This window comes from Mytilus californianus, unplaced genomic scaffold (genome assembly GCF_021869535.1).
Source record: "Mytilus californianus isolate M0D057914Y unplaced genomic scaffold, xbMytCali1.0.p SCAF_1, whole genome shotgun sequence".
NCBI classification, from domain to species: Eukaryota; Metazoa; Mollusca; class Bivalvia; order Mytilida; family Mytilidae; genus Mytilus; species Mytilus californianus.
Window position 1 is genome coordinate 85,224,197 of NW_026262581.1, and position 121,896 is coordinate 85,346,092.

The 121,896-nt window shown below is 33.3% G+C and overlaps 1 protein-coding gene and 2 long non-coding RNA genes across 6 annotated transcripts; 1 reads left to right on the forward strand and 2 right to left on the reverse strand.

Moving 5' to 3' along the window:
* Positions 1-22,591: 22,591 nt before the first annotated feature.
* LOC127725360 (dehydrogenase/reductase SDR family member 11-like) lies at positions 22,592-98,124 on the reverse strand. The gene is made up of 5 exons (XM_052232300.1): positions 98,075-98,124; positions 88,552-88,642; positions 87,354-87,474; positions 86,831-86,983; positions 22,592-23,773 (listed from the first exon to the last, which is right to left on the reverse strand). Exons 2-5 carry the CDS (start codon positions 88,623-88,625, stop codon positions 23,615-23,617), a joined length of 507 nt encoding a protein of 168 aa, XP_052088260.1. The 5' UTR covers positions 88,626-88,642; positions 98,075-98,124; the 3' UTR covers positions 22,592-23,614.
* LOC127725370 (uncharacterized) lies at positions 39,276-54,592 on the forward strand. 4 transcript variants are annotated; one of them, XR_007992972.1, is made up of 3 exons: positions 39,276-39,523; positions 49,252-49,669; positions 54,392-54,592. It is a non-coding gene; the product is annotated as an uncharacterized LOC127725370 (long non-coding RNA). The 4 variants fall into 4 exon arrangements; XR_007992970.1 differs by lacking the exon at positions 39,276-39,523 and adding an exon at positions 41,936-42,183; XR_007992973.1 differs by lacking the exon at positions 39,276-39,523 and adding an exon at positions 44,577-44,606 and having other exon boundaries at positions 49,021-49,669.
* On the reverse strand, positions 44,570-52,534 carry LOC127725383 (uncharacterized). The gene is made up of 3 exons (XR_007992977.1): positions 52,502-52,534; positions 50,262-50,428; positions 44,570-44,596 (listed from the first exon to the last, which is right to left on the reverse strand). It is a non-coding gene; the product is annotated as an uncharacterized LOC127725383 (long non-coding RNA).
* Positions 98,125-121,896: the final 23,772 nt, after the last annotated feature.

A 121,896-nucleotide genomic window follows, 5' to 3' on the forward strand; every position in this document is an offset into this window, starting at 1 on the left:
AAGGGTTGCAGCAGTCCATTCCATTATTCAAAATATCCATTTCATTATTCAAAATTGGCTATTTCTTAATTTTCACGCGTATTTTGGCATTTCGGTCCTCCGTAACCCCTCTAAAGGTCATTGCGGCACATATCGTTTATACTCAGTTTATTCCTCTATCAATAAGCTTTAATTTGGTGTATAAATCTTTCCTTGATTAGGGGCTGACGGCCTGCAGCAGTCCATTCCATTATTCAAAATAAGCTATTTCTTAATGTTCATGCGTATTTCGATATTTAGGTCCTTCGTTACTCCTCTAATATGCGTTGCGGAACATATTGACTATATACCTTTTGTTCCTCTCTAAATAAGCTTTCGAATGAGGTATAAGGTATATCTATAATTAGGGGCTATAAAGGGTCGCAGCAGTCCATTTCATTATTCAAAATATCCATTTCATTATTCAAAATTGGCTATTTCTTAATTTTCACGCGTATTTTGGCATTTAGGTCCTTCGTAACCCCTCTAATGGTCATTGCTGAACAATCGACTTGTTATATCTATAATTAGAGGATGAAGAATAGCAAAGGTCCAGTGAAAATAAAAAAGACCACGTAGAGTATTTTAATTTATAAATGTATGTTTTGGTATTCAGGTCGTCCATACATTGAACCAAGGAATTTCTGTTAAAAATAGTTAGGAAAACCCACTAGTTTATCCTCCGAAACTAGGAACCATATAAATAAATCAAATTAGAATTTAATGAGTGTTTTATATTTATTTTTTCTGATATCAATTTGAATATTTGTTAGATAACATCAAAAAGACTAATTTAGAAATACTGGATATAGCTATAGCTACAGTCATTTTTTTTTTTATTTCACTATTCACCGCTTCAACTTGAATAATGAAACATAAAATATTTCATTATTCATTATTCATCACTTAACATTGAATAGTGAATTGTGAACTATTTCATTATTCATTATTGAATTATGAATAATGAAAAATGAATAATGGACGTATTTCAGCGCGGTGATAAATATAGATATAAATCGATTGCGATCACGTGCAACTGGATTTTTCTAGGTCTGTAGATTTCATACTATAGGTTAAACAATTAGTTAGTAATAAACGCATAATGTATGTTATTTCATGTTTGTTCTTGTTAAAATATAGAAATAAGGAACTGTGGTATGATTGCCAATGAGACAACTTTCCACCACAGTTCATATGACGAAGAGGGCGCATGACATTTGGGCTAAATATTGAGCCCAAAAGTCGACTTGCCATTTGCCCAAACGTTACATATTTTTACAATGTTACATCAATTAGCTCAAACGTGCATCTCCCGACGAAGATAAAGCAATTATACATGCAGGTCAACGTACGGCCTTTGTCAATGAGACAAGCCAATTGTAAATGCCCCCTGTTGGACCATGATTGGAATGATAAAATATTTGATTTTAATTAATTTGGTAGGACATTCTGGTACTCGGTCAAGTAAGAGCAGCTAAAAGAAGAAAAATCAAATGTAGAGCATGTTGACTGATGCAAGATTTCTTCTTTGTTGTAGTGTTGGCCAGCTTAGATGTTCAAGCATGGCTTTTACACTACTTCGGTAGCTGTATTTATTTAATGTATACGTGGCAGCTCTTCTCTGAATCATTTCGATTTTCTTTATTTGTTGTTTCTGTCAGGGATCCTAGACAACACTACAATATTCTATTTTTGGTCTGAAATATGTTTTGTAAGTAAGTTTTTTAGTTTTTATGCTGTTGGTATTTACATTTCTTTTGATAAATCTTAGGGATGCATTTGCTTTATTCGTGATGTTATTTATATGCGAGCTCCATGTAGGATCTTTTGTATGGTATCACTAAGATATTTCGCTTTGTCTGTTGATTTTAATATGCGATCATGTAGTGAAAACTAAAAATGATAGGTTTTTGCTTTCTTGCTATGCTGATGATTTCACATTTGTTTGAGTTGAAATACATTAACCATTCTTGCACCCACTGTTCCGATTCATGCAAGTCTGATTGACAGGTGTGACAGTCAGTAATTTAAGAGATGATACTGTTAAATACACAATGGTGTCATCTGCAAAGAGGGGAACATTACTTTTGAGGTTGTCTAGGATGTCATTTATGTAAACGAGGAAAATACATGGGCCAAGAACGGCAGAGCCTTGAGAGACGCCTGACAATACAGGACAACTATTTGATGTGTGACTGCCAACTACCTCTTTTTGAGATCTGTAAGATAGCCATGCCTCTATCCAGTCTGATGTTTTATTTTTTTATTCCCATGCGTTTAATTTTTAAGTCTTTATGGAATGCTTTGGAAGAGCCGGTAACAACTGCGTCAGTTTGTATACCATTTGCCGTATATCTAGTATATGTTGAGTGAATGTTAGTAGTTGTTTTTCACAGCCCACTTTTGATCTGAAACCAAGTTGCAGTGGATATAGTATATTATAATTATCTAGGTGTTTCTTTATAGATGATACAATTATATGTTCTAATGGTTTACTAAGATTACAGGTTAGGGAGATTGGACTATAGTTTTGCTCTCTGTTTGAATACTGGTGTAACAATGGACTCTTTCAAGTCGTTTGGTACTGTGTCTGTGTTTACTGTTGAATTAAAACAATATAATTTATATGAAACGAAGTGTGACAAGAGACATAAAATACAATCTGTTGACAGGGAACAGGCTCGTGATGCAAAGATGATCGCCATCCGTTCTGAAGCTAGACTGAAGGCAAAATAAAAGTCACAATATTAAAAAAAAGTTTATTCGTGAGACCTAGATCGTCATGATTAGACTGACACGGAAAACTGTTAATTTGGAAATATCTTTTCCCTATCTAATGAAATAAATTGTTTCAGCTAAACGTGATACTCTCGACTTCATCTTCAGTTAAAACTGTGCTCTAATGGTAACCTACACAGATACATTGTTAACGTTTATATACTTGCATGGTGTTCATTGTTATTCAATTTTCGCCATTCGTTAGAATTAAAATAGCAGAAAACAACGATCGGCCTTGATCAAAAATGAAGTATGCAAATTTAAATGAAAATGAGGTCAACCTCCCATGTCCGACGGACACGTACACTGTACAATCGTTCTATATAATACTGAATATAGTAAAAAGTATATGAGCAATCACGAAACTCAAATAAACCTGGATCGATTAACCATGAAAGAGGTCAGATGAATCCTGTCCGACAGACGTGTGCACCTTAGACTTATGGTAATTCTATCTACCGAATAATGCTTGCTTAGTACTTACAGTATCTGAAAAAGAACAAGACTTAATCATGGAAACTTAACGCTGACCAATGCACCAAATAGAGTACAAATGAACACTGTCAGACAAACAGACATAAACACCATACAATAATTCTACACGCCGAATAAATGTGAACAACTACGTATAGTGTCTGAGAAAAGGACATAATCACGAAAACTTAAAACGATGGACAATGAATCATGTATATGAAAATGAGATCGAGGATAGACTAACCCTGTCATATGGACTTGATCACCTTACAATCATTCCATACACTGAATTTAACTGAACAATTACTTATAGTATTTGAGAAACTGAACTAATCGCGAAAGCTTCACGTTAATCACTGAACCAAGAAATAAGTTCACGGTCAGGTGAAGTTGAAGTTGAACCGTGAACCTTGTTTGACGGACTTGCATACCTTGCAGTGTTCTAAATTCCAGATCAGAGATATATTATATGTCTGGCCAGAACGTTGTCGTGATACTCTCAAAAAACTGAAACAAATCTTGTGAAAAAGGACAATAGCCATATGCTAGACGGAAACATCAGACTATAAGGCATCTGTACATATGGGATATCCAGCTCTTTTACCCTCCGAAACATGAAGCTTTACCGTAGCCGCATCGGATAAGCATCCTACAGTCTCACATTCTGCGACATTCTCTGGCAAGAAAAAGGAGTGTTATCAAAAGTTTGAATATCCTTTAATTTATGAAATTTGAAAGATAAACATAGCTATCGAATAAAGACAAAGACAAAATGTAATTTTTTGCCTACTTTTAATATCTTTTGTAATGGATCATTTAAAAAAGGGCAGGCGCGGATCCAGGAATTTTGAAAGGGGAACGTTATTCCAGAAAATGGACTAAAACAAATGTTTGGACTATTTTATGCTAAAAGATGCATACTCTTTCCAATCCAACGCTCTCCACGGTACTACGCTTCCCGTTTGATCCGCTACTGCAGGGTCTTTAACGGTAAAATATTGCATGTTGTTATGTGACGGGTAATATATACCATAACGATCCTTCGATCATGGCCTCTATTTTTTTATTTGCTTTTTGTTATTTTATAGGACATTTGACGCTTTACTGGAGAAACACTACACAATTCTTAAATGATGTTTATAATGGAAGATGCAAGGTTATATATTTTTTGTATGAGGATGCATACTGCATGTTTCCATTGAAATTTATAAAAGAAAATGTAAGGATGTTTTTGCAGGGGAAAGAAGAGTTATGATAAATCCTTGCATGTTCCTATAAATACCATGATTTAAATATACATACACATGTTGAACTGACCTGAACACGTGTAATTAAACGGGATCAAGAACCTTCCTTTTTATCTGCTAGAAAGCCAGCCCTATGTATACGAACAATCGATGATCTAGTTCTCTTTATTTCGAGGAAAAAGGGGGGTGGGCATTAAATATTCTGTGAGCGGAGAATATGCGTTACATATTTGTCACTGGACGTCACATTGACTATAAATTAATTAATATGAAATATGCATCTCTTAACGTTATAACAATATTAATCAATAATCATTCAATCAGCAAACGAACCAAGCCAATACGCATCGATAGTAATAAAATGACTCATATCCAACTAAGTAAGACATCACGTGACTTTGGTGACGTAGCGAGCCGCCATTTTGCGTCATTTTGTCCCAATTAAATTGCATAGGTGCCTCAATGAAGTTCAATAGAACCGACCGTGCGAAGGCTGTATAGCCAGTCAAGGTCGTTAAAAACTTCCATCATCATCATGAAGTTCAATCAATGAATCCATCAGTCACGTCTCAGTCATTACAACTTAAAGGACGTGCTGGGTCAGCTCCTCTTCACCCGATATCTACGATGTTGGTTTACTGATAGATGGATCAACGACTTACTGAAACCATTAATCCAACGCTGTACAGTACGTTCATAAACTTGTTGTTTTGCGTAAATACCCTTAGCATATGGTCCGTAACAACCATTATGAGGGAAAAAGTATGCCGACTGACGTCCGAGGGTCTGTATTGTAGGTGTTGGATAATGGACCGCCATTCCACTTTCTACTTTCGACTTTGGTCCTGATAAAGCTTCCTGTCATCGTTATAACAATGTCCGAGACCCATCGACCAGTACTTCATCATCGTGGTTAGCGGGCTGCCAAGCTGACCAACCTGGCCCTGAAAGCAGCCGTTGGGAAGTAAGAAGACTGCAATCAAATAACAATAGTAAAAAACCAAATCAATCCAGCAAAACCAAAATGGCCGCCTTGTTTCAGCTTGACAACAACAAAAACATTTAAATGCTCACCAAACGCCTTCGGGTACCGAGCCGACCGTGCGAGGGCTGTAAAGCCAGTAAAGGTTGTTAAACACTTCCATCATCATGAAGTTCAATTTTCTCATTATTCTGACCCGTTTTCTAACTTTTGCAACTATATCCTTGGTATTCGAACATAATTCTACCTAAAAATGTTGGTTCTGACAGTTAATTTCTTTATTAAATTACGTCCCTGGAGATTCGTAAAAATCGTACTTTTTCTCGTCATTTCCCCGTTGACTCCATGGTAAATCTAGCGATCCCATGTTTACTTGTCCATCAAATTCACAAGTTCCGTAAATAAAAGTAATACTTTGCAACTCGATTGAGAATATTAAAACATATATCTGTCGAAATATTCTAAACTTAAAACAGTTTAATTTTAGGGCAAATTACGTCCCACATCGATTTAAAAAAAGTGATTTTTCGGATTTTTTCAAAATGGCGGATGTGTTTGGAAGTGTCGGTTGTATCTTTAATCATCGTGTATTTTTCATTCAGAATCTGGGCTGTTTCTGTCATTTTCTTTTTTGAAAATTTGATATGTTTGATTTCAAATTTTTTTGATAAAAAATAAATTATTTCAAGTATGAAGTGAAAAAAATAGCAGGAACATATATTTTGAAAGATATAATGTTCCCAGAAAGTAGTTAACACTGAAATTTATAATAATAAAATTGAGAATGGAAATGGGGAATATGTCAAAGAGACAACCCGACCAAAGAGCAGACAACAGCCGAAGGCCACCAATGGGTCTTCAACGCAGCGAGAAAATCCCGCACCCGGAGGTGGTCCTCAGCTGGCCCCTAAATAAAATTGTGTACTAGTTCAGTGAAAATGGACGTCACACTTATCTCCAAAAGATGTAAATGAACTTAAATTAAAAAACATACAAGACTAACAAAGGCCAGTGACTCCTGACAGGCGCAAAAATGCGGCGGGGTTAAACAAGTTTTGTGAGATCTCAACCCTCCCCCTACACCTCTAGCCAATGTAGAATAAAGAAACACATAGCAATACGCACGGTAAAACTCAGTTTAAAAGAAGTCCGAGTCCGATGTCAGAATAGGTAACTATTTTTCACTTTTTTTTTCAGATTTTTTCCCTTTTTTCCAGCCATTAAAAAAAAATCGATATTGAATTTTAACTTGTGTATAAAAATATGTAATCGCATACATTTCAACATTGTATACCCGCCAATATTTATCGACTGAGTTATCGGTCCTGAATGTGACTGATATAGTAGGTTATGGTGAAATTCCGTCAAATTCGTCATTATATGCAAAATTACCAATTTACCAACCTACCTTCCAACCAATCTATATAAATAATTTGCCACTTGATATTGCAAACATTTTATTAAACAATTAACCAACCAATAATCATAATAGAAAAGGTGGAGAGACCTTCATTCTCAATGTTTTTTATACATTTATTGGAATCAATGTTAGAAGAGCTATTGATGTGCAGAGTAAATAATAATAAAATTAGAACTTTTGAGATGATACCTCATTTGAAAGACTCGACTCTATAGAGTCTAGACTCTTGATCCTAAAATGTCAACGATAAACATTAACATGCCGCAAATTTGCAAATTTTGTACAGTTTCTTAAAATAAAGGTATAGTATCTTAGCAAGAAAAATTTCCTCACCGAAACCTGGGACTATTATACTAACCTCTCATATGCCCACGGAAACCGGTGACAGTCTTAAGTTGTTTTGCACACGTAGGGCAGGAATAGACTGGCTTTGAGTCAGCAATTGCAGTTTTAGCCATCTTTGATGGTGTTGACGGCACATCGTCGTTAAAACAATCGCCAGCATCAACATCAGTGTAATCACCATCAAATAAAAAATCGAGATCGATATCCCCATCCCAATGCAAAAAGTATGTTTTACTACACATTTTGAAACAATAATGAACAGAAGAAACAAATGAAACTGTTTTAAAGTATTTCTGATCAAAGAGAAGCCAAGCTAGATTTATTTTTGAGAAATTTAGGTGTAAACACGAAATTTAGAAAACAATGTGACTTTTGAAATATTTTATGAGACCCGGGTAACTGTTGTTATAGGGATTAATTATGAACTGAAATTGCCGACATTGATTTTAAATGCACACTTATTGTTTTTATTAGGATTAATTATGATCTATCAACCTTCCACACGTTGTTTTCTTAGCGGTCAAGTAAAGCGCCGGCATTTCGACCATATTTGGTTTTTTTTCAACAGAACTAATTGACTACTTGTTATTATTTTTTAACAATAAAAAAAGTAGTTATCTTTCAAAAGAACTTCGATGATTATGTTAAAATAAAGAAGAAATTCACACAAAGTAATCAACAGTTCAGAGTCGAACAACGTATTAACATTATCATTTGACTTATCGAATACTATTAGTTAAACATATGTCAGGATTTAATAATTAAAGTGTAGAATCAGAAAATGTATTGTCCAATGTGAATATAACTGTATATATGTTTGTTCGTCTGTGTTTATGTTATTCGTTATGTGTATATAAACTGTTTGTGTGATCAACGACAATTTGACGTTCACAAAGAGAACAAAAAAAGGCGGGAAGAAGTAACAAAGCAGATACTGACATAAGTATACCCATTATACCTGCACCAGCACTTTCCTTTCCTTTTCCCACCACATTATCCATATTATCCATATATGTTATTATTATGTATATTATACCAATATAAAGAAAAATGAATCTTATATACCCGAGAGCCGCCTCAGATGGCGAGGAAGGGACTAAAATTGGGAAAATGATTCCTAGGCCCTGTTCCCTGACAATACAATCAGAGTATGAATCACCAAAAATAACATCAGCAGAAATGCTACATTTCATAAATAGTGAAATTAGTTTAGATGTATCTGCCCTCATAGGAAACTTCCAATCCACAGGCCCAAATAAGTACTCAGCATCCTTTAGAGATGAGAATTCAAAAGAGATATTTCAAGGTATAATTAGAGATCATTTCGAGGTTCAGGGAATTGAATTTAATATGATACAGGCAGAACCTCTGAAATGGGAAAATAAAAAAAGAACAATAGACATAACTTTATTTGGCATTCCTTACGAGTTAAAACCAGAATACATACGAAATAAAATGCAAAAGTATGTAGATATTTCGGAAATAAGATACAACACTTTCAAAGACTTTCCAGTTATTTCTAGTGGGGTGGTTACAGTGGTAGCTAATAGCATAAAAAAAGATATACCCAAAAAATATATATATCAAAGGGCAGCAAATATTCTCTAAATATGAGGGTCAGCCCCATGGCAAAAGGTGTTTCAATTGTGGGGTGTACGGGCACATATCAACAGATTGTCCGGAACCACCCCGCAAAGCATGGAGTTCTGCCAGAACACATCCGGCTAGAGATAGTAGCAGTGAGTCGCTATCGACACAAGACTCGCAAGAATCACAAGATTCGCAAGAAACCACAATATTAAACTCCGGTGAAATTGATGTAGAAACCTATCAAGAAAATGAAACAATGGAAATTGCACATACTAGCGGAATGGATGCTACATCAATAGAGGAGGAACAAGACGAACTAGACGAATTAAAAAGTAGCAATGATTCTAAAGACCATGAGGTAATTATAACTAAAACATTAGAAGTCAAATTTGACAAACCACAGTCAGAGACTGATAAAATGAAAGAACAAGGCAAAAAAACGACAAATCAAAAAGATTACAATAATCTTATGGAAGATTTATCAGAGATCTTAAGTGATATCTCTGAGTCAGAATCGGAAAACACCGAAATTGAAGAACAAAAAGTAGCTAAAAAAGAGTCGAATGCCAATTCTGGAGCCTCAGTGGCTCAAGGAAATGGTAAAAACCAAACCAACACCACAAAAAAACAAACAGAAAGAGAAAAGAAAAAAGCAAACAAGGAAAGACAAAGAACCGAGAAATGAAAAAACTCAAGTGATAGCGAAAATGAATTGGAAAAAAGAAAGCCAGAAGCAAAAAAGAAGATAACAAAGAAAATATAAATAAAACAATAGACAATAGATTAAAAATTTAAAAAAGACAAAACAATTAATATTGTATAATTTTATTTATGACAAGTATCTCTGCACTGATATTATACCTTTTCCTACTAACGCACATAAGCACTCTTAAAATTATATCACAAAATATAAGAAAAAATTTAAATATTTAATATAAAGACGTCATCAATAATTATCAAGATTAAAATTGGGAAAATGATTCCTAGGCCCTGTACCCTGACAATACAATCAGAGTATGAATCACCAAAAATTACATCAGCAGAAATGCTACATTTCATAAATAGTGAAATTAGTTTAGATGTATCTGCCCTCATAAGAAACTTCCAAATCCACAGGCCAAAATAAGTACTCAGCATCCTTTAGAGATGAGAATTCAAAAGAGATATTTCAAGGTATATTTAGAGATCATTTCGAGGTTCAAGGAATTGAATTTAATATGATACAGGCAGAACCTCTGAAATGGGAAAATAAAAAAAGAACAATAGACATAACTTTATATTTGGCATTCCATACGAGTTAAAACCAGAATACATACGAAATAAAATGCAAAAGTATGTAGATATTTCGGAAATAAGATACAACACTTTCAAAGACTTTCTAGACATTTCTAGTGGGGTGGTTACTGTGGTAGCTAATAGCCTAATAGCATAAAAGAAGATATACCCAAAAAAATATATATCAAAGGGCAGCAAATATCCACTAAATATGAGGGTCAGCCCCATGGCAAAAAGTGTTTCAATTGTGGGGTGTACGGGCACATATCAACAGATTGTCCGGAACCACCCCGCAAAGCATGGAGTTCTGCCAGAACACATCCGGCTAGAGCTAGTAGCAGTGAGTCACTATCGACACAAGACTCGCCAGAATCACAAAATTCGCAAGAAACCACAATAATAAACTCCGGTGAAATTGAGGTAGGAACCTATCAAGAAAATGAAACTATGCAAATGGCACATACTAGCGGTATGGATGCTACCTCAATAGAGGAGGAACAAGACGAACTAGACGAATCAAAAAGTAGCAATGATTCTAAAGACCATGAGGTAATTATAGCTAAAACATTAGAAGTCAAATTTGACAAACCACAGTCAGAGACTGATAAAATGAAAGAACAACTAGGCAAAAAAACGACAAATCAAAAAGATTACAATAATCTTATGGAAGATTCATCAGAGATCTTAGGTGATATCTCTGAGTCAGAACCAGAAAACACCGAAAATGAAGAACAAAAAGTAGCTAAAAAAGAGTCGAATGCCAATTCTGGAGCCTCAGTGGCTCAAGGAAATGGTAAAAAACAAACCAACACAACAAAAAACAAACAGGAAAAGAAAAGAAAAAAGCAAACAAGGAAAGATAAAGAACCGAGAAAGGAAAAAACTCAAGTGATAGCGAAAATGAATTGGAAAACAGAAAACCAGAAGCAAAAAAGCAGATAACAAAGAAAATATAAATAAAACAATAGACAATAGATTAAAAATTTAAAAAAAGACAAAACAATTAATATTGTATAATTTTATTTATGACAAGTATCTCTGCACTGATATTATTTTTTCCTACTAACGCACATAAGCACTCTTAAAATTATATCACAAAATATAAGAAAAAATATGAATATTAAATATAAAGACTTCATCAATAATTATCAAGATTAAACTTGGGAAAATGATTCCTAGGCCCTGTACCCTGACAATACAATCAGAGTATGAATCACCAAAAATTACATCAGCAGAAATGCTACATTTCATAAATAGTGAAATTAGTTTAGATGTATCTGCCCTCATAGGATACTTCCAATCCACAGGCCCAAATAAGTACTCAGCATCCTTTAGAGATGAGAATTCAAAAGAGATATTTCAAGGTATATTTAGAGATCATTTCGAGGTTCAGGTAATTGACTTAAATATGATACAGACAGAACCTCTGAAATGGGAAAATAAAAAAAGAACAATAGACATAACTTTATTTGGCATTCCATACGAGTTAAAACCAGAATACATACGAAATAAAATGCAAAAGTATGTAGATATTTCGGAAATAAGATACAACACTTTCAGAGACTTTCCAGACATTTCTAGCGGGGTGGTTACTGTGGTAGCTAATAACATAAAAGAAGATATACCAAAAAAAATATATATCAAAGGGCAGCAAATATCCACTAAATATGAGGGTCAGCCCGTAGGCAAAAAGTGTTTCAAAAGTGGGGTGTACGGGCACATATCAACAGATTGTCCGGAACCACCCCGCAAAGCATGGAGTTCTGCCAGAACACATCCGGCTAGAGCTAGTAGCAGTGAGTCACTATCGCCACAAGACTCACAAGAATTACAAGATTCGCAAGAAACCACATTAATAAAATCCGGTGAAATTGAGGTAGAAACCTATCAAGAAAATGAAACTATGGAAATGGCACATTCTAGCGGTATGGATGCTACCTCAATAGAGGAGGAACAAGACGAACTAGACGAATCAAAAAGTAGCAATGATTCCAAAGACCATGAGGTAATTATAACTAAAACATTAGAAGTCAAATTTGACAAACCACAGTCAGAGACTGATAAAATGAAAGAACAACAACAAGGCAAAAACACGACAAATCAAAAAGATTACAATAATCTTATGGAAGATTTATCAGAGATCTTAGGTGAAATCTCTGAGTCAGAACCAGAAAACACCGAAAATGAAGAACAAAATGTAGCTAAAAAAGAGTCGAATGCCAATTCTGGAGCCTCAGTGGCTCAAGGAAATGGTAAAAACCAAACCAAAACAACAAAAAAACAAACAGAAAAAGAAAAGAAAAAAGCAAACAAGGAAAGACAAAGAACCGAGAAAAGAAAAACTCAAGCGATAGCAAAAATTAATTGGAAAAAAGAAACCAGAAGCAAACTAGAGGCTCTCAAGAGCCTGTGTCGCTCACCTGACTCTACTTTGGTTTTAGAAATCATGTAAAGATAGATAAAAATCATAACAGATACCCAAATAATGATTGAGGTCAAATTTGGTTTAATATTGGTCCCGTTATTTGATAAAATATCCTGGTGGCCATCTTGTACAGAAAATCGGCAACAAAGTAGCAACACTTGGTCAGCACCTCATAAAGAACATTCATGCCATGTTTGGTTTCATTCCATTCAGTGGTTCTCTAAAAGAAGACATTTGTATGTATTTCCCTTAAGGTCCTATGTTAAACTAAGTCCCCGCTGGCGGCCATCTTGGATGATGGATTGACTGCAAAGAAACAACACTTGGTCAACACCTCATAAGGAACATTCATGCCATGTTTGGTTCCATTCCATTCAGTGGTTCTCTAAAAGAAGACATTTGTATGTATTTCCCGTAGGGTCCTATGTTAAACTAAGTCCCCGCTGGCGGCCATCTTGGATGATGGATTGACTGCAAAGTAACAACACTTGGACAACACCTCATAAGGAACATTCATGCCATGTTTGGTTACATTCCATTCAGTGGTTCTCTAAAAGAAGACATTTGTATGTATTTCCCACAGGGTCCTATGTTAAACTAAGTCCCCCGCTGGCGGCCATCTTGGATGATGGATCGGCTGCAAAGTAACAACACTTGATCAACACCTCATTAGGAACATTCATGCCTTGTTTGGTTTTATTCCATTCAGTGGTTCTCTAAAAGAAGACATTTGTATGTATTTCCCATAGGGTTCTATGTTAAACTAAGTCCCCGCTGGCGGCCATCTTGGAGGATGGATTGACTGCAAAGTAACAACACCTCATAAGGAAAATTCATGTTATGTTTGGTTCCATTCCATTCAGTGGTTCTTTAAAAGAAGACATTTGTATGTATTTCCCCTAGGGTCCTATGTTAAACTAAGTCCCCCGCGGGCGGCCATCTTGGATGATGGATCGGCTGCAAAGTAACAACTCTTGGTCAACACCTCATAAGGAACATTCATGCCATGTTTGGTTTTATTCCATTCAGTGGTTCTCTAAAAGAAGACATTTGTATGTATTTCCTATAGGGTCCTATGTTAAACTAAGTCCCCCCCCCTGGCGGCCATCTTGGATGATGGACCAACTGCAAAGTAACAACATTTGGTCAGCACCTCATAAGTAACATTCATGCCATGTTTGGTGTAATTCCATTCAGTGGTTCTCTAAAAGAAGACATTTGTATGTATTTCCCACAGGGTCCTATGTTAAACTAAGTCACCCACTGGCGGCCATCTTGGATGATGGATCGGCTGCAAAGTAACAACACTTGGTCAAAACCTCATAAGGAACATTCATGCCATGTTTGGTTTCATTCCATTCAGTGGTTCTCTAAAAGAAGACATTTGTATGTATTTTCCATAGGGTCCTATGTTAAACTAAGTCCCCAGCTGGCGGCCATCTTGGATGATGGACCGACTGCAAAGTAACAACACTTGGTCAGCACCTCATTAGGAACATTCATGCCATGTTTTGTTTCATTCCATTCAGTGGTTATCTAAAAGAAGTCATTTTTATGTATTTCTCTTAGGGTCCTATGTTAAACTTAGTCCCCCGCTGGCGGCCATCTTGAATGATGGCCCGACAACAAGGTAACAACACTTGGTCAGCACCTCGTTAGGAACATTCATGCCATGTTTAGTTTCATTCCATTCACTGGTTCTCTAAAATAAGACATTTGTATGTATTTCCCATAGGGTCCTATGTTAAACTAAGTCCCCCGCTGGCGGCCATCTTGGATGATGGATCGGCTACAAAGTAACAACACTTGGTCAGCACCTCATAAGGAACATTCATGCCATGTTTGGTTTTATTCCATTCAGTGCTCTAGAAGAAGTTCAAAATGTAAAAAATTAACGACGACGACGACGACGGACGACGGACGCCAAGTGATGAGAAAAGCTCACTTGGCCCTTTGGGCCAGGTGAGCTAAAAAGCAGATAACAAAGAAAATATCAATAAAACAATAGACAATAGATTAAAAATTTAAAAAAGACAAAACAATAAATATTGTATAATTTTATTTATGACAAGTATCTCTGCACTGATATTATACCTTTTCCTACTAACGCACATGAGCACTCTTAAAATTATATCACAAAATATAAGAAAAATATAAATATTAAATATGAAGACGTCATCAATAATTATCAAGACGCAAATCTTATATGTTTACAAGAAACAGGAGAGTAAAATAGATTAACCAAACTAGATATTGAAGCTACGACAAATTTTAAAATATATAGTTCAGATGGAGAAAAGAGGACAAGGGGTGTATGTATTCTTATATCAAAGGACGTAAAAGAAATAATAGAGCAGCAAGTTCCGGGGTCGTTAAAAGGAAATTTATTACATTTAGAATTTAAAATAGAAAGTAAAAAATATCATATTCTCAATAGATACAGTCCAGTTAATGCTACAAGACCACAGACAGAATTCTATAAACAGTTAGATAAATACACTGAACTAATAAATGCAAAAACAGATGTAGTAATTTTTGGAGGAGATTTTAACCTTATAACAACAGAAAAAGACTCAAAAACAGGAAAAATTAAAACTGGTAGAGAGACAATGGATATATTTAATAGTATAGTAGCAAAACTAAACATAAAAGATACATTCAGATATAGAAAAAAGAATAAAAGAGTTTACTCATGGACAAGTACCGATAATAGCTATGCTACAAGAATAGACAGAATTTATATTTCCAACCATATATGTAACAAAATAAAAGAAACAATATATATACCCTTTGCAAGATCTGACCATAAAGGTTTTCAATTAATAATAACAAACGGTCATATAAAATGGGGAACAGGATTCTTGAAACTGAATGAGTCATTGTTACAACAGGAAAAATATGTAGAACTAATAAGAAATTCTTGGAAAGCATGGGGAAAGGAGAAATTGAAAATGAATATTCTAGAATGGTGGGAAAAAGGAAAACAGTCTATAAAGGATATGATAATAAACTACAGTAAGGTAATAGCAACAAAAGAAAAGTACAAGTATAAGGGGTTGATACAACAATTAGAAGAAGAAGAAAATAAAAACAAAAAAGATATATCAAATGAAAGAATAAACAAAATAAAAAAAGAAATAGAGAATTTAGATGATAAGAGGAAAAAAGGAGTTATAATAAGATCAAGGGAGGAATATTTCAATGGGGATTTAGAAAATATAAAACTTTTTGAACTAGCAGAAGAGAAAAGGGGCATTAAAAAAGAAATAAGAGAACTTTATGATAAAAATGGAAAATTATGTGAAAATAAAGAAGAGATAATAAGCATTGTCAGAGACTTTTACAAAGATTTATATAGTAGTCAAAATATAGAAAATGATAAAATATCAGACTATTTGGAAGGGGTAAAACTCAATAAATTGGAGGAGGCGGATTGGGTTCACTTAAGCCCGATTATGACAAATGAAGAATGTTACAAAAATACAAAAGATTTTCAAAATAACAAAACACCAGGCATAGATGGTTTAGGGAAAGCATTTTATGTGAACTTTTGGGATATCATAGAAGATCTGACAGAAGTCATAAACAATATATATTTAACAGGGGAAATGACAGAATCAATGAAAACTGGAATTATTACTCTTAGTTATAAAAATAAAGGAAATTTTAGAGACTTGAAACAATGGAGACCAATAAGTTTATTGTGCTTTGATTACAAAATAATAACAAAGACCTTAACAAAAAAATGGCAGAAGTAATCAAATGAATTAATTGATGTAAACCAAACAGGGGCAGGGCCAAATAAAAAAAATCACAGAAAACATATATGGAATAGATTCAATAATAGAATTAATGGAAATAAATGATTGGAATGGATATCTTGTATCCTTTGATCAGGAAAAAGCATTTGACAGTGTAGAGCACAACTATACTATACAAGTACTAAAAAGAATGAATTTCCCCCGGTCATAATAAGGTGGATAGAGATCATATATAAAGACATTAAAAGTAAGATACAAGTTAATGGCCACCTTACAAAAGAGATTAAAATAGAAAGATCAATAAGACAAGGATGTTCTTTATCCATGACAATCTATGCGCTTATTATAGAACCATTGGCCTCAAGTATCAGAAATTCTAAAGACATTAAAGGAATAAACCTGCAAAATAGGAAAGACAACTACGCATTATTCCAACATGCAGATGACTGCTCCACCATTACAACAGAAATTTCGGATTATGATCATTTGGTAAAAGAATTTAAAAGATTTGGCGAGGTATCGGGGTAAAAAATAAATGAAAATAAAACAGAAATATTAGAAATAGGAAGGAAAAAAACAATCAGAAATCACAGATAATGGACCTAATTAAGGAAGATGTTAAAGTTCTAGGGATAAAATGTGGGGAAAATAAAATGGAAATGAACTGGAATCCAATAGTAGAAACGACAGCAAAAATATATAAGGAATGGGAAAATAGAAACATAGATATACATGATATATATTCAAAAGTAAAAATAATAAAGTACATATATGTTAAGTAAAGCATGGTTTGTGGCAAAAATAATATTACCAACAAAGGAAATAAAAAGAAGGATAAATAGAACGTTATATAAATTTTTGTGGAATGGCCAGGAATTAATAAAAAGAACAACACTGAATAAAAAGAAAATAGATGGGGGAATCCAAATGCCTGATTTTGAGGAAAAGATAAATGCCATGTGGCTACAAAAAATAAGTGACATGATCACAGGAAAACAAACAATTTGGAAAACTTTATATACATATTTCTTATGAATAACAACAAGAGAACTAATACCAGAGCTGGCTGAGAATAAATATATCCATATAGAACAATTGGGAAAAAATTCGAAAAAATTAAAAGAATTATATATACAGTACAAAAATAAAATAAAATTAACAGAGAACATTACTCTAAAAGATATTTATTATGAAATCATTGGACAAAAGAAAAATTTAATAACGATAGAAGAAGAAAAAAAAGAAATAGAATTTACAAATATATGGAAAACAATAGTTAGCATAAAGAATGATATACAGAGAGAATTTATATATAAAATAATACACAGAGCTGTCCTAACGGGAGAAAAACAGTTAGAAAGAGGATTGAAAAACATGGAACCTAAATGCAAATATTGCAATAAACGATTGAAACCTTTGAACACTTATTTATAGAATGTAAAGAATTAAAACTATTTAGACAATATGTAACCGAAAATGGACAGACGAAAGACCCAAATTTTAAAATAAATAAAAAATTACTTCTATTAGTAGATATTAAAAAGGAATTATTACCTCTTATATATGGTTACACTCATACAGTATGGGTTTGTAGACACTATGAAGATGAACTAGTATTATATAAATTACAAATGAAATATCATAAAGATAAAGAAATTTATGAAAAATATAATTAGGAAATTAGACCAGAAGAAAAAGGGTTATTCCCAAAATAAAAGATACCAATCGGAAAAATAAAGATACCAATCGGAAAAATAAAGGCAACATAAATAACAAGTTGGGGAAAATAAAATTTGATTACGGTATTGGGAGGCTACTTTGTTAGAGCTTAACTCTAATAGGGTTTTATACCCGTTTAGTCTCCACATTGCCCAAAATCAAATTGGAAATAACCAACCAACCAAAAAGAGGAAACTGAAACTAGACGAAAACAAAGAGTAGTCAGTGTGGGTTTCGCCACGCTAAACTACACAACTACAACAGAGCAGAGATCTACAGGGAATTAGGAAGAAACAATAACAAGAACAATAGTAAATTTATTTAAATTTTATTTATTTAAATTATATTTGTTAAAATATTGTTTTGTTAATGATAAGATGAAAATAATCATGTTTTTTATTGCAGAATTAAACTATTCTCCTTTTTATTCTTCTAAGCATTATGTAAGCACTCTTTTAGCACATCAAACTCAAACTAACATTCTCAACCACTACGGTTGTATATTGTATTAGATTTTTCAAATATATAAGGGACTGGCCAGTTCACACCAATTTGAGTGTTGAGAAAAATAAAAAAAATAAAACAATAAAGAAGAACTTAATTGTCCTAGTTTTAAATCGGCATTACTGCCATTAGTTCATCCCGGTATAAAAACATTTCTTTCTAGTAAATGTATTTAATTTGTTAAAATAATTTAATAATTCATATATTTTTTATTTTTTTATGCATTTGATTATATTTTTTATTTTAAATCCACCTATTTAACGGTATTCTATATGCTGACTTGTTCGCCGAAATCTATTGTTTACATGTGTCGAAGGCTAATTAACCACGTGACACGATAAGCTTTCAATAAAAACAAAAAATTAATAATCCGCTATCGGGACAATGAAACACGTACAAGTCAGCTTTCTTACACCAGTGTACCCGCAGACACTATTGTACCGGAAGTCCATGACTATCCCGGAAATGGCTTTTATAAATAAATCCTATGGGAAATTATGTTCTTAAATTAGATCATAGATAGGGCTATGATATATATGATTAGATAAAACTGTCGGCTATATCACAACATCTTTAATTAATAGATATAAGAAGATGTGGTATGAGTGCCAATGATTATTAAGTCTTATTGTGCCAAATGTTTATGACCTTTTTACGACTTACTACTGTACTATTTTATAGAATCTGTATTAAAAAAAAACATGCTTGCACCATCCTTTTTCCATTTTCACTGAGCCCTTAAATTTATTGAATGGTTCAATTCATAAAGTAAATGTGTACTAAGTTTCATGTTGATGTGACAACAAGCTTCCTTAAACCAAAATTTGACCCTGATACAGGACAGACGGATGGACCCATAGACACTGATACAGGACAGATGGATGGACCCATAGACACTGATACAGGACAGACGGATGGACCCATAGACACTGATACAGGACAGACGGATGGACCCATAGACACTGATACAGGACAGACGGATGGAGCTATGGACACTTATACAGGACAGACAGATTGACCCATAGACATAATCAAAGCGCGAAAGCGCTGTAAAGGCAGTTAATTACAGGTTGTGTGTATTTTTAGTCCAGTTATATCATTATCTTGCATAGAACATCGTACTTATCAGAGGTGGCTTTCAGTATTTAAGATTTAGAGTTCTCTAATGATATTGAACAAGTTTTATGAATGTCATATTCTGAGCACTATATGAAGGCGATTGTTCTCACTTGTTTATGAACTAGTGCATTGTGTCCAGTTTGTACCTTTTTTATCTATGTTTATAGTCAAATACTGTTTAAAATAGTAAATGTTATCAACTGTATTTTATTCAACTTTGCAAATGTGGTTTGTTACTGGTAAGTACAATGTATGGATGATAGTTGTTTCATTGGCAATCATAACACATCTCCTTATTTATATATTGATCTATATTCAACGACCTCAGTAACAAAAAATATGTATGTAACTAAACTTTGATGGGAAACCTTTGACTTCTTTCTTTTATATTAACTTTTGATTTGGTACCATAGAACTATGTAGAATAAATGTACATTGCAACATGTCAACTCTTTCAATGACAATACTTTTTTTAGAAACTATAACTCCAAGCAAAATTATATTTCCAAGTATAAAGTAATTTATGAATGAAGCAAGAGTGCACACGCTGAAATGTCTCGCCTTCTTTACTAATCATTGATATTATGTTGATAGTCCTAAATATAAAGCTTTATTACAACTGTCACATAAACTTAACATTAACCAAGTAAACTTAACATTGACCAATGAACCAAGAAAATGAGGTCAAGGTCAGATGAACCATGCTAGGCAGGCATGTACAGCTAACAATTCTTCCATACAACAAATATAGTTGACCTATTGCTTATAGTTTAAGAAAAACAGACCAAAACACAAAAACTTAAAACTGAGCAATGAACCTTGAAAATGAGGTCAAGGTAAAAAAAAACCTGCGTGACTGACAAATAGATCATAAAATATTTCCATACACCAAATATAGTTGAACTATTGCATATAGTATTAGAAAAAAAAGACCAAAACTCAAAAACTTAACTTTGACCACTGAACCATGAAAATGAGGTCAAGGTCAGATGACACCTGCCAGCTAGACATGTACACCTTACAATCATTCCATACACCAAATATAGTAGACCTATTGCATACAGTATAAGAAAAACAGACCAAAACAAAAAACTTAACTATAACCACTGAACCATGAAAATGAGGTCAAGGTCAGATAACACCTGCCAGTTGGACAGTCCTTCCATACACCGAATATACTAGACCTATTGCTTATAGAATCTGAGATATAGACTTGACCACCAAAACTTAAACTTGTTCACTGATCCATGAAATGAGGTCGAGGTCAAGTGAAAACTGTCTGACAGGCAAGGTATGCACATACCAAATATAGTTATCCTATTACTTATAATAAGAGAGAATTTAACATTACAAAAAATCTTAACTTTTTTTCAAGTAGTCACTGAACCATGAAAATGAGGTCAAGGATATTGGACATGTGACTGACGGAAACTTCGTAACATGAGGCATCCATATACAATGTACAAAGTATGAAGCATCCAGACCTTCCACCTTCTAAAATATGAAGCTTTTAAGAAGTTAGCTAACGCCGCCACCGGATCACTATCCCTATGTCGAGCTTCCTGCGACAAAAGTCGCAGGCTCAACAAAAAGGAGTTCTTAATTAAGAAATAAACTGATTCGTTGAGCGCACTTGGATACACCCGCAGAGGTCCAACCCTGAACAGTTGGGGCAAAAAAGGACACAATATTCAAGCTTGATACAGGTCTGAATTTGGATTGTACTGAAATATTTGACATATTATAGTTTCTGAATAAATGTAGTCAAAGAACTTGAAATCGTTTATATGAATTGAATTTATATTCAATTAAAGATTTCTTGCTGTTGTGCAATACACTGTGCTGTAGCGCAATACTTAATAAATCTGTTGCCAGACTATAAACAAATAAAGTTCAATTTCTTCTCAATGTCATATTTGAAATTTATGAAAATCAATAGGGAGATTACATCAATAGCTATAAATAATTCACCAAAGTTTCATGCGAACTGCTTAAAACATTTTTGAGTTGTTGTCCAAAAACTGGAAAATCCCCCCCTTTTTAATGAATAAAACCCCATAACTCAGAAATGTAAAATCTAAAATTTATAAAATTCTAAAGGGAGCTTACGGATTGATAATTTAGTCTTAGATGCAAGATTTTTTTATCAGTTGTTAGTAAATGCAAGTACTCTCAGATCTGTACTTAGTGTCTTTTTGTTGTTTGGATGTACAACTACCCGGCCATGTCCACTTGTATTTGTAATTATCTATCTGATGAGTTAAGCCTCTTTCAACTGATTTTTATAGTTCGTTCTTATATTGTACTGTTACACCACTGTCCCAGGTTAGGGGGTGGGTTGGGATCCCGCTAACATGTTTAACCCCGCCACATTCTGTATGTACATGTATGTGCCTGTCCCAAGTCAGGAGCCTGTAATTCAGTGGTTGTCGTTTGTTTATGTGTTGCATATTTGTTATTTGTTCATTTTTTGTACATAAATTAGGCCGTTAGTTTTCTTGTTTGAATTGTTTTACATTGTCATTTCGGGGCCTTTTATAGCTCACTGTGCGGTATGTGCTTTGCTCATTGTTGAAGGACGTACTGTGACCTATAGCTGTTAATTTCTGTGTCATTTGGTCTCTTGTGGAGAGTTGTCTCATTGGCAATCATACCACATCTTCTTTTTTATATTTACATCAACAGATATAAACAATTCACCAAAGTCAAACTTAGTTGTAAGATCTCTAAAAATTTTTACACGGTACAAGTTTTTCTAATTGTTGGAGATTGTACGGTGACAGTAACACCTGTAGCTGCTTAACCAATTTCTTATGCACTTTGGTTCGATAAACTCACTGAATATCATACCACATCTCCTTATTTTTATATGCATTACAATTTACATGTGCATGTAATTGTAAATAATATTTATATATATATATCAGAACAAACTTCATTGCGTCACTTTTAATTATGCATCCTTTGGCACAATACAAGTTCTAAAATTACACAACATAAAACAACTAAATGTTATTTCAGATGAAAGTTTTGTTTCAGTTCCATTCATAGGAATTATTAGAATTTTGTATGTTTTGCCAAGTCCAATAATTAGCTCTATGTGCACGTGTTAATTGGAGACTTTTCTATCCCGTATAAGAGTTTTGGAACTAATTCTGTTTCTTCTTTTGAAAAAAGTGAGCAAACAAATCTTGCACATTTAAACCTTTGTCTGCCATCACACTGTCACCTGGATCACATAATTGAACTATTCTACATCTTTCATCTATTTCACAGTCACTGGTACAACCAACATATGCATTAGAGACATAGTTGACTAAACCACCAGGTGTCGAACATACAAGTATTTTCAGTGTTTCTGTTTTTATATGATGAAAAGGTTGCCTGAGCTCTAGGAGCTTTAGGTTTTATCACGGGATATTCTGTGCTGTCAATAATAATCCAAGTTGTAGGAAACTTTAATTTGAAGTTGGATGGCGAAAAATACCTGACTAAACCACTAAATGGCCAAGTGTTAGCCTCACGCCACTGTTTAGACATAAAAACAATCCATGTTTACACAATATTCTTAACACTAGTTTCAATCTAGAATCTAGACAGTTCAAAGTTGGTTGTATAATGCCTCAATTTCATCAAAGTCATAAAAAAACTGATTTTCAAATGACACCCTATCAATTTGAAAATATATGTATCTCAAACAATGTGCCGCTGGACCAAGTGTGGTCAAAACAAATAAAAATTTAGTATACAACTCTAAACCGGAATAAAAATGCATGGCTGTGTCACGTGTCTTCATTTCAAAATTCTCTGCTGAAAATATAGGCATTGATGGTGTCTGCGTAATTCCATCTGTGAATCTCAACATTAGCTCGGCAGTTGGTGGTGGACAGTCATAAATCCTGTCTGCAGTATGAATAACTTCTTCAGGAAAACCAACTTTACAATCAAAACTTTCCTCTAGATTTCTACTACAATATTCATCAAGTTTAGTTCTTTTGTTTTCACAGGAAACTGCCATGATTTTTCTTTTTGCGGACGATTCAGTCTCTTGCTTGGTCCAGGAAAATAGGCTGGGAATGGCAGTAGACTTAAGTCTCTGTATGGTGGGTTTGCGCCCTGAAAAAGGTTATAAAACATTAGTTTTTTGATAATTAAATGAACTTCCATTAGCAATGCATACTTTGTACTACCTGGCAAAATATTAACTAGATTTATTCATTACAATCTGGATGAAACTATGTTAGCCTGATTCAATGTACATCAAAATGTATGTTATGTAAATCCAAAGGACAAACAATGAGAGACGTATGCAACAAACATACATTGTTTGTACCTAAATAACTATCATATAGATGAGAGCATGTCATTGTTTTGTTCCTGTTAACATTGTCATTGATATTTTTCAAGAAAGTCTATGAGGCATAGCTTATGTATTCCTGTCATTACTACATTAGCATAATTACTGCTAAAATAATTCTCAGTATGATATACCTCTTGTAAGAAATCATTATAATTGTAGCAAGCACCAAAAAATCTCAAACAGATCACATTGAATCGTAATCCAAAAAATTATGACGTCTTGAATTAACCACCCCCTTTTATTCTAAAAACAGTGCTCCAGCTAGAAATCAAAAGGGGCAGGGTGCCAGTGGAGGGCAAGGCACTTTTTTATGAAAGGAAAAGGCACTGCTCATTTCTTTTGCCTATGTTTCTGTGTGTATCACGAGTTCACATTCTTTTTTTTACTGTATGTGTTGTTAATAAAGATGCATAAGTTGTTTTGATTATTTATTCTATAAAACATGTCAATACACATTCATACATCACATCACTGTAAACCAATAGAGGCAAATTAACTTACTATTGTTTTAGATTTAGATTGCTAAAAGTATGATTATCAAAAATAAATTGCAATATATTTGTTTTGGTATGTTCAAAGACAGTTAATATCCTTAAGGTAACATTCTTATATAATTTTGTATTCAATTGGTAATGTATTCCTATTTTTAATACTAGACAATATTTTAGGAGCACAAATTTGTAATAGCTAAAACAGGGGAAGTAACTCCAAAATTAATTTCTAACACGTTTACTGTTTGCTTGTCGCTCACAGGTTGAGATGGACGGCGTTCCTGTGAAGGCATAGTTGTATTTTGATGACTTAAATTCTATTCTAAAGTCATGAAAGTCTTCATTTATACAGTCTTCTTGGAGATCGAAAATGCCGACCCAAGCTAAAAACACTCACTGACACATTCATCAAATTTATGACAAAAAGGTACATTGTCTTAATTAAATTACCTAGTTATTAACACCTTTGAAGTCTTATCCACTGTAATTGATTGTAATGACATGATTAACCTGGAGGCAATCACCTGGTGTCATATATGTAATTTAACTTTGTGATAAGAAATCGATGAAACAAAAGGCAATTTTAAATTTAGTGTGTACATCCAATATGGCGACCATTGTGATTTCCTTGGTCGCCATGTTGGATATACACACTATATTTAAAATAATCTTTATGAACTTACCTGCTTTCTGTAAATCAATTTTAAGTTATAAAATACATTAATAATATACTATTATTTATTAATCAATGTTTAAAAGTTACCAATATGTGCTAATATTAAAATTTCAAGTGTTATTCGGTCATTACAAGTGTTATTCTGATAATAACGGTGTTATTCGGTCATTCGAGGTACCGGAAGTTGAAGAACAGGATCAGCTACCACGGAGCCACCTATTCAGGAACGATAATTTGCTACTTTATATAACTGCGAAATAACAAATATAACGTTAGACGGGTTCGCGTGCATAAACAGAAATGCGCTTTAAATTGTATAATATAATTCATGTTCAGTCGACCTTTAATTATTATATCAACGACTGAAATGATCTATAAACATCTAGATTGCAGATAACACTCGAAATTAACCCGACCTCTTTCCACACGGAATTCAAATAATTCTAGTTTGTCAATCGGTTGACTGCTTATAATGTAAAATACAAATATATCAAAAGTTTTTAAAACTAACAAAACACAATGATCGTTTCTCTATTTCCTAATGTAAATGAACTGAAACAAAACACATTTTATATCACAATAAGAAGAGGAGAGAATCAATATTTTTCGGATCTACTTGGAGCCTAATGACCCCCTACGTAGATAAGTTGGATATCGCGAAAAGAAAGATTAACACGGCAACCAGAAAGGCATTAAAGCACTGCCTTTAAAAACTTATGTCTCCCCAAATACCATAAGTCGAGCAAAAAATACTAATAGGATTGAACTGATATTTTTTTGGCATATCTTATTTCTGGTAGATCTAGTTTTGCTATTTATACACGGCGTGACTTTTTACCCCAATATACCCCAACATACCCCAATATACCTCAAAAAGCAGTTTAAACATAATTTGATTGAATAACAATGTTACACTAGGTATTTAAATGTTATTTTAACGACATGAATACTTTATTTTATGAATATATTTAATTTTAAATCACTTTTTCCCTCGTAACTTGTTCTGTTCATGTCAGCCGCTTACGATCACAAAATCACTTTTTACCCCAATATACCCAAATATACTCGAATAAACAGTTTCAACACAATTTCCACGATAAGGAATGATATAACAAGCAGATATATTAAAATTGAACACAACTGTTTACATTTTTGTGCATTTAGAGGCTTTTAAAACACGGGTTCTTTATTCATGTATTGACGAAGGTTACACTAAAAACCCGAACGAACGAACCTAAAAATATACCGGTAAATTTTTGCAATTTCTTTTTTCTCCCTTACAATTTTGAGATTGTAAATGCATTTTGTGTTTTGTTTTCTATATGATGTTTTTTTCTAAAATAAAACTCGAAATTTTTTCTCAAATTTGGAAATATTTTTTCAAATATTTGTTTTCTTTGAAAATAATATATAATCCTTATATGTTAAACATTTAAAGTTTTCTTTTTATGTTTATAAAATGTTTGTATCTTTCACTCAGTTAGGACATTGGTCAGCGGAAATTCTATGTTGGTCAGGTCGGTGTGTTCACGCTTCTCGGACCAACATCTGGAATTGTTTGTCATGCCAAGAAATCCTTGCTCAAAACTCCGATGGACCTCCTACGGCATCCATTACTAGTTAAAGATTAAATAGAAAAATATAAACCTTTCAAATGTAGCGTTTATAAAATAAAAATATTCCCTGTGGAACACCCCCAACCCCCTTTTTGCGCTCTCTATTTTCAACCCTCGAATTAAGCTTTCCAATCTAATTAATTTAAAAATTAAAACCTAGCTTTCTAACTGATCTATTCATGTACCGGACCGGCAACTCTCGTTATTTTATAAGAAAATCTACAATGCCGTTATACACATGCGTGTTGTCTGCTTGGAGTCTCCGCACAGGCACTTGACTCAGAATAAATACCGAATATGGAAAGTGGAACTACAATTCAAAACATAAAGTCCGAAGGCACATAGAAGAATTTTTTTTTATTTTTGCAAAGGATGCCGGGGTAACCCTCCATGTGTTCAAAATATACATGAAATATCATAACCCCTAGTTTTCGATCTGTTACATGCCAAGAAATCCTTGCTCAAAACTCCAGTGGTCCTCCTACGGCACCCATTTGTAGATTTGATTTTATTCAACAAAATAATGTTTGTCCTGCATGTAAGTATCGCTTTGAAAACGGACATATGCCTATACCAAATGGTCAATATTAATCATCCATGTAATTTGCTCTATGGTAATTTTTTAGCTTTTAAAGGTAAAAAATCCATGTCGGAGAAAGGTGGGTTTTTTTTTTTGTCAAAGAGGTTAATGAAATTTACCGGTAAATGGAGTTACAGTGAATCCAATTCAATTTAACAATGGTGGGTTGAACCTGGTTTTATGGCAAGCCAAATCTCTCTCTTATAGGCAATGTTAGAAATACCGCTAAATTGACAATAAAATTTGTATTTATAGCGAAATAATACACTATAAAATCTTGAAATTACTGAGGCAAAGTTTTTTTTTTTAATTGCCAACATATCAAAAGTATTATGCAGAAAAAAAATCGGCACTTTACAATCTTTAATTAAGCACAAAAAAATTTATCAATAAAAAAAAGAGTGCACTCAAATATCTTGGCTGCTTTATTTATCAGGATTGAAGAATATTGGAAATCTGTAATATATCTTGATTGCTGTTTCATTGAATATCTCACATGTACTTTATTAATATTCAGAATGCTTAAAAATTGTTTTTAAAATTAGGAAAAGAAACTTGAATTGTGTCTTGTGTCTTACTATAATCGTTGACTGAAGAAGAAAAAAATGAAGACACATATTTGCTAATTCAATCTTTATGTTTCTGTGCTCTATGACGGGTACGTCATAAGTAGGAGATATCGATATGGCGAGGAGTGAATTAATCGGGTTATAAAAAATTGGTGTTTTTTTTTCGAATGATTTTGATTTTTTTTCTAAAATAAAATTTTCTATACAAATTCGCATTTTTGCTATTACAAAGGTATATATAGCTATTCTATAAGAACTAAACAACTTGAATGATACAATTGTCCGAGGAAAATGCTTTTGATGTTCTGTTAAAAGAGGAGAAAGTTTAAGATATCCAGGGGGCTCCACAAGATTTGAGAAAGAAAATCGTTTTTCCAATTTTTAATCATATAAATTTACATACATGCTGTTTTTTGGTTTTTATCTAAGGGCAGTGGTCACCTTTATTCTATCATGTGTTGCTATTCTAGAAAGTGACTATTTGATTAATTCTGTATTCAAATGAACAAGAAAATTTATCTCTCTGTATTATATATTCATTTGCTTCAATACCTGTCAACCTCTGAAATAGGGAATGACTTGTTTTTATGACGAAACTAAAGCTTTTAGGGACTTTTATCTCTCTATCATATATACATCATTGGTTCAAATTATTTTGAAATGATTTTTATAATTGATATTTAAAACCTGCAAATTTTAAAAATCAGGACATAGAATTGTATGTCAAGCTTGACTGGCTTCAATCTTTCTGAGGTACAAATAATGAGATTATTAGCAAATTGTTACCTTTCAATCAAAAGAGTGTCAAAAAGTGTTTTGTTAACTTCAAATCATTCAATTAAGAGTAAAATATTGATCTTCCTGTCTAAGAAGAGTATTGAAATTGCCATTTTTTATAAGAAAATCTAGTATATAAGAAACTTTGAAGTCTCATTGCACTTGACTACGAGTGAAAACAGGTCATATGCTGAAATCTCTGGTTACTTGATGACCAGGATGGGTATTGAAAAATTTCAGGTGACCCCTCAAATTCCCAGGTTTGACCCGCAAATATCTGGTTAGTTTACAGATATATTCAAGATATAGTCCAATTATGTTTTTGTTGGATTAGATATGGAAAATATTTTCAATTTGATTGAGCTATCCAAAATACATGTTTTTTTTAATGAATTGAAATTTAAAAATCCATGAATTGTTTGTTCACCATCAGAATTTTCTACCCAAAGTTCATTTGAAGGGGCTACATCCAGTTTCATATTTGTTTTAGTAAAACATTAATCTGAATTTAGGCATGTATAGTCCACAGTAATTTACTCCAAAATTCAAATTTACAGGTAGGTATTGGGATAAAACAATCTTAAAGATTTAGTGTTTCATACAGCTGGCAGTGTTTTCTGATAGCTAAAAGTCCTTTTACTGTCAAAGGAACCAAAGAGGTTGAAAAATAGTAGAGTTAGTAGCACAATAGATTAGATTGCACTTAATACAATATTTACCCCAAAAATTTAGACCAAAATAACAATGTTAAGGAAATTCTATGTACATGGGTCACAGGTCTGTCTACTCTGATAAACTGTAACCTTAACAGTTTCTACATATATAAGGTTAACCAAGGAATAAAACTATTTACTGAAGAAAATAAGTAGCTAGAGGATTTAGAATGTCTATTTGAGCTAACAAAATATCAAACTAATACACTGTAAAATTTTGCTACCTCTCCTATTAAGTCGTTTTTATCGTCATCTGCAGTTTGATAATACATGTGTATTTCTTCTTCTTTCTCAACATCTGCAGATGACTCTTCCAAAGCTTTGCGAAGAATCTTTGCAGTCTGCTTCTTTCTCCACTTACTTGCCTTATTTTCCATCTGAAAAAAAGAAAGCAATTCAGCATTTCTCCTATGATTGATAAAATAGAATAAAACCTTTTACTGACCAATTTCTCAATGACTCAACTTTTAACCAATTCAGTTTTCTTTAAATAATTAAATAGCAGTACCTTACAAACAATAACAATTGATGTAACAAAGGGTAGATGTGTACATGTTCTGTATGTTAATAGAAATAGTAAAAACAAGTGGAAGTGTTACAGTTCACTCAAAAATACCTCCCTTTGATTATTTATTAAACAGGAAGTTGATGAAACTCACCACATGGTATAGCATGCTCACATTGTGATTGATTCCAAATTCTAGATAGCCTTAATTTTTGTTCCTTTGAAAAATATGACCAGAATTTCATACACTGCAATAATGTATAGGGATAAATAAGTATTTGGTTAACAGAAAATGAATGAGCGATGAATCTGTTTATGCATCACACAGTGCAAGGGTATAAAAATTACTATTTTTCGGACAAAATTTGTTTTGCAATATTGTTTGACACTTAAAAATAAGAATTTAAAATAAAAGTTTTCATATGCCTTGTTTTATTTTATCATTTACTTTTAAGCAAAAAATGCAATTACATTTGTTCTTCAATAATGATTAAGAGCTGCGCCATGAGCGCATAACATGCCCGTCGCTTTTTTCAAAGAATAAAGTTCCATAACTACTTGTTTTTATATCAGAAATTTATAAAAAAAACTAAAGGGAGGTTATTTTAATAGATATAAACCAGTCACCAAAGTTCATAAAAACTACTCAAAGCACTTTTGAATTATTGTACGAAAACTGGAAAATGCCCCTTTTTTAATGAATAACAACCCATAACTCGGACACATGAAATCTAAAAGTTATAAAAGTCATATGGGAGCTCACGTTAAATGATATAAACAATATACCATAGTTCCATGCAAATTGGATGAAGCAATTTTGAGTTATTGTCTGAAAACTGGAAATTCCCCTTTTTTTAATGAATAACGCCCCATAACTCTGACAGATAAAATGTAAAATTTATAAAAAAATCAAAAGGGAGCTCACGTCAATAGATATAAACAATTTACCAAAGTTTCATGCAAATTGATTAAAGCGCTTTTGAATTATTGTCGGACGGACAACAGTTATTTTTTTTCTACTTTTTTATGTTAAGATAAAAGATATGTTTTAATTATTTGATTAAGTGAAGACTTGTTTTCTCTATCTTGGTCTGGTGGAGTTGGTGGTGTTCTTCCTTTCAGAGCTTCTTGTCTTCTATTTGGAGTAGTAAATCTGTTAATGTCCAATTGTCAGTATTTTTAGTTTTTGAGTCTACACTGTGCGAAATGCTTTAATTTTTTTCTGGCATGTTTTTCTTCTTTTCTTCTTTTTTCATTTCTTGGGCTTGATCTTTTTTGTCATTTGTAGTTACTTTCCTGTTCTGTTCCAAAATTGCACTTGGTTGTTTAGAAGGATCTGTACATTCATCTGTTGTGTCGCATTCTTGGTTGCTTTGATTTGTAATTTCTTCTATGTGCTCATTTTGTTCTGTTTCTTGTCTTGTAGAGTCATGTATAATAATTTGGTTTTCCTTTTCTTGTTGGTCTTTTGTTTCTTTTTGCTTCATTCTTTCCAAAAGGGTGGGACATTCTAAAAATTTGTGGCCTGACTTGTTGCAGCCCCTACACACCCATTCATTGGGACAGTCACTTGTAAAGTGGCCTTTCTGGAGGCATTTACTACAAATAAATAGAGTGTTTTCATCTATCTGCCCAAAGTGTGAAACCCTAGCTAGGTATTTACCGAATTGCATTGTCTTGGGTTATTGTTTTTCAAATTTCTCACAAAAAAATACTCTGTCTCCTGTCTGGCAGTTTGTCATTTTATTGTCAACTCTCAGCCTTTCTCTGTATAATGAAATGACTTTTATGTTTCTCATCTCTAATTCTCTCTGTATCTGACCATCATCAGCAGACAATGGCACATTTTTTACTCTGACTTTTCTTAGGTTGCTTTTGTAGTTTGGATTGTTTGGGTTGTGGGGAAGAAGGGGGATAGGTTTTCCTCTGAGAACTACTACTTCACCTAGGAGTTTAAGTCTGTCTTCTTCTGTATCTAGGTATAATCTCCACATTTTGCCTATACTCTGAATTCCCTTTATGTGTTCTCTTTTTATTGACATTGCCATCCCTTTAAATATTTCTGTGTGGGAAAGCCAGAGTTCTTTGGCTGGGTTTGAGGCTCCAAATAGTCTGTTTCTTTAATGAATATTGGTTTGACACCGTTTGTATCGTTTGTATCATTTGTATCTGTATTAATTGTTAAGTTGCCAGCAGTTACTTTTGCATATGTTGGCGCCATGTTGTTTACATTGTCAGTCAAGTCGGATATATTTTGACTGGTTTTTAAGTGTTGATCATCGCAGTATGGGTTGGTTTGCAAAGATTGCATACTACATATGTCACTTTTCCATTCACTCTCCCAATCTTTAGACATTTTGTCGTTTTGTTTTCACAAAAATTCAATTTTTATATTAGAGTTCTCACCACAAGAGACCTTGGTATCAGGGGCGATAATCAGATTCTGACGGACAACAGTTACCATAATACGTCCCGTAAATGGGCGTATAAAAATGTAAAATTAAACCAAACCCTGTATCCTGGAAATGTATTAATGCGTCTCTGGGTTATCCTGGCAGGACATATCATCTTTTTGCCGTTTTGAATGAGAGTCCTACCTTTCATAACATATTTATGGTCAGTTTTGGACTTTTCTTCCTGCGAAACAAAATGATACAGTACATTCCGGTTATTTGCATAGCCTATTTGTCAGACAAAATTATGCAATAAAGCGGAGTATGCTTATATCCGAAATGCCAAATTACGGAGTCAAATAACATCGATAGAACAGATCAGTAAAGGAAATCCCTGAAGAAAGATGAACGTCTATAATCCAATTACAACATATTGAAGGGTCCGACGACTTACAGAAAAGAGCGACGATTTACAGAAAAGAACCGAAAAGGACCGAAAAGGACAAAAAAGAACCGAAAAGGACCGAAAAGAACCGAAGAGGAAATCGATTTTTTTGTAATCGAAGGAATTGCAAATTGCAAATCATTTAAAACATTATACTGTGACAGGACTAATTTTAACTTGCATGTGAAAAATTACAGGTACGGTCGGATGCCTATCTTATCGAATAGAAAAATAGAAAAGAACATTTTTATTCACCAAATAAGGGCCCCTAGGAGGGCATATAGCATACAAACAATAATATCATAAACAATAACATATGCAATACACAGACAATAGATATGTAACATGTGTAATAATAATAAAAAATACTACAGGAAACACACACAACAAAATAATAGCAATATACTATAATTCAATTAATATTAGTGTTGACATTGACTCAAGTGCTCCAGGTTAGTGTATTTTCACTATAAAAAGAAAAACAAGAAGCATTAGTAGTTAGTGCTGAGAAATATATATACACATATAATTACATTGAATTACACACAGTTTGTTTTTTTAGTTAATGAACTTCAAAAGATATTTTATGAAGACATTATAAGCCAAAAAAAAAGTTCACCTAAGGCCGGTCCTTCAACGTGTAAAACAACACCATTTAAGATATGTACAGTTAAATCTTAATGAAATACTTATTTCTAACTTCGTATTTTGATAAAAGACTTTAAGTTTAAATGATCTCGCATTGATATCTTTAACAATAAAGTTGGTCAACAGTATGTATTTACAATTAGAAAATAAAAGGATATGGGGTAAATGTACATGGGACAAAATCGCACACAATACATAGAAAAGTATTCTTTGATATTGATTTACTTCACGCGTTGCCGTTTTACCGTAGTTGTCCTATCAGCCAGTTTCCTTTTCCTCTGACCTTTCTTCTTTCCTCTGGCCCTAGCTTCATTGGCCACTTGTCTGCCATCTGTTGACTGAACCAATTTGGTCTTAATCCGGTATCGGCGGAACCTGGCAAAATATCTGTACCGTTCCATTAAAGTTTTGTTTGCCCATACATGCCTGGCAATCTTAAAATGTTCGTGTGTGCTCGCAAGCGTATAAGGTCCTCTCCCTATCACTGCTCTCCGTAAATCTTTATAATTAGCCTCTACCAAGTCTGTCATCTTTATCACGAAGTCAACTAATGACTGAGGCTTCAATCGACAGCTATCTTAAGAACATGATTGTAAGATTCACTATTGTTGTTAGTCCACTCTCTTTTAATTCTTCCCGCATTTTGCGGCTCATATATTTTCCCTCTGAGTACTGGCTTCAAAACCGTTGAAAAGTAGCCTTTCAATGATGGAAATTTCTCCTTACAGAATTCTTCAACTTCTTCACACTTTTCTTCAAACACGGCACTATCGTCGGCATTAGATATACCATTTCTTCCAAAAATGCGTTGCTCGATATCTATTCTGTCCTTTCTATGCATCCCAACTCCATATTTTCATCTTTTCTGAAAGGTTTAGTTTCAAATGGTCACTGGTCCAGGATGTCATTACAAAAGACCCTATGGGTGTATGAACTTTGGTTCAAGACTAAAAGCTAATTTAGTCTTTTCAGAAACAGTCAATTGGGGTTATGCCCCTACAGATAGGTCAAATCTCTTTGGTCATAATGTAAAAAAGTTTTGCCTCTATGACCCAAACATTTTCCACTATTGACGATTTCTGTAAGTATAATCGTTTTTGAGATATCCAATAAAAAGTGGTTAGGTCAAAGGTCAAGGTCAACCTTAAAAAGCTTTAAAACACACTGAAAGTACTTTAAATAAGGTCAAATACACATAATTCGTGTTCTGGGACATGACCTTGACCTTTGACCTTGGAACCTTTGTCAAGGTCATTGGTCCCAAATGTCATTGCTGAAGACCCCATTGGTCTAGGACCTTTGGTTATATAGCAAAAGCTGATTTTGTCTTTTCAGAAACCTAAAACAGGGGTTATGCCCCTTACAGAAAGGTCAAATTTCTTCGGTCAAATGTAAAAAAGTTGCGGCTTAATGACCCGAAAATTTTTCACTATTTACTATTTCTGTAAGATTAACCGTTTTTGAGATATCAAATAAAAAGTTGTAAGGACAAAGGTCAAGGTCAACCTTAAAAACCTTTAAAAGACACTAAAAATCCCTTAAATAAGATCAAAAACACATAATTCGCTATCTGGGACATGACCTTGACCTTTGACCTTGTGACCTTTGTCAAGGTCATTGGTCCCAAATGTCATTGTTGAAGACCCCATGGATCTAGGACCTTTGGTTATATAGTAAAAGCTGATTTTGTTTTTTTCAGAAACCTAATACAGGGGTTATACCCCTTACAGAAAGGTCAAATCTCTTCAGTCAAATGTAACAAAGTTGCGCCTTAATGACCCAAACATTTTCCACTATTCAAAACTTCTGTAAGTATAATGGTTTCTGAGATTATCCCATAACAAGGTGTAAGGTCAAAGGTCAAGGTCAACATACAAATTTGACCTTGCGGCATTTTCAAAGTCACATGAATTGATGATCTTTGGTGAAGATCCTAGGTGGCTACGACTCACGGTTTCTGAGTTTTGGTGGCCAACCGACAACGGTTAATTTTCAAAGGGGCATAACCCTACCAATGAGTCGTTAAATCTTTTCGATCCAAATGAAACGAAGAACCGGGGTCTGGTCCTGAACAAATTTCACCCTTCGCCTTTTTTCTACCTATAATGGTTACGGTGTTTGAATGATAACAAGGTTTTTAGGTTTCGGAGGGATTACTCCGAACCGACAAAATTTTTTGACTCACAGGGTGAGTTCCGGATAGGTATTCATGACACCGATACAAAGTGTGAAACTGAAAGCAACATGGCTTACGGTTACGGAGGGAAATTTTGTCAAAGTTTGGCGGAACAAAAAGAATAATAATAATAATAATAATAATAATAATAATCAGAAGAAATACAGTAAGGTCTTTCCCTTTTGAAAAAGGAAAGACCTTAATAATAATAATAATAATCAGAAGAAGAAATACAGTAAGGTCTTTCCCTTTTGGAAAAGGAAAGACCTTAATAATAATAATAATAATAATAATTAAAATGTCGATTGTTCTTGAACAATTGAGAGGTCTTTCCTTTTCATTATATAAAATATATGTTTCAATAGGCGTAGAATGCATTGAAAAGCTCTAAAACACACACAAAACCCTTAAAATATGGTCAAAAACACATAATTCGGAATTTGGGACATGACCTTGACTTTTGACCTTATGACCTTTGTCAAGGTCATTGGTCCACGATGTCATAACAAAAGACCCCATGGGTCTAGGACCTTTGGTTCATGAGTTAAAGCTTATTTTGTCTTTTCTAAAACAGTTAACAGGGGTTATGCCCCTTACAGATAGGTCAAATCTCTTCGGTCACAAGGTCAAAGGTCAAGGTCATGTCCCAGATAGCGAATTATGTGTTTTTGACCTTATTTAAAGGATTTAAAGTGTGTTTTTAAGGTTTTTAAGGTTTTTTTAATTTTTAAACAATAAATAAGTTTTAAGGTCAAAGGTCAAGGTTAACCTCAAAAAGCTTTAAAACACACTAAAAATCCTTTAGATAAGGTCAAAAACACTTAATTCGCTATCTGAGACATCACCTTGACCTTTGACCTTGTGACCTTTGTCAAGGTCATTGGTCTCTTATGTCATTGCTGAAGACCCTAGGGGTCTAGGACCTTTGGTTCAATAGTAAAAGCTGATTTTGTCTTTTCAGAAATAGTTAACGGGGGTTATGCCCCTTACGGATAGGTCAAATCTCTTCGGTCATTACGTAAAAAAGTTGCGCCTTAATGTCCCAAACAGTTTTCACTATTTACTATTTCTGTAAGTATAATCGTTTTTGAGATATCCAATTAAAAGTTTTAATATCAAAGGTCAAGGTCAACCTTAAAAAGTATGAAACACTAAAATCCTTTATATAAGGTTAAAAACACTTAATTTGCTACCTGGGACATGACCTTGACCTTTGACCTTGTGACCTTTGTCAAGGTCATTAGTCTCTTATGTCGTTGCTGAAGACCCTAGGGGTCCAGGACCATTGGTTCAATAGTTAAAGCTGATTTTGTCTTTTCAGAAACAGTTAACGGGGGTTATGCCCCTTACAGAAAGGTCAAATCTCTTCGGTCAAAATGTAACGAAGTTGCGCCTTAATGACCCAAACATTTCCCACTATTCAAAACTTCTGTAAGTATAATGGTTTCTGAGATTATCCCATGACAAGGTGTAAGGTCAAAGGTCAAGGTCAACATACAAATTTGACCTTGAGATATTTTTCAGAGTCACATCAATGGATGATGATTGTTGAAGATTCTGAGTTTTTGGGGGCCAACCGACTGCGGTTAATTTTCATAGGGGCATAACCCTACCAATGAGTCGTTGGATCTTTTCAATCCAAATGTAACGAAGAACCGGGGTCTGGTCCTGAACAAATTTCACCCTTCGGTTTTTTTCTACCTATTACTGTTACGGTGTTTAAATGATAACAAGGTTTTAGGGTTCGGAGGGATTACTCCGAACCGACAAAATATTTCGACTCACAGGGTGAGTTCCGGATAGGTATTCATGACACCGATACAAAGTATGAACATAAAAGCGACACGTCTTACGGTTAAGGCTGCTAACTTCGTCAAAGTTTGGCGGAAAAAGAATAATAATAATTAAAATGTCAATTGTTCTTGAACAATTGAGAGGTCTTTCCTTTTCATAATGTAAAATATATGTTTCAATAGTCGTAGAATGCATTGAAAAGCTCTTAAACACACTTAAAACCCTTAAAATATGACATAAAACACAAAATTTGCTATTTGGGACATGACCTTGACTTTGACCTTATGATCTTTGTCAAGGTCATTGGTCCAGGATGTCATTACAAAAGACCCCATGGGTCTAGGACCTTTGGTTCAAGAGTAAAAGCTGATTTAGTCTTTTCCGAAACAGTCAATTGGGGTTATGCCCCTTACAGATAGGTCAAATCTCGTTGTTCATAATGTAAAAAAGTTTGGCCAGTATGACCCAAACATTTTTCACTATTGACGATTTCTGTAAGTACAATCGTTTTTGAGATATCCAAAAAAAAGAGTTTAGGTCAAAGGTCAAGGTCAACCTTTAAAAGCTTTAAAACACACTGAAATTACTTTAAATAAGGTCAAAAACACATAATTCGTTATCTGGGACATGACCTTGACCTTTGACCTTGTGACCTTTGTCAAGGTCATTGGTCCCAAATGTCATTGCTGAAGACCCCATGGGTCTAGGACCTTTGGTTATATAGTAAAAGCTGATTTTGTCTTTTCAGTAACCTAAATCAGGGGTTATGCCCCTTACAGAAAGGTCAAATCTCTTCGGTCAAATGTAACAAAGTTGCGCCTTATTGACCCAAACATTTTCCACTATTCAAAACTTCTGTAAGTATAATGGTTTCTGAGATTATCCCATAACAAGGTGTAAGGTCAACATACAAATTTGACCTTGAGGTATTTTTTAAAGTTACATGAATTGATGATCATTTGTGAAGATCCTAGGTGTCTACGACTTACGGTTTTTGAGTTTTAGTGGCCAACCGACACCGGTTAATTTTCATAGGGGCATAACCCTACCAATGAGTCGTTGAATCTTTTCGATCCAAATCTAACGAAGAACCGGGGTCTGATCCTGAACAAATTTCACCATTCGGTTTTTTTCTACCTATTACGGTTATGGTGTTTGAATGATAACAAGGTTTTTTGATTTCGGAGGGATTACTCTGAACCGACAAAATTTTTTGACTCACAGGGTTAGATCCGGATAGATATTTATGACCTGTACAAAGTGTGAACCTGAAAGCGACATGGCTTACGGTTACGGAGGGAAATTTTGTCAAAGTTTGGCGGAACAAAAAGAATAATAATTAAAATGTCAATTGTTCTTGAACAATTGAGAGGTCTTTCCTTTTTGAAATGTAAAATACATGTTCCAATAGGCGTAGAATGCACTGAAAAGCTCTCAAACACATAAAACCGTTTAAATATGAAAAAAAACAACAAATTCGCTATTTTGGACATGACCTTGACTTTTGACGTGGTGACCTTTGTCAAGGTTACTGGTCCACGATATCATTATGAGAGACCCCATGGGTCTAGGACCTTTGGTTCAAGAGTTAAAGCTGATTTTGTCTTTTCAGAAACAGTTAACGGGGGTTATGCCCCTTACGGATAGGTCAAATCTCTTCGGTCATTATATAAAAAAGTTGCGCCTTAATGTCCCAAACATTTTTCACTATTTACTATTTCTGTAAGTATAATCGTTTTTGAGATATCGAATAAAAAGTTGTAAGGTCAAAGGTCAAGGTCAACCTTAAAAACCTTTAAAACACACTTTAAATCCTTTAAATAAGGTCAAAAACACATAATTGGCTATCTGGGACATGACCTTGACCTTTGACCTTGTGACCTTTGTCAAGGTAATTGGTCCCAAATGTCATTGTTGAAGACCCCATGGATCTAGGACCTTTGGTTATATAGTAAAAGCTGATTTTGTCTTTTCAGAAACCTAAAACAGGGGTTATGCCCCTTACAGAAAGGTCAAATCTCTTCGGTCAAAATGTAACAAAGTTGCGCCTTAATGACCCAAACATTTTCCACTATTCAAAACTTCTGTAAGTATAATGGTTTCTGAGATTATCCCATAACAAGGTGTAAAGTCAAAGGTCAAGGTCAACATACAAATTTGACCTTGAGGCATTTTGAAAGTCACATGAATTGATGATCATTGGTGAAGATCCTAGGTGGCTACGACATACGGTTTCTGAGTTTTGATGGCCAACCGACATCGGTTAATTTTCAAAGGGGCATAACCCTACCAATGAGTGGTTGAATCTTTTCGATCCAAATGTAACGAAGAACCGGGCTCTGGTCCTGAACAAATTTCACCCTTTGCTTTTTTTATACCTATTACGGTTACGGTGTTTGAATGATAACAAGTTTTTTAGGTTTCGGAGGGATAACTCCGGACCGACAAAATTTTTCGACTCACAGGGTGAGTTCCGGATAGGTATTTGTGACACGGATACAAAGTGTGAACCTGAAAGCGACATGGCTTACGGTCACGGAGGGAAATTTTGTCAAAGTTTGGCAGAACAAAAAGAATAATAATAATAATAATAATAACAATAATAATAATCAGAAGAAATACAGTAAGGTCTTTCCCTTTTGGAAAAGGAAAGACCTTAATAATAATCAGAAGAAATACAGTAAGGTCTTTCCCTTTTGGAAAAGGAAAGACCTTAATTATAGGGAAAAAATGGAGTTGTTGTTCTTCTCCGTTGACAGAGTAGATAGCACATAGCTTCATACAAGAGTTGTAAGTGGAGGGTAAAAAAAAGGGGGGGGGGGGGGGGGGGGCAAAAGGGAGTCCCATGGAGACAATTTGTTATATAAACGGTACATTTAAGAATGGTTAAAAACGCCGATTTACAATATAAATCAATTGCTTTTAAAAGCAATTGTAAACGGTCTTTCCCCCTTCTGAAACATGATTGATTGATATATGTGTTTGTTTGTTTGTTTGTTTGTTTGTTTTTTTGAATGGTCCATATTAGTGTGTTGGTTAAGTTTCTATATTTAGTTTGGAAAGTTTTTATTCTATTTCAGGGTCCGCGCGCGTCTTTGTCTCGCGCCAGGTTGTGGCGTCACGTGACGAGGCTTTATATTAGCGAAAACTTAGTATTTTTATTTCTTTTTAGGTGGGGACGTTGGACAGACAACATGTATAGCGACGGAATACACACAATGTATTTCTTTTGTCATTGTAGGTAATTGACGTTTCGATCACAGTTCACGAGCAGTGCATGCTTTGGATTTAATTGATCCTGTGTAATTTTAAAACTCGTTTGTTGATTATTTTCATATAATGTACATTTTTCAGTAGCAGTTTGTAACACAGATTTGTATTTCAATCTAATAGCGGACATTTTATTGTAGGATTTCACTGAGATTTACGGAACTAACAAGCGATTTTTACGGCATTGCAATTTCTTTTCTCTAAGAAAATTCTTGCGAGATATCTGCACCACGTTGTTTTATGAAGATGTAATACATGTATACCCTGCTGACTGCAAATTTTGGGGTCAATTGGACATGTAGTTTCAGAGAACATCTGATAACAAGCATGTGGATTTTTTTTTTCAGAACAGATGTAAGAACAATATTAAAATGTCAATTGTTCTTGAACAATTGAGAGGTCTTTCCTTTTGTAATGTAAAATACATGTTCCAATAGACGTAGAATGTATTGAAAAGTTCTAAAACACACAAAAAACTGTTAAAATATGATAAAAATCAACAAATTCGCTTTTTAGGAGATGACCTTGACTTTTGACCTTGTGACCTTTGTGAAGGTCATCGGTCCACAATGTCATGGTAAAAGACCCCATGGGTCTAAGTCTTTGGTTCAAGAGTTAAAACTAATTTTACCTTTTCAGAAACCGTTAATAGGGGTTATGCCCCTTAAAAATATGTCAAATCTCTTCGGTCCAAATGTAAAAAAGTTAGCCTTAGTCACCTAAACATTTTTCACTATTTACTTTTTTTGTAAGTATAATCGTTTTTGAGATATCCAATAACAAGTTGAAAGGTCAAAGGTCAAGGTCAACATTAAAAAGCTTGAAAACACACTAAAAATTCTTTGTATAAGGTTAAAAACACTTAATTCGCTTTCTGGGACTTGACCTTGACCTTTGACCTTGTAACCTTTGTCAAGGTCATTGGTCTTTTATGTCATTGCTGAAGACCCTAGGGGTCTAGGACCTTTGGTTCAATAGTTAAAGCTGATTTTGTCTTTTCAGAAACAGTTAACGGGGGTTATGCACCTTACGGATAGGTCAAATCTCTTCGGTCATTATATAAAAAAGTTGCGCCTTAATGTCCCAAACATTTTTCACTATTTACTATTTCTGTAAGTATAATCGTTTTTGAGATATCGAATAAAAAGTTGTAAGGTCAAAGGTCAAGGTCAACCTTAAAAACCTTTAAAACACACTTTAAATCCTTTAAATAAGGTCAAAAACACATAATTGGCTATCTGGGACATGACCTTGACCTTTGACCTTGTGACCTTTGTCAAGGTAATTGGTCCCAAATGTCATTGTTGAAGACCCCATGGATCTAGGACCTTTGGTTATATAGTAAAAGCTGATTTTGTCTTTTCAGAAACCTAAAACAGGGGTTATGCCCCTTACAGAAAGGTCAAATCTCTTCGGTCAAAATGTAACAAAGTTGCGCCTTAATGACCCAAACATTTTCCACTATTCAAAACTTCTGTAAGTATAATGGTTTCTGAGATTATCCCATAACAAGGTGTAAAGTCAAAGGTCAAGGTCAACATACAAATTTGACCTTGAGGCATTTTGAAAGTCACATGAATTGATGATCATTGGTGAAGATCCTAGGTGGCTACGACATACGGTTTCTGAGTTTTGATGGCCAACCGACATCGGTTAATTTTCAAAGGGGCATAACCCTACCAATGAGTGGTTGAATCTTTTCGATCCAAATGTAACGAAGAACCGGGCTCTGGTCCTGAACAAATTTCACCCTTTGCTTTTTTTATACCTATTACGGTTACGGTGTTTGAATGATAACAAGTTTTTTAGGTTTCGGAGGGATAACTCCAGACCGACAAAATTTTACGACTCACAGGGTGAGTTCCGGATAGGTATTTGTGACACGGATACAAAGTGTGAACCTGAAAGCGACATGGCTTACGGTCACGGAGGGAAATTTTGTCAAAGTTTGGCAGAACAAAAAGAATAATAATAATAATAATAATAACAATAATAATAATCAGAAGAAATACAGTAAGGTCTTTCCCTTTTGGAAAAGGAAAGACCTTAATAATAATCAGAAGAAATACAGTAAGGTCTTTCCCTTTTGGAAAAGGAAAGACCTTAATTATAGGGAAAAAATGGAGTTGTTGTTCTTCTCCGTTGACAGAGTAGATAGCACATAGCTTCATACAAGAGTTGTAAGTGGAGGGTAAAAAAAAAGGGGGGGGGGGGGGGCAAAAGGGAGTCCCATGGAGACAATTTGTTATATAAACGGTACATTTAAGAATGGTTAAAAACGCCGATTTACAATATAAATCAATTGCTTTTAAAAGCAATTGTAAACGGTCTTTCCCCCTTCTGAAACATGATTGATTGATATATGTGTTTGTTTGTTTGTTTGTTTGTTTGTTTTTTTGAATGGTCCATATTAGTGTGTTGGTTAAGTTTCTATATTTAGTTTGGAAAGTTTTTATTCTATTTCAGGGTCCGCGCGCGTCTTTGTCTCGCGCCAGGTTGTGGCGTCACGTGACGAGGCTTTATATTAGCGAAAACTTAGTATTTTTATTTCTTTTTAGGTGGGGACGTTGGACAGACAACATGTATAGCGACGGAATACACACAATGTATTTCTTTTGTCATTGTAGGTAATTGACGTTTCGATCACAGTTCACGAGCAGTGCATGCTTTGGATTTAATTGATCCTGTGTAATTTTAAAACTCGTTTGTTGATTATTTTCATATAATGTACATTTTTCAGTAGCAGTTTGTAACACAGATTTGTATTTCAATCTAATAGCGGACATTTTATTGTAGGATTTCACTGAGATTTACGGAACTAACAAGCGATTTTTACGGCATTGCAATTTCTTTTCTCTAAGAAAATTCTTGCGAGATATCTGCACCACGTTGTTTTATGAAGATGTAATACATGTATACCCTGCTGACTGCAAATTTTGGGGTCAATTGGACATGTAGTTTCAGAGAACATCTGATAACAAGCATGTGGATTTTTTTTTCAGAACAGATGTAAGAACAATATTAAAATGTCAATTGTTCTTGAACAATTGAGAGGTCTTTCCTTTTGTAATGTAAAATACATGTTCCAATAGACGTAGAATGTATTGAAAAGTTCTAAAACACACAAAAAACTGTTAAAATATGATAAAAATCAACAAATTCGCTTTTTAGGAGATGACCTTGACTTTTGACCTTGTGACCTTTGTGAAGGTCATCGGTCCACAATGTCATGGTAAAAGACCCCATGGGTCTAAGTCTTTGGTTCAAGAGTTAAAACTAATTTTACCTTTTCAGAAACCGTTAATAGGGGTTATGCCCCTTAAAAATATGTCAAATCTCTTCGGTCCAAATGTAAAAAAGTTAGCCTTAGTCACCTAAACATTTTTCACTATTTACTTTTTTTGTAAGTATAATCGTTTTTGAGATATCCAATAACAAGTTGAAAGGTCAAAGGTCAAGGTCAACATTAAAAAGCTTGAAAACACACTAAAAATTCTTTGTATAAGGTTAAAAACACTTAATTCGCTTTCTGGGACTTGACCTTGACCTTTGACCTTGTAACCTTTGTCAAGGTCATTGGTCTTTTATGTCATTGCTGAAGACCCTAGGGGTCTAGGACCTTTGGTTCAATAGTTAAAGCTGATTTTGTCTTTTCAGAAACAGTTAACGGGGGTTATGCCCCTTACGGATAGGTCAAATCTCTTCGGTCATTATATAAAAAAGTTGCGCCTTAATGTCCCAAACATTTTTCACTATTTACTATTTCTGTAAGTATAATCGTTTTTGAGATATCGAATAAAAAGTTGTAAGGTCAAAGGTCAAGGTCAACCTTAAAAACCTTTAAAACACACTTTAAATCCTTTAAATAAGGTCAAAAACACATAATTGGCTATCTGGGACATGACCTTGACCTTTGACCTTGTGACCTTTGTCAAGGTAATTGGTCCCAAATGTCATTGTTGAAGACCCCATGGATCTAGGACCTTTGGTTATATAATAAAAGCTGATTTTGTCTTTTCAGAAACCTAAAACAGGGGTTATGCCCCTTACAGAAAGGTCAAATCTCTTCGGTCAAAATGTAACAAAGTTGCGCCTTAATGACCCAAACATTTTCCACTATTCAAAACTTCTGTAAGTATAATGGTTTCTGAGATTATCCCATAACAAGGTGTAAAGTCAAAGGTCAAGGTCAACATACAAATTTGACCTTGAGGCATTTTGAAAGTCACATGAATTGATGATCATTGGTGAAGATCCTAGGTGGCTACGACATACGGTTTCTGAGTTTTGATGGCCAACCGACATCGGTTAATTTTCAAAGGGGCATAACCCTACCAATGAGTGGTTGAATCTTTTCGATCCAAATGTAACGAAGAACCGGGCTCTGGTCCTGAACAAATTTCACCCTTTGCTTTTTTTATACCTATTACGGTTACGGTGTTTGAATGATAACAAGTTTTTTAGGTTTCGGAGGGATAACTCCAGACCGACAAAATTTTACGACTCACAGGGTGAGTTCCGGATAGGTATTTGTGACACGGATACAAAGTGTGAACCTGAAAGCGACATGGCTTACGGTCACGGAGGGAAATTTTGTCAAAGTTTGGCAGAACAAAAAGAATAATAATAATAATAATAATAACAATAATAATAATCAGAAGAAATACAGTAAGGTCTTTCCCTTTTGGAAAAGGAAAGACCTTAATAATAATCAGAAGAAATACAGTAAGGTCTTTCCCTTTTGGAAAAGGAAAGACCTTAATTATAGGGAAAAAATGGAGTTGTTGTTCTCTTCGTTGACAGAGTAGATAGCACATAGCTTCATACAAGAGTTGTAAGTGGAGGGTAAAAAAAAAGGGGGGGGGGGGGGGGGGGGGGCAAAAGGGAGTCCCATGGAGACAATTTGTTATATAAACGGTACATTTAAGAATGGTTAAAAACGCCGATTTACAATATAAATCAATTGCTTTTAAAAGCAATTGTAAACGGTCTTTCCCCCTTCTGAAACATGATTGATTGATATATGTGTTTGTTTGTTTGTTTGTTTGTTTGTTTTTTTGAATGGTCCATATTAGTGTGTTGGTTAAGTTTCTATATTTAGTTTGGAAAGTTTTTATTCTATTTCAGGGTCCGCGCGCGTCTTTGTCTCGCGCCAGGTTGTGGCGTCACGTGACGAGGCTTTATATTAGCGAAAACTTAGTATTTTTATTTCTTTTTAGGTGGGGACGTTGGACAGACAACATGTATAGCGACGGAATACACACAATGTATTTCTTTTGTCATTGTAGGTAATTGACGTTTCGATCACAGTTCACGAGCAGTGCATGCTTTGGATTTAATTGATCCTGTGTAATTTTAAAACTCGTTTGTTGATTATTTTCATATAATGTACATTTTTCAGTAGCAGTTTGTAACACAGATTTGTATTTCAATCTAATAGCGGACATTTTATTGTAGGATTTCACTGAGATTTACGGAACTAACAAGCGATTTTTACGGCATTGCAATTTCTTTTCTCTAAGAAAATTCTTGCGAGATATCTGCACCACGTTGTTTTATAAAGATGTAATACATGTATACCCTGCTGACTGCAAATTTTGGGGTCAATTGGACATGTAGTTTCAGAGAACATCTGATAACAAGCATGTGGATTTTTTTTTTCAGAACAGATGTAAGAACAATATTAAAATGTCAATTGTTCTTGAACAATTGAGAGGTCTTTCCTTTTGTAATGTAAAATACATGTTCCAATAGGCGTAGAATGTATTGAAAAGTTCTAAAACACACAAAAAACTGTTAAAATATGATAAAAATCAACAAATTCGCTTTTTAGGAGATGACCTTGACTTTTGACCTTGTGACCTTTGTGAAGGTCATCGGTCCACAATGTCATGGTAAAAGACCCCATGGGTCTAGGAACTTTGGTTCAAGAGTTAAAACTAATTTTACCTTTTCAGAAACCGTTAATAGGGGTTATGCCCCTTAAAAATATGTCAAATCTCTTCGGTCAAAATATAAAAAAGTTGTGCCTCAGTCACCTAAACATTTTTCACTGTTTACTATTTCTGTAAGATTAACCGTTTTTGAGATATCGACTAAAAAGTTGAAAGGTCAAAGGTCAAGGTCAACCTTAAAAACCTTAAAAACACACTAAAAATCCTTTAAATAAGGTCAGAAACACATAATTCGCTATCTGGGACATGACCTTGACCTTGTGACCTTTGTCAAGGTCATTAGTCACCAACGTCATTGCTGAAGACCCCATGGGTCTAGGACCTTTGGTTATATAGTAAAAGCTGATTTTGTCTTTTCAGAAACCTAAAACAGGGGTTATGCCCCTTACAGAAAGGTCAAATCTCTTCGGTCAAAATGTAACGAAGTTGCGCATTCATGACCCAAACATTTTCCACTATTCATCACTACTGTAAGTATTAAGGTTTCTTAGATTATCCCATAACAAGGTGTTAGGTCAAAGGTCAAGGTCAACATACAAATTTGACCTTGAGGAATTTTTCAAAGTCACATGAATTGATGATGATTGGTGAAGATCCTAGGTGTCTACGACTTACGGTTTCTGAGTTTTGGTGGCCAACCAACACCGGTTAATTTTCATAGGGGCATAACCCTACCAATGAGTCGTTGAATCTTTTCGATCCAAATGTAACGAAGAACTGGGGTCTGGTCCTGAACAAATTTCACCATTGGGTCTTTTTCTAACTATTACGGTTACGGTGTTGGAACGATAACAAGGTTTTTTGGTTTTGGAGGGATTACTCCGAACCGACAAAATTTTTCGACTCAAAGGGTGAGTTCCGGATAGGTATTCATGACACCGATACAAAGTGTGAACATGAAAGCGACACGTCTTACGGTTAAGGCTGCTAACTTCGTCAAAGTTTGGCGGAAAAAGAATAATAATAATAATAATAATAATAATAATAATAATAATAAACAGAAGAAATACAGTAAGGTCTTTCCCTTTTGAAAAAGGAAAGACCTTAATAATAATAATAATAATAATAAAAATTTGTAAGGGTTCCGCGGAACCCAGTGTCTCGCCTACTTTTGCTGTTAATCGCAGGCTCAACAAAAATGAGGAAAAAAATCAATAAAAATATTCCTTTAGATACTATCTTTTGATTGTAAGAAGCTTCTGTCAAAATTTGGTATAAATCCAGGATAGTTTATGAATCTAATCAATGTTTTAAAAAATTTAACTGCAGACTGTATTTAATGTTAACTGGAAGAAAAAAAAAGAAGTCCATTTATAAGTAAAATACGGATAAACAGGTACAAAATTTTAACAAAATTTCCTTCTAGATACTAGCTTTTGATCATAAACATGCTTCTGTCCAAGTTTGGTACAAATCCAGGATAGTTTAAGAAAGTTATTAAAATTTTAAAAACTTTAACCACAGAGTGAATGTATTGTTTCCTGGCAGAAAAACTAAGTCCATTTATAAGTAAAATACGGAAAAAATGAAAAAAAAATTTTAACAAATTTACTACTGGATACTATCTTATGATCATAAACAAGCTTCTGTCCAAGTTTGGTACAAATCCAGGATAGTTTAAGAAAGTTATTAAAATTTCAAAAACTTTAACCACAGAGTGAATATTTGTGGACGCCGCCGACGACAACGACGACGACGACGACGACGACGCCGACGGAATGTAGGATCGCTATGTCTCGCTTTTTCGACTAAAGTCGAAGGCTCGACAATAATAATCAGAAGAAATACAGTAAGGTTTTTCCCTTTTGGAAAAGGAAAGACCTTAATAATAATAATAATAATAATTAAAATGTCAATTGTTCTTGAACAATTGAGAGGTCTTTCCTTTTCGAAATGTAAAATACATGTTCCAATAGGCATAGAATGCACTGAAAAGCTCTCAAACACATATAAAACCGTTAAAATATGACAAAAAACAACAAATTCGCTATTTTGGACATGACCTTGACTTTCGACCTGGTGACCTTTGTCAAGGTCACTGGTCCACGATATCATTATGAAAGACCCCATGGGTCTAGGAGCTTTGGTTCAAGAGTTAAAGCTAATTTTGTCTTTTCAGACCGTTAACGGGGGTTATGCCCCTTAATGATATGTCAAATCTCTTCGGTCCAAATGTAAAAAAGTTGAGCCTTAGTCACCTAAACATTTTTCACTATTTACTATTTTTGTAAGTATAATCGTTTTTGAGATATCCAATAAAAAGTTGTAAGGTCAAAGGTCAAGGTCAACATTAAACAGCTTGAAAACACACTAAAAATTCTTTATATAAGGTTAAAAACACTTAATTCGCTTTCTGGGACTTGACCTTGACCTTTGACCTTGTGACCTTTCTCAAGGTCATTGGTCCCAAATGTCATTGTTGAAGACCCCACGGATCTAGGACCTTTGGTTATATAGTAAAAGCTGATTTTGTCTTTTCAGAAACCTAAAACAGGGGTTATGCCCTTACAGAAAGGTCAAATCTCTTCGGTCAAAATGTAACAAAGTTGCGCCTTAATGACCTAAACATTTTCCACTATACAAAACTACTGTAAGTATAATGGTTTCTGAGATTATCCCATAACAAGGTGTAAGGTCAAAGGTCAAGGTCAACATACAAATTTGACCTTGAGGCATTTTCAAAGTCACATGAATTGATGATGATTGGTGAAGATCCTATGTGTTTACGACTTACGGTTTCTGAGTATTGGTGGCCAACCGACACCGGTTAATTTTCAAAGGGGCATAACCCTACCAATGAGTCGTTGAATCTTTTCGATCCAAATGTAACGAAGAACCAGAGTCTGGTCCTGAACAAATTTCACCCTTTGCTTTTTTTCTACCTATTACGGTTACGGTGTTTGAATGATAACAAGGTTTTTAGGTTTCGGAGGGATAACTCCGGACCGACAAAATTTTACGACTCACAGGGTGAGTTCCAGATAGATATTTGTGACACCGATACAAAGTGTGAACCTGAAAGCGACATGGCTTACGGTTACGGAGGTAAATTTTGTCAAAGTTTGGTGGAACAAAAAGAATAATAATAATAATTAAAATGTCAATTGTTCTTGAACAATTGAGAGGTCTTTCCTTTTCATTATGTAAAATATATGTTTCAATAAGCGTATAATGCATTGAAAAGCTCTAAAACTCACACAAAACTCTTAAAATATGGTCAAAAACACATTATTCGGAATTTGGGACATGACCTTGACTTTTGACCTTATGACCTTTGTCAAGGTCATTGGTCCACGGTGTCATAACAAAAGACCCCATGGGTCTAGGACCTTTAGTTCATGAGTTAAAGCTTATTTTGTCTTTCCTAAAACAGTTAACAGGGGTTATGCCCCTTACGGATAGGTCAAATCTCTTCGGTCTAAATGTAATAAAGTTGTGCCTTTATGTCCCAATTATTTTTCACTATTTACTATTTCTGCAAGTATTATTGTTTTTGAGATATCCAATAAATAAGTTTTAAGGTCAAAGGTCAAGGTCAACCTCAAAAAGCTTTAAAACACACTAAAAATCCTTTAAATAAGGTCAAAAATACATAATTCGCTATCTGGGATATGACCTTGACCTTTGACCTTCTGACCTTTGTCAAGGTCATTGGTCCCAAATGTCATTGTTGAAGACCCCATGGGTCTAGGACCTTTGGTTTAACAGTAAAAGCTGATTTTGTCTTTTTAGAATCATAAATTAGGGGTTATGCCCCTTATAGAAAGGTCAAATCTTTTCGGTCAAAATGTAACGAAGTTGCGCCTTAGGTAGCAATAAACAGTTAGGAAAAAATGTTAAAATTTTCCCTCATAAATTTTACCATCCCCTTTTCATTGCCTTCTTGCAATATTAAGCTTACTGTTTGTGTCATATATGTGCATATGTATGTAATCAGAATCTTCCATAGATTTCATATCCAGTATATAAAATGGTAAAATATAATTTCTTTTTGGTGTATCCATGGCAACAATCTGCATTTTTTTGTTATAAAATATAGCAAAAAGGGGGGAAAAGATGTCACATATTTTCCCAAAATTTGACCAAAAGTAGAATTTCAATCACTTCAAGTAATACCTTTTCTGAAACTGTTTACATATATCTTTCAATAAATCCAATGAAAATCACATGTCTTTCATCTCATTTTTTTGTAAAATTGCGTCAAAAACTTCGTGTAGAAAAAAAGTGTTTGTAAACATTACATTAATTTCTGGACCGATGACCGGTCTAGCTATGAAAACACGGAGAGTCAAACAGAAAATAGCCCATAAAACATGTAAAAAATAATCTTGATGTTCTTATAAACCACCTTTGAAGGCTAAATTAGTACTCAGCTGTCTAAAAATGAATTCTATTACACAATAACTTTCATATTTGAAAAATCCACCGGGGCCAAAATGCGAAACCAAACTCCTAACTGTGTATTGCTACCTTAATAGTAAATATTTTTTTTAAATTCTCCCTTTTAACTAATTTTCTGTGTTCTTCTAGCTAAAACGAGTAAAATGGCTTTTTATTTTTGAAAATTGGTTGAGTAATGAATATGTTATGAAGGTTAGCAGTTGACACTGAAACGCGACAAAAACTGATTTAAAGAAAGGTGCCAAGTCAAAGTGTAAAATCTTTTTTCTACCTCAATTTTTGGCAAAATCTTAAAAATTATACCTCTTTTGTCAGTTTTTTAATGTTGAAAATCTTTATAAGACCTCTGATGATGCAAAATTGTACAAAATTTAACAATTTCAAGCATGAAAATGATAATCTTTATGTTTAATGTATACCAAAGACCTGATTATAAAACTTGGTAATTGGGAATCAATTTCTTACAGCTGAATCAACTATACATTTAATATTTGTCAAAATGTAACATGAAATCTTGATAAAAATAATAATTTGATATATTCGCAAGAAAAAATACAAAACATTCAATACTTAGGCTACTACATACTGCACAATCCTTCAGAAGCAAGGGTTAAGTAAATAGAGTACACTTATAAGCCTTATGTCAAAATGTCTAATTTTGGTTGCTAAGGACTGTAAACAATAAAATTGACATGTATTGTCATTCTTAAACACTTAATCCCCTCAGAAGTTGATTTAGAATCTAAATATCAATAGATTTGTGGTATGAAAAGTCTTAAATTATACAATTCTGAGCTTGGTAAGTATGCCATAAGGTAGCAATAAACAGTTAGGAAAAAATGTTAAAATTTTCCCTCATAAATTTTACCATCCCCTTTTCATTGCCTTCTTGCAATATTAAGCTTACTGTTTGTGTCATATATGTGCATATGTATGTAATCAGAATCTTCCATAGATTTCATATCCAGTATATAAAATGGTAAAATATAATTTCTTTTTGGTGTATCCATGGCAACAATCTGCATTTTTTTGTTATAAAATATAGCAAAAAGGGGGGAAAAGATGTCACATATTTTCCCAAAATTTGACCAAAAGTAGAATTTCAATCACTTCAAGTAATACCTTTTCTGAAACTGTTTACATATATCTTTCAATAAATCCAATGAAAATCACATGTCTTTCATCTCATTTTTTTGTAAAATTGCGTCAAAAACTTCGTGTAGAAAAAAAGTGTTTGTAAACATTACATTAATTTCTGGACCGATGACCGGTCTAGCTATGAAAACACGGAGAGTCAAACAGAAAATAGCCCATAAAACATGTAAAAAATAATCTTGATGTTCTTATAAACCACCTTTGAAGGCTAAATTAGTACTCAGCTGTCTAAAAATGAATTTTATTACACAATAACTTTCATATTTGAAAAATCCACCGGGGCCAAAATGCGAAACCAAACTCCTAACTGTGTATTGCTACCTTAATGACCCAAACATTTCCCACTATTCAAAACTTCTGTATGTATAATGGTTTCTGAGATTATCCCATAACAAGGTGTTAGGTCAAAGGTCAAGGTCAACATACAAATTTGACCTTGAGATATTTTTCAGAATCACATCAGTGGATGATGATTGTTGAAGATCCTAGGTGTCTACGACTTACGGTTTCTGAGTTTTGGGGGCCAACCGACACCGGTTAATTTTCATAGGGGCATAACCCTACCAATGAGTCGTTGAATCTTTTCGATCCAAATGCAATGAAGAACCGGGGTCTGGTCCTGAACAAATTTCACCATTTGTTTTTTTTCTACCTATTATGGTTACGGTGTTGGAACGATAACAAGGTTTTTTGGTTTCGGAGGGATTACTTCGAACCGACAAAATTTTTCGACTCAAAGGGTGAGTTCCAGATAGATATTCATGACACCGATACAAAGTGTGAACATGAAAGCGACACGTCTTACGGTTAAGGCTGCTAACTTCGTCAAAGTTTGCCGGAAAAAGAATAATAATAATAATAATAATAATAATAAACAGAAGAAATACAGTAAGGTCTTTCCCTTTTGAAAAAGGAAAGACCTTAATAATCAGAAGAAATACAGTAAGGTCTTTCCCTTTTGGAAAAGGAAAGACCTTAATAATAATAATAATAATAATAATAATAATAATTAAAATGTCAATTGTTCTTGAACAATTGAGAGGTCTTTCCTTTTCATTATATAAAATATACGTTTCAATAGGCGAAGAAAGAATTGAAAAGCTCTAAAACACACACAAAACCCTTAAAATATGGTCAAAAACACATAATTCGGAATTTGTGACATGACCTTGACTTTTGACCTTATGACCTTTGTCAAGGTCATTGGTCCACGATGTCATATCAAAAGACCCCATGGGTCTAGGACCTTTGGTTCATGAGATTAAGCTTATTTTGTCTTTTCTAAAACAGTTAACAGGGGTTATGCCCCTTACAGATAGGTCCAATCTCTTCGGTCAAATGTATAAAAGTTGCGCCTTTATGTCCCAATTATTTTTCACTATTTACTGTTTCTGTAAGTATTTTCGTTTTTGAGATATCCAATAAATAAGTTTTAAGGTCAAAGTTCAAGGTCAACCTTAAAAAGCTTTAAAACACACTTTTAATCCTTTAAATAAGGTCAAAAACACATAATTCGCTATCTGGGACATGACCTTGACCTTTGACCTTGTGACCTTTGTCAAGGTCATTGGTCCCAAATGTCATTGTTGAAGACCCCATGGATCTAGGACCCTTGGTTATATAGTAAAAGCTGATTTTGTCTTTTCAGAAACCTAAAACAGGGGTTATGCCCCTTACAGAAAGGTCAAATCTCTTCGGTCAAATGTAACAAAGTTGCGCCTTAATGACCCAAACATTTTCCACTATTCAAAACTTCTGTAAGTATAATGGTTTCTGAGATTATCCCATAACAAGGTGTAAGGTCAAAGGTCAAGGTCAACATACAAATTTGACCTTGAGGCATTTTGAAAGTCACATAAATTGATTATCATTGGTGAAGATCCTAGGTGGCTACGACTTACGGTTTCTGAGTTTTAGTGGCCAACCGACACCGGTTAATTTTCAAAGGGGCATAACCCTACCAATGAGTCGTTGAATCTTTTCGATCCAAATGTAATGAAGAACCGGGGTCTGGTCCTGAACAAATTTCACCCTTTGCTTTTTTTCTACCTATTACGGTTACGGTGTTTGAATGATAACAAGGGTTTAGGTTTCGGAGGGATAACTCCTGACCGACAAAATTTTACGACTCACAGGGTGAGTTCCGGATAGGTATTTGTGACACCGATACAAAGTGTGAACCTGAAAGCGACATGGCTTACAGTTACGGAGGGAAATTTTGTCAAAGTTTGGCGGAACAAAAAGAATAATAATTAAAATGTCAATTGTTCTTGAACAATTGAGAGGTCTTTCCTTTTGTAATGTAAAATACATGTTCCAATAGACGTAGAATGTATTGAAAAGTTCTAAAACACACAAAAAACCGTTAAAATATGATAAAAATCAACAAATTCGCTTTTTAGGAGATGACCTTGACTTTTGACCTTGTGACCTTTGTGAAGGTCATCGGTCCACAATGTCATTGTAAAAGACCCCATGGGTCTAGGAACTTTGGTTCAAGAGTTAAAACTAATTTTACCTTTTCAGAAACCGTTAATGGGGGTTATGCCCCTTAAAAATATGTCAAATCTCTTCAGTCAAAATATAAAAAAGTTGTGCCTCAGTCACCTAAACATTTTTCACTGTTTACTATTTCTGTAAGATTAACCGTTTTTGAGATATCGAATAAAAAGTTGTAAGGTCAAAGGTCAAGGTCAACCTTAAAAACCTTTAAAACACACTTTAAATCCTTTAAATAAGGTCAAAAACACATAATTCGCTATCTGGGACATGACCTTGACCTTTGACCTTGTGACCTTTGTTAAGGTCATTAGTCACCAATGCCATTGCTGAAGACCCCATGGGTCTAGGACCTTTGGTTATATAGTAAAAGCTGATTTTGTCTTTTCAGAAACCTAAAACAGGGGTTATGCCCCTTACAGAAAGGTCAAATCTCTTCGGTCAAAATGTAACAAAGTTGCGCCTTAATGACCCAAACATTTTCCACTATTCAAAACTTCTGTAAGTATTAAGGTTTCTGAGATTATCCCATAACAAGGTGTAAGGTCAAAGGTCAAGGTCAACATACAAATTTGACCTTGGGGCATTTTGAAAGTCACATGAATTGATGATCATTGGTGAAGATCCTAGGTGGCTACGACTTACGGTTTCTGAGTTTTGATGGCCAACCGACACCGGTTAATTTTCAAAGTGGCATAACCCTACCAATGAGTGGTTGAATCTTTTCGATCCAAATGTAATGAAGAACCGGGGTCTGGTCCTGAACAAATTTCACCCTTTGCTTTTTTTCTACCTATTACGGTTACGGTGTTTGAATGATAACAAGGGTTTAGGTTTCGGAGGGATAACTCCGGACCGACAAAATTTTACGACTCACAGGGTGAGTTCCGGATAGGTATTTGTGACACCGATACAAAGTGTGAACCTGAAAGCGACATGGCTTACGGTTACGGAGGGAAATTTTGTCAAAGTTTGGTGGAACAAAAAGAATAATAATAATAATAATAATAATAATAATAATAATATTCAGAAGAAATACAGTGAGGTCTTTCCCTTTTGGAAAAGGAAAGACCTTAATAATAATAATAATAATAACTAGGACCTTTGGTTCATGAGTTAAAGCTTATTTTGACTTTTCTAAAACAGATAACAAGGGTTATGCCCCTTACGGATAGGTCAAATATCTTCGGTCAAAATGTAAAAAAGTTGCGCCTTTATGTCCCAATTATTTTTCACTATTTACTGTTTCTGTAAGTATTATCGTTTTTGAGATATCCAATAAATAAGTTTTAAGGTCAAAGGTCAAGGTCAACCTCAAAAATCTTTAAAACACTGAAAATCCTTTAGATAGGGTCAAAAACACTTAATTCGCTATCTTAGACATGACCTTGACATTTGACCTTGTGACCTTTGTCAAGGTCATTGGTCAACGATGTCATTATAGAAGACCTTATGGGTTTAGGACCTTTGGTTAATGAGTTAAAGCTAATTTTGTCTTTTCAGAAACAGTTAACGGGGGTTATGCCCCTTACGAATAGGTCAAATCTCTTCGGTCATTATGTAAAAAAGTTGCGCCTTAATGTCCCAAACCTTTTTCACTAATTACTATTTCTGTAAGTATTAGCGTTTTTGAGATATCCAATATAAAAAGTTTTAAGGTCAAAGGTCAAGGTCAAACTCAAAAAGCTTCAAAACACACTAAAAATCCTTTAAATAAGGTAAAAACACATAATTCGCTATCTGGGACATGACCTTGACAGTTGACCTTGTGACCTTTGTCAAGGTCATTGGTCAACGATGTCATTGTTGAAGACCCCATGGGTCTAGGACCTTTGGTTATATAGTAAAAGCTGATTTTGTCTTTTCAGAAACCTAAAACAGGGGTTATGCCCCTTACAGAAAGGTCAAATCTCTTCGGTCGAAATGTAACAAAGTTGCGCCTTAATGACCCAAACATTTTCCACTATTCAAAACTTCTGTAAGTATGATGGTTTCTGAGATTATCCCATAACAAGGTGTAAGGTCAAAGGTCAAGGTCAACATACAAATTTGACCTTGTGGCATTTTGAAAGTCACATGAATTGATGATCATTGGTGAAGATTCTAGGTGGCTACGACTTACGGTTTCTGAGTTTTGGTGGCCAACCGACACCGGTTAATTTTCAAAGGGGCATAACCCTACCAATGAGTGGTTGAATCTTTTCGATCCAAATGTAACGAAGAACCGGGGTCTGGTCCTGATCAAATTTCACCCTTTGCTTTTTTTCTACCTATTACGGTTACGGTGTTTGAATGATAACAAGGTTTTTAGGTTTCGGAGGGATAACTATGGACCGACAAAATTTTAAGACTCACAGGGTGAGTTCCGGATAGGTATTTGTGACACCGATACAAAGCGTGAACCTGAAAGCGACATGGCTTACGGTTACAGAGGGAAATTTTGTCAAAGTTTGGCAGAACAAAAAGAATAATAATAATAATAATAATAATAATCAGAAGAAGAAATACAGTAAGGTCTTTCCCTTTTGGAAAAGGAAAGACCTTAATAATCAGAAGAAATACAGTAAGGTCTTTCCCCTTTTGAAAAAGGAAAGACCTTAATAAACAGAAGAAATACAGTAAGGTCTTTCCCTTTTGAAAAAGGAAAGACCTTAATAATAATAATAATAATAATAATAATCAGGAGAAAAACAGTAAGGTCTTTCCCTTTTGGAAAAGGAAAGACCTTAATAATAACAAGTAATCCTGTGTTAGGATGCTAACACAAAAGTCGCCAAAACGGCCCCCAACCATTGTTCTGCTGTTTCCATGGACCAAATCTAGATTTTTCGCATTTTTGTTGTTTCCATGGCAACGGCGGCCATTTTGGAAATTCCAAAGTCAAATTCTAAATCTACATACACTCGTTAACATCTCTGTAAAATTTCATCAAATTTGAAGCATTTTAAAATTTTAACGGCGGCCATTTTGAAAATTCCAAAGTCGAATTATAGCTACATATGGTGCTACCTGTAATAATCCATCATTATATAACATAAAAAGTACATAGGAATAATTTAACACTATCACATGACTAATCACATGACTATTGTTCTAGAATGTTCCATGAAAATTGACCCCCTAAAATAATGCCAAGATGACCCCGGGCTGAAATAAAAAATGTGGAATGGACACCTGGACATCGGTCTTTTGTATTACACAAAACTTAAAGGTTCTACCAGTAGCGAATCCATATTCGAAAATTGACCCCACCCATGTTCCGGCTCCCAAATAGTGCCAAGTCGACCCCCATTTGAAATAAAAAATAGTGAATGCACCCCTAGGGATACTAACCCAACATCATACCAAATATAAAGTTTCCATCATTAAAGGCTTGCAAGAAAATGGTCGGACAAATTAGGGTTAAGAATAATAATAATAATAACAAGTAATCCTGTGTTAGCATGCTAACACAAAAGTCGCCAAAACGGCCCCAACCATTGTTCTGCTGTTTCCATGGTAACGGCAGCCATTTTGAAATGTCAAAGTCGGATAGCACATCTACACATGACAGGTCACATTACCTACAAGTTTCATAAAAATTGGACTAATTTTCAAATTTAGGCATTCGTGTTTCCATGGTTACGGTGGCCATTTTGGAAATTCCAAAGTCAAATACCACATCTGCATAAGACAGTCAACATTTGTGTAAAGTTTCATTAAGTTTGAAGCATTTTGAATTTTTTGACATTTTTGCAGTTTCCATGGTAACGGCAGCCATTATGAAAATTCCAAAGTCGGATGGCACAACAACACATGACAGGTCACATTACTGTCAAGTTTCATACAGATTGGACCAAATCTAGATTTTTCGCATTTTTGTTGTCTCCATGGCAACGGCGGCCATTTTGGAAATTCCAAAGTCAAATTCCAAATCTACATACACTCGTTAACATCTCTGTAAAATTTCATTAAATTTGAAGCATTTAAAAAAAATCACACTTTTGCAGTTTCCATGGTAACAGCGGCCATTTTAAAAATTCCAAAGTCGAATTACAGCTACATATGGTGCTACCTGTAATAATCTATCATTATATAACATAAAAAGTACATAGGAATAATTCAACACTATCACATGACTAATCACATGACTATTGTTCTAGAATATTCCATGAAAATTGACCCCCTAAAATAATGCCAAGATGACCCCGGGCTGAAATAAAAAATGTGGAATGGACACCTGGACATCGGTCTCTTGTATTACACAAAACTTAAAGGTTCTACCAGTAGTGAATCAATAGTCGAAAAATGACCCCACCCATGTTCCGGCCCCCAAATAGTGCCAAGTTGACCCCCATTTGAAATAAAAAATAGTGAATGCACCCCTAGGGATACTACCCCAACATCATACCAAATAGAAAGTTTCTATCATTTAAGGCATGGAAGAAAATGGTCGGACAAATTAGGGTTAAGAAGAATAATAATAATAACTAGATTTGCCATTGCAAGCAATAGCAGATGTCACCCTTCCCCCATTGCCACTAGATTGCAGCCAATTTTAAAATTTTAAACAGTGAATGCACATATATACTGATGGCTATACATCTTTCTGTAATTTTTTAGAACATTTAGCGGATTTACAAATTAAACGCATAATTTTTCCTTTTTTGCCTTGTTTCCATGGTAACTGCAGCCATTTTGGAAATTCCAACGCCAATTGCCACTTCCACACATGACAGTCAACATTATTGTGAAGTTTCATTAAGTTTGAAGCATTCTGAAATTTTTGAAATTTTTGCTCATGTATCCATGGTAACATAATAGTTCCAATGATTGTCAAAATCATTCAAAACCTGTATATAATGGACAACTATATTGTATAAAACTTTGATGATTTTAAATTAAAGCATACCAAAATTATTCAACAAACCCTGAAGTTTTTGGAGCATTTTGACCTTTTTGCATTGTTTCCATGGTAACAGCAGCCATTTTGGAAATTCTAACTCCAAATGCCACATCTTCCAATGTTGCTCATCGTTACTGTTAAGTTTCATAAAGTTTGGAGCATTTTGATTTTTTTGAAATTTTTGATGTAGTTTCCATGGCAACATAGTAGTTCCAATGATTGCTAAAATCATCCAACACCAGTATATAGTGGGCACCTACATTGTATTAAAATATAATGATTCTAAGTTTAAGCATATCCAAATAGTTCAACAAAACCAAAAACTGGATTTTTTCACATTTGTTCCGTTTCCAATGAAACGGCAGCCATTTTTTATGTTCTTAAGACCTACTGTAACCCGAAATTTTGTGTTGCTCATTATAGTGAACTATCATAAAGATTGGTTCCATTGGCTCCAAAAAAGCTGCCGGACAAAAATCATTGGAAGAATAATAATAATAACAAAGAAACAGAGGAAAAGCAATATGTCACCCGACATTGTCGATCGGGTGACATAATAATAATAATAATAATAAGAAGAAGAAGAAACGGGAAAAAAACATAAAGTCCCCAAAACTCTGCTTTGGCGACTTAACTAGATTTGTAATTGCTAGCAATAACGGATGGCACCCTTCCCCCTTTGCCAGGTGAGCGGCAGCCATTTTGAAAATTCCAAAGTCAAAGTCAGCGCATCTACAGATGTCTATTAACATTGTTGTAAAGTTTCATCAATTTTGGAGCATTTTGAAATTTTTGAATTTTTTTGCTATTTCCATGGTAACGGGTACAATTTCCGAAATTCCAAAAACAGGTGCCACTTTGGGATATGCCATGTTACATATCCATTAAGTTCTAGAAGGTTTGATCTAACATTCTTGCAGGAAATGCAGCTTAAATGTGTTTTCCCATAAGGGTCAATGTTAAACTTTCGCCCTGTTTCCATGACAATGGCGGCCATTTTGGAATTTCCTTATATTGTCACAACATCTAGGCATACCAAGGAACATTACCATAAAGTTTCATCCAGCAAGGTCTTATAATGAAAGATTTAGAATTTTGAAAATTTTTCACTGTTTTGCAGTTTCCATGGAAACGGCGGCCATATTAAAAAATTCCAGAGTCAGATGCACAACTTCACATGGGGGTCCTCATTATAGTATAGTTCCATTAACATTGTATCACTCAATTCTGAGAAACAGCGTGGACAAAATGTGTGGAAGAATAATAAAAATAATAAGAAAAATAAGAAACATAGAATAACAATATGTCACCCCAACTCCGTTGAGGGTGCCATAACTAGATTTGTAATTGCTAACAATAACGGATGGCACCCTTCCCCCTTTGCCAGGTGAGCGGCAGCCATTTTGAAAATTCCAAAGTCAAAGAGCGCATCTACAGATGTCTATTAACATTGTTGTAAAGTTTCATCAATTTTGTAGCATTTTGAAATTTTTGAATTTTTTTTGCTATTTCCATGGTAACGGGTACAACTTCCGAAATTCCAAAAACAGGTGCCACTTTGGGATATGCCATGTTACATATCCATTAAGTTCTAGAAGGTTTGATCTAACATTCTTGCAGGAAATGCAGCTTCAATGTGTTTTCCCATAGGGTCAATGTTCAACTTTAGCCCTGTTTCCATGACAATGGCGGCCATTTTGGAATTTCCTAATATTGTCACAACATCTAGGCATACCAAGGAACATTACCATAAAGTTTCATCCAGCTAGGTCTTATAATGAAAGATTTAGAATTTTGAAAATTTTTCACTGTTTTGCAGTTTCCATGGAAACGGCGGCTATATTAAAAAATTCCAGAGTCAGATGCACAACTTCACATGGGGGTCCTCATTATAGTATAGTTCCATTAACATTGTATCACTCAATTCTGAGAAACAGCGTGGACAAAATGTGTGGAAGAATAAGAAAAATAATAAGAAAAAAAAGAAACGTAGAATAACAATATGTCACCCCAACTCCGTTGAGGGTGCCATAATAATAATAATAAGAAGAAGAAGAAGAAACGGGACAAAAACATAAAGTCCCCAAAACTCCGTTTTGGCGACTTAATAAGAACTGAGCAAAACCAATAAGTCTACTTAATAAATGGAGAATGTGCCCATGGGACACAGATGATGCCCCTGCTTGCATAAAACTTTAGAGAACTGTAAAAGTGACGCCACCCAAATTGGAACTTGATCTGTGTTTTATGGTAATTAGCATTGTGTATAAGTTTCAGAACATTTGGTTGAGGCAAACTAAAGTAACAAAACGGAAACGAAAAAATTCATCAATTTTTCCATTTATAAAGGGGCATAACTAAGGAACGGTGAAAGTGATGCCACCCAAATTCTACCAAGCTCTGTGTTTTATGGTATTTAGAATTGTGTATAAGTTTCATAACGTCTGGTTCAGGCAAACTAAAGTTAATGAATGGAAACGAAAAATTCAGCAACTTTTCCATTTATAAAGGGGCATAACTCAGGAGTAATTTCAGAAGAGAAGATTTAAAGAAATTCAAGGATGTCAGTGCAAACAACAAGTGATGGCCATGTGAGCTAATCAAAGTGCTTGTGAGCACTAAAGGGTAAATATTTTTTCATTTTGCAATTTTGTGAATTTTTAAATAAAACATTAAATTGTATTTTGCTAGATAAGTTATAAATTTGAGTTGGAGTATCTTCCTTTGTTTATGATTGTACATTTGTAGTTCAACCTATTTTTATAACAGATTCATACATCATGCATTACTTCTGTAATATTTAATAATCAAATGTACACGGTTCTTGACAATTATGGTAATTCAAATAAACATCTTATTGTAACTGAAATATCAAAGTATAACATATCATCAATTAATTGCATGACATTGACTGGATAGGGTCTAAATAATGATCACTTCACTGCACATTTTGTTTGAACTACCAAAGTTGGTGATCAATCTTGGAAGATATAGATATCAAGTCAGTACCATAGGATAATGATTGCATTTCATGCATTCTTTACCCAAAAACCTTCTTACAATTTGGGAAGTAGTTGGTGCACTAGCGAATTAACAGACAAGTTTATAAAGAATGGTTTAAGAAGACCAAGTTTGTCATTTCTTTGAATAAAGTTACTTGTACTGATTTAGGCTTCCAGACAGGAATTGTCCTTATACCTTATCTGAACAGTAATGGCAAAAAACTCTCTTGTAACTGTGAAATTGCTACCTTTTTCGTTGAAAATATAGTTAATGTTAATTTGTATGTAAATCTTAAATACACATGTAATATTGTTTATGTTAAATACTTTTTCCGCTTTATATTGGATTTTAATAACAAATAATGTACATGTTACTTGTACGTACCATGGAAGAGTATTATATAACTTAGTAAACTGCACAAAGTATAAGGCTAATAAAGAAAAAAAAGTATAGTAATTACCAGGAAGCAATCATTTGAACATATTCAAATTTTCAAGAAGTGTAGAAATAAAAATGTATGCTTTAATATATTTAAATTTTTAAAGGCCAGTGCTAGTGTTCTACCTAGAATTTAAAGGCAAAGGGGGACAAACTTTGAAAATGAAGGGTTTCTTGTTTGAAAAGGGACAACTAGATCATGTTCAAAAAGTCCAAAAATTGAAATACCTGAAATAAATTTGTGTAATTTTGCTAAATTATTATTTTAGGCTATAATATCCCAAATAGGTTATTATGATGCATTTGGGTGATAATTCTCAATCTGTTAAACCAGTCACATGTAAATTTCTAGCAATTGAAGATTACAATGGGGGGAAATCAGTTAAATTAAAACGTATACTTTTATCATTATGTTTCACCCAATGTACAATCTTTTATTGCTAGTGATTCATGTGACTGCCTTGTATCTAATCATTTCTTGAACTTTCAGTCCTGAGGACTTTCAGGGCAAATAAGAAAATTGCTCCAAACAGAATCCAATAAAATGCTCGCTGAGCGCAGCCTAATACGACCGAAGAGGTCGAACCCTGAACAGTTGGGGCAAGTTTGGACACAATATTCAAGCTTGAGACTGTCTGAATTTGGATTGTGATCAAATTTTTGACATAATATAGGTTTCTGACACAAAATAAATGTGGTCAAAGATCTTAAAATTTTGAAATGGGACATTTAATTTACCTAGTATGGTCTGATATCCAAAATCTAACAACATATGGTTAGATTCAGCATAAAAAAAACACCAAAAATTTGATTTTAGTTGAAATCAAACAAATTTTAATTTAGGACCTTTCAAACCTTAATATGGACTAATTTGAAAACAGGGCCCAAAATTAATAAACTGTTATCACAGAGATACGTCTCGCCTTTTTGTAATTTTGATAATGCAAATATTGAAGTTAAAATAGCAATACTTTAACCCATAAGTTATGCAAATATTCAAAGTCGATGAACCATGACTGAAGGTACATGGCTAAACAATCTCCATGAAAATGAGGTGTGCAAATGCTAATACAACTGCATTGTATACCAAATACCATTGACTTATTATAAGTCGTTCCCTTTAAAAAAACAACCTAAAGACAAACATTTTAACTTGTAAACTATGTAAAATTTTCAAAGTCAATGAACCATGATGAGGGGGTGGGGCTATATAATCTCTATGGAAACGATACTTGCAAATGCCAATAAATTTGCATACCAAATATCATTGACTTTACATTAGCAGTTCATCTTAAACAGATCTAATCACAAACTAATACTTGTAAACTAAGCAAAAGTTTCAAAGTCAATAGACCATGACCAAGGGGGCGGAGCCAAATAATCTCCATGAAAATGAGATGTGCCTATGCTTATACAACTGCATACCAAATATCACTGACCTACCACTAGTGGTTCCCCATAAACTGACCTAATCACAAACTAATACATGTAAACTAAGCAAAAGTTTCAAAATCAATAGACCATGAACGAGGGGGCAGGGCCAAATAATCTCCATGGAAATGAGATGTGCCTATGCTTATACAACTGCATACCAAATATCATTGACCTACTACTTGTGGTTCACCATAAACTAGACCTAATCACAAACTAATACAATGTTGACGCCGCAGCAGCTGTTGCTACCGCCGCTGATGCCGGAAACAGCATACCTATGTCTCGCTTTTTGACTCTGTCAAGGCGAGACAAAATCTAAATGCACAATAAGATTCAGCATATCATAGAGCCGCAATAATTCAGTTTTTGATGAAATCAAACAATAATTTTGGACCCTTTGGACCTCAATGTAGACAAATATAAAAATGGGCCCAATATCTAAAATAGTAATACAAGATTAGAACCCCCAAAAATTAAAGACTTTAAATTAATCCCATTGAAATTGGTTAAAAGATTTGTATTTATTTTCAATTGAAGATTTCTTGCTATTGTGCAATAATGCGCTATTGCACATTACTGTGCTATTGTGCAATACTGTGCAATTGAAGATTTCTTGCTATTGCGCAATACTGTGCAATTGAAGATTTCTTGCTATTGCACAATAGTGTGATATTGTGCAATACTGTGCTATTGGGCAATACTGTGCTAATGGCAATACTGTGCTATTGAAGATTTCTTGCTATTGCGCAATACTGTGCAATTGAAGATTTCTTGTTATTGGGCAATACTGTGCAACTAAAGATTTCTTGTTATTACGCAATACCCTACTGTGCTATTGCGCAATACTGTGCCGTGCACAATACTTAGTTAATCTGTTATATATAATAATTTACACACCCTGTTTGGTGTGTATATCCTGTCATATCAGTATTTGTTGCTTTTATATTTAATAATCAATGTAAAAATGGAAAATATTTAGGAAAAAAAGACAAAAAATTATGAAAAAACACAATCCCCCAAAAAAATTATGAAAAAAAAAATCCCCCAAAAAATTTTTTTTACCCCCCCCCCCCCCCCCCCCCCATTTGAGTAATTACCCCCAAACTCAATCCCGGCCTTCTCTTTGTGTTTTGGAACCTTGTAGTACAATTTCAGAGAGATCCATACACTTAAACACAAGTTATTGTCTGGAAACTAGAAATGCTTGTTTTTGACCCCTTTTTTACCCCTAATTCCTGAACTTTTGGGGCAATTACCCCCAAAATCAATCCCAGCATTCCCTTTGTGATATGAAACCTTGTAGTACAATTTCAGTGAAATCCATACACTCACACACAAGTTATTGTCCGGAAACTACAAAAATACTTGTTTTTGGCCTCTGTTTGGCCCCTATATTCCTACACTATTAGTAACATAACCCCCAAAATCAATCCCAACCTTCCTTTTGTGGTATTGAACCTTCTGGTAAAATTTCATAGAGATCCATTCACTTAAACTAAAGTTATTGTCCGGAAACCAAATGTGTCTTCGGACGACGACTACATGAGAGCATTATACAAACGCAAAAAAAAATGTTCGCGGTTGTATAAAAAGGAATACCAGGAGAAAATTTCTCTAAACGCTGGTTAATGATGACACAATTTTGCCATTTATTTTTCAGACAACCAAATGATAATGTATAGACATGATAGTCTCAGTAAACCTCCCCTTTTATCTGCGAAATACGAAACATTGTACCAACCAATTATGTCAGTCGAGGAAAACCCCTTTTTCCTTCGGTAAATTGTGAAGTGTTTGTGTTTGTTCTAACTTCATGGGTGTATATGTCATGCTCCTTCGTCTGAAGTAGAAAAGACTATAAAATATTTCCATGTTAATGCATGGTTTCAATTTATTGAAGAAAGTTGCTTAACTTTGTTAAATTTATATATATAGATATAAAAAGATGTGGTATGAGTGCATGCCAATATATATATCTTTTTAATGAGAAACAATGAATTTCATAAATATGATAAACAGAATAGTTTTTTAATTGCATTTTAATTGATATATGCTGGGACTAGTATACTTTCTTTTCCTTTTCGATATAAAAAAAGTTCTTTTTTGTGCCAGATAGTTAGTTGGTAGTTTCTTAAAAGAGGAAAAATATAATTTTGTAACTATAATTCAGTGATTATTTAAGACTTAAACTGAAACAACTGTTACTTTAATTGTAAACTCAGGTATGAATTGAACCTCCATGGAAATGAGATATGCCAATGCTTATACAACTGCATACCAAATATCATTGACCTACTACTAGTGGTTCCCATAAACTGACCTAATCACAAACTAATACATGTAAACTAAGCAAAAGTTTCAAAGTCAATAGACCATGACTGAGGGGGCAGGGCCAAAAAATCTCCATGGAAATGAGATGTGCCAATGCTTATCAACTGCATACAAAATATCATTGACCTTAGTAACCACTTGTGGTTGACCATAAACTAGACCTAATCACAAACTAATACATTGTCGACGACGCCACAGCCACCGCCACCGCCGCCAGAAACAGCATACCTATGTCTCGCTTTAAGACTCCGTCAAGGCGAGACAAAAACTGATACAAAATTTTCCTCGTACCCAGGTCAAAGTGTTTTTAGTTTTTACCTTGTGATAAAGCGTAGCATGGAGACATGATAATCTGGTAGTATAGGTGGTAAAGACAGGGTTCATGATTCCCCACCTTCATATTTTTTTAATAAAAAAAGATACATAATATTGTGTGTTACATGTAAGGTCTTGTGTTTGATAACATTTTGTTCTCATGAGGCGTTCTTGTGTTCTTACTCTCACTTCATTCCTGTGTCAATGTCAGAGAAGTGGTGTGGGTTGCTAGAGTTAACTTATTTTCACACAGCATGTTGGCTTGTGCTATTCAAATGATCAACATTTGACCGATAATTGATTATTCGTAAAGCGGAAAGAAAAGACAACCGATTAGTTGTTTTTAAGGGACAGCAAGGAACATAAATAATCAAAGCACCAAGGGCGCTACAGGCAGTTAATTAAAAAACACAAGGCAAATGTGGCAGACGTTATTAAGATGAATATTGTCGAAGAATTGGTTTAATTATTTATCTCAGCTATTTCTCAAGTTTCAAATAATGTTTGTACCGTTATGTTTCTGCTATCCAATCCTACCATTTTCAAAAGTTATTTCTAATGTATTTTAAATTACTTTAAAATATGTATCCCTTTTTTAAAGATTCAATGTCTGAGATTATGCACATACGCTGTCCCATGTTAGGGTAGGGTTTTTTGGCCAGCTAACATGTTAACCCGCCACAGTCTGCATGTACCAGTCCATAGTAAGGACCCAGGTGGTTGTTGATTGTTGCTGTATATCATAATTATTTTCCATAATTGTTTTGTACATAAATCAGGCTGCTAGTTTTATTTCGGGGCTGTTTATAGCTTACTATGCAGTATAGGTTTTGCTCATTGTTGCAGACTGTATTATCATCATACCAGATCTATAGTAATTGACTTCTGTAAACTTCTCCATACAGTCATACACTGAGGATTGAATTTAACTTATGGAGGAATATTCTAACAGAATAATGGTGTCCAACAGTGGTGTATGGTTTTGTTCCACTATATACCTGTACTAGATTTTTAATATGCCATATTAGCGGTTTTAGTTGGATCAGCTGGTGCCACTATGCAAAATTATTAAATCATACCTGAAACTATCTGAAGTGGTGTAATTTTCTTGTATATTATATTACACTAAATGCTGATGTTGTTATAATGGCCTAGCAATGATGCAACATATACTGTTGAAGGCTATACAGTTGTCTATAATCTTGATAATTGCTTACATCCACTTCATTTCAATTTTGGTGGATAGTTGTCTCATTGGCAATCATACATTGTACCACATCTCCTTATTTTTTTGTCTAATCTTTAATTAACTTTTAACACTGAGACATGTCTTGCCTACTTGTTATTTTGATAATGCAAATGTTGAAAATAAAATAGAAATACTTTTAACATGTAAGTGATATTCAAAGACAATGAACCATGACTGATGGTACAGGGCTGAACAATCTCCATGGAAATGAGATGTACCAATGCTACAACTAAATACCAAATACCATTGACTTTTCATAAGTCGTTCCCTTTAAACAAACCTTAACACAAATTCACTTGTAAACTATGTAAAAGTTTCAAAGGCAATGAACCATGATGAAGGGGTGGGGTTAACTTATATCCATGGACATGAAACTTTTGAATGCCAATACGCTTGCATACCAAATGTCTTTGACTTAAGATTACTAGTGGTTCATCTTAAACTGACATAATCACAAACTAATACATGTAAAAGTTTCAAAGTCAATAGACCATGACTCACTTGTAAGGACCAAATATTCTCTGTGGTAATGAGATTTTCTTATGCTTCTATAACTGCAGGCCAATTATCAGTGACCTACCACTATTGGCTTCCCTAATACTAACCTAATCAAAAACTTATAAATGAAATTTCAAAGTAACATAAGTTTCCTAGTCAAAAGAGCATGATTGAGGGGGCAGGGCCAAATAATCTCAATGGAAATTAGAAATGACCAAGTTTATACAACTGCATACCAAATATCATTGACCTACCACTAGTGGTTCCCCCTAAACCGACCTAATCACAAACTAATAAATGTAAACTATGCAAAGTTTCAAAGTCAATAGACCATGACTAAGGGGGTGGGGCCAAATAATCTCCATGGTAATGATATGTGCCTATGCTAACACAACTGCTTACCAAATATCATTGACATACCATAAACTAGACCTAATCACAAACTAATACATTGTTGATGCCGCCAAAACAGCATGCCTATGTCTCTCTTTTTGACTCTGTCAAGGCAAGACAAAATTGCAACAAATTTAATACAAATATTTTGTCCATCTTTTTTTAATATTTTTATATTCTTCATTTCTTAGATATATTTAAACAAGTAACAAATATGCATTCAGTAAATAATAAAATTGAAAAGAATCCACAATCGAAATACTGCTGCGTAATTATGGTTATAAGCAATTCTCCTTGGTAAAATTTAACCTTGCTCTTGGATTGTCAAGAATACAAACTAAAATATTTCATGTTTCTGCACAATGCATCAATATCATGAATTCCAACTATCTTTATATAACTTCATGCAAAAAGTGTCTGATAACTAGGTATACTTCTTAGTGTGCAATAATATATCTCCTTTTGTAGCAACGGTTACACAGATTCTGACATATCATAGTTCTGAAAGTATCATTAAACAGTCTCTAAAAATTGCTGGACCTATAGGCAAACTTAATAACAAAATTACAATTATTAATTACAAATAATATTCGTGTGTTGCAACTGCTGCAAGGTTGCGTATTTACCGCTCTGGAAAATACTCCTCAAGTGGTCAATACTGGCAAGTCCTGGTTGATTGAAATTTTCATGGTGGTTTTGCTATTTATTGAAGTAATAAACTGTTAACACAGAGATATGTCTCAACTTTTTGTAATTTCGATAATGCAAATGTTGAAATTAAAATAGCAACACTTTAACATGTAAGTTTTGCAAATATTCAAAGTCAATGAACCATGACTAAAGGTGTATGGCTAAACAATCTCCATGGAAATGAGAAATGCCAATGCTAATACAACTGCATAACAAATACCATTGACTTATCATAAGTAGTTCCCTTTAAACAAACCTAAACACAAACTATTACATGTAAACTAAACAAAATTTCAAAGTCAATAGACCATAACTGAGGGGGAAGGGCCAAATAATATCCATGGTAATCATAATTGAGATATGCCAATGCTAATACAACTGCATACCAAATCTCATTGACCTACCACTAGTACTTACCCATAAACTGACCGAATCACAAACAAATAAATGAAATCAAAGCAAAAGTTTCAAAGTCAATAGACCATAACTGAGGGGGCAGGGCTAAATAATCTCCATGATAATGAGATGTGCCAAAGCTAATACAACTGCATACCAAAAATCATTGACCTACCACCAGTGGTTCACTATTAACTAGACCTAATCACAAACTAATACATTGTTGATGCCGCCGCGGTCGCCAGAAACAACATACCTATGTCTCGCTTTTTTTACTCCGTCAAGGCGAGACAAAAACTTGATAAAAGTAAGATATATATTTAAACTTTTATCTTTTAGCATGTTTCAGCTGATATAAATGAATGAATTTGATATGTTTAATTCATTTTAAACACTTATACCTTTTAATTTAGTCCTTATAAGTTATGATCAGATATTGCATACATTGTACTTTAGATACATAAAAAATGACATATTAATTATTTCCACATTTATAAATCAAGATATTTTTTATTGAAAATGCATAACTTTTACAGGTAAATACAACTACAGGTAAATGATGTTAAAGGTGACTTAATAGATCTTAATACCTATCACCTGGCATTGCTTGGTGTGAAAATTTAATTACTAAAACAACAGCCCCAATAAATAATGAGAAAAACATGGGTTGAAAGTACTAAAAGTGTTATTTGAAGACTCCCTGAAACAATAAAATATTTCCTGTCTATTCAACTGTGAGGCAAAAATCATCTTCATGCAGGAAATGGAAGGTATGAAGGACCTTTACTCTTATGGCTTCTGTAATTTATCATTTAAACCAAAAAAATATATAATGTGATATAAATTTTCCTTAGCTTAATCAATTTTTACATACACATAGATCAACCACCTTGACCTTATAAGCACCAAACTGAAACCTGAAACTATATTTAGAACTTCTATACTATATTTGAAGACAACAACAAAACAAGTGCAACATGGTGCAATATTTAATGATTGCAATGCTAGTCAGGGCAAAAGCCACCTGATGAGTTCCCTTGGCAGGGATGAAATGGTTTGTATCTTTTGTACTATAAAATAAATCATTGTAGATCAGTGTTTATTAAAAATTTAATGTGAACATTTAAAATGACTTTAACACTTTCATTATTTCATTACATAAAGTAACTGACCAGGTAGAGAGTGGTTTTTATAGTAATGTCCACTCAAAATTTCAATCAACCAGTATTTGCCAGTATTTCCCGGTATTTACCACCGGCATGGTTTCATACTAGTATTGACTACTTTTTTGCCAATCTTGAAATGCTAGCAAGTTTATAATAATTCCTGTCAGAAACCTGAGCCAAAATTTGTCTCACTAGTCGACATGATGAGACCGGGTATAAATAATCTTCAAAATTGATCATATTATCTGTAGATATACATGTAAATATCTTCATTACATCATAGTAGTCTAAGAGTTTCATTGCTGTTATGGAATTATTGTGGTGAATAGTCGATCCAGCTGCTAGAGAGAATCATGTATTGTTGTAATTTGTACATGTATGCCTTGCCTCTTCTATTTGAAAAATTGGAATCGAGCTGAAATAAAAATAAATACAAATAGGTATATTTGTTATTTTGACAAATACAATGTAGCAAATAAAAAAGCTTCATGTATAATATGTTTATTATGCATTAGTTTTGTCCATGTTCATTGATGCTGTGATAATTAATGCTTACATTAATAACTAGAGCTGTCTGACTGGATAGTGTGACTAAATTACCCATGATACCCCTGTGCATGCATTTTAGTTGCTGCTTTGGACATGTTGGAATTCAGTATTGAGACAACAACCTTTTGAGATATTTGGCTTTCAGTTATTTATTTTAAAAAATCATTGCATTTGCCTCGGTCATGTTTATGTTAGGTTCACACAAGGTTTCTGATAGGTCTACATAAATATATTCTCCAAAATTAATGCATCCATTTATCATGTTTATGATTAAATATTGCAAATCTTTGATGACAGTCTCAAATATGAGTTTTAATAAATGTTATTTTATCTAAAATTAAAAAATAACAGAAATTTAAAATTTAAAGATTGTATATTTGCTTTTATGTATGTATGTCCTGTTGCCTTTTACTAATGAATGAAAAGATCACATAAGCTTTTTAATTTCCAGCATTTCCATCTAATTGACACCACTTTCCCAAAATGCATTGACAAGAGTAGTGAACATCCTTAAAGTTTGGTTGACCATTAGCCAAGTTCTCAAGAGAACAGTTATGCCCCAAACACATAAACTGTCATAGCCCATGATAGGGTCAAGGTCAGAGCATCTGGTTTTTGATATAAAAGACTCTTCCCAATAAATTGTCCTTCGTAACCTTATCACACTTATTGTGCTGGTTATGTTTCAACTAGAATTATATACATTGTAGGACATTTGACAAGTCAAATAAAATTTTACTCAACTGGTTTACCAATTTTTGATTGGAAATTATAGCACCACAGGCAAAAAATATGGCACCATATCAAGCCTGATTGGACCACCTGCCCACTCATGCCCCACTGTGCTGAAAGGGTCTGGGGATAACACAGAGTCAATTTTAGTTATACAGTACAAATGTTATGTGCAAGACACAAATCAGACAAAATGTTTACTATTATTATAAAAAATCCCTATAATTTAAAGGGATCAAAGTCAAAGACTGATTGACCTGCTTTTGCTAAATAAAAGTGACACCCTCAGATGACACCCGGGGGTCCCCAGCCCATGATGTTTCTCCATACATGATCATCATGTACAATACATTGACACTATTTTCTTCCCATTGCCAATATCTTATTGTAGATGACAATACGTCTACTGCCTATGCTACCACATACCAACAGACAAAGTTTTGAAAATAAGAACCAGTAGTTCCGAGTAAAAATATCATAAACAGTGTGTCGATCAGTCTTGGACCACAAGGGTTTGTACTATTCGCCCACAGGCACTTGTGTCCATGGGGGGTTTACTATTCACACTAGTACGAAAAATCAGATATTTTGTACGAGTGTCGAATTCGAATTATAGTTATCTTGTACCATTGCAAACTCGTACCTATGTTAACTCGTACCACTAAAAACAAACTCGTACCACTGCAAACTCGTACCACGGTAAATTTGTACCATTGCAAACTCATATCAACTTATTTAAATGCATTCAAATGTGTTTAATGATGAATAAATATTTAAATTTCACTCAATACCTCTTAAGTCTGTTATATGTATATAATTTGAAATCACAATGACCAATTTGTAACTGATTTTTCCCTGACTAAGTGGATAAAGAAAACTGTGGCAGATTGGCTTTGTTGTCTCCCTTGAACAGTTCCATTATTTAACTTTTACTGACAACTATTTGATTTAATTTTTATTCATTACAAATTAGAAACATTGAATAGATTTTGGTATTTATCATTGTTTCTTAATGAATTTTATTTATTGAGAGAATTTATTTATCTTGTTTTGAAAAGTTTAGAAAGTATAAAATTTATCTATATACAATATTCAGCTCCTTGCTGAACTAGACGACCATGCCTCAATTTCATGGACACGTAAGGTATATATAAGCTTTGTGTAGATGAGAAAAGCCGTCTGTAGACATTTGGCATCTTTCCTTTCTTCATGGCAAGCAATTGAGGCATGAATGTCCAAAATCGAAAAAAATATTATCAAAAATATATTCTGTCTTCACCCGCTCCTGTTTGTTTTATATCAACCAATTTATTTATTATTTTAGATAATCTTTTAGCTAGAGTTTTAGTGATTGATATATAATCAAAGCTTAATAAGCTTATAGGTCTCCATTGATTTAGGTCTTTTTTATCCCCTTTGTATTCATAATTTAACATGATTAACAATAAACTTTATACAATTAATTCCAAGCTGTTAAATAATATGATAACAATCATAATTTAATAATAGAATTAAACAAAATGATTAATTAACTACAGACATAATCACACAATTATCACATAATCAAAGGAATTTAACATATTAATTAACATGGTACACATGTGGTAAATAAGAAATTCATATATTTTTTTTATAAAAGATTTGCAAAAACAATTCATAAAACAATAGTATATTTTCTATATTTTCATTAAATTTTGGTATAAAATTCAAGAAATCTACTTTTTTTTATAAAGATTAAACAAAAATAAATTATAAAACATTCATATTTATTTTTTAATGGTACGATTTTGCAATGGTACTAGTCAACTTTCTTCCGTGCAATTCTAGTTTTATTATTTTTCCCTGACTTTCACTTACTTTGTCACATGAATAAATCTGTTTCCGCTTGATTTATCTCTTCAATGATATGTATGTAATTCCTTAAGTAAACCTCTATAAACATTGTAATCCTTAAAACGAACTTGAAATTTCTGAACAAGAATGATGCTCTATATTTGAAAATGAAAGTACAAAAGCGACACCTAGCGGAAAATATATTTTCTGCATACTCAGTTTACCATAATTAGAAGATCATACACAGTGTGTATATAATGAATTCCCGCCAGGTATTCTATTTTTGTCTTATTTCTAGTTTATAAATAAAGAAAGTACATGTTTTGAGCATGCCCGCGAATTATTAAATGTTTGGGGTTTACACGATACAAAACAAGACTGCAGAAGCACGATGAAAAATATACTGATAAATAACATCATCTGCATTTGATGATTAAATAAAGTATATAACTTCATATAATGTAGAAAAAAAATAATCAAGTATTCTTTGAACCGTTTAATTAAATTCAATATTCACAACAGAGAATAAGTAAGTCAATGATTAATATTTACCTTTATTAGGAGGGAATCCACCAAATTCATCAGGGGGTCATCCAGTTAAAAATAGCCGGAAAATAATATCAATGCACCATTTGGCAAATGGTAACGACTTCTTTACATACATTTTCGGCGCTGAACCTATTCTTACAATTGTTCACTTACATCTTCATCAAAAGCACAGAAGATAAAAAACAATATAAAACTTTTCAATTAGCACCATTTCCAATGGGCAACATTATTGATTTTGGGTTATTCGACGATCATTTAAGGTAATCCTCGACATATGTATTGTTTTTCATAACAAAAAGTATGAAAAAAATGTCTAATTAGTTATAAAGAATCTACCAGACCTGCTAGATCAGTGCATTGGCACTTTTTCAAAAATTCCTAAGGGGAACCCAAATCCAGGGTGCTCGCATAAGGCAGCTTAACTGCCTAAAAATAACAATGTACAGAAACTAGAGGCTCTAAAGAGCCTGTGTCGCTCACCTTTGTCTATATGCACATTCAACAAAGGACACTCTCTATCATTGAAGACAAGAATTGCATTCTGTTTTGTTGATCTTGTATTTCAGATCATTTAGTCTGTTTAGTTTCCTCTATCTTCTTAAGTTTTTGCTCAAAACACAAAAGAGGGTAAAAAAATCCTTATTTAAGGGGCTGGGCAATCACTTCTATAAAGAGTGACAGTCTTCTACCTTTATCAGCAAAATGTGACTTGTTAGTAAATTAGACAATTTCCTCTATATTGTCTTAATTGTAGATCTTGTCTTGCTGATCATTTTTGCCATTTTAAGTTTCTATCTATCTATTATAATTTTTAAGAAATAAGGCAAAAACGCAAAATATTGTAAAAATCATCATCAAAGGGCAATAACTCTCATAAGGAGTAGGCTGACAATTTCAAAGTTGTCTTGCTGATCATTTTTGCAATTTAATGTTTCTCTGTATCTATTATAGTTTTCAAGATAAAATGCAAAAATGAAAAAAAAGGTAAAAGGAGTAGGGCCACGAAGGGTTAAAAACGGCCGTCTCAGAAATTGACGAAATTACTGCAGAAGGATCACTTACTAGTGTAGTTCATAAAATGATAACCATTAGACTTGTAACTGTGTTTGTATAATTTTCCAGGGCGTCACAAAAGACCAAGGTACAATGGTATTTTAGCCATTTGCGCGTAACGTTAAAATTGTTCATTAACGTTCTAGTAACTTTAAAATCATTTCACCACAAGAATTTTTTAACAAAATATTCATTGAATCTCGTCCATATATATTGTTTTTTTTTTTTACTTTATTAACAGAAACTTATTAATATTAAGGTTTAAACTGCACATAAGCGCTTCAATGAAATTTTGTATAATTGGCCCATATACTCGTTTTCTGCATTGTTATTCACGAAATAGAAATTACAGAGACCATGTAAACAAACATAATTCTATAGCATAGATTAAATTAAAAGTCATAAATGATTTTAAAACATAAGCAATGGATGTCTTCTATTTGGCAGAAGGAATTTAAATTGAAAGCTGTAAATATCTCGGCGAGCAATGTACAGTCGTAAAACTGTATGAGGATAGTCGATCACACCACAGCATCTTATTTGTATATGGAAAGAAAACCCGTTATTCACTTAAACACAGAAAAGTTTATTTTCTAGTAAAGAAGTAAAGGATGAAAACACAAATAATGAAAACAATGTGTATATAAAGTACATAACATTACATGTACTTCATAATCATAGAACATATTATAATTGTACAAAAGTCATCAGACATCAGAACCACACCTGCACTCATAAACATCATTCTCATTCCGGAGGATTACATGCTTGCTGTGTTACATATTTTTTTTTCGTTCATTGTTTTGTACATAAATAAGGCCGTTAGTTTTCTCGTCTGAATTGTTTTACATTTGTCATTTCGGGTCCTTTTATAGCTGACTATGCGGTATGGGCTTTGCTCATTGTTGAAGGCCGTACAGTGACCTATAGTGGTTAATCTGTGTCATTTGGTCTCTTGAGGAGAGTTGTCTCATTGGCAATCATACCACATCTTGTTTTTTTTATATTTACTCTCAAATCAACATTCAGAATTAAATGTTTGAATGAACGATAGTTTCATTAAATACTTGTACCTAAAACGCATGAAATATGTAGTCACCTGTAAAAATTGAAATATAATTCATTCAAATGGTTCGATGAATCCTTTACATATTTTCCAAGAACTAATTTTTGCTAGACAAAGTAATAGTTTAAAGGCAGTGGCTTTTTTGCCGCCGCCGCCAAAATTGAAAATATGCTAGTTTGTCAACTCTCAGTAAGCGGAAGCCAGCATGCCAGTAAAAATGATTTTGTTTACAGATATGCCATTCAAAACTGAATTTTATTTCAAAAGCAAATTTAATTTAAACATTTTTGATTTTGAAGCTATGTGATTGATTTTTTAGACTGTATAACGTTTTTATCAAATCTATATGCTCTGAGATTTTTATCTTTCATTTGTTTTTACAGTATAGTTTAAAAATCTGAATTTTATTCTTATGCATACATGTAGCATTAGACTGATTTTAGAAGTAATTTCAACTACATTTTTTTACATGATTTCATTGCTACAAATAGATGCTCAATAGTTTTTATTTTTATTCCTTTTTACAAATTTTTATTTTCACTTGGACTCATAAATGTTTTTAAACGATTATATGTATCTCAAATATTGTGACACTTATCTTATTCAACTATACCGGTATGTCGAATAATAATTTGATTCTTTTATGTTGACAATGCATATTTTCGTAGTATTTTTCAAAAGTTAATATTAAAATTCACTCTTTACAAAGAACCGGCAAATTAAAAAAAAATCACTATATTGCCGGCGCAGGCGAAATAGCCATTGCTATTAAAATATGCTATTTTGCTCGTTTTAATTAAGATATTTTAATCAAAGACGACACAATAGCATATTTTCTTTTTTACCGGCGCCGGCAAAATTGCCACTGCCTAGTTTAAAAACCTCAAAAATTTGATAGAATACTCATTCTGAGTTGTCCATTGTGGACGATTTCATTTAGCAATTAAGCTATATTCAATTAAATCTATCCGACTTTTGCATGTTTTTATCAATTACGTTTTAAAAGAACAAATACTTTTATTATTTTATGATTTGTGTTCTTGTTAAAGGGCATTAGCTACGAGATGTAGAAAAAAAATGATAATTTTTTGTTTAGCCATTAATGAAAGTGAATAGTGAAATAATTATTCGCTTTCAGCAGCCAGTTTGCTTCAGTTTTGTCAAAATAAGCAAAGAAACATCGCTAATGAATTATTCACTTGCAAGTGGATAATTCGACCTCATTAAATCCGTATTCATGTGAACTTCAATTGAACACCTTAGCTAGAGATGGGTTACGCATGAACTAGGCGTGTTCAGCAATTAAAAGAAAAAGAATGTCAACATGGAAGTGAAACAAGGGGAAACCATTTGGTTGACTGATTCGATCTACCAAAACTCATTCTTATACCAACAAGAGTGCACACACTGAAATGTCTCGCCTTCTTTACTAACCGTTGATTTTATGTTGATAGTCCTAAATATAAAGCTTTACTACAAGTAACACATAAACTTAACATGATCCAAGAAAATGAGGTCAAGGTCAGATAAACCAAACGAGAAATACATGTACACCTTACAATCATTCAATAAACCAAACATAGTTGACCTATTGCTTATAGTTTCTCAGAAACAGTCTTAACCAAGAAAACTTAACATTGACCAATGAACCATGAAAATGAGGTCAAGGTCAGATGAACCATGCCAGGCAGACATGTACACCTTACAATCAATGTATGCATTAAATATAGTTGACCTATTGCTTATAGTATCTAAGAAACAAACTTAACCATGAAAACTTAACATTGACCAATGAACCATGAAAATGAGGTCAAGGTCAGATGATACTTTCCAGACAAACATATACACCTTACAATCCTTCCATACAACAAATATAGTTGATCTATTGCTTATAGTTGAAGAAAAACAGACCAAAACACAAAAACTCAACACTGAGAAATGAACCGTGAAAATGAGGTCAAGGTCAAATAAAACCTGCGAGACTGACATGTACATCATAAAATATTTCCATACACCAAATATAGTTGACCTATTGCATATAGTATTAGAAAAAAAGACCAAAACTCAAAAACTTAACTTGGACCACTGAACCATGAAAATGAGGTCAAGGTCAGATGACACCTACCAGTTGGACATGTACACCTTACATTTATTCCATATACCAAATATAGTAGACCTACTGCTTATAGTATCTGATATATGGACTTGACCACGAAAACTTAACCTTGTTCACTGATCCATGAAATGAGGTCGAGGTCAAATGAAAATTGTCTGACAGGCATGAGGACCTTGCAAGATACGCACATACTAAATATAGTTATCCTATTACTCATAATAAGAAAGAAATTAACATTACAAAAAATGTTGACTTTTTTTTCAAGTAGAGATCTCATAAACATGTTTAACCCCACCGCATTTTTGTGCCTGTCCCAAGTCAGGAGCCTCTAGCCTTTGTCAGTCTTGTATTATTTTTAATTTTAGTTTCTTGTGTACAATTTGGAGTTTAGTATGGCGCTCATTATCACTGAACTAGTATATATATTTGTTTAGGGGCCAGCTAAAGGACGCCTCCGGGTGCTGGAATTTCTCGCTGCATTGAAGACCTGTTGGTGACCTTCTGCTGTTGTCTGTTCTATGGTCGGGTTGTTGTCTTTTTGACACATTCCCCATTTCCATTCTCAATTTTACTTAACCATGAAAATGAGGTCAAGGACAATGGACATATGACAGACGGAAACTTCGTAACATAAGGCATCTATATACAAAGTATGAAGCATCCAGGTCTTCTAGCTTCTAAAATATAAAGCTTTTAAGAAGTGAGCTAACGCCGCCGCCGCCGCCGGATCACTATCCCTATGTCGAGCTTTCTGCGACAAAAGTCCCAGGCTCGACAATAAAAACGATTATTAACATATCGTTTTAACCTATAATATGAAATCAAACAGACCTAGAAAAATCCAATTGCACGAGTTCGCTATCTATCTATATCTATGTTTATGTTTATGTTTATATCGAGTTATATGACCGTCGGCAGTCTTCGGAAGGTCGCCTCGATGGTTAATTAGATGGCGTCTAGACTAAAATACACACGAAATGCTGATTCATACTATCGACTCTATGCATCGTAAATTGTTTATTTTATGCTTTTTTTTTTTAAATTGGATGCACGTTTTTGTATGTAATGGGTCGAATATGAGCATTTGGGTCAAATTGGTGAACATGATCGACAGCTAATGTCCCTTTAAGTTTTAAACTGAAATACTGTTTTAAGGTTTTCAACATTGTCAAGTTATTCTTAATTAGTTTTTATCTTGTTATCTTAACTCGTCTTGCACGTGGTTAAAGTGTTCTGGTATTCCACATACAACTATCATTCGAAAAAAGTTTGAGTGTACTTTGTTATTATCATTTGGTCAAATTGAACAGATTCATGCCTCAATCCGTATGAAAATGAGAAGATGTGATATTATTGCAAAGAAGACTTTCAACCAGATACCAAATGACGTGCATGGATTCATTTTAAAACTAATAGGAATCCATGAATATCAGGTTTTTTTTTTATTTGGCGTTGATTGTAACAATATAAGTATATGTAAGCTGCGTCCATTCAAGAAATGTATTATCTATAACTATAATTAATATACTGTAAACTATTTCTCAGATCAACGCCAATGTGACAGTAACCTAACACTGATAAAATTAATATTCTATTCTTCAACTATACACTCTGCTCACTGTCACTTTCGTCTAAGGCATGCTGGATCTTCAAGAGAAGCTCCTCAATTCTGGACTCCATGCGTGATGTCCAGATTATGTCTTGTATTCCCTAGATACCAGAGTATACAGCCAATGTGCGCAAATTAACATGTTCTCATCCGGAATATGCATTTAACTTGCGCTGGACGTTTAACAGTCATCCATCATTATGAGACAAACAACTCGTTTTAGTAAAATGGTGTGTTTCTTTGATATCAAATGTTCTTTTATTTTCCTTTTTTACTTTAACTTTAGAGGAGATATGATTGATAGTTGAACGTCCAGTGGCAAATACTTCATGCATATTTATGACGGAGAGCAATTTAGAGAATTTATTTCAAACAGGAAACAAGAAATTGCATGTGTTGTCATTGAAAATAAGAGAAAAGGAGGGGGCGTAATAAAGAATCATAAGACCAATAAAATCATACAACACCATGAACATATATAGAGGCGACAAAAGGAAAAACAATAACAAAATATAAAAACAGGTAACTACAGATTGAACACGAACCTCGAGCCACCACAAAAACCGAAAAAAAAATCAGAAATATGAAGATATCTCATGGATAATTTATGCATAGTAAGCAGCCATTTTTGTTGGTAACTTGTAGCAGTCTCACCCAAATTTAAAAGAGACCACCAAAAAGGGACAAAATGAACAATTACTCCTTGTATGCATTCTGACCAATTATGCACGCTATCCTGCGTGAATATCAGATATTTATTTGAAGTTACCCAAGCTATAACATAGTTTTGTTTCATCTTTATTTCAGTTTTAATTGCAAACAAATATTTGTAATGGTTGAATGTCACGGACAGTATACACCATGCCCTCTCATGGCGTCGTAATTTTTATTTTTATGAAAAAATATATTGAAAAGCTTATTCAACCACTGTGCAATATGATATAACAATTCTCACGTGATTTCTTACGTCTTATGTCCTACGATTTTCAATGTATGTTATTGTTCATAGTTTTGTAATTTGTTTTCACCATCCGTAGTAATTATTGAAAATGTTAACTTGGCATGCCTTACTCAATAGAAAATACGGACGTGAAAGAAAGCACTTCATCAAAGCGTCAACATGAGATTACATTCCATGGAGGTTACATTTCGACGATTTCGTCTTTATAAAACAAAATTAATACGTGTATCTAAAAGGACATGTGTATTAAATTTAAATGTTGGCACGCATATCGATCTGCTGAATGTAGAATTTTACAGAGAAAAACTACTGCTCTATTTTTGTTTAAACTTTACATAGGATAGACCGGGCTAATTATTACAAATAGCGTGGAAATGAACTTTGAAATAATTTACAAATTCACAATATTTATTTCATCAATTTGTCTTTTTTTCTAATAAAAACAGTTATGAGGACGTATCTATCACATCTGTGTTTAAAACCCTCGCCGGGTCGGCGGTTAACGAAGCTTCGCTAAAAACAAAGACTTGCTATTCCATTTTCTTCTTTTTAGTTTGTAATAAATAAACAAAAAATATAATCATAGCATTTATTTCTATTCATAACGTTTATAGCAATTGTACCAGTTCTTGATACAGTTTTAAAATTCGTCACAGAATGTATCGTACCTCGGAAATGGCGGCGTTGAATCAGGATTTGCTTGTTAGCAAAAGTTAGATTTTCAATATGGCCACAGGCCTCGACCACGCTAAATATTGTTGCAAACTGAGTCAAAATGTCAAACAATCAAAATAAGAGTAAAATTACTTTTGTCGAGGCCTGTGGCCAATGCGAATTTTAACCAGTAAGTGTGAAATTCTTTAAGAATTTGGACATTTTGAGCGTTCGATTGTGGGTATTAGGTCACATTAATGACGTCACAAAAATATGATTTTATACTATAATAACAAATAACGATAAACATAGATATGTTTTAGTTATAAAGGATCCACCTTATTTCTCTTTTATTTTTTTCACCTCACAGGGCCAATATCGGCACTTCGTGGCCATACTCCTTTGTCATTTAAGGGCAATAACTCCTAAAAGAAGTCTTCTGACAATTTTGACGTAAATGGACAGTTGGTAGAGCTAAGATTTTCTCCATTCATAACGGTTTTCAAAATAATAGACAAAACTTGCATTTTACCTCTATGTTCTATTTTTAACCATGTCAGCCATGTTGCTTGGCAGGCGGGGTCATAGGACACATTTTTTAAATTAGATACCCTAAGGATGATTTAGGCCAAGTTTGGTTTAATTTGGCCCAGTAGTTTCAGAGGAGAAGATTTTTGTAAAAGTTAACAGATGACGGACGACAGACACCAAGTGATGAGAAAAGCTCACTTGGCCCAGGTGAGCTAAAAAAAGGTTTGTTGTTTTATGAATCTGCAATTACAAATCGAATCGTTGATGTACATTCCCACCACTATTCATACATGATCGTTATTTTATTTTTTAACGTCCTGTGGCAAATGTTCCATTGCTATTCAGTACAAATTCATCTGACAACAAATTTAATCCCTTTTAATTTGAAGTTTCATTAACAATTCGACAACTTAAGTTTTTGATCTATACGTTCATGTACAGTGTAGATGACTAGAAATCATCATGCTTGAAAAATATACTACAGTCATGGTATTTCTTATATACCAAATGGGTAGTATGGTATTATCTTTTTCCGTTTCTTATATGAAAGAGTAGTTCATATACCACGTCAATTATGATTCTATGAAGATGTTCTATTACCACAGTAATTTACCTTTGTCGGACTATTGGGGTGTCAGACTAATAGGGTGTCGGACCAATGGGGCGTCGGACTAATGGAATGTCGGACCAATGGGGTGTATCACTAGTGTGGTGTCGAAATATAGGGGCGACCGAGAATTGAACAATATAACTAGAGGCTCTCAAGAGCCTGTGTCGTTCACCTGTATCTACTGGTTTTGGAAATCATGTAAAGTAAGGTTAAAATCATAATAAATAGCATTAGATTCCCCAATAATGATTGAGACCAAGTTTGGTTTAATTTGGCCCAGTAGTTAAATTAAAAGCAGGTCATTCCATTGTAGTCTTACAATAGTTACTGAAGACACCTTAGCATTATTTAAATTAGTTTTCAAGTTGTGGTCATTTGAAATTGTTTTTTTACAATTTCCCCTAAGACTTCTATAGAAAACCCATATGTTCTATTTTTAGCCATGGTGGCCATGTTGGTTGGATGGCAGGGTCATCGGATACATTTTAAATCAAGATACCCTATTGAAAATTGTGGCTAAGTTTAATTCTATTTGGCCCAGTAGAGAAGATTTTTGTAAGAGATTGCAAAAATTTAAGAAAAAATTGTTAAAAATTGAATATAAAGGGCAATAACTCCTTAAGGGGTCAATTGACAATTTTGGTCATATAGACTTATTCGTAGATCGTACTTTACTGAACATTATTGCTGTTTACAGTTTATCTTTATCTATAATTATATTTAAGATAATAACCAAAAACTAAAAAATTCTCTTAAAATTACCAATTCAGGGGCAGCAAACCAACAACGGATTGTCCGATCTGTCTGAATATTTCAGAACAGATAAATCTTAACCCGATGAACATTTTTACCCAGATTTGCTCTTAATGCTTTAGTTTCAGAGATATAAGCCAAAAACTGCATTTTACCCCTATGTTCTATTTTTAGCCATGTCGGCCATGTTGTTTGGCAGGTAGGGTCATCAGACACATTTTTTTAAACTAGATACCCTAAGGATGAGTGTGGCCAAGTTTGGTTAAATTTGTCTCATTTATTCCAGAGGAGAAGATTTTTGTAAAGAAATAAAAAAAATTACATTAAAAATTTAATATAAAGGGCAATACCTCCTTAAGGGTTCAAATGACAATTTTGGTCATGTTGACTTATTTGTAGATCTTTCTTTGCTGAACATTATATCTGTTTACAGTTTATCTCTATCTATAATAATATTCAAGATAATAACCAACCAGATGCTCCGCAGGGCGCAGCTTGATACGACCGCAGAGGTCGAACCCTGAACAGTTGGGGCAAGTATGGACTCAACATTCAAGCTTGATACAGCTCTGAATTTGGATTGTGATTAAAAAGTTGACACAGAATAGGTTTCTGACACAGAATGAATGTGGTCTAAGAACTTAAAAAATTTAAATTGGACATTCACCTATTATGGTCCAATATCCAAAATCTAAATACATTGTTAGATTCAGCATATCAAAGAACCCCAAGAATTCAATTTTTGATGAAATCAAACAAAGTTTAATTTTGGACCCTTTTGGCCCCTAATTCCTAAACTGTTGGGACCAAAACTTCCAAAATCAATCCAAACCTTCCTTTTGTGGTCATAAACCTTGTGTTTAAATTTCGTAGATTTCTATTTACTTATACTAAAGTTATTGTGCGAAAACTAATTGCAAGATAAACGCTTATTTGTGCCCCTTTTTGGCCCCTTATTCCTAAACTGTTGGGACCAAAACCCCCAAAATCAATCCCAACCTTCCTTTTGTGGTTATAAACCTTGTGTTAAAATTTTATTGATTTCTATACTAAAGTTATTATCCAGAAATCATCCGTCTTCCGATGACGCTGACAACGACGACGACGACTTGATACCAATATACGACCAAAAATTTTTAATTTTTGCGGTCGTATAAAAACTGCAAAATTTCCTTAAAATTACTAATTCCGGGGCAGCAACCAAACAACAGGTCGTCTGATTTGTCAGGGCAGATAGATCTAAACCTGATGAACATTTTTACCCCATGTCAGAATGTCAGATTTACTCTAAATGCTTTAGTTTCAGAGATATAAACCAAAAGCTGCATTTTACCCCCTACGTTCTATTTTTAGCCATGGCGGCCATCAGGATGGTAGGCAGGGTCGTCGGACACATTTTTTTCACTAAAAACCTCAATAATGATTGTGGCCAAGTTTGGTTAAATTTGACCCAGTAGTTTCAGAGGAGAAGATTTTTGTAAAAGTTAACAGACAACAACGGACGACGGATGCCACGTGATGAAAAAGCTCACTTGGCCCATAGGGCTTGGTGAGCTAAAAATGAAAATGAAATAAATAGGATACATAAGGCCATTTATATCATATAAAAACCTAGAACATTGTAAGCGTTGTGAGCAAACGAGCACTTCTCTTTCAAGTCTCACCACTTCTCCCTATCAGTTTCAAAAAGAGAAGTCACTTCTCCCTATGATTCTGAAGTAGTGTGAGCCCTGCTTAAACTCTTATTATTTTTCTAAAAACCCTAAACTTAAAAAAAAATATCAAAATTTGAGCTCCGTGCCATCTCTATGCATTTATCAATTGGTCACATGCTCGGAAACATGTCAAAATGTTGTTTAAAGGTGTGATGCTGTGGATGAAAGTAAAGATTGAGTGAATATAAAAAAAAATGGCCCAGGAGTGAAAACTCATGAAAGATACTAGTCCTATAGTTCAATACGCTAGATGTAAAGTACTTCAGGATAAATTGACCCACCCTCTTTCTTTAACAAACTGTTACTGCAGAATAGGCCAAATTCTAAGTTCAAAGGGGCATAACTCCTAGAAAAATTATTGAATCATCATTTCCTGTCAATATCAACATCTACATAGTATGTCCTGACTATCTACAAAGTTTCATGCAATTCTGTTGTGTAGTTTCATAGGAGTTGCGATGACAAGATCAGGACTGACATATGGACAGACAGGTCAAAAACATTATACCCTACACAACAAAGTTGCGTGGGGTATAAATATACAAACATCCATATTTTCATGCTGTGCAACGTTTCTAATAATTTGTTGTGTCTCATTATTTTAACTACTAAATTCATTCACCTGGACATGTGATGGGTAAGAGTAAACTGTTTCTATGGCATTGGCTATGTCCTGAGGATCCAGACCTTGTCTTGTACTGTAACATTGGTTAGCTGCAGCTTCTCCAACTGCAGTATAGGCAAAATTAGTCTTCACTAAGCCTGGACTGATACTCTGTAACAACGAATAAAATATGTTATATGGGACCTCTGGGTTGCCAACAAAACATGTTGATACATCAACAAAGGAGTAGACAATAACAGCATGGGGGAGTGTATATATTATATATTCTTACATTCATTCAAAATTCGTAATAGGACTGTTTTCAGTACTGTGAATTTCTCATCTAAGATACTCGATATGAACTCATGTATGAGTATATTGTGTTTATTTTTAAATGATGAATAAGTGTGAATAAATCACTATAATAAATTATAATGAATTCAAGGAGATGTGTAGGTGTTATTTTAATGAGAGAGCTATATAAAAATATAGTAAAACCATATTTATAAGACCAAAGTTGTGTAAATATTGCTTTGCTTACTGTTATTTTGATATGACTGTTTATTTCTCTTAGTTCCCATCTAATGCCTTCAGTTAATTCAGTCAATGCATGTTTAGTAGCTGAATAAAAATGTGCTTTGCCACAACAATGTCCTGATAAGCTTTAAATATATGAATGATAAAGTTTGCACATGTTTGTTAATGACATTCAACAGCATCTACATGATCTACTTAAAGCACCAATGCATCATAAAAGTTAGACCTAAACAATTTAGGTTTTATATTTTCATTGGCTTAGTTTTCAAAGAATTCTCTTTAAGCATCTTCAGCTTGTATTAAAAACTTATATTCTCCTGCTGTTATGTACCGATGTGAGATAAACACATGATATTTGCCACTGAACATTAACAAGAGGCTCTCAAGAGCTTGAATCGCTCACCTGTATTTCAGAGGAGAAGATTTTTAAATGTTAGCAAACTTGATGAACAAATTGTGTAAAATTGTCTTAAAAGGGCAATAACTCCTTAAGGGGTCAATTGACAATTTTGGTCATGTTAACTTTTTTGTAGATCTTACTTTGCTGAACATTATTGCTGCTTACAGTTTATATATATCTATAATAATATTCAAAATAATAACAAAAAACTGCAAAATTTTGTTAAAACTACCAATTAGGTGGCAGCAACCCAACAATGGATTGTTTGATTCGTCTGATAATTTCAGGGCCGATAGATCTTGACCAATTAAACAATTTTACCCCATGTCACATTTGCTCTAAAAGATTTAGTTTTTGAGATATAAGCCAAAAACTGCATTTGACCCCTATGTTCTATTTTTAGCCATGGCGGCCATGTTTGTCGATGGATCAAAACTTCTGATACAGTTTATAAACTAGATACCCTAAGGAACATTGAATTAAAGTTTGAAGGTATTTGGCCCAGTAGTTTCAGAGGAGAAGATTTTTGAAATAGTTTACGACGACAGACGACGACGACTGCCAAGTGATGGCATAAGCTCACATGGGGCCCTTCGGGCCCCGGTGAGCTAAAAACTTAATAAAATCTTGGTTTTCAATTAAAAAAAAATGCCCAGAGAAAAAATCTGCATCATATCATATAGTTATCCCGTATTATTAATGTTTATATGGATAATTACCCCTTAAATTATCTGTTCGTTAATAAAATAATACCTATATTAATCTATTTGTTTTAAAACTACACCTGCCATAAAGGTTTCACCTGTTGATATTAATTATATGACCATCATCAACTCTGTTGGCCCTCGTCATTTTCACTCTCTTGTACACAGACATACAGCCATCACATTCACCTAGAAAGACATAACTATAAATAACAATCTTTACTGTACAGATAGTACAGATAATTTAATCATTAATTTATATGCATTAATAAAAATGTGTTTTAATTAAAGAATGCTATAAAAATATTCGTAAAATGTTGATTTTTAACAATAAACTGTTATCACAGAGATTTGTCTCGCCTTTTTGTAATTTTGATAATGCAAATGTTGAAATTAAAATAGCAATACTTTAACATGTAAGTTATGCAAATATTCAAAGTCGATGAACCATGACTGAAGGTACATGGCTAAACAATCTCTATGGAATGAGATGTGCCAATGCTAATACAACAGCATACCAAATACCATTGACTTATTATAAGTCGTTCCTTTTAAACAAACCTAAACACAAACATTAACTTGTAAACTATATGTAAAAGTTTCAAAGTCAATGAACCATGATCAGGGGTGGGGCTATATAATCTCCATGGAAACGATACTTGCAAATGCTAATACATTTGCATACCAAATATCATTGACTTAACATTAGCAGTTCATCTTAAACTGATCTAATCACAAACTAATACATGTAAACTAAGCAAAAGTTTCAAAGTCAATAGACCATGACTGAGGGGGCAGGGCCAAATATTCTCCATGGAAATGAGATGTGCTAATGCTTATACAACTGAACACCAATCAACATTGGCCTACCACTAATGTTTCCCCTTGAACTGATCGACCTAATCACATACTAATACATGTTAACTTAGCAAAATTTTCAAAGTCTATAGACCATGACTTAGGGGCAGAGAGAAATAATCTCCATGGAAATGAGATATGCCAATGCTTATACAACTGCATACCAAATATCATTGACCTACCACTAGTGGTTCCCCATAAATTGATCTAATCACAAACTAATACATGTAAACTATGAAAAGTTTCAAAGTCAACAGACCTTGACTAAGGGGGCGGGGCCAAATAATCTCCATGGTAATAAGATGTGCCAATGCTAATACAACTGCATACCAAATATCATTGACCTACCACTAGTGGTTCACCATGAACTAGACCTAATCACAACAGACATGGGGTCAATTACTTTTGAAAGTAATTAATTACATTCAATTACAATTACAAAATCTTCAATTAAATTACACATTACATTTGACTTTTTTTGACAATGTAATTAATTACTTTCCAATTACTTGGCAAATGTAATTAATTACTTCAATTACTTTTGAAAGGAAAATTTAGAACATGCATTTATTCTATCATATGTACATAATTATCATACACTGATTTATAGTAATAACAAATGAGATCTACAGTGACTATTTTCAAATTCAGCCAGTATCAAAGAAGAGTAAAAGTTAAATATCTGTTGTGTTACGGGAATAAAGAAAAAACAAACATAAATCTGAAGTGCACATAATACTTTGTCTATCAGGAATCGTTAGGACTAGATGTATGGTTTAATTTAATGCGCAAAATGATAAAAAGCCTTATTCAATATTTGGAAAATATTAAATTTTGTTTAATTACCTATTGAAATTTTATGTTTTAATGTATTTCATTGAAAATGATGCAAGAAGAGAGCTCTATAGAAAAATTTTTATTTTTTTAATTTGATCACAACTTATTAAAATTATTTTTCCTAAAGAAATGATTTAGAAAGTCTGACTTTTTTAAAAATATGATGTAGTTTTAATCACAATTAATTAGTTCAAAAAAATCATGTACCTAGGGGTATATTTATCTCTCTCTAATTGGCTTAACACCTGTTTAACATGCAAACATAACTGTTGTAAAAACAGTCATTATATAGTTTATGATAAAACAAATAGCCAGAGGTTATATTTATTGATTGACTTATGACCTTTCAAATTGATTATGTTAAATCAATGCCCAACAATATCCATTAGAATATTGCAAAGTGCTCTCGACCAATGAAATTGTAGAATTGGATGCCTCTTGATTGTGAAGAATGAATGTAAATCATGTTCTTAGTAAGGGATTATCCTATTATTTGGGTCTATTTACAGTTCAAAACAAAGAGTTTCTATAAATGAGTTACAACTGCCCCGAAGCACATTTATCAGATTGAAAGGTTTTATCACACAGTGATTGAAACTGACTAAAAGTTGAATTGTGAAACAAACAAAAATCTCCAAATAAGTTGAAGTTTACTGGTGCAGTAAAATTGGTACCGTGAATTTTATTATGAAAATATTAATAACTTCAAATTACTATAAAATTAAACATTACCAAAGCAATGCAAAAAAAAAGAAAAAAAATCTTTCAGATAAAAAATAACCTAAATCTTTAGCTTTCCAAAACTTTGATTTCTTGATCAGCGGTTGGGGAGAATAGTTATTTCCAATACAATTATTCCGATAAAAAACAGGAATTAAATTTTAAACATATTAAAAACTTTTAAGGGCATTATTTTTGAGCATTTCCCTGACATAATGAAACAGTATTTGATGTAAAAAGCCGGACCAAATTATTGGCTGTGAAATAAAATTTAGTTGTAACTCTAATGTATTAATTGATTTAAACTGTAAATAAAACAGGATAATTCCTCACTAAAATATTACATGATTTACATTCATACTCACAATCAGGAAACATACAATTCATACCTTTTCTTTCTACGGTTGTGTCACCTAATATCTATAACGCATTTTTTTTTTTAAATATTTCCCAAATGATAAGAAAGTCCTCACATCACTAAAACTTATCCATAAATGACATGCCGAAAAAGGAAGTCATGCATCAATTATAAACATTGCACTGACAATGAAACTAATTCTTGAATAGATCATTTGAGCCTTGAGCACTTTACAATATTCTAAGTTTGTAAGAGAATGATAATCCCTTACTTCATGATAAGTACTCGCTAACGCTCGTACTTATTCATGAAGAAAGGGATTATCATTCTCTTACATATACTCTGAATATACATGTAGGTAACAAGCTAATTAAGGTATAAGACAGTGACCTACTAATTGTTTCTTTTAAACACAAATTATGGCATGTTTCTACAATATTTTTTTTTTCTTTTTAATTTTTTGTTCATTCATTACAAAATAAAAAATCTTCCATGGTTGTGTAATTACAGAAGGTATACTGTGTAGGATTTGATTTGTCAGCTAACTTTTGCTAAGGTCATAGATTTTCATAATTTTTTGAGAAAACACAAGATTCAATCTTTCTGAGCCCAAATTTCAAATGTAATTGAGTTGTAATTGAAAAGTAATTGTCAATTAGACAATTTTGGCTTTGTAATTCATTACTTTCAATTACTTGTAATTGAAAAAATGATCAATTACACATTACATTCAATTACTTGAGAAATTGTAATTAATTACAGCCAATTACAATTACATATTTCAATTACCCCATGTCTGAATCACAAACTAATACATTGTTGACGCCAAATACCAAATATCATTGACCTACCACTAGTGGTTCACCATGAACTAGACCTAATCACAAACTAATACATTGTTGACGCCACCGCCGCCGGAAACAGCAAACCTAGGTCTCGCTTTTTGACTCCGTGATTTCAGATTATTTCTGTAAATAGTCAGTGGTAAGATATTTTAGATCGACAATCGAATAATGAGGGTGGTAGGAAGGGGACCGATCCCGAAATCCCAAATTGAAAGACACAAAATCCTGTAGTCCCGAATTAGAAAACACGAAATCCCGTTATAAAGCTAGGTCCTCAGTAACCATACCTCAATAATATCAAAATTGGATTACGGGGTGTTCTTTCAAATTTTAAGAACGAATAAAGTTGGATAAAACGGGGAAATGAATTAATACTCAGACAGGACTGCTCCTGTGCGGTGCCCCAGTACATGATTTGTCAGTCTATTTATAGTTTTTGGGCATCATAGTCATTTCGTACCATAACCATTTTATACCACCCATTTCATACCATATGTGAGATTAAAATGTATACCATTTTATACCATATGGAAGATTATAATGTTTATCATTTTGTACCATTGTATGCTATTTTTACATGTATGTGTATTTATTATTCAGTACTGAAGGTATAAGTTTTCTATGTTTAATTGCCTACCATTTGATAGAATGTGCGTACAGGAAATTGCTTAATTGGAACATGAACACACAATTACTCATGTTTAATTTCTTGCAATCATCTTCAATAGTGGGTTTTGTTTGATAGATAAATGATATAGATGCAGATTCAATATTTTATTAGAATCTCACCACATGTATAACATAAACATTAACATACATATATAAAACTGACAATAAAACAACATAAGCTGAAGAAATAGACATGTACAAATACCATTCTCAAAATTATTATTATATACAGTATATTTAATATTTTATACATTTCATTATATAAATACAAACATTTCGTCACTAGACAATTCATCAAAACACTAGATATATATATAACATAAAACATTTATTAAAACAAACAGAGTCAGTATAAGGGTCCATACTAATATTCCCATTTAAAACTGAATAATTTAATTTTGGATGTAACACGTCTTCTGATTGGCTGAAGGTGTTTTGTCTATCAGCTCATAGACATAATTTTGTCATGTGACCGTGACGTCACCAACGTTTTTTTTCAAAATTTACTCTTTAAAAATGGAATTTAGAATTAAATTATAAGGAATGACTGTAATATCTTTTCTGTCTATTCGCAATAACCTAAAAAATGTGCACCACATTTTTTATGTTATTTCTTCATAAACAGAAAAAATATGTGAGATTAAGATGTATACCATTTCGTACCATATGGAAAATTATGATGTTTATCATTTCGTACCATTGTATGCTATTTTTATATGTGTATTTATTATTCAGTAATGAAGGTAAATTTTACAGTCATTCCTTAAATATTTTTCATGTACCAAGTATGATATGGTAAAGTTCAATTTTCCTAGGGAGCGTCTTTTTACCACAGAACACCACAGAATACCACAGAACACTAAAAATATACCACAGAACTCCGAAATAGTAACAATTCAGACATTATAGTTGTTGTTATTGCTAATTATGTCTATAATATAACTTTTATTATTCAAATAAATTAAAATTTTCAATCTAGTGTCGACTCACTATCATTACGCCCCCAATTGACTTGGCCTTTAATTGGGTCCATACTAAAAATGAATGTAAGACCAATCATCGAGAAAACCAAAGAATTTTACCACTATAATGTTTTAAATAACCTATAAATTATAGATTACATGTATTTGTATTTAATTGTTGAAAATTGAAATTCGAAGACTGATTTCCGTTTGTGTGTGTGTGTATCTTCCTCAAATTTCAAGTGTAAAATTCAAGAAACAAGTGTAGATAAACTTTGTCTGTGGTCAAATTTCAATAATAAGAGAGATAATATTTAAGTGGAAAATTTTAATTTGATAACATCAATAACAAAACAATTCAATAAATACATGGTTAAGGTGATTAATGTCTTTTTTCGGCTCTTTCTGTTCTTGGTCTCTTTCTCTGCATAGGTTTTCCTGGCTATTGACTTAGCCTTGTTGACAACAGAATAAAGTCCATCTAAGGAAGTTATGATATTATCATGTTTTCTTTTCTTACTGTCCTGTAGGAAATAAGTGAAGAGCTTTCGTTTTTTCTCATCTGATTTGGTTTTCCAGATGGCATCAGCTATAGTATACTGTTAGTATGAATGAACAAGCATGTAGTCCCCAGAATGATGAAGGGCCGACCAAAGATTAATGAACTGAAGTCCACCATGTCAAATAGTTTATCAACCAAATCTGGGGCATGTTGGGGCTTCCAGTTGACTGCAACTTTCATCACCCGATTCATGGATTCTGCATTGTTGTTCATCCACAATTGTTTGGTGCCCAAACGTCTATTAGGTGCATTACTGAATTCTTGAACTCTAGGCTTAAAACTTTGTTCGTAATACTTCAGGAACTGAGGATAATTTGCGCTTAAGTCCTTGAGTTCTGAATCTGCCCTTGCAAATTGCAATGTGTCGTCTGCACTTGCAATTCCGTTATCTCCAAAGATTGTGTTGATGATGTTTTTCTTTCTTGGGTGCTGACACCAACACGATTTTGAAGGTAATGTTGTACATTGTCTTTTAAATGTTTCGTACACAATCTTCGTTTGGCGGTTGGGAATGCCTTTTCTATCGCCTTGGTCATCGCCTTTTCATCATCACTGCCGAACTTTATATTTTCATGGAGACGAAGTTCTACATTAATGGCTAGTTCCAGTGTGGCAGAAATGTGTGAAAGGAAGGCTCGGTATGTTGTGTATGACATATCCTTGTGTAGAAGCATTGGTCCTGCAAAGATTGGACGGTCTTTGGTTTCTTTTCTATTTACCCTACCCGCAGGTTCTTGTAAACAATGGATGTGACATAAAAGCTTCCGAGATTGAATGTTCTGTCAACCCCCAGAGGATGCTCTAACGTTTGTGCTAGGACATGTCTCAAATCTGTTATTTGGTTTTCTGTGTAACACACTATTGCTATAATAATGAGTAATACATCAACTTGATGAATTTTACAAACTAAGGTCCTTTTAAGGACCATCAATATTTTTCAAAAAGATCTATCATTGTTGTTCACTTAATTACCCTATTTTCATTTTCACCATTAATTATTTAGTACCAAAATTAAAAAGGACAAGAATAGGTAATTAATAGGTAATTAATTTCCGAAAGGTTTTGCCAATGATATAAGATTGATAGTAAATTATGTACATAAAAAACAAATATAGCTTGACACGTGTCGGTGATAAATATGTTCAATGTGTTAATCCATCACTTATCATGAATAATCGACATTAAAAATAAAGTAGTATGCTACCCCTACACATATTGAATTAACAAAATTAGACACACGTCAGTGATATATAGAAAACAAATTCAATGTCAAAAATTTAAAATATAAAATTATCAAATTGTAAATTTCATAAATATATTATATTCCGTAACTTAATAAGAAAGATGAATTAACAAAGCTTGATGTGAAATGACTTCTTTTGAGACATTGCTAATAAAACAAAAAGTTATGTAGGACTTCTTTGAAATTTCCGTTTCTTTTGACAGCGTGATTGAGTTATATAAGCCATCTGTTCTTTTCAATTTTTAACATAGACCTCATTAGTGGGTTTTTTTTTTTTAATTAATCTTAATAATGACCATAATATAGATGCATTTCAAATAAAATTTAAATGTATTCATAATAAGTAATCAGTCCAAGTCCTCAATCTCTTTCCGTTGGTTAGATTTTGATATTTGTCTCTAAATGTCTTATTTTTGGTACAACTATTTTATATAAGAAGAAGAAAATGAATAAAATATATATGGGGTGTCGACTCAGGGTGTCAATGACGGTGGTTTGCGGAGTTGTCATGTTATGGACTTTCCTTTTCTGTTCGGCGTAATCAATGTAGATATATTTGATATTTTAATCTTTTATTTAATATGATTTGTTGAATTAATAACTGAAATAATATATTTAGGTCACAATTAATACGATAAAACAAAAACAAACAAAAAATTTGCGCTGTTGGGCGATGTGCGGTTTGCGATCGGTGATTAATAGATTTACCGTCTAATTAATATTAGTTCATGCATTTTGTAAAGTTATTTTAATGTTATGTTGCATATTCAAATTGTTTTGTTGTTTGTTTTTATGTTCTGTGGTATATTTTGAGTGTTCTGTGGTATTCTGTGGTGTTCTGTGGTAAAAAGACGCTCCGAATTTCCTATGGTACAAAATGATACAGCATTTTTCCCATATGGTACGAAATGGTAAAGCATTTTTCCCATATGGTACGAAATGGTAAAGCATTTTTCCCATATGGTACGAAATGGTATTTTTTTCCATATTGTACGAAATGGTTTATGTTCATGGTACGAAATGGCAAATGCATGGTACAAAATGGGTAATTTTGGGTTCGAAATGGCAATGGTACGAAATGGTTATGATATAAAATGACTAGATACCAAACTCTTAACACCTGTAGTGATCACAAATCACATCCATTAGCAGTCAGGGGACTTATTGAAATAAGTGATTTTTAAATCACTTATTTAAGTAGCAAATTCGAAGTTTTGTCACAAATTGTGATTTTGTAGTTTTACCAAAATTTTAAACACATAGGTTTAGATAATATCTTTTCATTTGTAAAATTGAAAAAAATGAACTTTTTGCTTCTTTTAAGCAGCAAGGTTTATGCCTTTGATGCAATCATTTAGCTGCAAATTCTATTTTAGTTGAAAAAATGCTATAAAAATGGCTTTACATAATGAACTGATACTTTCTTAATAGATTTTTCCCAGCAGTGGGAGTATTTTTCCTGTAAAATTCAAGGTTTCATCTTATAGATTATGTAATAAAATTCTACTGTTCGCGATCAAAATTTCACTGTTCGGGGGTGTTGAAATTAGTGGGGTTATTAAAATAATGATACTTAAAGCAGTGATTTTTTGGAAGGAAATTGAGGTATGATACTTAAACAAGTGATTTTTATGTCATTATCCTAGATTTAGTACAAGGTCATCACCTGACATGACCCGGTCATCCTATCAACACAGATGTTGGTTCTGATAATTTTAGCAACATAATTAGTCCCTGGATCATTAGTATTCTATATTTAAAGCTACAATAAAATTAAATCACTTAGTCTAGTGATTAATTTGTACTGCTTAAATAGGTGATTATTAAAGAAAGGCAACTCTTACTTCCAACCTTTATGGACATATAATGTTACTTGAATCAGTGATTTAGAAAATCACTCATTTAAGTAAGTCCCCTGACTGATTAGTTTACTAGAATTATTCCTTCCTCGCCTTCAGTATCGCTTTTCCTTTTCCTGCAAGAGCCTGTATTTTACCAGAGATCCATGATGATTAAGGATTACTAGGTTAAATTTTTTTTATGTAATCGAGAAACATCAAGCGGTGACTTAGCTGCGGAACCGTAGCTCTTAGGTCCTTATGCTATTTTTTGACTATTTGCGGACCATCCGCAAATAGTCAAAAAATAACATGAGGACCTAAGAGCTACGGTTCCGCAGCTAGCGGTGACTGAGATGCTGAGTTATATCCGGGAAGAATGATGTCAAGTTATAGAAATTAAGGTTGAGACAGAAAAAACAAATGACTATATTTCAATGGTAGTTACGGCCTTGGCGTTTGTATTTGATTATCATTTTAGTTTATGGCCGCAGTTGTTTTGTTCATTTTTAAATTTAAAAATATACAAAATGAAATCATAGAGGTTTATGTAAGGAAATGTCTACGTTTCTAATGTCCAGCTATGAACTGGAGAACTGAGTATAACAGTATAATAGACGATTTGTAAAAGGAGAGATTCTTATATACAATATACGGTGTGTATGCCAAAGTACTTCAAAGATAATCAAGACCACATTTTTTTGCAATTTTTGACAACAAATGTCGTACTAGTCGCAGTTCTTTTCGGTAATTGTCGAGCTCTAACAGAAAAGTTGTATTTTGTGAGAAAGTAATGGAATGGAATCATTTCTATTACATCTGAATACTTCAAAAGATTTAAAAAAAAACCAAAACGTTACATTAAAAGGACAACCTTTTCACGCCTCATCGTGTAATTTATCGGTAGCTATCTTGTTTTGTTTTACTTTATTAAATAATTCCTTTAACGAGATTGATCTGTGGACCAATTTATATAAAGCGTTTATATTTGATTACCCCTTTCGTTTATGACCGTAGTTGTTTTGTGCATTTTTAAATTTAAATAGGTACAAAATGAAATCATAGATGTTTCTCTGAGGGGTTACACTAATGACTGGACCGAATGACAGGACCGAATGACAAGACCAAATGAAAAATGCTTATAACTTTTTCATTTCTCAAAGGATTTATCTCAAATTTGAAATAATATGAGGAAGGCGCTACCTTGAATGCCAGCTTACCAAAACTATGTCCTACATATTGATTGATTGTTGGTTTGCTGAAAGCCCAGTGGCAAATATTTCATGCATGTTCAGGACGAATGTCCTACATATAGTTTTTGTCTAAAATAAAATAAGTTTAGATGGAAAATGTTTAGGGAAAGATCATTGAACTTCAAAAGGCAGAAGGAGGTATGGTATTTTTTTTTTTTTTGGTGTGTCGCAGGAAGCATCAAAGCAAAAAATTAAAATAGCCTTCCTGGACGTCATAATTATTTGGACTAGTATTTTTCTTTAAAAATTGATGACAAAAAATACTCTGTTCAAGCAGAGGACAAAAAAAAAATATTCTGAATCCAGATTTTCCCCATACCTTCTAGTGTTATATTTTGACTAAATAATGTTGATTGATAGCATTGAAGTGCTTCACGTGTAAAAAATCTGACTCAAACAAAAAACCATACCCCCCTTTGAAGCTAAATGGTTGCTCCCTTATTGTTTTCTGCTGAAAATGAATTTATTGGTGATTTATATAAATGACAATGCTTACATTCATTATCTTGTGCATTTTCATATCCATTTTTCTTTCTTTGCAAATTTTATAAAATTTAAAACAATTAGACATTTGTTTAATTTCAAAACTATGAATACTGTACAGTTATACAATCCATAACTTTATTAAATTAATTTTTTGTTGATTTTCATGAAAAGGTGGAGGATTTGGAATATCTTTTTCATCAAATATCATTATCTAAAAGTTGTAGCGGTTTTTTTTTATTTAGTATTGCAAACAACGCTTTCTGTTTGTTGAATTATTTTTACTTTCTAAATTAGCTGGTTGTTCATATTGTATTCCCAGTTTCCTGCATCTCATATATATGTGATCAGCAAGAGGATCATTCTGATTGTTAAAAGAAGAGTTTTAATTTACAGTGAGCCTGCTTAGAATAATGTTTTGATAAGGTTTTTCATTTTCATCTAAGCATATAAGGAACCATAAATAGGATTGTTAAGTTGATAATCTAAAGATTTTGCTATTTTCTAGGATGCTATTTAAAATTTGAGGGGAGAACACTGCTCAGCAGTATAAATGCATTCCTGATCATCTTCTTTTTGTGGGTTTCTACATCAATTTCATGTACTAATTCAGAGTCGGTTTTATGTCATTTCTTGCATAATTTGTTTTATTAGCTTACTTTTCAAGTTTTTATACGACGGCAATATAAAATTGAGAATCGAAATGGGGAATATGTCAAAAATTTGCTTTCGAGTAATGCTATCATGTCGCTGTTGCTGCCCGAAGACACATTTGATTTCCGGACAATAACTTTAAGTAAATCGATCTCTATGCCAATGTATGAAATTGTACCAGAAGGTTCAATACACAAAAGGAAGGTTAGAATTGATTTTGGGGGTTATGGTACCAACAGTTTAGGAGTCAGTGGTGAAAAACAACATTTTTGGGTTGTTTTTTTTCCATAATTTTGGGGTTTTTTCTCCAAAAATTTACCATTTTTACATTGATTATTTCTCATTTATATATAAATGCAACTCATACTGATATGGCAGGTGATACACACGAAACAGTGTGTGTAAATCATTTTATCGGTAATTTGTGCATTTTTCCTTTGATGTGTACTCCTTGTCCTTGATAATGTCGACGTCATTATCAGTGGACTGGTCATGATAAAGAAAATATATTGGGTTAGTTCGCAATTGACATGCACAAGTGCACCGCAAAAGGATCTTCTTTCCCTTTAATTCACAAAATTGCACATGATTTTTTTCACAGAAACGCACACGTTATTTCATGAATGAAACACTTGTCATTGTTTGAAAATTTTCAGTAATCAGCTGGTAATAAAACTTTAGTTTAGCCTTTTTGAACGATTCACTGATTGTGTGAAAATTTGAACAGAAAATGTACGAGAAACCTGATAAAATTGCGGAATTATTGATAGCTTTCCTTACTATCCACAAGGACATATCGCTAACATATCGTCCATGCTATTCTGATTTGACGCACGGTTTTTATTCCTACATAGTCTGGCATGGCTGGTGCTGTTCCAAGTTGTCTTCTTTTGCTGCATGTTTCTTGAGAAGTATTTGTTTGACCTGGTCAGTCACTATAAAGTGTTACAATTCATATTAAGACGCAACACATAAATAGTGACCAAAAAGGTACCGCTTTCACATGCATGACATGAGAGAATCTAGAAAAAAAATTAAATGTACACATTTTCAACATTTTTGTGGGACTATCATATAAAATTAAGGAGATATGTAGTTGGAGACTGCTGCTGAAAAGAAATGTTTGGGCTCACCTGATACCTGTTTTCAAATAAGTCCATATTAAAGTTTGAAGGGTCCAAAATTAAAATATGTCTGATTTCAACTGACATAAAATTTTTGGTGTTTTTTATATGCTAAATCTACATCTGTGGTTGTATCAGGCTGTGCTTGGCGAAGCATTTTATTGCTGTTTTGTTTGTACTTTATTTTATTTTGGTAATGAAAATTAACTTGTAGTTGTGAAGTTGCTAACATTTTTAAAAGATGATAATTAGATAACTTCGCATGGTGACGACACTGATGTTTTCGTAGATTTACTTTTTCCCAGGAATGCTTCATCTGTTGATACATGAATATTCTCACTGTGAACGATTTGTGTCTCAAAAAAAACTTGTAAGATTTCTGCAGTTATTTTTGTTGAATACATACATACACATAGGGTGAAAATTGGGTACTTGGTGCAATTTGAGTACTGTGACGTTATAGCCATAATTGTTTATTGCTATAATAGGTTGAAATGTGCACCTGATAAAAGTATTCGGTAAAGTGAAAATGTTTTAATCAGGTTTAAACTGACGCATAAAATATACTGGTGACTGCGGGAGGCAAATATTTATATTGCCTCCAAATAATGTGTCTGCAGCTTTAATTTCAAAGGATGTATGTAGCCCACATACTTCCAAGTAACATGCTCTATACCTATCAAAAGTCATGGTATTATCATGGGTTATCATAACTCCATTGTAATTCCCATAAAATCCAATTTTGGACAATATGGGAGCATACAATATATACCTAAATGTATCACTCAGACTCAAGTCTCCTTTTACTATGATTAAACTTAGAGAGTGAAAACAAAACAGTCTCCATCTCCTGGGACTGTTTAAGGTAGATATGTGTCATAATTAATGACAAGATTTGTTGAGAGTCTGTCAAAGGAAGTACAGTGACAGTCTACAAAATTAGAAGATTGTGAATTTGAATATATATATTTTTTTTTAAACTTTTGTTAAGTTTTGAATTACACCTGCATTTATCTGTTAGCTAGGAATAACAGTGACCACATTCCACAGTATAACCAACTTCATTATCACTGTAACTGATATGGGAAATTCTGTAGCAGATTTTACTACCTTCACCTCCGCCTCCGGCTACGTTTCTCCCAAAATTTATTGCTTGCAGAGGGTCTTTCTGTGTTCCCATGGCTGGACGGAACTTTTACACTCAAATGTTATCATTAATTATGATATTGTGACTTTTAAATGAAGTACCTGTGGTAATTTAGGAGATTTGTCACTGATAATGGAAAGATGAAGCAGACGACGAAACATGGCGTAAGATATTGTTGTCCAAACTTCGGTTATTTCCGTGGTACAATAAAATTTAAATAAACTGCACAAGTTACTAAAATTTCTAAATTCTTGTTTTTGTAAACATGTCACATTTAACATCGAATTTATTCCGTTTTGTCCCGTTTTTTCAAGATCCCGATTAAACGAGAATCTGGCAGCCATTAAAAATATAAGGGTTAAACTAATGTCCTGAAATTGTCCTTACGGATATTCCAATGCTAATTTCGTTTTCATTATTTGAAGAATTGACCTTATATTTGGAGCCAAGCAAGAATACAATGTTTATTTAATAAATAAAATGAAAAAATAGAAAACAAATATTTTTAAGAGTTAGATACCTTGACTTGATCTACTTCGAAAATTAAAAAAAAAAAGTTATCGTTCTTTATTCCAATTCGATGCTTCTACCATAAGTGCCAGCTAAAGCTGGCATATAATAAGATTTCATCATTTTATATATAGATTAAAGAAAAAAAAAATTTATTAGAAGCTTTTGAAAACGTGACCTGATCAACGCTGATAATGACAGGACCAACCTCGACAATGACAGGACCAAATAAAAATGCTAATAACTTTTTTAGTTTTCAAAGGAATTATCTCAGATTTGAAATATAGAATAAGATGTCATCCTATAACATGTATAATACATAAATTTTATACAAATTATAGATTTTTTTTTCAAAAACTTGCGAAAACGTGACATGACCATCGGAATCCATGACAAATCGCCCCACTGGCAAATCGCCCCTCACATAATCGCCCCACTTTTTCACAAACTCGCCCCACTTTCTTAAAAATCGCCCCACTTTTGTTTACCAACTCGCCCCACTTATGAAAAGGATAAAATTCCATTGAAAATAGGTTAGATATATTGCTCCATTTATGAAAAGGGAAAAAAGTCCCTCTGATATAAGGTCTGCCAACTCGCCCCACTTGTGAAAAATAGATAAATCCTGATGAATTTAGTATAATGCCAACTCGCCCCACTTATGAAAAAAGATGCAATCCCGTTGTATATCTATGTTCCTGCCCCACTTATAAATAAAATCAATACCTATTAAAACCTTAGATACACATGTTTTTCCCGTTTGAATGGTTTTACACTAGTCATTTTTGGTGCCCTTTATAGCTTACTGTTCGATGTGAGCCAAGCTAGGCTCCGTGTTGAAGACCGTACTTTGACTTATACAATATACATAATGGTTTTTCTTTTACAAATTGTGACTTGGATGGAGAGTTGTCTCATTGGCACTCATACCACATCTTTTTATATCTATTTTGTAGTTCTTATCTTTTTGTTGAAATAAAGCACAAAGAAGTGAGTATCAGTATTTTCTGTGACGTGAATGCCAACTAGCCCAACCAGTGAAAAATAGAAAAATCCTAATGAATTGAGTAATGCCAACTCGACCCACTTTAATTATGAAAAAAATAAAATACCTGATGAATCAAGTTGAGTCATGCCAACTCAATGTCAATAATAATGATTTAGTAAATTTTCGTTTTTTTGTATTCTGTGTATAAGATTTTTTTAATTAAGTGGGGCGAGTTGGCAGACCTGAAATTATATATTCATCTAGGTTTACATTATTTCATTAAGTGGGGCGAGTTGGCAGGAGAAAAATTAACGGGATTTAATTAACCCTTTTCACAAGTGGGGCGATTTTTTTAAAAGTGGGGCGAGTTGATAAACCAGTTTGGGGCGATTTTTTAAAAGTGGGGCGAGTTGGTGAAAAAGTGGGGCGATTTGGTGTGGGGCGATTTGCCAGTGGGGCGATTTGTCCTGCTTCCGACCATCGCTGACTGACAGGACCAACCTCGACAGTGACAGGACCAAATGAAACTGCTAATTATTTTTTTATTTCTCAGAGTATTGCTCTCAAATTTGAAACATGATACGATTAGACCATATCATACATGAATTTAAGAAAAATACAGAAAAAAAGGTAGTAAAAGCTTGCGGTAATGTGACCTGACCAACGCTGACAATGACAGGTCCAACCTCGACAATGACAGGACAAAAATGTTAAGGGAACGATCATTGAACTTCCAAAGGCAGGATGGATTATGTTTTTTTTCTTCAAAAATATTCTGATTCCCAAATTGATGAAAAAAAATATTCTAATCAAGTAGAGGACAAAAAAATATTCTGAATCCAGATTATTCCCAAACCTTCTAGTGTTAATTTTTGACCAAATAATTTTGATTGATAGCGTTGTAGCCCTTTGCGTGAAACTCAAACAAAAATTTAAACCCCCACACGCCCTTTAGAAGCTAAATAGTTGCACCCTTATTGTCCATATTGTTTTCTGCTGAAAATAAATTTATTGTTGATTTATCTATAAATGACAATGCTTAAATTCATTATCTTGTTCCATTTTCAAATCCATTTTTCTTTCATTGCAAATTTTACAAAATTTAAAACAATAAGACATTTGTTTAATTTCAAAACTATGAATACTGTTATACAATCCATAACTTTATTAAATAAATTTTTTGTTGATTTTCATGAAAAGGTGGAGGATTTGGAATATCTTTTTCATTAATATCTAAAAGTTGTAGCTGTTTTTTTATTTAGTATTGCAAACAACGCTTCCTGTTTGTTGAACTATTTTTACTTTCTAAATTAGCTGGATGTTCATATTGTATTCCCAATTTCCTGCATCTCATATATATGTGATCAGCAAGAGGATCATTCTGATTATTAAAAGAAGAGTTTGAATTTACAGTGATCCTGTTTAGAATAATGTTTTGATCAGGTTTTTATACGCCCGTCAATTTTTGACGGGATGTATTATGGTATACAAATGTCCGGTGTCCGTCCATCCGTCTGTCCGTCTGTCTGTCCGGCGTAAACATGTCGCACCGTAACTTGAGAATGACTTATCCAAATTTCATGAAACCTAATATAGTTGTTTCTTATGATGGTCAAACGATCTGTATACTTTTTGGTGAAAATTAGATTAAAACTTTTTGAGTAACGGGACTTAGTCGCACCGTATCTCAAAAACAATTTATGATTATTGCTTAAAACTTTACACACTTCTTAGTTATATTAATCTTAAGATCTGTATACTTTTTGGTGATGATTCAAAATTTTATTTTAGAGATATTGAGTATTTTGTTAAACAAGAGGCTCTCAAGAGCCTGAATCGCTCACCTGCATTTCAGAGAAGATTTTTAAATGTTAGCAAACTTGATGAACAAATTGTGTAAAATTGTCTTTAAAGGGCAATAACTCCTTAAGGGGTCAATTGACAATTTTGGTCATATTAACTTTTTTGTAGATCTTACTTTGCTGAACATTATTGCTGCTTACAGTTTACATATATCTATAGTAATATTCAAAATAATAACAAAAAACTGCAAAATTTTGTTAAAACTACCAATTCGGTGGCAGCAACCCAACAATGGGTTGTTCGATTCGTCTGAAACTTTTAGGGCCGATAGATCTTGACCAATTAAACAATTTTACTCCTTGTCAGATTTGCTCTAAATGCTTAAGTTTTTGAGATATAAGCCAAAAACTGCATTTGACCCCTATGTTCTATTTTTAGCCATGGCGGCCATGTTTGTCGATGGATCAAAACTTCGGATACAATTTATAAACTAGATACCCTAAGGAACATTTAGTTAAAGTTTGAAGGTATTTGGCCCAGTAGTTTAGGAGGAGAAGATTTTTTAAATTGTTTACGACGACGGACGACGACGGACGCCAAGTGATGGCATAAGCTCACATGGGGCCCTTTGGGCCCCGGTGAGCTAAAAAGGGGGTGGGGTTTTTCACATGTCGCGCCGTATCTCAAAAACGATTTATGATTATTGCTTAAAATTTTACACACTTCTTAGTTATATTAATCTAAAGATCTGTATACTTTTTGGTTTTGATTCAAAATTTTATTTTTGAGATATTGATTTTTTTTTTAAAAGGAGGGTTTTCACATGTTGCGCCGTATCTCAAAAACGATTTATGATTATTGCTTAAAATTTTACACACTTCTTAGTTATATTAATCTAAAGATCTGTATACTTTTTGGTTTTGATTCAAGATTTTATTTTAGAGATATTGAGTTTTTTGTTTAAAAAAAAGGGGGGTATTCGCATGTCACGCCGTATGTCAGAAACTATTTATGCTTATTGCATAAAAATTCACACACAAGATGACGGGCGTATCATGCGCTCATGGCGCAGCTGTTTATTCATTTTGATCTAAGCATAAGGAACCATAAATAGGATTGTTAAGTTGATAATCATAAATCTAATGATTTTGCTATTTTCTAGGATGCTATTTAAAATTTGAGGGGAGATCACTGCTCAGCAGTATAAATGTATTCCTGATCATCTTCTGTTTGTGGGTTTCTACATCAATTTCAAAAATTTGCTTTCGAGTTATGCAATCATGTCGCTGTTGTCCGAAGACACATTTGGTTTCCGGACAATAACTTTAGTTTAAGTAAATGGATCTCTATGACAATGTATGAAATTGTACCAAAAGGTTCAACTTCAATACACAAAAGGAAGGTTAGAATTGATTTTGGGGGTTATCATATGGTACCAACAGTTTAGGAGTCAGTGGTAAAAAACAACATTTTTGGATTGTTTTTTCCATAATTTTTGGGTTTTTTCTCCAAAAATTTACCATTTTTACATTGATTATTTCTCATTTATATATAAATGCAACAAATACTGATATAAGCTTTCCTTACTATTCACAAGGACATATAACTAACATATCGTCCATGCTATTCTGATCTGAGTTTTTATTCATACATAGTCTGGCATGGCTGGTGCTGTTCCAAGTTGTCTTCTTTCTCTGCATGTTTCTTCAGACGTATTTTTTTGACCTGGTCAGTCACTATAAAGTGTTACAATTCATATTTAGACACAACACATAAATAGTGACCAAAAAGGTACCGCTTTCACATGTATGACATGAGAGAATCTAGAAAAAAATTAAATGTACACATAATTTTACAACATTTTTGTGGGACTATCAAATAAAATTAAGGAGATATGTAGTTGGAGACTGCTGCTGAATAGAATTGTTCGACTCACCTGATACCTGTTTTCAAATTAGTCCATATTAAAGTTTGAAGGGTCCAAAAATAAAATATGTTTGATTTCAACTGACATAAAATTTTTGGTGTTTTTTATATGCTAAATCTACATCTGCAGTTGTATCAGGCTGTGCTTGGCGAAGCATTTTATTGCTTTTTTGTTTGTACTTTATTTTGGTCATGAAAATTAACTTGTAGTTGTGAAGTTGCTTATATTTCTAAAAGATGATAATTAGATAACTTCACATGGTGACAACACTGACGTTTTCGTAGATTTACTTTTCCCCGGGAATGCTTCATCTGGTCAAAGACTGTTGATATATTCTCATTGTGAACGATTTGTGTATATTTAAATATATTAACCAATGTTGAAAGACATGTATAATGTCAAATCATAACAATACAAATTGTTTAGTCTCAAAGAAAACTTGTAAGATTTTCGCAGTTATTTTTGTTGAATAGGTGCAAATTGGATACTCTGTGCAATTTGGGAACTGTGACGTTATAGCTATAAGTATTTATTGCTTTAATAGGTTGAAATGTGCACCTGATAAAAGTATTCAGTAGAGGGAAAATGTTTTGATCAGGTTTAAACTGACGCATAAAATATACAGCCGACTGCGGGGGGCAATTATTTATATTGCATCCAAATAATGTGTCGGCAGCTTGAATTTCAAAGGATGTAGCCCACATACTTCCCTATACCTATCAAAAGTCATGGTATTATCATGGGTTATCATAACTCCATCTTCCCATAAAATCCTATTTTGGACAATATGGGTGCATACAATATATATATGTACCTATAAATGTATCACTCAGACTCGAGTCTTCTTTTACAGCTGTTTTATGATTAAACTTAGAGAGTGAAAAAAAAACAACAAAAACAGTCTGTTTAAGGTAGATATGTGTCATAATTAATGACAAGATTTGTTGAGAGTTTGTCAAAGGAAGTACAGGATATTTTTGTTGTTGAAAACTTTTGTTAAGTTTTGAATTTTCACCTGCAATTGTCTGTGAGCTACAGGAATAACCGTGATCACATTCAACAGTATAACCAATTTCATTATCACTGTAACTTGATATAGGACATTCTGTAGCAGATGAATAATAGTAGTCATGGTCAACCAGCAGAGGCAGTGCCAGAGCACCGGATTTTACTACCTCCCGAAATGTATTGCTTGCAGTGGGATTTTCTGTGTTCCCATGGCTGGACGGAACTTTTACACTACAAATGTTATCATAAATTATGATATTGTAACTTTTAAATGAATACCTGTGGTTATTTAGGAAATTTGTCACTGATAATGGGAAGATGAAGCAGACGATGAAACATGCATGGCGTAAGATGTTGTTGTCTAAACTTCGGTTATTTCCGTGGTACAATAAAATTTAAATAAACTACACAAATTACTAAAATTTCTAAATTCTTGTTTTTGTAAACAAATAAAAATTCATGTCGTATTTAAATTGAATTTATTCCGTTTTGTGCCGTTTTTTCAAGATCGCGATTAAACGAGAATCTGGCTGCCATTAAAAATATAAGGGTAAACTAATGTCCTGACAATGTCCTGACGGATATTCCAATGCTAATTTCGTTTTCATTATTTGAAGAATTGACTTCATACTTGGAGCCAAGCAAGAATACAATATTTATTTAATAAATATAAGGAAAAAAAAGAAAAAAAATATTTTTAAGAATTAAATAACTTGACTTGATCAACTTCGATTTATTTTTTTTAAATCGTACGAGATTTGACGAGAGTGACGAAACTTTTTAGATTGGTCATGTCGAGAGAGTTATCGTTCTTTATTCCAATTCGATGCTTCTACCATAAGTGCCAGCTAAAGCTGGCATATTAATAAGATATTTCTAAAATAACTTAGGAAAAATATATTTTTGGTGGGTAAAAAACTTGACCTAGCTGACAAACGTACGTTTGCGGACAGAAAGTCACAGGCAAAAAGACACAAATGATCAGTATACAATTGTTTGAATATTTAAGAGAGAGATCTTGAAATATTTACTTGATATTGCATATAATCATTTTACAGTTTAGGAAATAGTTCATTAAACTAGATAAATTAAGATTTATTGAATTCTAATCATTATATTTCTTGACATTTGACACCATGAGGTCGTTTAAGTACCAAGCCACTTTGACATTTTGTTTTATTTTATTCTTATGTCTGTGACTTTCTGTCCTACATTGTCAGTGACCCAGGAAAATGAATATCATATACTATGTTTTTTATATGTAATAGGATTTGCTTCAAATTTATAGAAACATAAGGATTGAATTATTCATTTTATCAAATATAAAAAGACTATTAAAAGATTATCAAACATATTAGCCAACGATATATTTATTGACTTGAGGGAACATTTAATACTAAGAAAGGTATCCTGCACAAGGCGCGGGCAAACCTCAAGTAGTCCGTGAAAATGTTTGCTTATATTTTATGAAAATATTTAAAACTACAAAGATATCATGCATGCAAGGGTCGGGCATACTTCAACAAATGTTTATTTGTTTTTTATGTAAAAAAATATAACTATCAAGATATAACCTGCACAAGGCTCGAGCATTCCTCAAGAAATACGTGGAAATAATTATTTACTGTTCTGAAAATATTAAAAAAACAACTATATGTGATTTTAATTATTGTAATCACAAATTATATTGGATTTATCAACTCATTTATGGCTTATTTCACACCTTTTGTATGTTACTTTATAATTGTGATCAAACGTGTCAAATTATGACCGGTAATTAATATACAACATAATCTACAACACAGTTATATACAATATACTACTCAATACCATAAAAAGTTCAAATCGCGGTGGGCGTACGCAGACCTAACGTTTTTTTCCCCAAGTTTTTTTCTTTAATATTTGATAAAAACTTAACCATTCAATCTTAATGTTTTTTTTTTTTTTTTTATTAATTTTAAGCAAATCCTATAACATTTAAATAAATATACAGTAGTACGTACAACGATCCGGACAACGCTGGTTAGGTCAAGTTTTTTGCCCTAATAAAAATATTTTTCATATTTTTTTTATATTATCTAATTAATCATAGATCAACTTTTGTAGGTAAAATCACAAAGAAATTAGGACTTATCATCGGTCAGTCGACATTGCCAACTTCGGTCAGGTCACGTTTACAGAATTTTCTGATATTTAATTTAAATATTTTCCTATATTTATGTACTAAATATTGAAATCTTATTATTTTTCAAATTTGACATTAATCCTTATAGAAATAAAAAAGTTAGTAGCATTTTCATTTGGTCCTGTCATTGTCGATGTTGGTCCTGTCATTGTCAGCGTTGGTCAGGTCACATAACAACAAATGGAAGTTTTTAACGACCTTGACTGGCTATACAGCCCTTGCACGGTCGGTAAGGTCACATAATCATTACCGCAAGCTTTTTATACCTTTTTTCTATATTTTTCTTTAATTATGTATAAAATGGTTTAATCTAATTTCAAATTTCAGAGCAATATTTTGAGAAATAAAAAAGACTTAGTAATTAGCAGTTTCATTTGGTCCTGTCATTGTCGAGGTTGGTCCTGTCAGTCAGCGATGGTCATGTCACGTTTTCGCAATTTAAAAAAAAATCTATATTTGTTCTTTAATTTATGTATTAAAAGATGAGATCTTATTATATTTTAAATCTGAGATAATTCCATTGAAAAATAAAAAAGTTAATAGCACTTTTATTTGGTCCTGTCATTGTCGAGGTTTGTCCTGTCATTGTCAGCGTTGGTCAGGTCAAATTACCGCAAGCTTTTAATATTTTTTTCTATATTATTCCTATATTTATGTATAAAATGGTCTGATCTTATTATATTTCAAATTTCAGAGAAATATTATGAGAAATAAAAAATATTGGTCGTGAAGAGATGATAGACATTTTACAGCTTCTTTGTCTCTGAATACTGGTCGATCATTCGCACAGTTTTTCAACTTTTGGATTCGACGTTTTATCAGAGACCTGATTGCTTTAACCCATTTGGACAAAGTGTCCAATTCAACTTCTTCTCGTTTAGCCCATGCTCTGACATAGTCCTCAATGTAATCCATAATTATTTTGAAGTTATGGTTCCATTTGATGTGTTGGGATTCTCTGAACTTAGGACCATTAGATATCACCTTTCGGAAATGCTCATGTTGAATTATGTTTAGATCCCCTTTAATAACATGGCCAGAGGGGCTGTAAATATAAGCCGAGTGGAAACAGTCACATGTCAGCGTATTTTTTTTATGTATTCTTTTAAATCAAGGTCCTGCAATGCTTGCTTATAGTTGAATACTTTAGGTGAAATGGTTTTGGTGTAACTGTAGGATACAATAGGACAGACTGATTTTGAAAATAAAGTGGAATTTTAGATGTTACCTCTTTGTGATGAAGAACGTTGCTGATATTGATAGCATCAATTCCTTTATTCGAAAACTGAACTGGAAGGAATTTCCTATTTTAATCATGTAATGGTTCTGATCTAATTGGTTTGAAAAGACGGAAACTAAATCACAAATTATACTGAGCAGTCTGTATATTGGAGAAAACGTATGTATGTATCTCTTGTCAAGTGCATAATCTCTCAAACATTTAAAAAAATTAAAAGGCAGTGAATAGTTTTAATGTAATGTAACCCTGGCGGATGATGAAGATGTGAAGGAAGGTCATCAGAGCTCCTAGAGGGCGATCTAGATTTGGAAGACTTTTTTTACATCGGACCGATGGTAATGTTTTTTGCCCATGACTACGCTGGGGTCTTAAGTTAGTATCAAATAAGTTCATTACATTTACATCACTGCAGGCTGGACTTGACAAATGTCCTACGACTTTGATGTTATCATTGCAACCATATGGCATTGCAGTACCTAGTTCACTTATCCAGAAATTTTCTCTATCTTTTCGAAAAGGAGTACTTAGTATAGGGCTATTGATGTGGGGATACATTTTCTCGATGATGCGTTCTTTCCTAGATAAAGAAGGATTATGGTCCGGTTGATTAAAATGGTTATTAAGGAACCCTAAATTGCGGATCTTTATTATCAGATCGTGGTTGATTCATCCTTTTACGCAAAGTTGGTGGAGTTTCACCAACATAAAGTACCCCACACATTCAATTCCGTAAACGACATTGTCCGTGGAATAGTCTAGAGGCTCAAAAGATTTTGTATATTAAGTTTTTTCCTGTTAAGTTACTAGTGAAATCTGGAGTAGGATTAAAATATTACATGTCTTACATGTGCTCCTCGTTCCTTTTTTTATGTTTACAAGTAGAAATGATAGGAGTTGATTCACTAGTAGCGGGTGTTTTTAAACAGTCGAAAATATTAACAGTACATGGTTTTGATTTTTGAAAAGTATCTGCATTTTAAAGTAATAATTACCCTCAGTTTGTACACGAGTCAAATCAGGGGTATCCTGTAGAATGTTCCGTGTATATCACAAATCCAATGCTACAGTGTTCCGTGTAGCAAAAGAGGACCTTGGTAACTCGAGCGACGTCATAGCCGGTTTTTTCTTTGTATTGCTATGCATTTAGCTACCAAATTAATGATGCCCTCGTGGAATAATCCACCAGCAGTAAAGTTTCTTCAAGGAAAATTTAAAACGGAAAGTCCCTTCAAAATCTCAAACACATCAAACGAATGACTAGTTTTTATCAGATCGACACAAAGCACAAAACAAATATAAGAAATACGAAAGGCACAAAGTACCGATCAAAGAGTACGCGCAGTTGCTGAATGGTATATCAAAGCAAATAACAACTAACAAATAAATCATGTTTCCAGAATTAAATCAGTCAGTGCATATCCAATATATTTAGTGTAAATACGTAATAAACAGTCTGAGAAAAATACGCACCTTGAGCACTTGCAAAATATAATCTTTGATTGATACGTTGGGTATTATGATAACATATATGATAAGATAAGGTCACGCCCGTTTAATTAAATGTACACTTTATTGGGGGATAAAACGATTGTTGTTGAATAAAAGAAAAAGAAAAAGAAGAGCGGATAATAAGATATAAATGTTTCATTGTTTAATTTTCCGATGGATAGATAGATAAAAAAAAATAGTGTAAGAAAGATCATATACGATAATTACACTTAATACAGATAATCTAACACCCTTTTGGTAACATAACTTCTCGTGTATTAACTTATTTGTACATCCTTGGCTTTCAATCCTAGGCCTTTTGTTCAGAAACTACAATATATATTAGGGTGTGGCTTCTGTTGCACGAATATTATTTTTCAACATATGTGAAATAAACAGTTGAATATATTTTCATTATTTTGTCATTTTACGGTATTACCCATTTCTCATGACAGTATATCCTTTGTGTCCGTTTGGGTTCTATGAATCTTCAAACATAATTTATTAAATACTAAAATTAGATTTGTTTTCAAGTTGTTTGTGTTGCTGTGTATGGCTCCCCTGTACTTGGCGATCGCGATACTGGTATACCCTTATTGTACACAATACTGGAATACAATTTTGTACCAGTATTGTATTCTAGTATTGTACCATCTTTAACTCAACATGCTCAAGAAAGGTATGTTATAAATCATATCAGTACCAAGGCACTCATTGTTGAAGGTCGTACGGTGACCTATAGTTGTTAATTTCTGTGTCATTTGGTCTCTTGTGGAGAGTTGTCTCATTGGCAATCATACCACATCTCCTTATTTTTATAGTTTATATGTTTGCATTAAAGTAAAAATGAAATCTCATAGATGGTAGGTGTTTTGTCTGAAGATGTGGGCGCATTCCAAGAATTTTGACAATTTATTTATAAAATACTGTTACAAACCTATTTCAAAGCATGAATTAAATCCTTTTCTAAATAATTATTCATCTTTGATATCAAATAAGCATGATCCTTATTAGCTTAGTCTCATTGTGTTTAAAATCTAGTGAATAGGTTCATGCACTGCTGTATACTTGAAGAGTGTGTCAGGAAGTCTATATGTTCATGATGTATTTCATTTTATTTTCTGATTAATTTTGTTTTAATTAGACAGAGTTCTGTTTTTACATTTTTAGTTGAAATAACCATAAAAAAGTATAACAAAAACAACAAACTCCAAGGCTATTTCAAAAAGGGGAAGTCCAGAAAAACTGACAATTTCGAACGCTATCAAACAAAGGAACAAGTGAAAAACAAATGCCATATTCCTGACTTGGAACAGGCATTTTCCGAAGAAAATGGTGGGCTAAACCTGGTTTTATAGCTTAATTAACCTCCTACTTCCTTGACAGTTGTTTATAGATCCGCTATATTGACAAAATTGGGCGAGCAAACATACATAATAGGTTAATGTGACAATAATTGAGATCCAGCAGCAGAAACTGTGTAAACATAATATAAAGACAAACAAAACAACTGACTAAAACATTCAAACAAACATACAAATCAATCGAACAAAGACGCCAACAAAAAAGGTGTAGTAGATAGTAAATTTCAAATTTAACAATGACGTCAACAGTTTTTGCCGTTGATAGTACATACCGTATATAGTATTTACACTTTCTCGATAAAGTAAAAATAAAGTAATTTAATAAAATATAAATACATGGGTAAACAAAATAGTAACAACACTGTAAAACCCTTTGTGTCCGAATCGGTCCTCAGGACCCACCTGCACCAAGAATGCCAAAAAGTTATCAAGTCTAAAATCCGATTGCGGAATGTATAAATACCGAGTCACGTCAAAAGTCATACGACCAAAAGAAACATAATAGCACGAAAACAAATAACGAAGAAACTAAAGTATAATAAAAAGATACACAAAATCAGCACTTTCATTGTATTATTTGTGAAGTAGACACTGCAAATGTATCTATTAGGTCTTGGTACTTTCCGGCGAATATTTTGAGAAAAAGGACGAGACGTTCTTAGACAAAACCCTGGCTCATTAATTTATTTCTCAGACACCGATGACGTTTTACAAAGCGTAAGTACCAGCAACAAGCTCTTGCATAACGTATGAGTTGAGAAATGTATACCCCATACGCGAGCGAAGTTGGTATATCGCTGCTAAGGTGAGAAAAATTCATAATTTCAAAATTGAAATCGTCTCGTTTGTCATAGATTTTAGTGCTGAGATGACCACTGCTGTAAAATTCGAGGTAAATGTCTAGAAATGATGCGGAGGAAGCTGTTTCTGCGGTTCCTTTACTCTCTTGTTCAGGAGGATATATTAATGGGACCCAATCAGAAAAGTTTGAATTGTTAATAGAAAAAACATCATCAATATACCTGTATGTGAAATTAGACAATCTAGCTTCTGTGATCTTCTTGTTTTTACAAGTGTCTGAAGGGATTCCGACTCATATGAAAATAAGAAAAGGTCGGCCAGGAGAGGTGCACAGTTGGTTCCTATAGGAATGCCGACAAACATCTTGTCAACGAGAAACTCGAGCATACTGATCACTAGGAATTCGGTGTAGCATGTTTTATTTTTCGGCTCATGTTAAGCAAAATATGTAGAATTATATTCTAAAACAATACAATTGTAGCGAATTGTACCATTTTTAAGAAGGAAAGCATTGTGGATTATTTCTTTAAGACGCGTTTAATATATCTGATCAATGTAATATTTTTTCTAAATTTTGAAATGAAAAATCACCTGCTCTTTTGCAAAAAGTTATTCTATGATGTGTTTTGTTTTCAATTAATTTAAGCAAACATGGTCCTATGATTTGATTTTTCATCAACAAGTTAAGATATGAGCTAACGAGTATCTCATTAATAACAGATAATAATTTACATGTCCAAAATTATTATACAAATGTATAATTCCATGTATATTACCCTTACACTTAAAATTCATTCAGAAACCTAGAAAACGTTATGTTTTGTCCAATTAACGAACGGTTCATTATTTACTATTGTCAGGAATGGATACTTGTTAAAATTTCATTCCTCAATCATAACTTCTCCAGTTTAATTTTAGTCTTGAAAATTGCACTTACAACTGACAGATTATTTTTCTTTAGTCATGTTAAGTCTTCAGTTTAATTGTCATACCATTTCAACTAATTGCAAAAAGGGAATTATATAGACCAGTGACTAATTCAGACAGCAATGTGGTAGGTGTGAGCATAAAACTTTCCTCTCGGCTCCGCTTGGCCAAACTATTAGGGTCAATCCCCAGCTTAAAATTAAATCCTTGACCTTTATTCAAAATCAAAATAAACAGTATTAAAAGTGGAGAAAAGTACTTGGTCATTTTGATTCATTTCGATAATATTTAGTAAACTAAAATAACTAACAGCCTGTTCAATTCAAGAAGGAAGAAATAAAAAAGAATTATTAAATGCAAACATTGCTCCCTTGTGATACATAACATAACTGTGTAAGTTTATTTTTTCGGGTTTAAAACAAAACAATTATGGTTGGTTGTACAATGTGCACATGCTTTCTACCATTTGAGAAATTAAAAATGCAATATACTATTCGCTATCGTAAAAGAAAAAAATGGCACAATTAACCTTGTCTTTCTTGTATGATTCAGCATATTATCTTTTAAGAATTTTCACTATTCAAACAGCATTTAAATAATAATATGAAGTCAACAATGAACATTATCTTAAAATATATACAATTAAAAAAGTCTAGCTGATGCTCTGTCGGTTCGCTACTGTTTCATTTAAATGCATACAGAGACTAAGGATACATCATGAACCCTTGTAGTTTAGTAATATTATGTATTCACTCTTCATGAGGTATCATTGTCATGAAAGGGTACTTTGAAAAATTTCTTTCCCCTCACATAACCGTTACGTCTTTGATTTTAGTCACAAAAATTGCACATTCTATCTATGAAATATTTTTTTAGTACAATGTATTAGAAGTTTAATTGTTTTATTAAAATTTCATAAAGGGTTGCAAAAGTTAATATATAGATATTTTGTGGTAAATCCTAATTATATTAGACAGAGCATTAAAATACAATTTAAAGTCCAAAAGTACCAGTTATGTTTGTTGTTGGGTTTCTGTTTGATTAAAAAATGAGAAGATGTGGTAAATCATGTCAATGAGACAACTATCCACCAGAGTTAAAATGAAGTGGTAGTAAGCAATTATACATGTAGGCCACCGTACGGCCTTCCACAATGAGGAAAACCCTTTACCGTATAGGCCCTGACATGAAAAATGTGAAAAAAAAATAAAAAAAAATAAAAAAATAAAGGCTTAATTTATAACAAAACAACTTACGAAAACTGAATATGACAGACATGAAAAAAAGGCAATGGAATAGACTATGTTACTCGTGTGTACCCCACGTCTATTATTCATTACAATGGAAGTGCCCCCCATCTTCTCGATGCAAACAAAATTCTATGCTAAATTTCTATTAAAATGCTTCATTAGAAATACAATGTATTTGTATTAGGATGATTAGTTCACAGACATAAATACATTCTTTCCGAAAACTCAGAATAAATGGATATACAACATGTTCAATGTACATTGTATGACTGAATTGATAATATCCAGGATTATCCATCCTCATATTTGATTGACTGAAATGTTTCTTGTATTTTTGTCTCATTAACCACTTCGCAAAATTTAAGTCCTATTTCGTCAGTCTTATAGTTTTGTTGCAGTAATCAAATACGGATCTAGGGTCCACAGAAAAGGGGTACAGTTGTCCAAAAGATTGAGAGCGTAGCGAGGCGGAAATTTTGTTACATTTTGTGTCAATAAAATGCTTTTTTCTAATGAATGGAGGAGGGGCGAGACATATGTCCTGCTGAATCCACCACTGATTATGCTTTGACTGATAAAATGAGTAAACCAGTCAATTCCAGATACTTAAACTTACTTGTACATAGTCAGTATGAACTTCTTATACATCAGCAATTGAAATAGGCAAAGACCTTTGGAGCTTATCATTTCTGTTTCATTTTGTCTTCTTTTCAGGAAAGTTTCTTCTACATTCTGTAATGTCCTAACTGCTGAGATATTTAAACCTACCCAGCAACAGTGAAGTGCTACAATTTTAATGTACATAGCACATAAACAGTTACCAACCAGGTAATGACATGTGCTACTGCTGCCTGGTTTTCTAGGAAGACATCTGAAAATAAAATCATGATGTTCACGTTGAAATTAAAATGCAAGTTTATTTCAACAAAGGCCATTATATTACAAAACTTAATTACATAATGAATATAAACGAAAGTGGACAAACTAAAATATCTTGCAGAAATAAAAAAAAGACAGTACATGTTTATACATGTATGTTGGTTGTCATCCAGATCCAGCTAAAATATATCATGTATATGCAAATACGTTTTTCATGTTGTATGTATAAAACTCAAAGCTGATGTGTCCACATAGTTATGTTAATTTAGCTTGACTCAGTAATGTACCCTGTTATAATGAAATGACTGGATATCATATTCAAATAGTGACATCATGACATGAAAGGCAGATGTTTCCATAGAGTTTTTTTACCTTAGCTGACAGGGAAATGTTTATATATAAAAGAAAAAACTATTAAAATGTTTACCATATATATATATTGTTCCTACCGGTTTCAATCCTCACGGAAGATATTCATGGTAAACATATATACGATCTTTCAAAATAAACGTTGTTAGTGGTTACAATCACACTTCGTAACAACGGAGGTAACGTTGAAAAAAATTGTTACGCAATCCTTATGTAGACGTTACAATATTAAAATATGTCCGTTATTCAGAAAAGGAAATTATCTTTTTAAATTCGGTTTATATTTATGTATGAAAAATGTCTCTTTGTTGATTCTCTGTGGTTCTGTCGTTCCATCAGCACACTGATAAAATGGAAATAGTTTGTATTTGATGGTGTTGCTAGCACAAGTATCTAAGTGCCCACTTAGTGGTATTTGTCTTTATTATTGTATGCGAATTTGTTGTCGGTGAACGGTCATTCTACTTTCAAAGTGACATTCCCGTTTGACCTATGTAATTTTCTCCACAACCAGTACATGTCATTATGTATAGAAGGTTTTCAGAAACGCACGTAAAATCAGATTTTATTTTAAATAGTTGGCCTGAAATTCGGAACCTTCAAATAGATTATGACAAATTCCACAATTTGATCGTCTGCATTTTGATAATTCCTAGTCAGGTCAGTCAAAATCTTCAAGAGCTCTGTAAAACATTAGAAACTGTTGTAATTCAAAATGGAGACAAACCACCAGAACCAAGCAATGAAAACGCAACTGAAAACATTCCCCGATCGGCTGTTTTAATCAAAAACCGCAATGTGAACAATGTAGACAATGTGAACGATTTTTAATACAACGAATATATATGCATTTTATTCTTTTTTTATTTTCTTATATATTTGTACTTATGCGCGGTTTTTATTTAAACTCTTACCGTATATTATATAAATAATGTCTAAAAATAGCAACAATCAACATTCAATCTATTGAGGAGTGGATCAGCTTGTGAAAATAAACTGATACAGTTACTAAATTAAAATTTCATCAATGTCTAAGAAATTAATATAACTTAAACACGCTAATTGATACATTAAAAAAGTTCTATTAGATTTTAAATAGATATACGCAATATTTCGCTAGACAAACTAGCTTCATCAGGCGTGTGCACCTATCCAGGTGAAACCGGATACATGTTGACAAAAAATATTTTTGTAGCTTAAACTACACGAAGTTGGAATAAGAGTTTAACATATTTATTGATGTTGTATAAATTGTATGAATTTCGAGATTATTGTTTTGATAAGTTTTCAAATCTTTTCTCGTCTCTCTCATTGAGTCAATCAGGTGCAAGAGTCCGTAACTGGTGCATCCAAAATCTCTCTCTTTTGTCGCCCTTGCGTGTCCCAATTTTGTTTTTTCTCAATGAATTGAAATGTGAGGTTTTCAAAATCATGCCCTTTTCTTGAACGATGTCTTGTGATTGGGCAGTTTCTTTCTTTTGTATAAAATGACCGATGGTTATTCAATCGGATGTTGAATGGTGTTTTTGTTTCACCAACATATTGCACCTTGCAAGTTCCACACGTTAGAACATAAATACAATTTTGCGTTTTGCAATTGGATGTTATAAATACATGTATGTTGTATTAATTTTTTGAGACTGTGCTGACGAATTGAGTTTCAATGTTGGCGACTTTGCAGCACTTACAGTTGCCTCTTCCGCATGGTTTATAACCTTCTATTTTCGATGTCTCTTGTTTAGATACTTTAGATGTAACTAAAATATCTTTGAGGTTTGGGTCTGCGGTAAGCCATGACGGGAGGTGATGGAAAAATCTTTTTTAAGGAAGGATCGTTTTCAATAAGACGCCAGTGTTTGTGGACAATAGATGAACGATTTGTCAGGTCAGGATGAAAGCTGCCAACAAAGGGAATTTTATTTGTTTGGGCCGTCTTTTCTTTGTATTCAAGTAGGTTTGTTCGATCTTTTTCTTTTGCTTTACCGAAAACTTTTGAAATGTTTTTGTTCTTATAACCTCTTGATTTAAGTTGCTGTCTGAGCTGTCCCAAACGGTGGTTTAATTTTGATTCCGATGAGCAAATCTGCTTTAACCTGATAGCTTGGGTGTACGGAATGCTTCGGAAACAGTAAAATTACAAGTACATGTATGAAAATTCCATGACAGGAAATGTTTTCGATTTTCGTTTTTGATATCTTTAATTTTAAAAACATAAAGAAAAAGTCTTACTAATTAGCGATAAGTAGATAAATTTAAAAACTTTTATTTCTGATGGAATTAACTCAGTGCTACTTATATTTTTAAGATATATTTTTTTAAGTTGGACCAAAAAACATGTTATCCCTTTCGATAAAATGGTTGAAATTTATCATTTTTCGACTGTCGCTCTCACTAATGTAAATCTCGATTCATCTATTTATTATACACTATGACAAAAACTAGTATATAACATTGTATCTAGTATAATAATTTTATGCTTGATAATAGAAAAACTAAACATTGCATATTTTCTTTCAAAATGTTCATTTTCTTCTTCTATCAGTATAAAAACTTTGAAACACGTAAATTAGAACAGCGCTCAAGTGCATGTTTCTTTTTCTATTTAATTGCAATAATTAATAATTAGATTTCTTAGGGTTCAGGTGAATTTTTTTCTAAATTAATCATTTATTTGCATCTGTTGCTATGCATGCTTATTTTATCCGCGGAAAGGGGGGGGGGGGAGGGGATGGCTGGGTTCAGGTTGATTTTTTTCTTTCCGAACTGATCATTTATTTTCATCTGTTGGTACGCAAGCTTATTTTTCTTTGTCGTGAGAAAATTTATTTTCACTTCTGTACACATATGTATCCTCGACCTTCTTGTATTTCATGTTTGCAGAATAATAATTTTCATCTTGTTTTGTGCAAAGTCATTTATTATCAGTTCTTACCAGGCAAAGTTGTTCATTTTCAAAATTCTCCTGCCCCCCTCACCTAAAAAAAAATGTTCGTCCACTTCGAAAATAACGTTGTCATTTTGTAATCTTAAACATATTGAAGTTAGGAAGTATTATATAGATGTAGATGCTGTTATTTTTTGTGGGGATGAAATAAATGATGTAAATGATAAATTTGAGATATACCAACCTGGGCCAATGGAAAGTACAATG

Coding starts and splice junctions, on each gene's coding strand:
- LOC127725360 (XM_052232300.1), bottom strand. CDS start 88,625: ATGTCTGTGTACAAGAGAGTGAAAATGACGAGGGCCAACAGAGTTGAT. Junction 87,475..88,551: donor CATATAATTAATATCAACAG/GTGAAACCTTTA, acceptor ATATATTTAAAG/CTTATCAGGACATTGTTGTG. Junction 23,774..86,830: donor CTTACCCATCACATGTCCAG/GTGAATGAATTT, acceptor AACCTTTTTCAG/GGCGCAAACCCACCATACAG.